We start from the raw sequence: 144,179 nt of genomic DNA on the forward strand, positions 1-144,179 counted from the left end.
GGTGTGTAACACGGCAGCACGTTTGTGCTCAGGAAGAGTATCAGATCAGGTCAGGCTGAACACAGATTGCTGAACATGGATGCTGATGCTGATCATGGCCACTGCCCTTTCTCTTCCTTCATGTGTGCTAGCTCCTGGGGCTCCTTCGGGAGTTGTCCTGCCTACAGTGTATCCTAGTGGAAATCATCTCAGTTCACCAAAGACCTCTTACCTCAACCCTAAAGTAAGTAAGTCAAGCTTCTCTTTTTGCTCACAGAAAAGATCATTGGTTTCAAAGTAACTTTCATGCATTTTTCTCCCCAATGTCTTTTTTTTTTACCCCTAGGGCTTTTGCGAGTTACAATCGTTTTTAAATCACAAAGAGTCTCGGAAATCTTTAATTCACACACACAAAAAAATTATCACTCCACTCTTTCCCTAGGGAATTGATTGAATCAGGAAACTACTCAAGCGATTCTTTTAAGATTCTTTTTACTATGCAAAGAAGATGCTGGAAGCTTGTAAAGGGTATCTTCCTTACCAGGAAATTAATTAACTGATCAACAGGAGATCTCATTTCCTTGTAGTTAAGTCTACTACATTTGTTACACAATCCCTTCTACCACTCCCTTGGAAGTGCTCTAATTAGCTGAAGAGCGTCAAGGGGGGCAGAGGGATGCTCAAAAGACTAGATTCAAACCGAAGCATCACCTATGGCTACGGGGCACTCTTGGGGGTGGCCCCCCCCCAACAAAAAGTGTCAATTGCACTTTACAAATATTTACAAAGGTTGAAACATTTTGGGTGACCAGGCAGCTGGCCCAGGTTCTGTCACAGCACCAGAGATGGTCCCCTGAGCGCTGCCAGGTGTGACCCAAAACTCAAAATGAGATAAATAAAGCATTTTGGGGAGCTAAAAACAATCCTTGAGAAATGAGCAATCTAGAATTTTAGTAGTCAGCAGGAAAATGACTCAACCATAGGGCAGAAGCAGAGAAAGTGGAGTTTAGACTCAAATCTCTCAGATTAGAATTTTAGTTTTACCACTTATTATCTACATGTATTTAAGAGATGATTTTATCGGGGCCCTATATTCTTCAACTGTAAAATAAAAGTAATCTCTCTTTGGAGATTAATATATGTAAATAGCATGATGTCTTGTAATAAATATAAAACGGCAGTGTCCCTCCAAAAAATCTTTATTAAAGTCCTAAAAAAGCTACAAAATACTCGATAGAAAATCAATATGCCATAGGGGCTGGAGCAATAGCACAGCGGGTAGGGTGTTTGCCTTGCACGCGGCCAACCCGGGTTCGATTCCCAGCATCCCATATGGTCCCCTGAGCACCGCCAGGGGTAATTCCTGGGCACAGAGCAAGGAGTAACCCCTGTGCATTGCCGGGTGTGACCCAAAAAGCAAAAAGCAAAAAAAAAAAAATCAATATGCCATAAAACAGGTTCTATTGTGAAGGTAAGGTGAGGGAGTAACAAGAGTGGCATACAGGAATTGTGTACCCCATGCTGCAATGCAAACAATTCCCAGAAATGGGGTACGCCTCTGAAGTTAGGGGGTGAAATTGCGCACCCAACGTAGGACGTATGGGTAACTCTCAGGTGAGGTGAAGTGCGTTGTGCTTCTTCAAAGCTAGTCTTAAAGTTTCTCCCCAGCAGCCCCACCTCTCAAGGAGGGACGATTCAATATCCCTTGTTTGGAGAAGGGGGGTTGAGGCACACCTGGAGTCAAGGGATGAGCCCAGGCCTCCCAGAAGCAAAGGACGGGCTTAGCCTGTTGAGTCCCGCCTGCAGCGCTAAATGTTCCTTGATGGGTTGGAGCTGGTGCTTGATGAATTTTACCTGAAATTCATTGCCACATCCACACCACCCACAGTAACATTAAATGTATTAGTGAATAATATGTCTCCATTTTTTTTTGTTGCAGTATATGTGTGTTCTTTCCAATATTGGGCTGTTGTGAATAGCCTTATTAGGAAATACTTAATGCATGCCCTTTGGATGTAAAGCACCCCAACACCTATACTGTTTGCTTTTTTGTGGTGACAGGTGAATATGAATGAAGCGCACAACGTAAAAATAACACAAAATCATTGTTTGCTGAATTAAGTTTTTGAATTTCCTTGAAACAGGTCAGAATAGGCTCTGTTATCAACTCGGATATGCTATGTAAGCAAGCTTTCTGAAACCTTGGTATTTTAGCTCTCCAAACATTCGTGATTGGGTTTCTCCCTTCAAACCCCAGTCTTAAATTAACAAAGGGAAGCTAATCAGTAGGTGAAGAAAAACAAACTTCCAAAACTTTCTTAATTACAAAGTGAAGGAACGGGTGTTGGAACATTCTATGGATGAAACCCAATCATGAACAACTTTGTAACTGTGTATTTCTGGGATTCAATTTTTTAAAAAGGTGTTTTTCAAAAAAAAAAAAAGTCTAGAGCACTAGTGAAAGGATTGGCGTTGAAACAGTGTATGCCTGAAACCCAATCATTACTAACTTCATCATCCATGTGATTAAACGAGATATCAAAAAATAAGAGAACCCTTCCACCCTTCTAGATGGAAGGCATGTCACTAGCCACGACGGTACGTTTCTGTCAGCGAAAGTTTGTTGAGGGCCTACTATGTGCACAGTCCTTGCACTTAATAAGGTTCACTCTGGAGCACGTGGGTGGGGAGTGAAGGGGGGCTCTGACGCCCATGCCCCGCCCTCCCCGCCCCTCCGGCTGCAGGACCCCGGCCCCACCCGGAGCAGGCGCAAAGGGGCCTGTCCTGTGCGCGGGGGCGGATGCTGCTGCTGCGTTCCCGAGGCTTCCCCGGGAGCGCCAACGCTTGTTCTGTTTAGCCGCGGGGATGCTCTGAATTCTGGGAAACCCACCGAAGGAAAAAGGCAAGTCGAGGTTTATGGGCACTACGACGGGTGCAGTCAAGAAGCTAGCAAAGCGCGCTTGCGGGTAAGTCGGACAGGGGCCGCCAGGGTTCGACTCCAGTCACCCCGGACGGCCCCCAGGGCTCTTCTGGGAGTGGTTCCTGAGCATCGGGCCGGGCGGACGCCCTGAGCACCACCGGGTGGGACCCACAAACCAGCACCAAAAAAGAAAACCACCACCACCACCACCGCCAGGTGAGCGGTACCACGGGCAGAGGCCTCCCGTGCCCGCGGCCGACCGGTCCGGTCTCCAGCATCCCACGGGGCTCCCTTAGCCCACGGGAGGGACCCCTGAGCGCAGAGCCAGAAAGGGCAGCAAGCCCTGGGCACCGCCGGGGCTCCAAGAAAACAACCCCCCAAGAAAACAACAACCCCCCCAAACCCAAGACCCAGTTCCTTAGTGCAAGGAGCCTCGTGCCCCGCCCCCACCCCAGTGCAAGGCGCGGCTGGGCCGCGGTCAGCAGTGCACGGGGGCGTGGGCCGCCCGCCCCCGCGGGGCCGCTGCAGGTTCCCAGGTGCTGGGTCTCGACGGCTGACCACGCCGCACCTGGGCTCTGAGGGCGGGTCCCGGGCTCCGGGGCGTGGCCTGGGCCCGGCGGGGCGGGGCTTTCCCGTGGCCACGCCCCGTGGGCGGGGCGCGAGCGCCGGCCGGCCGAGACCCCCCGCGCGCGGGCGCCGGGACGCCGGGGACGGGCACCGGGCGTGTGCGCGCCGCGCCCGACGATGCCCGCTGGCCGCCCGCTGCCTCGCTGCAGGGGCCGGTGGCCGTGGGGGCGCCCGCGTGTCCCGGCGCCGCGGCCGTTGCGGGGGCTGGCTGCAGGGTCTGCGCGACCGCGGCGCCTGGGTGAGTCCCGACCTCCGGGTCGCGGGGTGCGGAGAGGGGCGCTTCGGGGCCGCGCTGGGCGGCGCGGGGAAGACCCCCGCCCCACGGGGGCTGAGTTTATTCCATGAGTCTGGAATGCTCGGTTTGAGGGGCGCGGCGTGGAGGAAGACCCTTAGGAACGGAGTGAGAGGGGGAATCGGGGGCTGGGGGACAGCGCCCGGCAGGTGGTTCAGAACTTGCTAGAACCCCAGCGCTGGCACCCGGAGGTCTGGCCCCCCCAAACACAAGGACAGCGTTTGCATCTGACGGTGACGTGACTTGGACTGATTCAAGAGTAGACGTGAGACAAAACTAGAAATTGCTGGGTTCAGTTTTTCCATTTCCTTTGGGCAGGTTTTGTTTTGAGCTAGTCGTTGGGCGCGGGGAAGGGATACTTTGTATCGAGCTCCCAGGTGGGAAGGAAGTGTGCTTACCAGGTGAAAGGGTCCAGGCTACATTCCAAACACACCTTCGTGGCTTGGGGAGAAGGGGCAGCGGGGACTGGGGGTGTGGAGTCGGCACCAAATGTTTCCAACTCGCTCCAGAGTCTTCAAGAAACATATTGCCCAGTTAAAGTCTGAGCCTCATACTGACTCATAGATATTTCGGAAGTTTGGAAAAATGATTTTTTTTTAAGTTTGGAGAAAGTGATCATGCTTCATGAATATTCTTGCACGTTTTCTGCTTAAGAACTGAAGAACTGACTGGCAAAATCCAAAATCTTTGTAAAGGTTAGTTGTTGACCAGTAGGAAAAACAGCATGGTAATTATTTTTTTTCTAGTTTTTCGCTCCAGAACCTACTGTTGTTTTCTATCTTAGAAATATTATTGGGTCAAATAAGTTGTTATAGTTAAATAAGTTTAAATATCTTTATCGATTGCAGTATAAGCGTATGTTGTACGTCTGAGACTAGTGGTGTAATTCAGTTGACATAATTCGATCAATACAAAATATTATACAACCAGTAAGATGTAATTATGGTACTTTTATTAACAAAATAGCCTAAAGTTCTTTCATTTAATTCCAGTAACCCAAGGATTACTTGTTTATCCAGTCGCTCAAATAGTGTACATGGGTGCTTATAGATGATAAAGTTGTGGGCTTTTATTTTTTTTTACCAAAAATGACATTATTGTTATTGCAAAGTTTTAAAATTCATTGCAGGGACTCTTAGGGCCAAACTCTCCATGTTCAGGGACTTCCCATTGTGTCATTGGTGTGAAAGGTGAGTGGCCTCTCACCTGGGGCCAGACAAAAAAATTTAAATTAGGGGAATGATCATTTTCACAATACTTGAGGGTGAATTTCAGTAATTTTTCTATTCTGTCTTTTAGAAACTAGGTTATTTCTGTTTGCTCCTTCTGTGTTCCTATTTTCTCTCTTGTTTAAAGAAATATTTACTTCTTTAAAGATGATTTAAGAAATTTGTAGTTCATGCTATCTATCCTATAAGAACTGATGGAATTTTGTTAATTTTGGAAATCTGTATTGCACAGTTGAGATTAGTTTTCCAGTTAATCTTTTTAGAATTCATGTCTTGTTACTGTTTAATCAAAAACGAATTTTTTTCTTCAACAAATGTTCCCAGAATATGTGTTTCCATCATTGATTTTATGTATTTAAAGGGTGACTTGCTCTTATTTTGTAATAGTTTATATTTCCTAGTTATAACAGAGGATTAGATTGTTGGCAATTATCTTTTCAGGAATGGCTCTCTTTATAAAGTGAGATAAAAGGATGCACAGTAAACTGAGAAAAATTCAGTTTTGATGTTTAATGAGGAACTTTCCCATTAAAATTATCCCTGAAATCTGGTAGCAACTCTATATCCTTGAAACAAAAAATCCACATAATGCAAAGCCTTTGTAATTATTGCTCTTTGGAACTAATCATATCTGTTTCTGAGAGTCTGTTTTTAATTACAACAGCTGAGGCTTTGGCAAAGCTGCTGCCACCACTACTTCTGTTTGGCTTTGACAATATGGACAATTAAATTCTTATCAAAACCGTTTTGTTTTGGTAGTGGTTATTAGGTCCTAGTAGCAAAAAATATTTTGACTGCTTTCTGCAAAAGGTTTTACCCATACACTGAAGATTTTGAGGACAGTAGTTGTACAGAATAAAAAGAATAATAATAAAAAAAAACACTGAATTTCTGTCTTGAGAGGTGGCAAACTTAAAACGAGCTCACACACTTAAGTGGAGGAAGTAATTTCCTTTTGTGAAAGAAGATAAAACTTTTACACTTTCATAAACATAATCTTATTTACCCTAGTATGTCTACAAGGTGACTAGAAAAAAAGGATATGAGAGAGAGGAGAGAATGAGAAAGAGAGAGAGTGACATTTTATGTTAAAATCAGTAAGAACCAGGAACTGTTGTAATTCTCTGGCCAGAGGTTTTTAACCGAGAATTACTTGCTGGAAGGCTTTTTTTTAAAAATCAGATCAAATTTTAATTTTACAAACTGAAAAAGAGCTAAATAGTAGCAAAGTTCGGACTAAAACCTGCCACTAGGACTTGGTGCATTGTCACGTCTTTGCTCTGGGGTTTGCAAATGAAGTCGTTTAGAAAGTCACACTGAGTTCACCAAACATTTTAACATCTGTCTTAATAGGAAGTTTCTAATCCGTCAATAGCTGAGTTATCTGTAGAGAGATTAGAAAGTAAAGATTTCCTAAAAGATGAAAACATTACCACAAAATTTAGTATAACAAATAAGGAAAGGAACAAAGGTTTTTTAAAACCAACCAAGTCTTTGCCATCGAATTACGTCCTGTTATGGTCACAGGGCGTTGCACCCAGATGATACTCTTCACGTATCCTTTACATTCTATGCGGTGTGTTTTGTATGAAATCTTACTTAGCTAGGGCATAAAAGAACTTCAAGGAACAGCAGAACAAATCTATCTCCATTTTTCTCTACAAAAGCCTCTTTTCGGAGGGATTGAGTGGCGGGGCACACTCAGCGATGCTCAGGGTTAACTCTTGGCTTTGCACTTAGGAATTACTTCTGGCAATACTCGGGGGCATATATGGCCCTCACAGGTCAGTGACTGGTCATAAGTATCTGAAGGAAAGAATAGCACTGTCCTCCCGTTGTTCATTGATTTGCTCGAGCGGGCCCAGTAACGTCTCCATCGTGAGACTTGTTGTTACTGTGTTTGGCGTATCGAATACGTCACGGGTAGAGAAATGTTAAATGATTAATATTAATATGTAAGGATTTACAAAATTACACTTCTTTATATGATTAAACATGCACTAGTAACTTGTGAAAACTATAAATTCAGTTAATGAATGAAGCAGGAAAGGGTGTTGATTAACTGAATTATCTAATTAAATGAATATTTGTTCGTTTTTCTGATTTCATATAGTAAGAGAGATAACTGACTCAAAATTGTAGTCAGTACAGGCTTAAACAGGATTTAGAATCAAGTCATCTGACTTTACCAAACTGTCACTGAGAGATTGCTCAGGATAGAAGATGTGTGCTGAAAGTAGACAAAGGACCAAACGTGATATATGTGTATTGTAAACCGTATGCCCCAAAGTAGAGAGTAAGATGGAAGGTGCTTACCACAGATGCCTCATGTGCTGAGGGAGAAGGTAGTTGGGATAGAAAAAGGACAAAGAAGTCAGTGATGGTTGGAGGGATCATTTGGGATGGGAAGATGTGTGCTGAAATGTTTCAAACCATAATGCCCCAAAGTAGAGAGAGAGTGAAAAGGAAAGTGTCTGCCTTAAAGAAAGGTAGTGAATGGGGTGAGGTGGGAGTGGTGGGAGGGATACCGGGAACATTGGTGGTGGGAAAGATACACCGGTGGAGGGAGGGGTGTTCGATCATTGTATGACTGAAACTCAATCATGAAAGCTTTGTAACTATCTCACAGTGACTGGATTAAAAAAAATAATAGTCTGGGAAGTGGACGGTTTTAAAACAAAAAAGACCCCAAAATTATCTTTACTTATACTGATTTGTCGGGGGGGCAGACCTGGAAATTCTGGGGTCACTGCTAGCAATGCTGGGGGACCTTGTGCCAGGAATCTGACCAAGCACCTTAAGCCAAACCAGCATTAACTTATAACTTTTAAGGAAAACTCTTTGCTACCAGTTTGCTGAGTCTGAAAAACAGCTAATGGGAACTAGTTCTTTGCTTACCTTATATTTAACATGACTATCCAAAAGCTAGACTTAATTCTTGGAGTCCAAGAGAATAGCATTACAAAAGTCGAGGAAGTCGATTGTGAGGCTGGGAAGGCGAGGGCTTGGAGGACTGGCCTGTAGGCCGGGCACACATAAGGGCCTGGGTTCAGTCCCTGGTGATTCATGACCTTCCATGCACGGCTTGGTGTAGACCTCGTGGCCCCTGCCCTAGCTGGGGAGACCCAGAGCAGTCCAGCCAAAAAAGAAAAATGATCGAAGTTAATTTCTTTGTCTAGGGTATTATAACCAGGGTTCTAGTTAATTTTCTCCTGGTGACTTGCTAGTCAGTCTTGCTTCTTTGAAGTTTTTTGTTTAGGGGCCATATCTGGTGTGGGCAAGGTTACTCCTGGCGCAGTGCTTGGAAGATCATGTGGTGCCAGGGATCTAAAGGTACCTCATGCACTCCAGCACTTGGAGCCATCTCAAGGGCTTAAGTCCTTACGTCTTTTTTTTTTAAGTCCTTAAAGTTCCAGGTCTTTGTTGATGGAAACCTCCCCCCAGGCTTATTTCGTAATGATTAAACTACCTCAGAGGGATTTTTAAGAGCCCTAATGGTTATTAACAGCAGGTGGAATTTTACAGTGAAAGTGATGTTAGGAATATTAAAATATGTAAATATAGAAGTATACAAATATTTTGTCAAAGTCTTTTTTTTGTTTGTTTTTTGGGTCACACCCAGCACAGGGGTTACTCCTGGCTCTGCACTCAGGAACTACTCCTGGCGGTGCTCAGGGGACCATATGGGATGCTGGGAATCGAACCCGGGTCAGCCATGTGTAAAGAAAACGCCCTACCCGCTGTGCTATCACTCCAGCCCCCAAAGTCCATTCTTGATGGGAGAGCTGCAAGAATGTACATTACTTAGCTTGCTGATAGGAAAGATTGGATGATTCTCAGATTTAAGTTTAGGGCCAGGCCGTGGCTCAGCAATGAAACGTGTTAGGCCCTGCGCTCAATCCTGAATGTTAAAAAAAATATATAAAGAAAGAAGTAAATATGAAAAGAAACTGCCTATTCTGTGATTCAGTTGAATTTTAATGCAGAAAAATAGTGTTTAAGAGATTTTTTTTCCTGCCTTCATAAGAAGGGTGTTGATTTAAACTTTTTAGGAACTATAATCATGGGTTACTGTTTTGTGGGCCACTGCAAATATAGATAACCAATTATTAAATGGTTATCTCTAAAAAATATTTGTGTACCTTACCTGTCTGGGTAACTCATACGTCATTTTAGATTCAGCAGACCATAACAGTTGAATGATCAGTGACTATGTTTTCCACATTAAGATTTAGAGAAAATCAAATTTAATTTTTTAGGTCAAAACATAAAGATAATATTTTAAGTGAGAAGAAATCTTTAGTAGCATCAATTATTTAATGAATCATTCATACACATTGGAGACCAATCCAGGAATATTATTGAATTTCAACTAGAAGATAGTCTAATACAGCAAAAATAGGTTGATTCAGTACAGATTCAGTGCTAGTAAGAAATTTATCAAGCCATGCCTCGTTTTTTTACTTTGTATAATTAATTTTTCCTCTATTAATAAAAATTGTGTAGATTTTTAAAGATGATCAATTTTAGAGAACATTGTTGAGTAAAGGGGAAAATGTCCTACAGTGATTTAAATAGGGTGTTTTCATTATTCTTTCTCTTTCAGTAGTTTTACAATTTTCAATTCCCTTGGAAATTGTGTCATTGTCTTGAATCATCTGAGTATTCCTTTGTAGTTCCCTGAAGTCTTTTAAAAAGTCTCATAGCCATAATAGATTAGCTACTAATCTTATCCCTGTACCTTTCAGTAATTCCCTGACTACTTTTGCATCTTAATTTCCATCTGCTGAGTAAAGAATGCACTCAGTTTGGGGATATATTGATTGCTCTATTCCTCCTCTTTCAAAGACTGCTAGCATAATTAACCCCCATATTTTTCACACCCTTTTAGCAACACATCCAGTTCCCAGGAACTTGGGCCAGCATATCATTATTTAGGTCTGCCCAAGAAAGAATAAGAAGTGACTGTGAAGAGACACAATGGCTATAAACTGACTTTCTTGCTCTTTTAATTTGCTTTTCCCTGTTTTTTTTTTATTGTGTAACATAGGGATATGATGGTTGTGCTCACTAGAAGGAACCGTCACACTCCTGTGACCATCTCGTTTTGAAACAAGGTGGCTACGGGGCTGAAGGGTAGGCTGTGCTGGGGATCCTCCTTGTGGTGAAACAGTTAGCAGGTTCCCTTCACTAATTAACTTCGTGGTAGTGGCGTTCGGATTTGCTAAATCCAGTCAGAGTTGGGGCATTTAGGCAGAAATGCCTGATTCGTGAAGAGATGAGCTGTTTTCTCTCTAGTTTGTATGACCTTGGCCTCATTGTGGAACCTGATCTATTTTTGCCAAAGCCTCTAGACTCCAAAGGGGAGAAAAACTCAGGGGAGTTCTAACCCTTGGGAGCCCTTAACTTTAATTACTCACCCGGTGAAAAGCAGCTGGCCTGGAAGGAGTCTTTCCTGGTGCCTAAACTCCAGGGACCGTCTTTACGCAGTGTAAATTACTTTTAACTTTACTCTCATTTGACTGGGTGTAATTAGAAACAGGATCCTCCTTGGGCATAGATGGAGAGTCTGCCCCAAATTTCCAGAGAAAGCTGTGCATACAGTGCCAGAGATTTTAACAGAGTGAGGGCTTTAATCATCACAAAATCATGGAATCTTTTGACTGCTAACTTGCTTTTACTTCTAGCTTAGGAAATCCCTCATATTGGAGGATGGTTGGTCCAACATAGAAAACGGAGCATGGGTTATTGAGATAAAATATCATTAAACCACGTCATTTGAAATCTCTGATAGAGGCTATCGGGCTAGCACAGCAGGTAGTTTGCCTTGAAGCCCGAGTTCAACCCCATGTGGTCCTGGAGCCCACCAGAAGTGATTCCCTAGCACAGAGCCAGGAGTAAGCTCTGAGCACAGCTAGGTATGGCCCCTACCAAAAAAACATCTCTCCCCACTTTTTTGACTTATATAGATCAAATCTCTGCAGTAAATATAAGTGGATAAAACTTGATAATCCTTAGATTTTTTTTGAGTGTTCCCCAATATCTAGATAGGCAATTCGTAGGTTATGGGCCCTGGGCCATTAACACCACCTGGGGATTTATTAGAAATTAAAATTTGTGGTCTTTATCACTGACATACTGCATGGAAACTGGAGCTGGTACTCTGTTATCCTTTTTTAAAAGTCCTCTCAGTCTGAGACATGAAAATTTGAGAATTGCTAACACTAGGTCATCTGGGATGAATCATGTTTTGTTATTGTTTCTTCGTCCATTGCATCAGTATAGAATTCCTCCAGGTGTCACTGCCAGTGTGCATACTAAGAATATGCAATTTCATTATTAATATTTAAATTGAAAGATACCCAAGTAGAGTTGTTGGTTACCTTCACAATTCTATTTCCTGGTTTTTCCTTCTCACCGAATGACTTGGAACAAGTTGTTGGTTATTATTCTTTTTGAAATTGAGCAAAGAGTTGGGACTAGAGAGATAGCACAGCAGGTAAGGTGCTTGCCTGGTATGCTCCTGACATGGGTTTGATCCCCAGCATCCCATACGACCCCCTGAGCACTGCCAGGAGTAATTCCTTAGCGCAGAGCCCAGAGTATCCCCTGAGCATCACTAGGTGTTACCCAACAATAAAAATAAAACCAAAACAAATTGTTTTTAATTGATCAAAAAGTTTGTTTTGTAACAGTGTCACTTGTTAAATCTTTAAATCTTAAATCTTCAAATTAAAACATAAATTGTAGTTATAACTCAATGCAAATTCAACCATGGTATTTGGTACTAAATTACTTTAGTAGATAAATTTAATGAGAAAATATTTATTCAGTGAATATCTGTCTCATTTCCCTTCTCACCCAGGCAAAACTTTATTCTTGTACAATTCAAAGAGTTGGGGAGATTCTTATATCGCTCGTTGGATGCCTCCCTCTTAATTCTCTCGGAATCAGTATATCTCAAGCTTGCCTCAGGAACAGTAAGAGAACTAATTAGATCACAGATTGCTACCCTTTCTGGTTTAGTAGGTCTAGGATGGGACCGTAAGATTTGCATTGCCAACCAGAGAGAGCATATAAGGGTTAATGCAGTTTCCAGGCTTGTGGCCAGCCCAGGTTTAATCTCCACGCTGTATATGGTCCCCTGAGCCAAGATAATCTCTGAATTTAGAGCCAGAAGTAACACCCTGAATTCTACCACGTGCCACTGAATACCACTGAGTGTGGACCAAAAATTAAGGGAGTGGGATTGCATTGTTATATTTTCAGTTATTGGTGGTCTAAGCTGACAATTTGAGAACCACTACCCTTAGCTCACCAAGAGCAGGAATATAGGTGATTTCATGAATGAATTTTTGGTACTATTAGCCAATGGTCTATAATTGCAAAGTATAGTATATATCCTGCAGAAACTTAATAGCAGGTTTTTCCAGTGTTGTCTGGTAAGATCTCCTCTTTATAGTATGAGACTTCTGTTCTTTTTAAAGACTTCTTTAGAAACTGACACAAGGGGTCCAAAAAATAGTACAGCAGGTAGGGTACTTGGCCTTGCACACAGCCAACCCAGGTTCTATCCCTGGCACCTCAACACGGTCCCCAAGGACCACCAGGAGTCATTCCCAAGCTCAGAGCCAAGAATGAGACAGGAGCACCCCTGGGTGTGGTTCCCCCTGCAAAACAAGCAAATGAACAGCAACAGAAATGCCTCTAAGTAAAGTGGAACAGATTCTTGTCACACGGATCATTTCACTGTTCTCTGCTGGAGTGGTGATGACTGTTTAGCCTGACTGGTCTGTGCTGTTCTCCTTTGCGTTGGCTGTATGTGACTGTGCCGTAACGGTAGCTCTTGAGTCCCAGCACTGTAAGGCTCTGGTCAGACTCCCCCGGCCTCTCCCGTCTCCCCTATCTCCTGAGTCTGTGCTTCTTACTCAGATGCTCATGTGGCTTACCCAAACTCTGATACGAGGGATTGAATGGACTAGCCTGGCCTCAGGAATCCCAAGCACTCCGCAAACAAGATCCTACTGAAGGCCTGTGCACAGGTACTGCTTCTTACTGTCCTGTACCCCACCTTGACATCCTGTGACTTCTTGAGGTGTGGCCGATATTTCCTCCAGAGCCTTGGCCCCACAGCCCTTTTCTATTTTCGGGTCATCTCGTGGCCTGTAGTTGAACCTGGTTCCCCATTGAGCACCAAGAACCTCATTTAACAAATGGTAATTTGACTGATTTATAAGTTTTCTTTTTCAACATTTTAATTTATACCCTAAAATATTTTTCTATTTATCTTCTTAATTTTGCGGGCATAAGGGGGGTTGGGGGGGGCGAGAACACCATAACCATCAGTACTCAGGGGATACTCCAAGAATAGTGCTAGGGACCATGAGATGCTGGGGGTAGAACCTCGGGCTCCTGCCTTTGAGGTATCCCTCGGTCTTGATCTTAAAGTGATTTTTTAAAAACATGTTTTCTTGGGGCCAGAGAGATAGGACAATGGGTAGGGTGTTTGCCTTGCACACATCCGACCCGGTTTGATCCCTGGCATCCCATATTGTCCCCCTAAGCAATGCCTGGAGTAATTCCTCAGTGCAGAACCAGGAGCAACCCCTGAGCATTGATGGGTGTGGCCCAAAAAATATAGATGTATATTTTTTTCTCAAATATATCAACTTGTTAAAGAGTGGGAAAGGTAACACCACTTTTGGATTCCTTCTCAGGTTTTTTTGTTTTGGTTTGGTTTGGGGGGCAAACCCAGCAGTGCTCAGGACTTTCTCCTGGCTCTGCACTCAACGGTCACTCCTGCTGATGCTCGGGGAACCATATGTCGTAGTGGGGATCAAACCTGGATGAACCACAAGCAAGATAAGTGTCCTACCCTCATCCTGTCCCTACAGTCTGATTTTTTTGTATGGGTTTTTTGGGGTGTTTTGCTTTTTTTTGCAGTGCTACAGCTTGAACTCGGAGCCTCAGATACGTGAAATCCACGCATTACCTCTGAGCTATATTCTCAGCCCTGCATCTCATTTTTAATTCCAGTATTTTTCATTCTTTTGACTGATAGAGGGAAACTCTATTTTCTCACAATTATTTCTCTATATTCACAATGTTTACGTCTATCTCACTGGCAACGATGCTTCATTGAAGGATTGAGCACAGGCTTCCAACCGTAGCCTGATCCTCCTTGCCTTTGTTTCTGCTGTCCTTGGGTGTTAGTCTCATATGACCAAACCAGCTTCTTTTTTTTTTTGTGATGAGTCACAGGAATATAATTTTATTATTTTATTATGACTTTTGAAAGACACAAAAGTGTCAAGCATGTTGAAAATGCATAGTAAGCATAAGTAAAATTGCTCTATTGAATTTTAAAAGTAATTTAAGAATATACAAATTTTTAAAATATAATTACATACTAACCGTTAAAATTTTCTAGCGATATAGAATGATTTTTTCCATTTCACCTGCTTATGTATAAATGATTTTATAAATTCTTCATATTAAAAAATTCATATGAATAAAATTATGCATATATCATTGTCCCATCCAGGTGTTTCTTTAACATGAAAATCATTGAATAACTTTTTTCTTTTTTTGGCGTTTTGGGTCACACCCGGCGATGCTCAGGGGTTACTCCTGGCTCTGCACTCAGGAATCACTTCCGGTGGTGCTCGGGGGACCATATGGGATGCTGGGAATCGAACCCAGCTTGGCCGCGTGCAAGGCAAACACCTTACCCACTGTGCTATTGCTCCAGCCCCTTGAATAACTTTTAGAATAACTTTTAGAAGTTATTTTTAGAATAACTTTAACTTTCAATAAAGACCATTTTATTTCTTTAATTATTTTATAGTTCGTAATTATAGATATTATACTCATTGACGACTCAGGTTCGATTCCTCTGTCCGTCTTGGAGAGCCCGGCAAACTACCAAGAGTATCCCACCCGTATGTCAGAACCAGACAAGCTCCCTGTGGTGTATTTGATATAACAAGTCTCACAATGGAGACGTTACTGGTGCCCGCTTGAGGAAATTGATGAACAACGGGAGTTCTACAGTGCTACTCATTGACATTAATTTTTGAATCACCATGAGATAGTTACAAGCTTTCATGTTTGAGTTACAGTCACACAATGATCAAACACCTATCCCTCCACCAGTGCACATTCCCCACCACCAATATCCCTGGTATACCCCCTCCTTTCCCACCTTCCTACTGCCTCCATGGCAGACAATATTCCCCATACTCTCTCTCTCTCTCTCTCTTTTTGGCATTATGGTTTAAAGATACTGATAGGTTATCATGTTTTGTCCTTTATCTACTTTCTGCACACATCTCCCATCCCGACCAACTCCTCCAGCCATCATTTTCTTAGGGATCCCTTCTCTATTCCAGCTGCCTTCTCCCCGTTCCTCGTGATACAGGCTTCCAGCTACAGAGCAATCTTCCTGGCCCTTGTATCTACTGTCCTTGCGTGTCAGTCTCATGTTTTTTTATATGCGTGCAGTCCTTCTACATCTGTCCCTCTCTTTCTGACTCATTTCACTTAGTATGATACTCTCCATATCTATCCATTTATAAGCAAATTTCATGACTTCATCTCTCCTCTACCAGTTGCGTAGTATTCCATTGTGTACATGTACCAAAGTTTCTTGAACCAGTCGTGTGTTCTAGGGCACTTGGGTTGTTCGCAGATTTTGGCTTTTGTGAAAAGTGCCAAACCAACTTCTTCAAGGCACTTTGGAAGAAAAGTGAGAAATAGAGTCATTAAGTTAAAAGAGAGGAGCTCTTGGCCAGGTTGCTCACAGCTGTTTGTAACTGGGTCTGAGAATTTCAGTTTCTTTCCCCTTAGGTTTTTTTAATTCATTCATTTTGGTTTAGGGGCTACAGCCAGCTGTGCTCAGGGATCACTCCTGGTGGAGTTCAGGGGATTATACACCCTACCTGCTGTACTGTCCCTCTGACCTTTCTTGACCATTCCCCACTAGGTTTTTGTTTGTTTCTAATTGTTTGGGGGCCACACTCTGCTGTGTTCAGGACTTATCTTGACTCTAGGTCCAGGGATCGCTCCTATGACCAGTTCTAGACTCTTGTACATTTAGGAAAAAAATTTGCTTTTTCATCTTAGGAAAGTCTTCAGAAACACATCTGAGTTACTGAGATGTGACTTAGTAGCCCTCAGGGTTTTTTTTTAAATTTTTATTAGTGAGACACCATGAGGTACAGTTGCAGACTTACATATTTTGTGCTTGGGTTTCAATTATACAGTAATCAAATACCCATCCCTCCACCAGTGCCCATTTCCCACCACCACGGGTCCCAGTATCCCTCCCACCCCTCATCCCCCCCATCCCACCCTGCCTCTATGGCAGGGCATTCCCTTTTGTTCTCTCTCTCTTATTGGGTGTTGTGGTTTGCAAAAGAGGCAATGGGTGACAATCATGTTTGGTCTATAGTCTACTTTCAGCCTGCTTCTCCCATCCTGGGAGGATCCTCCCAACACCCTTCTTTATTTGGTGCTCCTTTCTCTATCTGAGCTCCCTTTTCCCCTAGCATGTGTGGCTGGCCTCCAAGCTTCTTGGTACTAATCTCGGCCATTCTTGGGTGTTAGTCTCCTATTTTGTTACTTTATGTTCCCCAGATGAATGCCATCTTTCTATGTCTGTCCCTCTCTTTCTGACTCATTTTGCTTAACATGATACTTTCCATGTAGTACCACTTGTTGTATGTAAATTTCATGACTTCATCTTTTCTAACTGGTAGCCCTCAGATTTTTATCTAAAAGTTGGTAACATTTCATAAATATATTATCACTTTCCCCTAAGGTTTTAAGATGTTCTTTTCCCCTAAATAGTTCAAGTTAGTACAGTCTTAATAAATTTCTAGGAGTTTAGAATTACAATACAGACTGATGTATGTTACTTTCTCCTGATAATTCTTTCTGGGAAAATAGTTAAAGGTACTGATTTTCAGAAGCAAATAGGATCTGCTTATCTGAATATTTTCAGTATGTGTTTTTAGGAAGTTTTGGATAAAGGAAAGTGTTCACTGTTCTTCAAAGGAGCTTCAGATTTCTTTCTTTATTTTACTTTCTGTTTGTTTGTTTAGGCACCCTGATTACATACTGTTACTGAGATCATTCCCTGCGAATAGTATTCCAACAACACCCCACCCCAGCATCAGCATCTCTGCCAGTGTCTCATGGATTCCCTCCCAACCTCCCCTCACGTCTCTTGAGCAAACTTTTTTTTTAACATTTAATTGTCTAACTCTTAAAGCTAACTGCAATATTGACGGAACAGAGCTGTTCACTTGGGTAGTATATTCGTTTTTCCCTCTCTTATTATTTTTTTGATAGTAGGTCCAGCTAGCTGCTGAAATTGCTGAATCATTGCCATAAACCTTTGACTCTGGCCCATGTAACTAACACCCTCCAGGGAAGTCGGGCTCAGCAAACGACTCTTCTCTCCCAAGGATTTGATCATCTCCACACGGTGCTCTAGCAGAAAGATTCTGAGATTTGGCAGTAAACAAGATGAGAGGAAAAGAAATTATAAGGGTATCCTGATAGTCCTGTAAATAAATTTAAGGCATAACAAAATTGCTCAAGAGCCTCCTTAGCTATTTTTTTTCATTTTTCTGTTAATTTTTTTAAGGAGTGTTGGGGGAGGATGGCAGAGCTATACCCAGCAGTGCTCAGAGGCTCAGCTGAATTCAATTTCGAGTTTTGCACATACTAAGCTTCTGCTCTGCCACTTGAGCTACCCCCTGACCCTTTTATGATCCTTTCATTTGAGGATGATGGAAATAACTTGGAAACTTGTGGGGCCACACCTGAGTGGTCAGGGGGACCATGCAATGCAAGGAATTGAAGCCCCAGTCTAAATGCAAGTGCTTGTTGGCCCGGATTCTTGACCCCTAGAAACATTTTTTATTTAGTAAGTTTTACTCTTCTTTATAGAAGAGGGGTGGGGACATTTTAAAAACATAGCTTTTTGATCACCCTTGTTCTGCACTTGGGCATTTCAGATACCTCTTTTTCCTCCCAAACTCCAAGTAACCTGTAGCCCAAACCGAAGTTCAAGAACATGAGAGAGAACTAAGGCTAGAACGCTGAGTCTTCAATCCTAATGAGTTTTCTTTAAATGTATGTGTTCATATGCGACCTAAACAATCCAAAGGTGTGTGAGAGAGAAGAGAGAGGTCAGGTGCCTGCCATAGAGGCAGACAGGTGCATGAGGGAAACTGGGGGCATTGGTGCTGGGAAGTGTACACTGGTGAAGGGAGGGTGTTGGAACACTGTATGACTGAAACCCAGTTGTAAACAACTTCGTAACTGTATGCCACTGTGATTCAAAAAAATTTTTTTAAACTGTCCAGAGGTTCTGAAACCCAAGCACAAAAATGTGTAAGTCTGCAACTGTACCTCATGATATCTCACTATTTAAAAAAATTTTTTAATAAAAAAAAAACTGTCCAGAGGTTAGCTGGTAAGCTTGCTGAAAGGGCTGGAGTGCATACTTTACAGAGACTGTGAGCTCAGCCCCCAGCACCACATGGTCTGCTGAACTGGGAGTATTCCTTGAGTACTGCCTGGTGTGGCCCAAACCCCCTTCCCCAGCCCAGCCCCCTCCCAAAAAATAGTAGTTCAAAGGTTGGTGTGTAAACTATAAATTTATTTCTTGGGAAATGTACCACACTATTAGGACTTTGTAGATGTTGAATCTGAAATCACTAAAAATAAAAGAAAATCCAGACGCTGCTGCCCAGGTTGATAAGCACGTAAAAGTCAACAACTTTCAAAATTAACAGAAGTTTTTACTGTTGGACTTACTAGTAACAGATCAGGTGGATTTTACTTATCCTGACTTAGGTGGATTTTCTGCCTTTTCAACAAAATTTGTTTTCGAGATTTCAGTTTGTGAGAAACAATACATTGTTTAACCCTACTGGTTCTATTTCTCAACCTAATCCAGCAGGTACCTCTTGGGGGAAAATTATGTAAAGTGTGAATATGGCTCGTTTTCATCTGAGCCATTTATCTTCTCGTCATACAGATCATAAACCTCTGGAGGGCTAGAGAGGGCGTGCCGGTGGTAGAGCACATACATGTGCAGATCCCTGAATTTTGTCCCTGGCATTTCATGCACACCAGCACAAACATCACACAGCTGGAACATCATTCATAGTACGTTCTCTGTTAAGGGTCTGTTTTTTTCCCTTCCAAATACATCACCATTTAAGTTGGTGCCGTTTAATGAATAAAATGTCTCTTTCCTAAGTAGTTGCAGAGAGACATCTTTTTAATATTTTTTAGATAGGATCTGAGAGATAGCACAGGGACTGAGGTGCTTATGCTTTTATGGTTTGTTTTGTTTTATTTTGTTTTTATCGAATCACCGTGAGATAGTTTCAAAGCTCTCATGTCTGAGTTTCAGTCATACAATGATCGAATACCCATCTCTCCACCAGTGCACATTTTCCACCACCAATGTCCCCAGTATCCCCCTCCCACATCACCCCTCCCCCTGCCTCTATGGCAGTCAGTTTCCCTCATACTCTCTATGTACTTTTGGGCATTATGGTTTGCAACACCGATACTGAGAGGCGATCAAGTTTGGTCCCTTATCTACTTTCAGCACACATCTACCATCCCGAATGATCCCTCCAACAATCACTGACTTAGTGATAATCTTCTCTATTCCAGCTGCCTTCTCCCCCTACTAATGAGGCAGCCTTCTGACTGTGGAGTATTATTTCTGGCCCTTATGTAGTGTCCTTGGGTGTCAGTCTCATATTATGATTTTTTATATTCCACAAATGAGTGCAGTCCTTCTATGTCAGTATCTCTTTCTCTGACTTATTTCACTTAGCATAATACTCTTCTGCTTATAAGCAAATTTTATGACTTCATCTTTCCTAACAGCTGCATAGTATTCCATTGTGTAGATATACCAAAGTTTCTTTAACCAGTCATCTGATCTCAGGCACTCGATTTGTTTCCAGATTCTGGCGACTGTGAATAGGACTTGCATATGGTTGAGCCGAGTTCTGTCCCCAGTGTGGCATGGTCACCTGGGATTGCCAGGAAAAAACCCTGAGCATGGAACTGAGAGTAGTCTCCAAGCAGTGCAAGTGTGGCACAGAACCCCACCCTGAAATGTGAGAGATGTATTTCTGGACTCTCTTCTAACTCTGCTATCATAATTTCCTGGGATAATGCATATTTTTAGTTATATCATTCTAACAACAGTGAAGAAGGTGATTATTAAACATTCATTCTTCCATATGAAAATTTTTTATTATTTTAACTAAAACTATTATGTGGATGGTTGTCTTAAATTTGTCTTTTTCCTCTTAATCTTAGTTATTTTTCTAAGGTTTTGGGGAGGTTCCTAGCCAGTTTTGGGGGGTGGAGAGAGAGAACAGAAGATAGGCACTGCAAGGAGTAATTCCTGAGCATCACTGGATGTGGCCCCAAACCGAAAAATTTTGTTACAATCTAAGTTTGTTTTCTTTTGTTGTTGTTGTTTGTTTTGTGCCTGTCAGTGCTCAGGAGTTTCTCCTGGCTCTGCACTCAGGAATTACTCCTAGAAGTGTTCGGGGACCATACAGGATGCTGAGGATTGAACCTGGGTCAGCAATATGCAAGTAGGCAAGCACCCTACCCAGTGTATTAGCTCTCTGGACCCCTTTTTATTTCTCTTATTTTAATTAAAAAACTTTTAAAAACTGAAAGTTATGAACTCTGCAAGAGCACCTGCGCCCCAGCAGGATTGGGGAGAAATGAATTAGCAGAGCACACTTGGTGTCAGTTCCTGGAAAACTAGATGTCTTGAGAAAAGTCAATGTGTTGAGACTTTGCACCAGACTCATTCATTGTCCTTAGTAGTCCATCCATCTTGCTAGTCTAGAAATGAAAGTGTAACGTGAGAGTCATAACTCACTTGCACATGCTGTTAACTGCAAAACCAGAAGACCCCCTCCACCACCCACCACTGTGCCTCCTGGTTTCAGGGAACTCCTTTTTTCTTGCTGTAAATGACCTTGCCCACCTTCCCTTGATTGTAACCCCTTATGTTCCTGCTGTCCTTGAACCCCAAATGCCATTGCTGAACTTGATGCCATAGTATAGCAGATGCTCTACAGAAATGCTCTCGGGCCATGGTGTAGTAACGCCAGTGGGGCCCTTGCCTTACCTGTGGCCAAACCAGGTTCGCTCCTTGGCATTCCGAGTGGTCGTCCAAGCCCCACTCAGGAGTGATCCCTGAGCACAGCCGGGTGTGAGCAAAATCTAGATCCCCTGATTCCTGGCCAACAGCTTCGGGTACCCCCAGTGTAAATGATTTCCTTGTCCCCTGGCACTGCTCTCAGTGTGCTTGGTTAAAAGAACTTCTCGCACAACAGAAATATATGTAACATCAGAAATCAGTGTGTTTACCCCCCCTTTAACTCCATCCCTCTGAACTTGCTAGAAACAAAGTAGAAAGGAAATCATCAATAATCCAACTTTAATTAGGGGTGAAATTTGGCTGTTTTCTGCTGGATTTTTGTGTGTGTCCTCGGATGAATTTATACTTATTTTTAAAAAATTATAGCACTATGATTGATCAAGTTCCTCATAAAATAGTTGTTTCAGGCATTAGATGTTCCAATCCCACCAGCATTGTCACCATTCCCCCAGCCACTTGCCCCCTCAGCAGTAAATGAATTTACTTAAGATTATTACAACATAAAGGGAAATGGAATTATCAAAACTTAGATCAGTCAACTTGTGGTCATTGTTGTATCTCACAGTGGTGGTACTGAAGTCACTGTCTGAGGATGTCCTGGGCTGGTTGGTGCCTGTTGAGCCTTTTGTGCTACTGTTTCCGCCCATCAAGCTTGGTGGTCTTCTAGGCAGGCACCTTTCCTATCAGATTTGCTGTGGTCCTACTGGGCTGACTGTACTGTGGACTTTGGAGATGTGTCCAGGAGCCATGGGACTGACTGGCCTGGTGGGTTGGCAGCTCTCTGAGATCAATGGTGCAGCTGGCTGTGCCCTCAGGCTGAGGGGGATCTTCCTGTCCCAGAGCATCGGCTGGCCGGAAGATTCGGCAGCATCATGTTTTCAAGATTCATTGGGGGATCTACTGAATTTATTTTGACCATTGGTAGTTCCTTCTTAAAAAAAATAGGCTTGCTTTTCTTCCATTTAAAAGCATCTCAGTCCATCTCTTCCAGATACTTCCAGCACAGTGTTCAAAGGTCACTGCCGGTGGTGCTGGCGGTCAGACCTGGGCTTCCTGCACGCAAAGCCTGTGTCCATCCAAGCCCTTTGAAGTAGCTTGGAGACCTCAGGCAGTCTTAGATTATTTTTGTTTTGTTTTGCCTTTTGGGTTATACCCAGCAGTGTTCAGGGGGGCTGTTCTGTCTCTTTGCCCAGGAGTGAGCTGGCGGGGGGCGGGGTGGGGGGCGCGCTTGTAGTGCTGGGGACTAGACTCACAGAGTTCGGGAAGCAGCCACATGCACGAGGAGTGCAGGGCCTGGCCAGGCCTCTCACTGAGTCACTGCTCACTGTGGAACACAGTCACACGCTGCTCATGGTCATGGTTGGGTTTCAGTCATAGTGTTCCAACACCCTCCCTTCAGTGTGCATGTCAGTTTCCCTCTCGCCACCAGCCCCCAGCCCTCTGGCAGCTGTGGGCTCTCTCTCTCTCTCTCTCTCTCCTCTCTCTTTCTCTCTCTCTCTCCTCTCTCTCCTCTCTCCTCTCTCTTCTCTCTCTCTCTCTGCTTTCTGCCTCCCACTCTCTTATCCCCTCTCCCTCCCTTCCTCCCTCCCTCTCCCTCTCCCTCTCCTTTCCCTCTCTCCCTCTCTCTTGTTCCCTCTCCTCCCCCTCCCTCCCTCCCTCCCTTCCTCCCTTCCCTCTCCCCCCTTTCCTCTCCCCCTCCCATTCTCACACTCTCATCTCCTCTCCCCCTCTCCCTCCCTCCCTCCCTCTTTCTCCCCCCCTTTCCCTCCCACCCCCTCTCTTTCCCTCTCCTTCCCCTCCCTCCCTCTCCTTCCCCTCCCTCCCTCTCTCCCTCCCTTTCTCTTTCCCTCCCTCCATCCCTCCCTCTCCCCCCCCTCCCCATTCCTACCCCCCTCTCCAGTCACCTCCTCCTCAGGGCATTCCTTTACCTGTTTTAGCTCACACATTATTATTATTATTATTAATTGAATCACCCTGGGATACAGATACAAAGATTTCATGATTGAGTTTCAGTCTTACAATGATCGAACACCCGTCCCTCCACCAGTGTACCCCAGTGTACCTTTCCCACCACCAGTGTCTCTAGTATACCGCCACCTCCACCCCACCCTCCCCCTGCCTCTATGGCAGACAATTTCCTTCTTACTCTCTCTCTACTTCTGGCATTATGGTTTCAGGACAGATACTGAGAGGCCGTCCTGTTTGGTCCTTGGTCGACTTTCGGCACACGTCTCCCATCAGCTCACAGTATCCAGAGCGATCATTTCCAACTATCTTTGTCCTGGAGGTCCCTTCTCTGTCCCAGCAGCCTTCTCCCCCAGTATTTGAGGTCAGCTTCCCATCCTCTTCCTCCTCCTCCTCCTCTTCCCCCCCTTTCTCCTCCCCCCTCCCCCCCCCCCCACTGGCACGCTTTTCAATGAATTCTGTGAGTTTAAAATGACATTACAGAAATAGGTGTTATTCTACAGAACTTTATAATGGACAAATAAGTATAGTCCAAAAACAGTACCTTTCCAGGTATGTTTTAAGAAACTTTGCTCATGTTTTCATAGGGTGGGGGAGGTCTGGCCGCTCAGGAGTCTGTCCCTGGCCCATGATGGGACAGACACAGGTGCTTGTTGGCCGCCTGTGGCCGTCTGTCTTTCTGTATTGTATGGCCCATGTGTGATGCTATGTAAATATTCAGATAGCAGTTGGCAGTAAAATGATTCCCACATCTGGGCAAATACCTTTTTCTTCAAAATTCTGCTTAAATTATGGAATTAGTGTGTGATCACTTCTTTTTCTTAAATTTTTAGAAGTTTGTTAAAGAACAGTGATTTACAAAGCTATTGATCATTATGTTTTAGACATGTAATGTCCTAGCACCCAATCCCACCACCAGGGTCAACTACCCTCCACTGGTGTTAATCTGAACACTTAATGTCTTTTACAAATTTATTCTTTTCACTTTTTCTTCACTGAACAATATCATGATTTTCTGCATAGCTATTTGATGAGCTAGCCAGTTACAAATCAAAGTATAAACATTGCTTATTTAAAAAAAAAGTCATCTTTACAAAAACTGACTGATCCAGCAGTCAGGATGTGACTTGGGAGAGCATGGCCTGGAGTGTGGGAGTCAGCACCACCCACACCCCCACCCCAGGGCCTGTTCCCTACCCCCATACCTCTGACTATGCTGGGTGTGGCTGTGGAGGACATGATTAAAAATGGGGGGTGGGGAATGAATGATACAGATAACAAAGTAGCATAAAGAATCGAAGAGGACATTCATTGGACTATACAGCCACCACAGTGACAAGCAAGCTCTCCCCCACATTCGTCAGAATGTTTGTGGGCCTGTGAGAACTCAGAGATGTGATGTCATAATTCCTGGTGACTTCATATTTTTTCCATCAAAGTGAATCTTCCTTCTCCGGAAGAATTGATTCTGTTCTCTGTCGGTATTCTGTTTCCTGTCCGAGTTGTTTTCGTATAACCAAATTTTTTAATACAAGTACAGATATAAATTAAGTCTTTTATAAAAGTGAACTTCCTTTTTAATTAGATAGACGGTCATAGGACTAAAGCTGTATGGTGAAGAACAGTTGACTGTTGTCCTGCCCTCCCTCTCTCCTGAGTTTCGTTTCCTAGCACAGCCTCAGTGCCCGCAGAATCCTTGGGATTCGCCTCCACCCTGAGTTAATTTGCTTTTACTGTGTTCCTTGCTGCGTCAGTGGTAGTCGTAGAAGTCCCAGTTCTTACCATCTTACCATAGTAGACAGGAACATCACTTTTCCATTCAGCTCTTGTCTACTTACTTTCCCCATTCTCCCAACTATTTAGAAGGGTTTTTTTTTTTTTTTTTTTTGTGGAGGGAAGTACAGGAGGCAGTGCCTGTGGGCCCAGACCCGTTCTCTGGAGAAGCTCAGGCTTTAAGGTGTTACGTCAGGGAAAGTAGTGACCAGGTCACCCCAGGCGTGCGTGGGGGTACTCATGGCTTTCTCTCCTAAGGCAGTGCTCACATTTTGATCTGTTGTTATGTGAGCTTACAATTTGTACCGGAGGATTTTTTTCCAGCCTGCTTTTTGATAGTAATCTTTCCCTACAGTTGTGCTAGTGCTTCTCAAAAGTTTATTTCATGTACTAAGTCATAGAAGTTCCATTTTCTTTTCACCCTTTTTAGAGCCTTCCATTTTTCAGTTCCTGCACACTGGAGGCTTCCTGAAACATTCAGCCACCGTCCTCTCATCCTCGCTTATAATGCTTTGAGTTACTGTGTGTTTTTTAATCCCCTGTTGTTTCAATTTTGAATGCTTCTCTTTTTTCCGAAAGCACATCCTCCAGTACCTTTCCAAAAAGTGTTCATATTAAATACAGATCTATGTTATCTCTCAAAATGCTTCTCTTCCAGAAAAAAATAACCTCTCTGACCAGTCAGGCAAGATGAAAGGAAAAGTTTCCTACGCTGTGGTATTGAAGTCTAATTCCTTTTCATCTCTCCTGTGTTAACAGAGTTACGGAACTTTGGTCTGAACAATAAGAACAGTTGAATTCGGGATGCACGAAATGTCTTAATTTTCAGTGCTGATTACAGTAAAGCCATCAAAAATGATAATATTTGATCAGAGTCTCCTCTGTTTTCTGATAAAGTTGTATAATCTAGTACCAGTGGTCAGATTGGCCAACTGTGTGCATGTGACCAGGTCAGTGAATTTGATGACTGAGACCAGTCTGATTATAACTAAGCTTTGTAGGGGGGCCACACAGGCCAGTGCTGGTACAAGGAGGGCATGCTCCACTGGAGAACGAACGCCACACCTTCTCTTGGGCCCTTGATTACTCTTTAGGTGTATAATAAGTTAAGGACGAGTGGACTGGAAATAGTATCAGGACATTGGTGAAGGAGGTCTATCGCACTTTGGTGATGGTGCACTAACTATATGCATCAGTACCATAAACAGTAATGCTCTGGTAACCACCTTACCTAAATGATAATAGTAATGATAGAAACATAGGGGGAAATTTTCTGATTAAGTGGCAAGGGAGTTAGCTCAGGGACGGAGCACATACTTTGTGCACACAAGATCCCCCAGTTTGATCTGCAGCATAAGTCTGGTGTGGCCAACCTCTCCCAAAACAAACAAACAAAAATTCCATTTGATACAAATTCAAAACTCATGTAAAATGAATTTCAACTACCAAGCTCTTTATTACAGTATAATTCTGATTGTACCCACTTCCTCCTGAAACAATTTTTTTAAATTATAGCATAATTCTGATTATGTCCCGTTCCTCCTGAAACAGGCAGGCCTATGTTTTAGAGCCACATCAGGCAGTGTTTGGGGGCAACTCCTGGCCCTGTGCATGGGAATATCACTCAAAAGTGCTCTGGGGACTATGGCATGTAGGGATCAAACCTGGGTTGGCTGCATGCAAGATAAGCACCTGAATCCTTACTACCTCTCCAGCCCTGTGACTTTTGTTTTCTGTTATTAATGGTCTGTGTATGAAATCAGAGTACAGAAAATCTGTGAGAGGAAAAAAAAAGTATAGTTATGCCATTCTATGGTGTAAAATAGCAGAGGAAATTCATTGGGTTATAAAAATACTAAATTTCTACCCTCAGATTTTGAGGGGGACGCTTTCATATGCCACTCAGTTGTGTAGTGTGTCACTTGTGTTTATTCTGTCTAAATATTGCTATTTGATATAAGATCTGTCAATATAATAGTAATTTCTTGCTGTAGGAAGTAAAAATTACAATATTAAAGTTCATAATTATCTTAGTAAATGTCCTGATTCAGGAACATTAACATTGAAAAAATGTGTTTCTGGAATTGTTAGAATAGTCTTATGAATCATGTTCACATAATGAAATTTCAAGGGCGAGTGGTGAGCTCAAGAGATAATACAGGCATTCTCTTTTGCAGACCACAACACCCAAAAGGAGAGAGAGAACACAGGGGATTGCCCTGCCACAGAGATGGGGGGATGGGGGGATGGGGGTGGGAGGGATATTATCCATGGTGGTGGAAAATGGGCACTGGTGGAGGGATGGGTATCTGATCATTGTATAATTGAAACCAAAGCACAAAAAATTGTAAATCTACAACTTTAAAAAAAATAAAATAAAATAAAGGGAAAAAAAAAAAAAAAAAAAGAGATAATACAGGCATTAAAGGACTACCAGGCAGCTTGTCCTAGTTCAGTCCCCAGCACTGCCAGGAGTTGACCCTTAGTGCAGGGCCAGGAGTAAGCCCTGCTGGGTGCGATAGCACAGCGGGTAGGGCATTTGCTCTGCACGTGGCCAACCCAGGTTCGATCCCCAGCATCCCATATGGTCCCCTGATCACCGCCAGGAGTAATTCCTGAGTGCAGAGTAACCCCCGTGCAAGTAAGCCGGCTGTGACCCAAAAGAAAAAAAAAGGAAACCACCCCTCCACTGCCAGAAGTGAGTGCTAAGGAGTACTAGAGAGGTGGTAGGCATAAACTTGTCTTACCCCTTCTTAACTTTCAGGCCTTATCTGGTGTAGGATTGAAAAATTCTTACTGAGATCCTTCAGTGTTATAATGGAGTTGACTGCTCCATTATAGTTATAGATAAAAGTTATACATGGAGCTGATAACTTGGCTGCTATACTTCTCTTTCTCTAAATTGTTCTTTTGCATTACATAATCTTTTATATACATGGCACCATACCGTAAGTAACCTTTGCAACTTGATTTGACCATTGCATTGCATGTGACTACATTCCTTTTAACTTGTGTTATATTTTCTTGTGTATATGATTTACCCTGATGGTCAGTGGTGGTTGTTTCGAATTTGTAGTAATAGTGCTGTTTTCAACATTTCCTCCACATGCCTTTTGGTCTGCGTGTACGAGAGCTGCTCTGGGGCAGTGATTCTGGGTATTGTTGGCTTTAGAATCTTCCTGTTTTCACTCAGACTGAGGCGTGACACAGTGCCATACGTACACTAATCACCTGGACCCCAGACTTCTTGAGAGCTAAGTCCCCATAAAACTGCTCAGATACAGATTAGGTCCCACACTATTCATGTATTTGACCAACTAGCTACAACTTCAAGGATTCAAATGCACCCCACCCACATTTTCAGTTACTTGCTAGAATAGCTCATAGAACTCAGGAAAGAATTTAAGAGCTTGGAATTATAGTCTTTTTTGTAAAGGACATACATAGTGTGAGCTGTGGGAGGGCCCTGTCTCCTTGGAGTCAGAAGAGTGACCTCGTGCCATCTATGTGGTCAGTAGATAGGCATCCCCAGAGTGTCCATTGTGGTTTCGTTAAGGAGACCCAGTTGATTGCGTCCTTGGATATGCAGTTGAACTCAGTCTTCACCCCTTCTCTCATCCCATATTGTCCCCCCAAGCACTGCCAGGGGTGATTTCTGAGTGCAGAGCCAGGAGTGCCCCCGTGCATCGCCGAGTGTGACCCAAAAAGCATAAGCACACAAGGCTCAACCTGAAATAACATGTTAGTAATCTCTTATACAAGAGTTTAATACTCCAGGGTGAGATAAAACAATTTTCACATACTTTCTTCCAAGGAAACCTTTTGGATTATTTTTAGTGGATACTCATAAGCAATACAAATTATTTAGAATCTGCCTCTGAGGCAGGCTTGGTGGTAGTGGGAAAATTAAAAATAATGATGGTGAGAAGGTGTAATGGTGGTGGGATTGGTGTTGGAATAGTCAATAATAAATTATAGTGAACAGCTTTATAAAAATAAAATTATAAAAATTAAATTTGGAAAAATTCACATCTGTAGTCATTATTCTCTAAAGTGATTCCTGTTTTACACAATCACTTGAAGTGTATGAAGAGGAGCTGGAGAGATGGAACAGCAGGTAGGGCACTTGTCTTGCACACGCCTGACCTGAATTTGATCCCCAGCATCCCATATGGTCCCTGAGCAACACCAGGCGTAATTCCTTGGTGCAGGCCCAGGAGTAACCTCTGAGCATTTCCAGACATGACTCAAAAACTATTATGTATAGGTAGGGTTTTGGTGCTTTTTCACTTTTTCCGGCATTTGATACTGACTTTGTATCTTTGTTTTAAACTTTGTTTCCTTATTAATTTAAGACAGTTTTTAAAAAATACCCTCATCATAGTTTTGTTCTCAAAATGAAATCTTTTATATATAATTATTGTCCTCTTCAGTATCTTTTCAGGTGTTTTGTCCAACGTTCATATCCAGATGTTTGGTCCATGGTTTCATTTTTAAATGAATAATTTCATTTTGAATTAATTTAGGTATAAAGAGTAAAGTTACAACTTTGTGTTTTTCCACATGGCTAGGTACTTTTTTCACTGGCTTGAAATACCAGTATTATCATCTTTGAAATTCTGGGTATTGGGTCCAGATTGTACAGCGGGTAGGGTGTTTGCCTCGCACACGTTCAACCCAGATTTGATCACCGGCATCTCATATGGTCCTCTCTTTACCAGGAGTAATCTCTGATTGCAGAGTCAGGAGTAATCCTGAACACCACCAGGTGTGGCCCAAAATACAAACAGAAATTCTTTAAGATCATCAGCTAAAAATTCCTCTCTTACCTTTTTAAAACGGTGGAGGAAAAAGCCGGAGCGATAGTACGGTGAGTAGGGTGCTTGCCTTGCACGTGGCAGACCCAGATTCAAGCCCTGGCAGCCTGTGTATTTCCCTAAGCTGCACCAGAAGTGATGCTTGAGAACAGAGCCAGGAGTGAGCTCTGAGCACAGCTGGATGTGGCCCAAAACAGAAATAAGCAAACAAGAAAATAGTGGAGAAAGAGATTAATAAATTAATGATGCACAGGAAAAAACAAAGAAGATGACTCCATCAATAATGAAAATGATGCGGGTGAAACATTGAGTTTCTTGTCTTCATTTACACAGGTTAATTTGATAAAATATTAATCATTTTCTTAGACTTTCATTTTTTGGGTACATAAGTAAAAATGAGCTAAAAGAGTTATAAAGGCCAGGTGGAGAATGATGAGTTAAGAGATTAGCAAGTACCACCTGTGAAATAGCTGTAAACTCAGCATTGTGACGTCATAAGTCAGAAAATTGTTACTTAATGAACATATTGGTCAAAGGCATCATAGTAGGCCAAGTTAGTTATAACCCATAAAAGTTCTTGTGTGCGAGAGAGGTAGGTGTGGAAACTCCTGGCTAAAGTTCGCTTTTTAGGTAGAGTAATGAAATCAGAGTAGAGTGTGGAGGGCCTGGGAGGTGATCTAAATAAGAGTAAGCATAACCCTGACACATTATGATTTTGTCTTTCAGAGATGAGGTTTTAGCCTGTTTAAACACCCTTGGGCAGAATACAGAGAAGCAAAGTGGGCAGGAATGAATCTTAGAATATTGTGTAGAGGTATTTGAGAAAAGGCGGGTGGGAACAAGAACCCTGAAATGTGAATCAGGAGACATTATTTTATTACCCCAACTATTTTATGCATATTTCTTTTATCAGTAACAGATTAGCAGGCTTTTTCCTGTATGGAGCCAAGAGGGTAAAAGTATTTTTATGGGCAGGCCCTGAGTCCTTTATTGAGTCTCTTAAATTGAGATTTTCTAATAGGAGCTCAGCATAGACTATGGATAAATGTATGTAGTTATAGTTGAATAAAACTGACAGTGAACCATTAAATCTGAAGTGTGTGTTGTGGGGGGGTGAGGGGTTGGGGCTACACCCAGCTATGCTCAGAGGCTACTACTAGCATTTTGCTCGTCTTCCATCCTGGACATGCTCAAGGGACCCTATGGTGCTGGGGGTTGAACCCTCACCTCCTGCATGCTAAGCCTGGGCACTGGTCCAAGGAGGTGCCAGTCAACAGGTGTAGAAGGTCAGAATCCCCTGAACCTACCACTGAGGTTAGAATGGTTGGTCCAAGCACTGGTTTAATGGACAGGTGACGGTCTGCAGGTGTCAAAAGGTTGAAACCGCACTTGCTCTCGGTGCTCTTTCCCTGATACCTGTGTTGTTGCTGTTGTTTTTAATGACATGAAGTAATACTTGGATTTTCCCCTGTCATTTTGTAGTGAATCCTACAAAAACAAGTGAGGGAGCTAGAGTTGCCCAACAGGCAACTTAACCTAGAAAATAAAGGGAGAATGTACAGAAATGTCTGTACATTTCTACATTGTACAGACATAACTGGAGGACTTTTCTCTTAATCTAAATATAAATAAAGTTTGTCATATTTACCTGGTTTAATATTATGCAAAGTAATTCCTGGTGTCCTCCATTAAGAACTCAATTCATATGTTTATTAAAACTCTAAAGATATATATATTTTTTTTTTGCTTTTTGGGTCACACCCATGTTGCACAGAGGTTACTCTTGGCTCTGCACTCAGAAATTACTCCTGCAGGTACTCAAGGGACCATATGGGATGCTGGGAATCGAACCCGGGTCAACCCCATGCAAGGCGAATGCCCTACCCACTGTGCTATTGCTCCAGCCCCTAAGGATATATCTTAAATGCCATTTATTCCTCAGGAAATATGAAATTCCTAGAAGGATGATCGTTGCTTTACCTGAATACCATTATTAGAGTGATTTATTTACTATCTTAAAATAGATGTTTTTAGTTTAGTTATCATTTGGGATTAAGATGAACCATCAGTATTGTTTGGTACAATTAAAATTTTAATTGTAAAAATCCGTTAACAGTGTTATTTGCTATGAAGTTCTGGAACTAAGGCATTGTTTCTCTTTAAGAGGCTAAAGGGGGCCAGAGCAGTAGTACGGCTGGTAAGATGCTTGCACATGGCCAACCCAGCTTCAATCTCTGGCATCTCGTGGTCCTGCAGAGCCCAGCCAGGAGTGATCCCTGAACATAGAGACAGGAGTACCTGAGCACCACCTGGTAGCACTCACCACCAAAAAAAAGAAAGGGCCAGAAAGATAGTACAGTGGGTTCAACACTTGCCTTGCACAGAGCTAACACTTCAATCTTTGGCATCCCAATCCTACCAGGAGTGGTCACTGAGCTCAGAGCCAGGGTTAAGCCCTGAGCACACTGAGTGTGGCCCAAAAAAACAAAAAGTAAAAGGTAAATTAGCAAGATTATTAATGTAAAATTTTGGCAGAGCATTGAAAAAAATTCCTTGGTGATATTTGCATGCTGATATACATTGATATATTTCAGGTTTGGGTCAAAACTACCACAGTGCAGAAAGACATTAATATTTTATTTCCTGTTGTATGAAAGAGTTATACTACACTCTATTAAGTCTGTCATAGCATTATGTCTTCAATAAAATGTACCAGTGATTAAGACCCTGCCTTGTGTGCAGTTGATCTTGTTCAATCTCTGTCTCATTGAAATCTTACACAACTTTCCTGAAAATGTAACAGAAGTTGCAGGCTATCAAGGTTAACACTTGGTTCTTGAAACAAAGCATATTCATTATATTGTAAGATGATTGTGTGCGGTAGGAATGCATGATGATTGATGAGATTTTTGGAATTTGTTATGGTAAATTCATCTCCCTTTCCTCCTTGCTGAACTTCTAGATGAGCTTGGCAGTCCTGACGGCTATTGTGGAGCTGCTAAATCTTAAGAGTTCTCTTGCTGGAAGCGGTACCACTACTGTGTACGGGTGTAGCTAGGTGAAAAGACTGTTCGCTTCTTTCTTAGGGTCTCTGTGCATTCCCTGTTTAACAGGAAAATTGTACGACCATATTTCACTGGAGTGCAGTGTGCTGGGGGAAGTCATTGATGGAACTTCTGTAGAATCTTACCCTCTGTGACCCATCCGTGGAATGTCGACAGCTCAGTGGATTGTGATCTAATATTTGGGCTGAGCAGTTGATAAACCATACTATGAAATTAAAAAAAAAATTTTTTTGTTGGCTCTATATCTAACTTTTGGTGTCCTGTTTGAATTCAACTTAAAGGTTAAGAATTTGTGTATGTGTGTAAAGGGTGGAGGTAGGAGGCAGGAGAAAGACTCTGTTCGTTACTTTTTATCTGTAGAGTGATACTATAGAATAATAATCATTGAGCAATTGACTGCTTTTGGCCTTCATAATTTCTCCCAAAGCTTAAAAGTGCTTTTAGATGATCAGGAATATGGCTTAAGTATAAAGCACTTGTCTTGCATGCATGAAGCCCTGGACTTCATAGCTGTCTATAATTTGATTTTAAAAGATATTTGAAATATTGTCATTCGAGCTGTAGGCGTATATGGGGTAGAAAAGTTTTTTGTTTTGGGGCCACTTCTGGCACTGCTTAATGCTTACTCCTGGTTCTGCGTTCAGGGATCACTCCTGGTGGTGCTTAGGGGACTACACGGGGTACCAGAGACCAAACCCAGGTTGCCCACATGCAAGGCAAGCACTATACCTGCTATTCTATCACTCTGGTCCCAAACATATTTTTAAAGAGTCTGGCAAGAATTATACCAAATACTAAAAATTGGAAGCTACTCAGTTTTTTTTTTAAATTTTTATTAGTGAAACACCATGAGGTACAATTGTAGACTTACAATTTTTTATGCTTAGGTTTTAGTTATACAGTGATTGAGTATTCATCCCTCCACTAGTGTCCATTCCCCTCCTCCCAATGCTCCCAGCATCCCTCCCATCCCCCCACTCCCCCTCATCCTACCCCACCCCTTGTGGCAGGACATTCCCTTTTGTGCTCTCTCTCCTTTTGGGTGCTGTGGTTTGCAAAAGAGGCATTGAGTGGCAGTCATGTTCACTCTATAGTCAACTTTCAGCATGCTTCTCCCATCCTGGGATAATCCTCCCAACACCCTTTCCTTGGTGCTCCCCCTCTCTATCTGAGCTGCCTTCTCCCCCAGCATGTGCGGCTCGCCTCCAAGCCATGGAGTAAACCTCCAGCTACTCAGTTTTTCAAACACAAAAACTTTGGGCTGATGTATACAATGACATGAATTATAAGGAAAGGTCTATTAGAAACTACAAAATAATTACTTTTAATATTATATAAAAGCCAAAGTGTTCATTTACTTTCTCTTTTGGGTAACCTGATGGAGATTGAAACCTATTCTGAGTGTGACCAAAATTATGTGTTTAATATAAGAATGTTTAACTGATTTTACTTTCATTGACTTGTGTTTATTGACTTCTTGTGCTTAATATCTTTGGGTTGATTTTAGACCACCAACAAAATGGAAATGAAAGATATTTCTCGACATAAGACACTATGGAAAATGAACCCAACCAGTGAACCTCTGTTTGTTACTGGTGCAGAAGTCAATTCTCTGAAGAAATTCACTATCCCTAAGATTAAACGGACAACTGAGAAAGGTAATGTATCTTTGAAAGATGGAGCTAATTTGTAACTGTTCCTGCTTTCCTCTAATTCTCAGTTTATATTCACTTTCATTTTGATTCCATATAAAATTAAATGTAATCCAGCCATTAGTTCTTTAAACCCCCATGTATTTGTGGTTCGGTAGCACAGCGGGTAGGGCGATCGCCTTACAAGCGGCCAACATGGCAGACCCGAGTTCGATTCCTCCGCCCCTCTCGGAGAGCCCGGCAAGCTACCGAGAGTATTCGATATGCCAGACACAGTAACAACAAAGTCTCCAATGGAGACGTTACTGGGCCCGCTCGAGCAAATCGACGATCAACGGGAGGGCCTTTACCTTTTACCTTTACACAAAATAGAATAATAGTGTGCTTCTTTTCCCTTTTACTGAATGTACCTAAAAATGCTGAATGTCACACATAACATTAGACTTCGAAAGGTGGAGAAATGATGAACAACTTGAGTCCCTGGAATGCAAGGAATGACATAATAATGAGTTCTCCGGGCTTTCTTTCTGTTTCATCACTGTGTCAGATTGAACGTACTTACCACATCCTAAATGACACAGACACAAAAAGATCCATAAGAAAAACCTCTAGGTTGGAGCCTGTGGGATAGTTAGAAGAGTTGGGGCACACCCAGTCCAGTTCCCGCAGCATGTATCCCATTCAGGCATCACGGGGCGTAGTTCTGGAGGTCCTCAAGGTTATCCTTGGCACCCTTGCCCCATCATTCAGCTGTCCTTCCTGGTGAACCAGGAATCCTGGGACTGGCTCCTGGACTTAGGACTGGGCAAAGGTCTTTCTAAAAAGACAGGAATCTGATGGATAGTAGACACTGATGGGTGGCAAGGGGATGAGGGTGTAATATAAACTACACCTTCAGGGGGCTGAATTTTCTTATGGGGAAGGTTCATACCCAGTAGTGCTTTTTCACTGCATGGTGCTCATGGTTGGAAAAATCACTCCTGGCAGTATTCAGTGGAACCATATAGTGTCAGGAACACTGGGATTCCCAGATTCTAGTTTTAGCCCCTTGAACCCTCTCCAGTCCTCAGTGATTCCTTTGTCAACAGAGGTGAAATGGCCTCTCCCCTTCATGCCATCACATCCCTGGAGCCTCTCAGTTTCCCTGTGACGGTGATTCATCCCTTCTCACTAGTAGGAAAATCATTCCTTTTCCCAGCCAGGATCAGTCTCTTTTCCTCCCATAGCTCAGATCACCGAATACTTAAATATAAGTATTTAAAAACACACGCACATTCAAATCATGTTTAAAGTTACACAATGCTGAAGAATCAAATATAATGGAGAAGTGTTCTATGCTCCTGGATTAGAGAACTCAATGAAGATGCTATTTCTCCATAAATCTTTCTGTAAATTTATCATAAGCCCTTTTAAAATCCAGCAGGGTTTTCTCTAAGTCAACTTAATCTCAAATTTACATGAGAAGGCAACAAACTAGAAAATCTAGAACATTTTTGAAGTAGAGGAAAGTGTTTGAAATTACTCGACCCAGTGGTAAGATTCTCTCCAGTGACCACAGCAATGTGGCATTAGCAGGAGTGGTAGAATGTTAGATAGGTGGAACAGATTTCAGAAATAGACCCACGTATGTATGTTCCATTGATTTCTTTCTAATTCATTTTCAACAAGCAAAAGAATTCAGTAGATAAAATGTTGATATTTTCATCAGATGTTGCTAGAACAGTTGGACAACATCCATAAGCAAAAAAAATACTTCAGAATTTTACAAAAATAAATTTAAAATGTGCCAGAGAGTACTGAGGATAAGGCTTTTGCCTTAGATGAAGCCAACCCAAGATTGATCCCCAGCACCATATATGGTTCCCTGAGCCCCACCAGGTCTAAATCCTAAGCACAGAGCCAAGGGTAAGCCCTGAGCATTGCTAATTGCGGCTTTGGAAGAATCCATAGGATAACATTTTCAAGACTTCAAGAGTTCTTAGATGTGATGCCAAAAGCACGGTCAAAATTAGATAAATTGGACTTCATCAAAAAATCTTAGTCTTTGAAATATTGATAGTGAAAAACAAGCTAAGAATGGAAGAAAGCATTTAGAAATGAAGTATTTGACAACACCCTGCTAAAATATAAAAGCAGTTTCCAAACTCACGTAAGAAAAGAGGGCAGTCCAACTAGAAAATAGGAAATAAAACTTGAACATACATTTCACTAGTGACGATGTGCAAAGACATAAAAAGACAGCATAACTAGTAGGAAATATTAACAAAAACACAGTGAGATATGACAGCACACTTATTCCAAACAACTAATTGAAAAACAGTTTGGTAATGACTTTGAAAACTAAAGTGTGCACGTGCCGTGTGACATAGTACTTGCACTTGGGGCATTTCTTCTGCCAGATGCTAACTTAAGCTTGCATAAGCATGGAAGATATCCATTGCAACTTCATTTGCAATACCCAAGAATTGCCAACCATTCAGAATTCCGTTGTGTGAATGATTAAACTTGGGTGGACCCATACATAGCAACAGAAAGATTGCATACACTGGTTTTAAAAAGTGTGGTTTGATCTCAGAAGGAATATGCTGAATAAACACAGCCCTTCTCCACAGGTAGAGTACAAAATTTCATGTCGAAAGCATTTTTGAAATCCTAACTAGAGAGATGAATCCTAACTAGAAAGAAGTTTAGTTGTTTCCAGGAGGGAGAGGCAGAGAGGGGGAATGGGGTCATCCAGTATGACTGTGTATAAAAGAACTAACACAGAGAGGTCTTCCTGGTTCTGGCACTGTCCTGGGTTCGCAATTATAGTGATGGTTCAGTGAACACATGATAAAATCGCATTAAGTTATGTAGGCTTTCACAAGAGTACATAAAATGACAAGATCTTAATAAGGTCTATGGGTTTTTCTGATTTTGATACTCTATTATAATTGAGGAAAATGTTTCCACTCAGAAAATTGAGTCAAGGATATATAGGACTTCTCTGTATATCTCTACAAATTCTTACTAGTCCTTACTCATTTCGAACTAAGCTCTCAAATAAAGGCCACAGACCCAAATTGTTTGTCTTATGAAAGGGTTAAGTTTTGGGGTATATGAGGTAGGATGCAGCCAAACCTGAGTTCAATACCTGGCATCCCATATGGTGCCCCAAGCGCTCCCAGGAGTAATTCCTGAGGGCAGAAGCAGGTGTAACTACTGTGCATCGCTGGTGTGGACCCCACATGCAAGAAAAAAGGGGAAAGTTTTATAATAATTAGAAGTTCTAATGTTAAAGCAAAAATTGTATTTAGAACAAAAAAGTTTTAAATGGAAAGGGACAAAGACAAGAGTTATTTTTGAAAATCAGCTGGTAATATTTTATATCAGGTTTGCTGTTATTAATGCACCCTATTGATAAATATGAAGAACTATCATTCAAGTAGAGGACAGACAAAACCAAACCAAAACCAGCCTTGATTTCTGAATGTAGAACTGAGTTTGCCAGAGTCGGGTGCGGAGGTCTAACAGACTCTGGCGGAGGGTATTGATATGTCATTGGTAAGCATATTGTGACAACATGCAATCAAAGAAGTATGAGCTTCTTTGAATATGTATGAACATTCTTCAAAATTGCATGCAATAAACCAGCATTACTTTAATTTAAAAAATTTAAATACTGGGGCTATGGTCCTGCCAGCAGGTCAATCTGTACTTGTGAGGCAAGTGCATCAGCAGCCTGATGGCGCTGTCAGACTTCCAGATACCCCAAAATTGCTGCTGTGCCTTTGGCTAGACCTCAAAAATGTGGGGTAAAGTTTACCAAGAAAATAAACGGCCAAAAGTTAGGTATGTGGGAAACACACCCACAAACCACCTCCGGCTCAGCTATATAATTGGAGGCATGGCCTCTCTGGTTTCTGATTGAACCGCTTAATGGCCATGATCCCAGAGACTCAGAAACAAATCTTGAAACCCAGTGGCTGTTGGCAGAAATGCGTCCGGACCCCGCAGTAGGTTACTGTCACCGGGCCACTGCAGGGGGGAAAGGGTATTGTCCCTCCGCCTGCTCCCCCTTGACGGCTCGGTGGCCGTCATCCTCCAGACGCCATTGGACAGTCAGATCTGGGCCCGCAGTGACAAAATTTGTTGTGCCTCACAGGATGGGGGTGGGCAGGTCCTGGTCTCCTCGTCCCAACGAGACTCCAAGTCATCACCCACGAACAGTCTCTCTGGCTCCTGATCAAGCTGCTCAATGGCCATGATCCAGAGACTCAGGAGCAAATCTCGAAACCCAGTGGCTTTTGGCAGAAATCCCTCCAGATTTAAGTGGTAAAATTCTGGAATTTCAAAATCACATGGCCCTATTGCAGCCAGCAACATACGTTATTCATAACCAGCAATAGAACACAAATTGTCTACTGTTGCCTTTACAGCAGATCTGAGTGTTGGGGTAAAATCTCAAATAATAATGGTGGGTCTGGTGTCGAAATATTGAATTTGATCAAAGTAGAGAGAGAGTAATGTGGAAATCATCTGCCCCATAGGTAGGGGGAGGGTGTGGGATGGGGGTATACTGGGGATTTTGGTGGTGGAGAATGGGCACTGGTGAAGGTACAGGTGTTTCATTGCATGACCGAGACTTAGACCCGAAAGCTTTATAACTGCTCTCACGGTGATTCAATAAATTATAAAAAATGAAAAAAAAAGGTAAGGTGGAGTTCATGCACAATTCAATCAGCTAATCCGTGGCTGAATAAATAGTAGTACTCCTACATAAAAAAAAATTTTAAATAGTTTCTAAAATAATAGAATTACTGTTTTTGTTGGCTCCATGTGTCTGGAGGTTGCCTTCAAGCGTGTATTATATATAGTTGATCTTCATCACTCCTGAGTTCCACATCGGCGATCTCTCTCGTTTGCTGACCTTTGTTCATGACCCACAAACCACTTCAGTATTTTCATAGCCACCGACGGGCATTGCAGAATGGTGTGAAATGTGAGTCACTCCACACTCAGCTTCCCCGCTGAGGGGAGATACACACTCCTCCTTCTGGTGCTCCTGTTGTTAAAGATGTGTCCGTTTCCTCATCTAGACCTGTGCTTCTTGCATTGTTGCTGCTGGTTGTCCTGTTTAGAGGGCCCCCACCGTGTAATGCTCAGATGTGCTCTAGTGCTTCTAAGCTGACACCGCATCTGCGGTGGGCCCTGGGAGCTCCCTCAGTGACTTCACCTATCTTGCAAGCCAAGACTGCTAGCTCAGTCCCTTGTGCTGGCGACTGTGCCAGGGCAGCCCCAGGTTTACAACAATGTCATTTGTAAACATAAACTGCTTTTTATTCTTTTCTTCAGTTTACTTGTCACCGTGTTACACCAATACTAGAGAGTACAGTTTCATCCGTGATACCCTGAACCAGAGCCGACTTGATATAAGCTGTGACCTGCAGCTCTCATGGCAGTTTGGAGACACAAAACTCGTTCACAATAAGGATCTAGAAAAAAAATTTACTTCTAAGAGGTGAGTTACCATGACCTATGGGAAACTTGAAATTTTTGTTTTTTTCACTTCTCCTTTGGGGTGGAGCAATAGCACAGAGGTAGGGCATTTGCCTTGCATTCAGCTGGCCCGGCAGAGCCAGGTTCGATTCCTTCGCCCCTCTCGGAGAGCCCGGCAAGGTACCAAGAGTATCCCGCCCGCACGGCAGAGCCTGGCAAGCTACCCTTGACGTATTCGATATGCCAAACACAGTAACAACAAGTCTCATGATGGAGACGTTACTGGGCCCACTTGAGCAAATCGATGAACAACGGGAGGACTGTGCTACCATGCTACCGTGCACTTCTCCTTTGGAGCCTTCTGTATCACTATCACTTTCGTCCCTTTGTTCATCGATTTACTCAAGCAGGTGCCAGTAGCGTCTCCATTCGTCCCAGCCCTGAGATTTTAGCAGCCTCTCCTTACTCGTCTTTTCCAACGCTGCCTTATTGGAGGCTCTCTCAGGGTACGGAGAATGAGACCTGTTCTTGTTAACTGTTTTTGGCATATTGAATATGCCATGGGTAGCTTGCCAGGCTCTGGCATGTGGGCGGGATGCTCTCGGAAGCTTGCCAGGCTCTTTGAGAGGCATATATTTTATATATATGTATATATATATATAAAGTAATAGATATTATATATTTTCACTCTATGATTTGTTGCCTAATGTCTGAACCCCATCAAATATGGTGTGGTAATTATGGATGCCTTACAGGAATTTATTTCTACCATTTGCACTTTGGTATTAACAAGAAAATAAATGTCATTGGTTTATTCCAATTTTTTCACCTTTCTATTTTTGTTTTGGTTTTTTTTTGGGGGGGGGATCCACGCCCAATGAAGCTCAGGAGTTGCTCCTAGCTCTACACTCCTGGCAAGCTTGGGGGACCATATGGGACGCAAGGGATCAAACCCAGGTCAGCCACGTGTAAGGCAAGCGCCTTACCCATTGTACTATCTCTGACCTTTATAACTTTCTTAACCATGTGTAATAGAGAATAAGTAATGTTTAATGTTAATTTTTCACATTAATGTAGTCATTATTTCAGATACTCCCTTCCAGTTTTGGGGTGGGGGAGGCACAACCAGGGGTTCTTGGGGCTTACTCTTGTTGGCACTCTTAATTCACACACTGTTCTGCTTTAGGTCCGAGATGCGTGAGAATGGAAGGCATGCAAGAGAACTTGAAGAACATTTCTGCTTTTTAGCTCTTTCTCAGAGTAATGTGGCTGAGATATATAAGAATGGATTAAGCACCAAAGCATCTCATTTGAAAATGTTAGGAAATCCTCTTCTTGGAGTTTATGTGTTTAGACACGTTGATGTTGCCTTAAACTATGCTCACAGTAGAAGCTTTACTGTAGAAAACATCATAATTTTTAAGGTAGGTGGTGGTCTAAACATGTTAAGTATATTTTATTCTCTTTAAATTGACCTAAACAGATTTTATTTATAATATGGAGAATTAGTATTTATATGATAAATAGTAACTTATTGCTCTTATCATCATTCAGACTTTCCATCTACTTCTGACTGTTTGGGTGTGCGTAGCTCTCAGAAAGCCATGCCAGGGGTCAGGCTGCTGGGCCAGGTGTTTCAGGGAGTTGCCTCTGGGTTCCCAGCACTGCTGGGGAGGCCATATCCCCAGTGCCCCCCCCAAAAAGAAGCAAAAGCAGTTTATGTTGTATTTACCTTTGTAATATATATATATATTTTCCTTAGAATTGATGTTCTCTCTTTTTTGTCCAAATCATGTGTCTGTTGTTTAAATGTCCTTCAGACCATTGGTTATCATAATTCTGACTTAAAATTCAGTTCCTGAACTCCTCATGTGAACTGAGTAGTTTTACAATGTTAATGTCTTAGTATTGATGATTTCCCCCATGATTATGTAAGATGCTACCATTGGGGAAAACTGGATATAAGCATACAGGACCTCAGAACTAATTTCACAGCTTTCCTGAAGACCTGAAAATTATCCAGAAGTAAAAATACAACTTCAGTATAATTGAAGCGTAAACATTAACAAATTGATTAATATCATGAAGTTCATCATATTCATTTTTGTTAGTTTTTGTCAGTTTGGGAGCCGTGCACCCAGGGGTGCTCAGGGACTGTCTGTGACTCACTGCTTGGTGTCCCTCCTGGAAGTGCTCGGGACCAGGGGGTGCCAGGGATGGAACCCGGGCTTCCTGCATGCAAAGCGTCCACCGCAACCTTTTGGGTCATCTCTCTGGTCCCGGTATAATTTACTTGAAAAAATAATAAAACTATTTTATAAAGTTCAGAATGCATCAAAAATTTTTCCCAACCAAGTAACGATCCGTAATTCTATTTTTTGTATAGGTCTTCATCTGTAATTATGATTAAAATAAGTTCTTTATGTGTCATATAACTTCTTTTCATTTATTTTAAAGCATTTTATACCATAAATATTGACATATTAAGATACTGTGTATTATTACATTGAATGACTGCATAGTAGTATTCCATTCTTCAGCTAGCAGTATACACTTCTTTTAAGTACTTTTTTTTTAATTAGTGAAACACCCTGAGGTACAGTTTGTAGACTTAAAAACTTTCGTGCTTGGGTTTCAGCCGTACAGTGATCAAGTACCCATCCCTCCACCAGTGCCCATTCTCCACCACCAATGATCCCAGTAGCCCTCTCACCCCCACACCCCATCCCCTCACCCCTTTTAAATACTTTAATGAACCAAATGTTTTGTTTTGGGACCACACCTGACAGTCCTCAAGGACCATATGATGTTGGGGATCTAATCCAGCACTTCCTCATGCAAAGCACGCGCCCTTTGAGCCATCTCCCCAGTCACATAACATGTTTTCACGCATGGTAGTTTTCATTGAATGAAGTTTGCTTAGAAAGATCCAGGGGCAAGGGGAGGGGGGAGTATGTCTTCAGGATCGTGGAAAAGTCAAGCATAGTTTTATAGAGACAAGCAAGTGAAATGTGAGATACGTGTTTAAGGGAGCTAGGTGGGTGGAGAATATCATGCTAAGTGAAATGAGTCAAAAGGAAAAGGACATAGAAAACAGGCGTATAATGACATAATACTCATTTGCAGGATATATAAAAAAAAAGTAGTATGGGGTTAGAGTGATAGTACAGCAGGGAGGGTGTTTTCCTTGCACTCGTGGCCAACCTGGGTTCGATCCCTGTGGCATCCCATACAGTCCCCCAGGCACCACCAGGAGTAACCCCTCTGAGCATTGCCAAGTGTGGCGCAAAAAGCCAACAATAAATAAATAAAAATTTTAAAAACATGAGATGAGGGGCAGGAGAGATAGCACAGCAGGTAGGGCGTTTGCCTTGCACGCAGCCAACCCGGGTTCAATTCCCAGCATCCCATATGGTCCCTTGAGCACCGCCAGGAGTAACTCCTGAGTGCAGAACCAGGAGTAACCCCTGTGCCTTGCTGGGTGTGACCCAAAAAGCAAAAAAAACCATGAGATGAGTCTTTAAAAAAAAAGAACATAGTGTGAGACTAATATTCAAGGACAGAAAAAATGGGCCAGGAGGACTGTCCCACAGTTGGAAGCTTGCCACAAGTATGGGGGATACGGGGAACATTGGTGATGGGAAATGCACACTGGTGAAGGGATGACTGTTGGAACATTGACTGAAACCCAATTATGAACAACTTTATAAGTATCTCACGGTGATTCAATTTAAAAATAAAAAAGGAAGAAAAGCAAGTAACAGTTTTTAGTGTTGCAGTACCAGTTGTTTGGGGATTTGTTCTTGATCATATTGTAAGTATATATTTATCTGCACAGTGATTATTAGCTAAGAATTAATTGGTTAATTCCTACTTGTCCAGTTGGGAATCAACAGTCTGTTTCATGGCTTCGATGCTTAATGCCAAGTTGGCCAGAGGAAGGTTGTGCAATTGGTATTTCTGTGCACGGTGCCTGGGGATATCTGTTACTTCGCACCCCAATTATGTGTAACCTTTTTAAAAAATCATTCTCAGTCCAATATAATAGTTTTTCATTGTGGTTCAGTTTTTACACTTTTAATTGCTGAGATTTAAATGCTGAGTTATTGCTGACTTTTAAGTGTTCTACATAGGCAATTCAAGAAATTGTATCAGTGAATTTATGCAGTGTATTTCAATTTATAATTTTGAATAATTTTTAAAAAATTTTTTATTAGTGAAACACCACAAGGTACATTTATAAACTTACAAATTTTTGTGCTTGGGTTTCAGTTATACAATGATCAAGTACCCATCCCTTCACCAGCGCCCATCCTCCACCACGGGTCCCAGCATCCCTCCCACCTCCCATTTCCCCCATCCCACCCTGCCTCTCCCTTTTGCTCTCTCTCCCCTTTTGGGTCCTGTGATTTGCAAAAGAGGCATTGAGTGTCAATCATGTTCGGTCTATAGTCTACTTTCAGCATGCTTCTCCCATCCTGGGAGGATCCTCCCAACACCCTTTATTTGGTGCTCCCTTCTCTATCTGAGCTTCCTTTTCCCCTAGCACATGTGGCTGGCCTCCAAGTCATGGAGCAAAATTCCTGGTGCTAATCTCGGTCACTCCTGGGTGTTATTCTCCCATTATGTTATTTTATGTTCCCCAGATGAATATAATCTTAATTTTGAATAATTTTTAACATCATAAATGTTACAAAGATAGTAGAGAATATTTCTATATACAACTTACCTAATGTCCCCTAATGCTAACAGTTAAACATAACTGTTGCAAAATTGTCAGAACTAAGAAACTAACATTATACTTGTCAATTATAGCTTGGTCAATAAAATAACAAAGCATTAGTTAACAGCACTATTAAGCAAACTATAAACTTGATTTGACTTCTGCTAGTTTTTCAGTGTTTATTCTGTCCAATCACAGATGATACCATGTTACATTTTCTATTATTTTTAATTTCTCCTGTATTTTTTGGCACCCAGGACCCCATACACGGATCTAATATTATACTGCTAAGATGTATCCCCAATATCTGTTTTTAATTTTTAGTGAATATATTAACATTTTTAAAAGCATAATAGAATTGCTGACTTTAAAATTATGCTTCTTCATGCTAAAAGTAGTCTATAGACCAAACATGATTGCCACTCAATGCCTCTCTTGCAAAACACAGTACCCAAAAGAAGAGAGAGAGAACAACAGAGGCAGGGTGGGACGGGGGGGGGCGGATGCTGGGACCCATGGTGGTGGAGGATGGGCACTGGTGGAGGGATGGATACTTGATCATTGTATAACTGAAACCCAAGCACAAAAATTTATAAGTCTATAACTGTACCTCATGGTGTTTCACTAATAAAAAAATTTTAAAAAAATAAAATAAATAAAATAAAATTATGCTTCTTTTTATATTCCATATCTTTCATCATTGTGTTTGTGGTTTTTATTTATTTATTTTTGCTTGTTTTTGGGCCGAAGTGATAGCACAGTGGTAGGGCGTTTGCCTTGCATGCGGCTGGCCCAGCTGAGCCGGGTTCGATTCCTCCGCCCCTCTCGGAGAGCCTGGCAAGCTACAGAGAGTACCTCACCCGCACGGCAAAGCCTGGCAAGCTACCTGTGACGTATTCGATATGCCAAACACAGTAAGAACAGGTGTCACAATGGAGATGTTACTGGACCCGCTCGAGCAAATGGATGAACAATGGGAGGACATTGACAGTAATAGTTCTTGGGCCAAACCTGGCGCTATACAGGGGCTACTCCTGGTGCTGCATGAAGGAATTACTCCTGGCAGTGCTCTGGACCATATGTGGTGCGGGGGATTGAACCCGGCTTGGCCACATCCAAGGCAAGCAACCTGCCAGCTGTACTATCTCTCCAGCCCCATGTGTTCATGGTTTTTTTCAAATGAATATGTAAGCAGTTGTTCTGTTGTGCAGAAGTTTTGGAATATTTGCAGTGAACTATGTTTTGTATTTATGGTATCTTGGCATATATGCTTAAAAAGAATCCACTGAGTATATATTTTCGTATGTTTGTATAATATTAGCATTACTACGGTCACAGTCCTCCCTTTGTTCATCGATTTGCTCGAATGGGCCCAGTAAAGTCTCCATCGTGAGACTTGTTGTTACTGTGCTTGGCATATTGAATACGTCTGAATACGTCACGGGTAGCTTGCCAGGCTTTGCCGTGTGGGCGAGATACTCTCAGTAGCTTGCCGGGCTCTCCAAGAGGGGTGGAGGAATCGAACTCAGCTCGGCTGGGCTGGCTGCGTGCAAGGCAAACGCCCTACCCGCTATGCTATTGCTCCAGCCCTGTTAGCATTACTAAAAATAACTATTTCTTTTGATTCTTTTTATTTAGAAGGTAATTTCCTTCTTTCATTTCCACAGTGACTGAATATTTTGGTTTTGCTTTAGTTACTTCAATGGTATTTGTAATGTCTGTAGTATTATACTATATTTATAGCTTTTTTGAATTGGGCTACAGCTGGCAGTTCAGGGCCTGCTCCCAGTTCCATACTCAGGAGTCACTTCTGCTGGTGCTCGGGGAAACGTGATCATACACTAGTGATCATCCGCAGCCTCCTGTCTCAAGACAAGCATATGCTGTGGCTACCTCCCTGGGCCCTACGCTCTATTTTTGTGTCTGCTTGGGTTTATTTCTGGGCTTTTTCTTTTGCTCAGTGATTTTTTTTTTCCACGGCGCTTTTTCAGTGGTAATTCCATCCTTCTAAAATGTAGCACAGCAGATAGAACAGAGGGTGAGGTCCGCACCCAACATGCAGTCAAACAGGGTTTGATCCCTGGTACTGCATATGGACCCCTGAGTACCACCAGGAGTGAGCCCTGAGCACAGAACCGAGCCCTGAGCATAGTTGGTATGACCCAGAAACAAGCCAACAAAAATTAATAAAACTCTAAGTATGGGACTAGATGGCGAATGCGGCAAGTAGGGCATGTGCCTTGCAGACCCAGGTTTGACCCCCACACCCCACAGAGTGCCCTGAGCCCCACCAGGAGTGACCCCAAAGTGCAGAGTCAGGAGCAAGACTGGATCGCTGCCAAGTGTGCCCAAAGAGCAAAACCTTCTACTTTTTTTGAAAAGCAAAGTATTTAATTATACAATGATCGAGTACCCATCCCTCCACCAGTGCCCATTCTCCACCCCCACCAATCCCAGTATCCCTCCCACCCCCCATCCCCCCATCCCACCCTGACTCTGTGGCAGGGCACTCCCTATTGTTCTCTCTCTCCTTTTGGGTGTTGTGGTCTGCAGAAGAGACATTGGGTGGCAATCATGTTCCGTCTGTAGTCTACTTTCAGCATGCATCTCCCATCCTGGGCGGACCTTCTCAACACCCTTTATTTGGTGCTCCCTTCTCTATCTGAGCTGCCTTTACCCCTAGCACAAAAATTTGTAAGTCTACAACTGTACCTCATGGTGTTTCACTAATAAAAAATAAAAAATAAAATAAAGGGGCTGGAGAGATAGCACAGCAGGTAGGGCGTTTGCCTTGCATGCAGCCGACCCGGGTTCGATTCTCAGCATCCCATATGGTCCCCTGAGCACCGCCAGGAGTAACTCCTGAGTGTAGAGCCAGGAGTAACCCCTGTGCATCGCCAGGTGTGACCCAAAAAGCAAAAGAATAAATATAAAAATAAAAAGCAAAGTATTTAATATCTGAAGGTTTGGGATATTTGAGAGAAAAGGATTTTTCTCCCCAAGATTTTACAGACTGTGGGCCTCTGAGAGAGCCAGAGGGGGAGACAGGCACTTGCCTTCATGCACCTTTGACAGTCACGACCCTGATGTGAGCCCTGAGTATCTCACACCGTCTCCTGAGCACTACTAAGGGTCACTTCTGAACACACAGCCATGAATAGCCCTAACCACGGTTAGATATGGTCCACCACCCAAATTCCAGAATTTTATAAACTATTCATGTCCTGTCTTTTATGTATGTTTTTAAGGCTACAAATAGATTTTCTGAAGATTATGTGGGTGTAAACTGGACAAAATTACAACCTTAGGCTACCCTATTCATCTAGGACAGGGATATTGTCTTTTTTCTTTCATTTCGTCTAAAAAAGTTAGGGGGAAGGAAGATAGCTCAAAGGGCCGGAGCACATGCTGTGCATGTAGGAAGCTCAGGTTTGAACCCGGGACTCCATGGTTCCAGAACCACAAGAGTGGTCCCCAGCTGGTGAGCCTGAGCACTGCTGGGTGTGCCCCCAAAACATAAAAATACATAATGATGGAAGTATTTAAATAAGTCAGTTTTTAGGGCCGAAGCAATAGTGCAGCAGTCCGTAGTCCATGGCCAACCCAAGTTTGATCCTGGCAGGCCATTTGGTTTCCCTGAGCACTGCCAGGGGTTATCCCTGAGCCCAGAGCCAGGAGTAAGCCGTGAGCATCACCAGGTATGGATGGGAACCCTCGCCCCAAAAGAAAGTAGTACAGAACATTTTCTGTGAAAAATACGAGAGTTTCGAAGTGTTATGAATTTTGGAACTTTGCATTGCTTTTCGTTTTTAGGTTCTCTTTGGAAAAGTGAAGAAAATTCAGCCATCACTGGATAAAAACAAAATCTCTCTGGATCCTTCTCCTAACTTTGATTGCCATATGTCAAGAAATACACCTTCTCTGAGAGATACCATTGAACTGCAAGCCCACGGTTCAGCAGTATGTAAACTTCTTAATTCATTTGGTTACTCAGAAGTTACGTACTTCACATACAAGATCGACGATCAACGGGAGGGCCTTTACCTTTACAAGATTTTTAAAAGAATTAGAATATAAAATATTGAATGAAAGTTTATAATTCATTCAATTAAATATAACATTAAATAATGATAGCTGTTTTAATATTTTTCTATGGAAATGTTGCAAAGAAGTTTCCAAATTTACATTTAACTTGGTTCAAAGTACCACTGTTGCTTTTAATTAGATTTTTCACAGATTAATTCCTAACTTATAAAACATACCAGCTTCTTTTTTGAACAGAACTCTGTAATGAATGAAACAATGTTACCTATCTGTTGTTTTTGCAGAAAGAAAAAAAGCTTATTTTTTAGTCACTAGGTGGTAGGGTAATTTTCTATTGCATGTCATTCAGACATTTAGTAGTTCGCTCCAAAAGATTAGATTTTATATATATAGCACAGTTATCTTCATGTGATTCTTCTCTAATATGTAATTTTCCATATGTAGATACGTTAAACTATTATCTTATAATGAACTTCTACGAAATAAAATAGTTTAGTATTTTGCATTTATTAATTGAGCTTCTAATGAAAAAATAGTTTTAATCTAAAAATAGAGGAGTCTGCTTCTGTTGATTGATATTGATTGCCTATCAGGGAAAAAAAATCTGGTGGAAAAAAAGTCTATTTTGGTTGGTGATGTAATTCAATCACCATCAATACAGATGCACACTCACACACAGATATCTTCAAAAATACTAGGATTGTGGTGGGATGTATAGTTCAGTGATAGAGTGCGTAAAAGATGGTGGAAGATCTGGGCTCAATTTTTAAACCGCCAAATAAACACATAAATATAATGCACATAAATACATGTAAATAAAATACATTAAAAACAGAAATACTAAGGTATTGAGGCTAAAGTAGGCAGGTAGGTAAGAGTGTTTGGAAGCAGATATTATCACGGTCGCGGTCCTCCTGTTGTTCATCGATTTGCTCGAGCGGGCCCAGTAACGTCTCCATTGGAGACTTTGTTGTTACTGTGTTTGGCATATCGAATATGTCACGGGGAGCTTGCCAGGCTCTGCCGGGTGGGCGAGACACTCTCGGTAGCTTGCCGGGCTCTCCGAGAGGGGCGGAGGAATTGAACTCGGGTCGGCCATGTTGGCTGCGTGCAAGGCAAACGCCCTACCGCTGTGCTGTCGTGCTGTCGCTCCAGCCCGGAAGCAGATATATTGCATGTAAATCATGAAGCTCTATGCTTCTCCCTCTTGTTGTTCAGGGGCCACTCCCAGTGGTGCTCAGGCTTAATCTTGGCTCTGCACTCAGGGATCACTTCTGGCAGTGCTAAGGGGACTGTAGGTGGTGCCAAGGATCAAATCTCGGTCGGCGGCATGCAAGGCCAGTGCCCTGCCTGCTGTACTATGCTGCTTTTTCAATGAAAACTTAAACTCTAGCCTGCTCATATTAATCAGTATTTTTTTTTTTTGCTTTTTGGGTCACACCCAGCAATGCACAGGGGCCACTCCTGATTCATGCACTCAGGAATAACTCCTGGCGGTGCTCAGGGGACCATTTGGGATGCTAGGAATCGAACCCGGGTCAGGCCGCGTGCAAGACAAACACCCTACCCACCCTACCCACTGTGCTATCACTACAGCCCCTTAATCAGTATGTTTTTTCTTTACCCTCCAGGTGTATGTCTATGAATACAGCATTCTTTCAAGGCCAGTCGATAAACCTAGACAGTGTCTTCCTTATGCAGTAGTAACAGTAAAATTTATTGGTCACAAAGATAATGGACACCTCATGACATCTTTGAGATTCCTCTCAACCGGATTTCCTAAGAGGGCAGGTAAAATACATTTGTTCTTCTACCTCAGTAGCATTTTTACTCATAGCGCAACTTACGGGTATTTTTTAAATATTAGAAGTCTGTGGCCCTAGGGAATAGTTCCAAATGTGTGTTCAACAATGCCGGAAGCCTGTGTTTAAGCCCAGCACCGCATGGTCCCCTCTGAGCACCACCAGGTGTGGTCCGAAAACTAAAATATTAAAAAAAAATTCCTATGGAAAATAATTATTTGCCTATTTGGGGTTTCATACATCTAGAATTGTGTATTTTTCTCATTTTGATATGTAACCATAGCTTCATTTTCATTCTTATATATGTAGACATAATATTCCTTTTTCAGCTATGCAATTACATCAGTTTACATAATTGCATCCTTCCCAACATAGTACTTTTTTCAAGTTTATGGACTAGAGATAGTTTAAAACAGATAATGAACCCACTTGTACTTCAACTTGTCCATAGTCTTTTTGTTTGGTTGGTTTTGGTTTGAGGAGTCACACCCGGCAGTGCTCAGGGATTACTCCTGGCTCTGCACTCAGGGATTGCTCAAATGTGGGATGCCGGGGATTGAACTTCAGTCTGCCATATGCAAGGCAAACACCTTACCCACATTCTGGTCCATAGTCTTACAGCTTATTTCTGTAGGTAAAGGGGGATAGACTTTGGAGAATACCTATATTGTGTTCGAAACCAAAGCCATGTGTGTTACTAGCATGTTCATCTCCCTGTACAGTTACCCGGAGCTGTTCAGACTTCTTCCACAGGTGACCCCTTTTTTGCCCAAGAAATTTTTAAATGAGCCCAGATAGATCTGTATATAAAAGAGGTATATAAATCAAACATTTACTGATAACATCACTGTCACTGTCCTCCCATTGTTCGTCGATTTGATCGAGCGGGCCCAGTAACGTCTCCATCGTGACAATTGTTACTGTGTTTGACATATCGAATATGTCATGGGAAGCTTGCCAGGCTTTGCCCGTAGCTTGACAGGCTCTCCAAGAGGGGCGGAGGAACCGAACTCAGGTCAGCCATGTTGGACGCTTGCAAGGCAAACGCCCTACCCACTGTGCTGTCGCTCCAGCCCTCTGATAACATATTAGAAATTTATTCTAAAAAAATTTACAGTTACACAACATCAGCTAAACTCTCATATCCTATACAATAGCTGTTACTATTAGGTGACTATTTAAATAAAAATTAATTGATAAAGAGAGCTACCCCCCTCATTTTGTTATATGCAGTATTAATATGTACTTATCAGTTTACAAAAGTTAAGTGATCAAATTTATTTTCGCATGTTGGTTTGTGAAAATTTGTGTTTTTTGGAGAGTAGAGGGGGTGCACACCAGAATTCAAGCTCACTGTGTCAGAAAGTGAGCCTGGGACCCTGTTCATGCTCAACATATACTCCAGTCTTTTGAGCCCCGACCCTGCCCCTGTATAATCTATCTTGGTCTTTCTGGTATCTGCAAAATATCCTGTCTCTGTAGTATTTGTTTTAACACATGCATAGCACTTTTACTGTTGTTGTTATTATTGGTATTTCATATTTATTTTCCAATGCTGAATTTATAGGAAGTTAGGATTTTAGCTTTTTGCTTTCTTGAATTATTTAATGTACTAAAAATTCTTACACAGATGACTTTGGTGCTTGTATCGGTATAACTGAATAATGTGTATAAAGGACTATTGCATGCAGATGATTATATATTACATTTTGATAATAGTTCTCATGGACATTTGAAAAAAAATGATTACATTTGCAAAATACTATGTATGCTTCAAATTCTTGGCAAATCTAAAAATAATTTTAAATATATGAATCTTACTGTAAATAGGAATCTTAACATTGAACATCTTTGTGTTTGTTGACTTTTTATTTAATCTATGATTTTATTCATTTACTTTGCCCACTTTCATGTTGATTTTGATTAGTCTTAAGTATGTGTGTACGCTCCTCCAGTATTCAAAAATAGATACAGTTATGTTCTGCCTCAGTTACAGTCTTCTCAGTTATAATATGCTTTTCACCATTTTATCCATCCAGTTTGTTTACTGTCTAATTTGAACTCTCAAAGTAATTAAAATAATCTGGAATGAAGAGAAAGTACAGAAGCTAGGGCACTTGCCTTGCCTGCAGCCAACCCAGGTTCAATCCTCAGCATCCCATATTGTCCCCCAAACACCACCAGAAGTGATCCCTAAGTGCCGAGCCAGGAGTCGTGCTTGGAACATTGCCAGGTGTGGCCCAAGATCAATCAAACAAAAAATTAATCTTCTATTTTCTGTCACGCCTAAAAAAAATACATTTTTACCCAAGATCACAAAGCTCTCTCTCCATTTTTTTCCCTATTATCTTTCTGTTTTGTTTCTGGGCCCCACCCGACGATGTTCAGTACATACTCCTGGCTCTATGTCCAGGGATCATTACCAGTGGTCCCCAGAGGGCCATATGGAGTGCTAGGATCGAACAGTGCCCTGCCCCTCTGTACTACCTCAGTAACCCCTCTTACAGTATTTTTACAGTTTTCTTTTATTGCAGTAACTTTCATTTTATTTTGGTATAAAGAGTGTATGCATATCCACCTTTCCTTTCCTTTGGTCAGCACTAGTTCCTCTCTTAAGAATCACATCCTAGGCTCACAGGTGTGCCTCAGCACCGCACTGGCCTGTATGTGAGGCCTCAGTTCTATGCCTGGCGTTTTTATTTGCATAAATCTTTACTTGCTTTCATATGTCCACTGTTGCATATAATAAGTACTTTGAGTGCTGCTTACAGTTTAGAAATATTTCATTGTAGCCATCTTTTCATAGCACTGCAGCACTGTCGTCCCGTTGTTCATTGATTTCCTCGAGTGGGCACCAGTAACGCCTCCATTGTGAGACTTGTTACTGTTTTTGGCATATCGAATATGCAATAGGGAGCTTGCCAGGCTCTGCCGTGAGGGTGGGATACTGTCGGTAGCTTGCCGGGCTCTCTGAGAGGGACGAAGAAATCAAACCCAGGTTGGCCGCGTGCTGACTTGGATTTTGATCCCCAGTATTCCATATGTTCCCCCGAGCACTGGCAGGAATAGTTCATAATTGCAGAGCCAGAAGCAAGCCCTGGGCACCACTGGGTGTGCCCCCCCCAAAATACTATATAAATTTACTGTCACTGTCACTGTCCTCCCATTGTTCATCAATTTGCTCGAGCAGGCCCAGTAACATCTCCATTTTGAGACTTGTTGTTACTGTGTTTGGCATATCAAATACGTCACGGGGAGCTTGCCAGTCTTTGCCATGCAGTTGAGATACTCTCGGTAGCTTGCCGGGCTCTCCGAGAGGGGCGGAGGAATCAAACCCGGCTTGGCTGGGCTGGCTGCATGCAAGGCAAATGCCCTACCGCTGTGCTATCGCTCCAGCCCATATAAATTTACATAGATCATATATAAATTTCATATATGATATATGAATTTTATACAAACACAAACTTATATAAATTATTTTTATTTTCCATGTTTTTATTTGCAGTATTCTTTGTAGGAGGAGCTGCAGTGGTTTTCGCCATCTCTTGGGATGGGGCTGGTGGGCCCTCAGGAGAGGGCAGGCACACTCAGGCTGTCCCTGGCTCGGTGCCCAGCGGTCATTCCTGGTGCTGCTTGGGGGCTTCGTGCAACTTCAGGGACTGAGTCAGGGTGTGCACATACAGAGAGTTGCACACTATGTTTATTTTTGTTTTTTTCTCTCCCAATCCTCAACCTTATTACTTTTGCCTTTGCGTTTTTGTTCTCCATGGAGGAAGGTAAGGAAGGAAGGAAGGGGAACAAGTAACAATAAGAGAGACACGATTTTACCTATCAACATATAAATTGTTAGTAAATATCGGAATGCAGCAACTTATTTTAATTGATTCCTGATCTATGAACAGCATAGTTATCCCTCATTTTTTAATTTCTTAGGGCTTATCAAAATTCCAAAAATAAGGTTTTATTGATACTTAACTTCTTATTATGGATTTGGGAGAGTTGAGCCATACCCAGTGCTCAAGACTTACTCCTTCCTTAGAAATCAACCCTAGCAATACCCATGAGCAGTGCCAGGAGTCAAGCTAGGATCGGCTGCATTAAAGACAGGTGCCTTACCCACTGTGTACCTTCTCTCCAGCTCTGAGATAGAATTTATATACCATACAATTCACAGAATTCAAAACTTTTATTAGGATTTTCTATAAGGTTCCTGTACTAGAACTAGTTTCATATTATTTATACTGGTTTACAATTCCTTTTCTTCTCTTTGCTTTTTCTAAGAAGATGGGTTTGGTTTTGGATTTTTTTTTTTGCGGGGGGTGGGCTTTTCTGTTTCATTTTTGTCTTTTATGGGGCCGTATCTGGCAATGCTCAGGGGTTGTTCCTGGCTCTGCACTCAGGAATCACTCCTGGTGGTGCTCAGGGGACCATATGGGATGCGGGGGATCAGACCCAGGTTAGCCTCATGCAAGGAAAATGCTCTAACCGTTTAAGAAGATTTTTTTGATCACCATTAAATTATTGGACTTTTCAGTTTGAATCAACGCTGGCAGTTTATTTGTATTAATAAAATTGTAGAGGAACAGAGTGATAATATAGTGGGTAAAGTGCTTGCCTTGCATGTGGCCAACACAGCATCCCATTGGGTCCCTCAAGCCCACTGGGAGTGATCCCCGAACATAACGCCAGGAATCAGCCCTTGAGCACCGCCAGGTATGGCCCCCAACCCAAACAAACCAAAAAAAAAACATAGAAACTTCTTCCCTTTTTCCTTATTTTCATTTTGTTTTTGCAGAAAGAACGTCTTCTTTGAATAACTGTACAGTGGCCAAAAGAATTGGAAAAGGAAAAGATGCTACTGTCATCTTCGAGCATTTCCGGAAGCCTGTACATGCATTTGCTCAGGAAAACTGTTCCTGCAGTACACCCAACTCTGAAATAAAACCTTCCAACTCCAATATTCCTAATTCCTTTGGAAATATCCAAAATAGAAACAATTCTGTACTTGACACACATAATGGATGGATGGAATACAGATTAACAGACTGTAAAGACTCTTCTCAAGTATATGCATGTGATTCAGGAATATCAGTTATTCCCAGTGATAACAAAGAAAGTGTTAATGGTGGCCTCTTAAGTTTGACACAACTTAAAAATATTTTAAGGGGTCTTTCTACTGCCATACCTCTTCAGAGCAATGTTAATTCAAGTACAGTAACTACTTCAAAACTCATCAAAGACCCCAGGCTCACCAGGAGAGAGGAAAACCTGGTGAAACATAATGTTACAAGTGAAACATTCCCATTTGAGAAGAGTTCCAATCTTGATAATTCGAAAATAAGTCTAGCATCTGTACCATCTGATTCTGCCTCCTCATCTGAAGCCATGCCTAGTGATCATGATGTTTTTACTAATTGTTTGGATACCCCTTGCTTCAAATTTTCTTTTGACACTTCTCAATCGCAGGCTCAGGACATGTACTCTAAGAACCATGACTCCACAACTTACAGTAAAATTACCATGACCTGTCAAGACAAAAACTCCTTTCCAATATACTCATCAAACATGTCTTTAGAAGTTGAAGACCAGAACCACCAGGAAAAAGCCCAGCGATCCCAGCAGAGAAGTAGCATTCCATTTTTAAATGACCAAGACAGTGACCCATGTAACGAATCAGTGAATACTTTTACACAAGGGAACGAAGATCCCATCCCTCAGGGATCGCAGTTTTCTCATTTACAGACTGATAAGCAAGCATCTACAGTTTTTCCACTCCAAATGAAAAAAAGCGTATGTGAGTACCTTCAGAATAGTGGAGAGACGAAGAACTTCACTAGCCCAGAAGATAACTTCAACCATGGAGAAAAACATAATTTATGGAAAACAAAAATCAGTCCAGCGGATAATTATATTTTATTGCACCAAGAATGTAAAGAAAATATGAGTCTTGATTCTTTGGGGGAAATTTGTGATCATGTATTAATTACTCAAAACTTGGAAATACCGAAATCATCTATATCTACTACAATGAATAATTATGAGGTAAATCACCTAGCATTGGAATTTCAAAATAATCTTTCTCCTGGAGTGGAGAGCATTTCACAAAAGCACCTTCATCACCCTTCATTATGTGAAGATGGCTTTCATACAAGTTCTGCCGTTTCTCAAAAACGAATGGAACTGAAATTGGAAAAGCCAAATCAAAACTGTGTTAGTGTTATGAGTGATGCTCTTCAGGAAGCAAAAGACATTTACCAGGCCAACAAATTACCATTTGATCAATTTATTTCACTTCATGATGTTAAGAGAGCTCATGACAATTTGGATTATAACATAGCTCAAGAACATCCATGGATCCATAGGAAAAATGAAAACAACCCAGCCTCACTGGAGAATATCCAGAGAGCCTGCCAAGAGATTCCTCAACTGGACAGTAGAGATCACGATCAGACTCTCTTCTGTCATGCACAGTTGAACAACAAGGTACACATGAATATTGATTTCAAAGAGCAGAGAGATCAAGAAAAACAACATGAGGCTAAAGAAGAGTCAGCTTTGCCTCCAGAGGACAACATAAAGTGTGTGTATGAAGCTGAGAAGCAGGGTCTTCATACCAATAATAATTCCATCAACAGCAAAGACAAAAAGAGGGAGAACAAGAATTATAGCCATGTAGAAACTCTGAATTCTGAAGAATCTTCTGCCACATTTAATTTGACATGGAAAACAAAGGTATCAACAGAAACGACAGTTTCAGGGAGTGAATTTACCACATCTGCCATAAAGCAAAAAGATATTCAGAATGCTGAAAGGAATGCAGGACTTTTGTCTTCCATGTTGCCCAAAATTGCTGGTTCTTTAGGACATGTGGCTTCCAGTGCAGCAGTACTGTTCACTGACACTACACTGCCAGCATTATGCACAAATCCTGAAGATCACCAAGGACACAAATTAAAAGAAGCTTCTAGGAGTCCTGATTTGGATTTGTTCATAAAACATAAGGCTTCTGATTATAAACTACATGTAGATAAAAATAAATTACAGAATGCATTTTGTCAGTCCATAAGTGACAACGACCTAGTTTTTGACAACTTTGAAGTGGAGAACGAGATTGAACTGGGATTAGAACAGTGTGACGATGAATTTCTATTTCAACAAGATATTCCTAGCCATGGAAGTGTACCATATGAAGACTTCGGGGACTCATATGAGATTCTAAAGTCTCGTATTGATTGGAAAGGCCTATTCGGAAGCAAAACTGAAGAAAGAGAGGTTTTAGAAAACCTCCCAAGAGACGAGAACAGTGATCATTTTTACCATGAGCAAAGTGATTGCTTTGATTCTTCTCCGCAAAAAAATCAAGAAGAGACCGGCGACCCAATTTTACTTCCAGATCTACACGTTAAAATTGCTAATGTACTTATGCCAGGATTCAGCCCTACTTTCAAACCCCTTACTTTGAACAATAATTTTTGCAGATACGTAACGGGAACCACAAAAACAAAAATAAATGAGGAGCACAGAAAAGGTTCAGGACTTGACATTTATTCACCACGTTCTGGAGGAAATTCAGGTAATGCGTGTGAACAGGAATATGGTAACATAAGATATGCATCTGAGCTAGTGAGTAAATCTGAAATCTCACATTCTTTTGACTTGAATCATAAAAGACATATGAATCACATGTCTGAACACCAAAATAGTGTGCCTTGGGTCACTGAAGCTTCTTCTGTCACAGCAATAAATAACAAAGGCACGTGTTCCTCTACAAAGCCAAAAACTGACAATACTAGAAATAAAAAGGACACAGATTCAAGGCTTAGCAAAAGAAAGCTACGTGTATCTTCAGAGGACCAAAACATAATAGAAAAAGATCTGAGACATGAAATTTGTAGGAAGAAGAGGAAGTTTAATAGTCACGATTCATCTGAATGTTTTTCGTCATTATCCCAAGGGCGAATTAAAACCTTTTCACAGTCTGAAAAGCATATTAGGAGTGTCTTAGATATTCTAAATAGTGAAGTATCTTTATGCAAAAGTAAACGTCTTTCCAGAAAACTTGACAGGGCAGTTGTTCATCTCAAAAAAGCTCATAGAAGAGTTCATACATCTTTGCAGCTTATAGCTAAAGTGGGAGAAGCAAGAAAGAGCCCGTTACCCAAATCATATGCAATAATATGCAATAACTTCTGGGAAAGCTGTGATCTTCTAGGTTATAATCCTATGCCTGAAAGACGATATTATTCCACTAAGCATTTTTTGTCCAAAAGAAAATATGACAAACCAGGAGAGAGAAAAGCTTTAGGATTTGAAAATTACAAGTCATTAACTCATGTTTCAAAGAGCAAGTCTTCCCAAAGAAGGGAAGAGAGAGTTAGAAAGTGCCTTTCTGGGAACACTGTGACCAGCAGCATCTCCAGAAATCATACCACTATTCATGTGAGAGGGTTTTGTGATCAAGAGTATCCCGAATCACAGTTAACTCTATGTTCCACATCCCAGACTACAGCTCAGTCAGCTTATAACTGTCGCAATCTGAGAACTTTAAGATCATCAGCATTTCAGTCCATTCCTGAAAAAACTGAGTCTCTGTTTTCTTCAGTCTGCCCAGATGAGAACCTAACTGAAAAAGGAAATCCACCTAATATTAAGTTCCTATCTAACTTTAGTAAAAATGAACACCTTGAGGACAATCTCACACATGATCCTAAGGATGTAACCAAAGAAAACAGTTCTAAGGCGAGTGAAGGAATAAATGACTCAGAATCTTCAAGTTGCTTGAAGGTAAGACCCATGTGTTTGAGCACAGACAAAGATTTTGATGCAATTTGTATAGCTCACACAAAGCTGAAAACTGATGTGTTTATTTCAGTCTTCAAATCAAACATGGAGCACTTTTTAAATATGTGCGAAGCAGATAACCTTATTTTGACTGATTTTCAAAGAAATCTGAAAGTAAATTTTCCTGTCAAAAAATGGTCACATCCTGTTGAGAGCTTGGAGCCAAGCATCACTACAGGAAATTTTCTTATGGACCCACTGAGTCTGACCCTGAAGACAAGCAAAAAGCATAACAATATTCCTCAGTCAGTAAATACAGCAGTGACAGATAGTGATAGGAAATCTTTACAAACTTATTTGGATAAACAAGGGAATTTTTCAGTAGATTCTTTTGCACCATCCACCATTGTACCATCCTGTCATCGAGGAGATAGTAAAAAGGAGCTTCTGAAAACAAAAGTGCCCTCCTTAAGTAATTGCATCTGTTTAAATTACAACAAAACAAATGTTACTGAGAATTGCAAGTTGGAGTGCACCTTAGTAACTAAAGAAAGTAAAAGTTGTGGGGGAAATATAATTTCCAATGGTAGATCCCTGCTCTTAAAAAATAATATAAAGGATTGTGTTTCTAAAAACTGTATTGCAAAGAAAGACATTCAGGACATAAAAATGTGCAAATTTAAGCAAACAGAAGAAGCAAAAGATTCGGTTCACAGAAAAAGCATGATGGGTCTATCACCTGCTCAAACTGGGAACAAAGATCAAAAGAGAAACATCTTAGAAGAATTTTCCTCCACAGGAGAAAAAATAACTAAAAATAACTTGATGGATTTTTCTCTGAGCACTGAAAAAATTTCCGATGCAGTCTCTTTGAATAGCACAGTTTCTAATCAGCTTAACCAAAGAGACAAAGTTGAGGAAATCAGAGTTAGCAATAACTCTAAGTCTGGGTCTTCATTGCATTCAGAAACCGCCTCCAGTTCCAAACCAGATATTAGGAGGATGAATCACATGGCTGATTCCCATGCCACCTCTGAAACCTCCAAAGTCACTATTCTTCAGAAGAAGAATAAATCACACGTGAATGAATTAAAAGAAAAGCAGTCCTCAGCTGATTGCTCAACTCTTATAAGTAGTCTAACTCAGATTTTAAGGAGGGCAGATGAAGCATCATCTTTACAGATTCTACAGGAACAAACCAAGATTTGTCAAAACATTCTCCCGCCCTTTGTTGAAGCTTTTGAACGAGTGCAGGAATGTTCACTTGAACAAGTACTGATTTCCAGAGAACTATTAGAACAGAAGCAGTGGAATAATTGCAAGCACAAATTGAAACCATGTGCTGTTGACTCCTTGACAGAACTCCAAATGATGATGGAAACTATTCAATTCATTGAAAACAAAAAAAGGCTCTTACAAGGTGAACCAACATTCCGAAGCTTGCTTTGGTATGATGAGACATTGTACAGTGAGCTCCTTGGCAGGCCACGTGGATTTCAACAACAATCCAGTTTCTATCCAGCTTTTCAAGGGAGGTTAAAATACAATGCATTCTGTGAGCTGCAACGCTACCATAACCAATTACTTGATTTGTTTGAAGAAACCAAAAGGGAAAACAAATCGTACTACACACTGTTAAAATACAAACGGCAGATTGATGAGTGTGAAGCAATAATGAAACATTGCTCGGATTGCTTTGACTTTTGTCTTTCTGTGCCATTTACCTGTGGAGTTAACTTTGGAGATGATTTGGGAGACTTGGAAACCTTACGAAAGAGTACCTTAAAGGTGATCAGTAGTTACAGAGAAGAGACTCCTAAAAATGATGCCTATCCAGAAAAACAAGACCATCTGTGGATTATCATAGAAATGGTCTCCTCAAAAATAAATTTTATCAAGAGCAATGAGGCAGAAGGCATTAAAGTATCTCTTTATGGTCTGGAACATATCTTCTTTGATGCTGCAAAAAGTCTTGTTTGGAAGGAGAAGAAGAAAATTTTTAGCAAAATATATTCGGGAAAGAAAAAAAGAGAAATGCTACTTGAAATGAATCAGAATTCTTTTTCTAAATTGCAGAAGCTATATGATACATTGTCGAAAGACTTAAAGAGTGAGCAAATTTCCAATAATGACTTTGAGGAGAGTACTATGATTACTTCCAGAAAGCCAGATAATCTAATAAATAAAGCAACAATTAGTGCAGGAAATTATGCACTTAACAGTACTGTGCTTCCACACCTGGATATCTGTCATATTAGTGAAATAATTGACCAGGCTGAATTTGCAGACTTGAAAAAATTACAGGAACTTATTTTGAGATGTACTGAACACTTAGACATTTTAAAGAAATACTTTCAGATGCAGCAAGAAGACAGCATAGATGATGTTTTTATCACCGAAGAAAATGTCCTAGATATGCTGAAAAATCAGAAACATGGGGCTGTCATTTTAAAACCTGAAGCTATTGAAACTTACATTGAAATTGTTATGCTCTCAGAAACCGTTCACTTCCTTAAGAACTCAGTGGCAAAGAAACAAGACAAACAGAGGTTTCGCAGTATGCTTTGGTTTGATTTGTCACTTGTTCCAGAGCTGATTGTCTGCCAAGAAAAAATGACAGCTTTTTCGTTTCTTAGAGAAAATGCAACAGAGTGTCTTGAGAAAGTGATAGAGACAACTACTTCTGCACTTAATAAAGAACTGGATATTATTCTCAACTATAACAATGCTGTTAATTCCTCGTATGCTCTTCGGTTGTACTCAAGAGAACTTGAAGAGCTTGAAGAAATAAAAAAACTTCTAAAGAAGTCTCTGTATTCCGTTCCCACTTACATTAACTTTGTGCCGTATATTGCATCCATAAATTATGGAAACACAATGACCGAGTTAGAATATAACTACAATCAGTTTTCTACACTGCTTAAAAATATAATGACTGCCCATAGGAAAGACTTGGGTAAAATGGCCCATATAACAAAGGTTATGAAAACCATTGAACATATGAAAATCATATGTGCTAAAAAGGATACACTAACCATTTCTTTTATCTTATGCCAAATGATTCGTAACAGAAGGAAAACATTACAGCATACGAAAAAAGAAAAACCATACATTCCTATAAAACTTGATAAGAGTATTGATAAACCTAGCACTTGTATGATGGTCCCCTCTATTTCAGAATGCATTGTAAAAAACATTCCAAATTCTTCTAAAAAACGACCTCTCCCTGCCGACAAATGTGAAGACTCTCGGGAACAAGAGAGAAATGCTGCTGTTTCCAGTTGCAAAAAACAAAAGGTAACAAATGTTTTTTTAAAAAAAACTTCTCTTTCTGAATACAAACCTTTTTAAGTAAACGTGTAATTTGCAGACTTAGGAAAATTGAGTAAGTCATACTCACAGTATAACTGTGAGTCCAAGGAGATAAACCCAAAGACTAGAGTGTGTGCATGAGGAGGCCTAGTTTCAGCCCAGCACCACATGGTTCTCTGAGCACCACCAGGGGTGACCCTACCTAGGTGTGACTCCAAAACTAAAAGAAATAAGTGTATACTTAACCTTAGAAGTGTACTTAATGGGCTGGAGTGATAGCACGGCACACGGCTGACCCAGGTTTGATTCCCAGCATCCCATATGGTCCCTTGAGCACCTCCAGGAGTCATTCCTGAGTACAGAGCCAGGAGTAACCCCTGTGCATCGCCGGGTGTGACCCAAAAAGAAAGAAGTGTATTTAGTAGCACATTTTGGAATTTACAGTTAATATCAAATTCCGTAAATGCTTCTAAATATGTGATGCCTTGCAGATACTTGTTTTTAGAGTTTATATTCTATAACTTCGAATCTTACGTGTCACCACATTTTACAAGAAAATCCAGTGGAATGAATATGAATAAGGGAGTATTGTACTGAGTAGCTTCTGTGTAACAGCTCTGTCCAATCTAGTGAATATTAAAAGGTGGTTAGTGGAGTGTCTCTTCCATAAGGAAATAAGACAGGTACTTTCAGTTTTGCGGTGTAATGAATGGAACCCAAGAGAAGTCGGCACTCTACCACTCAGTGCATCCCTAACCCAGGCAGGCATTTGTAAAGAGATGATGCTGAGCCAGTAAAAACAGACTCAGGGTCATTCTTCAAACCAGGTGATGAGAGGGTGGGGTGTGAGGTATGGCATGGCTTGGTGCGGTGACGGGACCCCAACACTAATACCAGGCACTGTTGCCTTGGTGCCTCCATTAAAAAAAAAAAAGATGAAAATGGAGGAGTTAAAAGTAGTCCTACAGAAACACGTCTTATTTAACAGTTTTTATATAGCAGTTGTGTAGTGTAAATGTTAACCTTTCGTTCGTCTTGAAATCCTTATCATGTATGTTTGTTCTGTATTTGAACTATGGAAACAAGTGAGGGAAGGTTAAATACCGTTTCTTAAGGCCACAGGACCTGTTTAGCAATCACCTCCACTCTTGTCTCAGGGACTGTGCTTAAAACTGGGAGGGGTTTTTAGTGAGGGTGTGGAAAAACCCCTCACACTCGGGCTGTGGAAACCCCACTCGCACGGGGATTATATGTTAACTGATGTTCTCGGGCTCTCTGGGAGGCTCTCTCTTGCCACCCATGTCCTGTGCTCTCGAGCCGCTTCTCCACCCGGGGCAGCTGTTGTCTTGGAGGGATGAAGGAAGAACGAGGGCCAAGCTGGTTGGTGATTAGTTGCCATTTATTCAGTCTCGCCTCTCCCAGCACTCTCCAATTCTCTCTCTTGCTCTACAGTGCTCTCCGGGCTGGAGCGATAGCACAATGGGTAGGGCGTTTGCCTTGCACGCAGCCAACAAGGCTGGCCCGAGTTTGATTTGTCCGCCCCTCTCGGAGAGCCCGGCAAGCTACTGAGAGTATTTTACCCATACAGCAAAGCCAGGCAAGCCACCTGTGATGTATTCTATATGCCAAACACAGTAACAAGTCTCACAGTGTTACTGAGCCCGCTCGCACAAATTGATGAACAACGGGAGGACCGTGATCTTGACTCCTCTCCAACCTCCCCAGCCATTCTTACTCTCCTCTCAGCCTTCTCCAACTCTTTCTCCTCTTCTCTCTTTCTGTCTCTGTGTCTTCCTTGAACTGTCTCAATCTACTCCTCTTTCTGTCTCTCTCTGTGTCTCTGTAACCATCTCTCCTCCCTGTAACCATCTGTCTCCCTGTAAATCCTTTCTGTGTGCTGTATCTGTCTCCTCTATCTCTGTCTCCACTATCCCTCCTTCACCTTCAATCCCCCCTTCCTCCCCGCAGCTGCTCTTTTTCATCCTCCCCCCACACCTCCCCAACCACGCCTCCCCACGGGAAGCATGATCAAAAATGTTTTCCCAGTCTCCCCGACCACCTGCAGCCCACAAGAGCAAAACAGCCCTTAAGGTGTGTTTCTCCTCTCTTTAGACCTGCAACTTAACATCTTTAATTCTCCTTTCTAATATTTGCCATTCTGTATGGACACAGTAATAGACACTTTTAGGCTTGTAGGGTGACTCTCCTGGGGACATCTCCCCACTGACTCACTCTGACTATAGTGCTCAGGTCAGATTAATCATTCCTAACCCCAGCAGGGTCCGAATCTCAATATTACTTTTGGATCATGACAGAATTTTTCCATGACCAAGCTCTTAGCTTACAGTCCAGCATTAGGGCACTTTGGTCAGGCCCATTTTGATGTCAGGGTAGCTCATAGCTCACCGCTTGCCCTGGGTCCATCCAGTCCCTCGTCGGGACCCTGCTTTTGGGGATCTAGGAATTAAGGGCAACTGAGGCTTAAGTTGAGAGAACAGATGTCCAGGAGGTCTATTATCTGGAGTCAATTACCAAGCCACAGGCTTGTCTTTTTAACTGTTCTTGTGTCCATACAAAAAGCAACTGCTCTGAAATAGCTCACCATGCAAAGGACAGTAAGCAGAAGAGAAACAATATTTACAAGTCAGGGTCTGATCAGGGACAAAGGTAATTGGCAGGTGAGGGGCAATCAGACATAATCCCAGCAGCCAATGAGGAAGGGAAAACCAATGTCATCCTACAGTTATCCTACAGGGGAGTAATAGAAATTTGTGTACACAATGAGAATGAATCTTTCTCAGCTCATTTGAATTGTATTTCATAGTTACCTTAGTTCTAGAGATGAGGAGTCTAAGCAAGCAATCTATAAGCATATTTCAGAATACAACAAATTACAAGTCACGGACATCCATCAAAAGTAAAGTGGGGAGATTGCACACCAGGGAAGGCACTTGCTTTGCACATGGCCGTCCTGGGTTTAATCCCCGGTATCCCACACAGTTCCCTGAGCACTGCTAGGAGTGACTCCTGCGTGCAGAGCTAGGAGTAAGCCCTGAGCACCATTGGGTGTGGCCCAAAAACACAAGTATAAGCAGAGTAAAATGATGTGATGCTTCAGTAGTGCTGTTTGTATACAGAAGAGAAAAAAAAGAAAGGTTGTTGTTAAAGACTTATGTATTGATTTCATAGCACCAGACTGAAGGGAAAACTGGAAAGAGTACAGTCAGCAAAATACTCTGCGTGAAACTATAGTGCCCACGTACTTCTCAAACACTATTTGAAAAATGAGTTTAAAGTTAAGCCAGGAACAGAAATTTTAACTTAGTGCAGTAAGTTCAGGTACAGAAGGACATTGTGCTCAGTTAAAGCATGTCCTTCCACCTGGGGAGAATCATGCTGAGTGAAATAACTCAGAAGGAGAACAGACATAGAATGACTGCACTCATTTGTAGGATATAAAATAACACAGTATGAGACCAACACCCAAAGACAGTAGAAACAATGGTCCACAGTTGGAAGCCTGGGGGAGAGGGCAGTTGGGATAGAGAAGGGACCATGATGACAATGAGACAGTGATGGTTGGTTGGAAGGGATGGTTGTGGGTGGGAGATGTGTGCTGCAAATGGGTGAAGATGATGGCCTCTCAGTGTATGTACTTCAGACCGTAATGGGAGTGGGCGCAGTGGCAGGGGGAGAGGGGACATTGGTGGGAAATGTACACTGATGGGGGGTTGGGTGTTGGAACATTGTATGACTGAAACCCAACCATGAAACCTTTGTAACTCTACCTCACAGTGATTCAATAAAAATAAAGTATGTCCTGCCAGGGGTATGACTCAGAAGAACACATGCTTGTATGTGTGCAAGAACCAGTTTCAGTCCCGGGCACCACCAAAAAAATGGGGGGAAATTACAGAATGTCTTAAATATTAGCCCAACAAGTTGGAATTTTGTATAGTGCTTATTGAAAGGGTAGTGTCCTATGGAAAAAAAATTTTCCCAGTTACTGGAAGCATGGAGATTATATGTATAGTTAGATGTAGTCATTCACAGTGTAGAAAAAAAGGAGGTGGAAATTCCACGTTTGATGATCACTAAATATACTGGTGCTTAGTTACTGGATTACTGTAAAGGGTACAAAAATTGTAACCATCTAAATGTACTCCAAGATTAGTTATAAAATATCAGGATACAATGTTAATTTTGTATGAGTTTATTTCATTAATATGGAAAGTTTGATATTTATTGGATTTTCCATAAATTGGTTTTTTTTTTTGCTTTTTGGGTCACACCCGGCAATGCTCAGGGGTTACTCCTGGTTCTGCACTAAGGAATGACTCCTGGCGGTGCTCAGGGGACCATATAGGATGCTGGGAATTGAACCCGGGTTGACTGCGTGCAAGGCAAACGCCCTACCCGGTGTGCTATCACTCCAGCCCCCATAAATTGTTTTTTAAGGCAACCATTAATGAATATATGTATATCTTATTTTTCTTTTTGGGTCACACCTGGCAATGCACAGGGGTTACTCCTGGCGGTGCTTAGGGGACCATATCAGATGCTGGGAATTGAACCTCAGTTGGCCGTGTGCAAGGCGAACGCCCTACCCTCTGTGCTATCACTCCAGCCCCAAATATATTTTTAAACAGTACACATTAGATAATTCTGGAACAAAAATGCAAATATCTAATATTAAAATAAAAATTATTTCCATCATTGTTTAAACCACAGTTCTGTTTTCTTTTATCTTGCAAACAGATTGGCATGGAAGACGTTCCAAAAATCAGCAAAGAAAAGACAATACTCGAACTTCCAAGGTAGGAGTTCAAACCAGTGCACTCTCAAGAAAACTAAACAAAAATGAACACATATTAAGAAGCAAGAGTATTTTTTATATTTTTAATTGTTGAATTGTGCATGAAACTTAAAAATAAGAGTGAGCTAAGAAAGAAGAAAAGAAAGTTGTTTATACAGTTTATTATGTGAGGCTTAAGGAATTTGAACTTCATTCCCTAAAGTATTCAAGATTTATGTCCCGTGAAGTGTAGTTTTTCAGTGAATTTGAGTATACTCATAGTTGCAGATCAGCCGCAGGCACTTAGAAGAGTGTTTACAGAAAAAGTAAAATTCCTATTTGACTAGCATTTTTTTATGAATTGATGGAATTCCTTGACACGTTTGCTTGAAGGATGTACAAGAGGGGTCAGAAAGATCTGTACGGAAGTTAATTGGTCTTGCACACACCATTCCTGCTTTGAATTCCACATATGGCCTCTCAAGCATGGCCAGAGGTCACTCCTGAGCACAGAACCAGGAGTGGCCCTTGGGCGCTGCAGGCTATGCCCCCCCCCCAAGCAACCCCCCCCCCCCTACAAGGACATAAAAGAATAAGCCAAGTGATTAGATTGGCACTTTTTCATTTGTGAACTTCACAAACCAGCCGTATTTCAAAATTGGTTTAAGATCTATAAATTTCCACCAGTTACTACTGATTGGGAACTTTGTCACAGGCACATATACACGTGCATATCAGTGTCTCACAAAAAACCAGAACCACAAAACAGCAAAATGATCTCAAAAAAGACATCCTCTCAGCCAAATTACTTGTGTGGAAAAACTCACAAAATTATATATAATTTTTTGCTGACACAAAGTGGCATTACTAGATTTGTTGACCATCTTGTTTCATTCAAGTCAGTAAGATTTTGCAGATCACTAGTTCATCTCTTTTTCTTTCTGTGAAGTAGAATACAACGATAAACATTCCGCCAGGGGGGCCAGAGCAGTGGTACAGGGGATAGGGCACTTGTCAACCTGAGTTCCATCCCAGCATCCCAGGTGGTCCCCCCACTCACCGCCAGGAGTGATCTCTGAGTGCAAAGCCAGGAGTAACCCTTGAGCATTGCTAAGTGTGGTCCAAAAACAAAACGAAAGAAGAAGATAAACATTCCCATTCCTTTCTTTTTTGGGTTTGATCTTTTAATAAAATTTTTTTTTCCTTTTTGCATGAAACTAGAGATTGAACTCAGGGCTTTGTGCCTTTGAGCTGGACCACATCCTTAGCATCCCTCGTCTCTAGGGGGCATGTTTGGAGGGGAACCCGCCAGACCAAGCCTGAACACTGGGCCTACACGCAATGAATGTGCTCAGCACGCCAGTCCATTTCTCTGGCTCCAGATGCGTTTGTGAGGAGGGGCTTGCACACCCAGCTGTTCTCAAGACATCTGGCTCTGTGCTCGAGTCACTTCTAGCAGTGTGCAGGAGACCATGTGGGGTTCCAGGGATCGAACTCAGGTCAGCCACATTCAAGGCAGGCGCCCTATCCTGTACTCTCTCTCTCTAGTCGTCAAATGCAGTGTCTTATTTACCAAATTTGTAGAATACTTTTTTTCTGGAATATGTGTCTTGAAAAGGTATATAGTGGCATAAAAATGAACCGTTTTTTGTATAACATGAGCCAGGGAACCAGGAACCAGGGAGATAATTCAGAGGCCTCATACACATTCTTTGTATGCCGAATTCCCACGTTCAATCCAAAATCCTGTTAGGAGCGACTCCTGAACATAGTGCCAGGAAATAGCCCAGATCACCACCAGTGTGGCTCAAAAAACAAGTTCTGTAATTACCTTAGTTTTGGGCAATTATAGCTGGTATTTGCTACTTAAAGAACTAAACTGTTCCTTACAGGTGAAACCAAAAAATAAATGATCCTTAGCAAAAAAATTAATATAATTTGTAGTGTGCCATCTTCATGGAATGATGTCCTCAAGGAGTGCATAATAGCCTGTACAGACGCTGTCAGGTGTTAAGGCCAAACCATTACTGAAACAGAGAAAACGTGATAGTCAAGATTGTACTTTCTAGATACTATCCAAGTATTATCTGAGTTTGAATTACGATGTAGGTTGCCTTTTAAGTGCTTGAGATGGAAGTTGGATCCAGTAAAATATCAAACTTTTGGAGGTCTGATTCTCCCCCTTTTTTTAAAAATTTGAGTATTTTTTATTTGGAGCAACCCCCAGTGTTTCTCAGGGGCCATTCACACTTCAGAGTTCAGGGTTGTTCCTCTGGTGCCCGGGGAACCATGCGCTTGAGAAGCATGACGTTCTCCAGCCACTGAGCACTCTCTCCACCCAGTTTTGAGGTTAGGCAGAAAAAATATTTTATCGTTTTTTGATAACAGAAGATTGCTTGAGAAAAATGGAAATGCGACACAGATTTCTAGGTAAAAAAAAAAGTGTCGATGGGTTAGAGGTAAATGATACTAAAAGAATTGGATCCTGTTCGTTTCCTGCATCAAGAAATGTCCATAGTCTAATATTAAGACATCAGAAACATTTTTGAAATATGTATATATTTTCCTTCATCAGGAAAAGGGACTAAATTCAAACCAAGGGAGTGAAATGAGGAAAATGTGTCTTTTGTTCATATATTTTCAATAGAAAAGAATTTATATCCATTTTAAGAACTCTGTCCTGGGGCCAGCAAGGTCAAGTGCTTTCCCTGCCCACTACTAACCCAGGTTTGATTCCCAAAATCCCATGTGGTTTCCAGAGCCCCACTAGGAGCAGTCCCTGAGCACAGAGCGAAGACTAAGCTCTGAGCCAGGCTGGATGTAGCTCAAACCCTTCCCAACCGCCTGCCCAAAAAGACTCTCTTCCATATACAAATTTCAGAGTTGATATTAACATTTCATGACTGTATATGTGTGTTATGCTTAGTAGGGCTGTAAGATCTCACCCCAGAGACGAGAATGAAGCAGGACCAAGCTCATCTGACGATCTGAGAAGAGATCTCATGTCTCCCAAAAAGGCTGAGACACAGAGATCCCTGCCTGACTCGCATTCACAGTTAGAACGTGTAAAAGGCAGTTGCCCACCAAAGTCAGAGGTCAACGCTGACGCTGCAGTTGGTGCTTCAGAAACTTTGACTGGACAAGAGGGAGATCACCGGAAGGAAACAGATGTGAATCTCGGGGCTGCTGGAATAAAAAATGCTAAGAGAGATCATTCCGCTTTCACAATTCGTGACCAAAAATGTGTAGATGGCACCTTTTCTATAGATCACAAGACAACTTCACGGAAAATTTCAAAGAATTCTCCGGGTTCTGCAGAGCAGCCCTCTCCCTCCGACACACGGTCAGGAGCTGGCCCTCCACGTGTGCCCGCCACCTCAGTTCTCTCGAAGCCTGTCTTCCGTTTTGTGAGGGATATCCATGCCAATTTTGAAATAGATGAAGCTGTCTGTGAACTTCCAGATAGTGAACTAATGGATTCATCTGTTAAAAACTCATCGTGCAGCCCTTCTCCAGAGACTGTATTTATCCAGAGCACAAATCCTGTTCTGCAAATAAATGAGACACAACAGAGAGAAACTGAACCGAAGGCTAAATTCCCGGCGGATATGTCGAATCCTAGTGCTCGACCTCTCCGAGCATCTGGGAGTGGGATGCTGAATGGGAATCGCAATTCAGAATGTTCTCTTTCCAGGCCAGGGGCTGATGACAATCCGAAAGTCCCGACTCGGGACGCGACCCCATCCTGGAGTGACCCCCCGCCGTCCTCCCGACCCCTAGCATATCATTCTTCTGAAAGTTCATTGGCGGTTTCCTACCCTTACTACACGTGGTGTGTTTATCATTACAGCAGCGTCAGTGGCCATTCCATTACCCACACATACCAGGGAGTCACAGCCTATGACGTCCAGCCGTCTCCGGTGGTGCTGGACACTGTCGTGGGCATCCAGAGCACGCGTGCTGATCTTTCGTATTCTCAGTACTTCAGTTACGTTCCCGGCGAGCCGCACGCAAATGACTTTGTGCCAGTGACTGGATATTTTCGATCACAGATGCCTGTTTACCACTTCCAGCAGCCGGCTTTCACACAGTATCAGTTCCATCAGCCATTACCACAAGCTTCCTATTCCTACCTTCCTAATTCAGGTGTGCTTCCGGAAGTTCCTAGGGCTTACGGTGAGTGCCACAAGCTTTCATGCTCCCTTCGTTGAGAGTTTTCTTTGTACATTTAGGAAAGTAGATTTGTAAGTGATGCTCTGTGTAGGTCATTTTTGTTTACAGATATGTATAATTGTTTAAGTATTAGGCAGAATTGAAGCATGTCAGGTAAACCTCTAGTTATCAAAAAAAAATTTCATGGTAATGTTAAATCATAATGTCTTTGAGTAAAACACAACCTGAGGAATGATTGACTAAAATTTTAAACTATAATGAAGCCATTCCTTATGATACAGCCGTTTTAAAGCTGTATCATTTTATAAGAGTTCTTAATAATAGTTTCTAAAACTGCCTGCAGTTTTAGTACAGCAGGTAGGGCACTTGCATTGCATATGGCCAACCCAGGTCCAATCTTTTTTTTTATTTTATTGATTCACTGTGAGATGTAGTTACAAGCTTTCATGTTTGGGTTACAATCACACAGTGATCAAACCCCCATTCCTCCACCAGTGCACATTCCCCACCACCAATCTCCCCGGTATGCCCCCCCCTTTTCCACCCTCCCTCTGCCTCCGTCTCAGACAATATTCCCCATACTCTCTCTACTTTTAGGCATTATGGTTTACAATGCAGATACTGAGAGGTCTTCATGTTTGGTCCTCTATCTACTTTCTGCACACCTCTCCCATCCTGACCGATTCCTCCAGCCATCTTTTTCTTAGCGATCCCTTCTCTATTCCAGCTGCCTTCTCCCCTTTGCTCATGAGGCAGGCTTCCAGCTATGGAGCAATCTATCTGCCCCATGTATCTACTATCCTTAGGTGTCAGCCTCATGTTATGTTGTTTTATACTCCACAAATGAGTGCAGTCCTTCTATGTCTGTCCCTCTCTTTCTGACTCATTTACTTAGCATGATACTCTTCATGTCTATCCATTTATAAGCAAAGTTCATGACTTCATCTCTCTTGAAAGCTGCATAGTATTTCATTGTGTAGATGTACCAAAGTTTCTTTAACAAGTCATCTGTTCTAGGGCACTTGAGTTGTTTCCAGATTTTGGCTATTGTGAGCAGTGTTTCAATAGACATATAGGTGCAGATGTCATTTCTACTGTGTTTTTTTGCATCCTCGGGATATATTCCCAGAAGTGGTATTGTGGGGTCATACGGAAGCTCAATTTCTAGTTTTTGAAGGACTGTCTATATTGTTTTCCAGAAAGGGTGAACTAAGTGGGCATTCCCACCAACAGTAAAAGAGTGTCCGTTTTTCCCCACATCCATGCCAGCACTGGTTGCTTTTGTTCTTTTGAATGTGTGCCAGTCTCTGTGATGTGAGATGATATCTCGTTGTTTTGATTTGCATCTCCCTAATGGCTAGCTGGGGCTGGAGCAATAGCACAGTGGTAGGGCGTTTGCCTTACAAGCGGCCAACATGGCCGACCCGAGTTCGATTCCTCCGCCCCTCTCGGAGAGCCCGGCAAGCTACCGAGAGTATCTCGCCCGCACGGCAGAGCCTGGCAAGCTCCCCGTGACGTATTCGATATGCCAAACACAGTAACAACAAGTCTCATGATGGAGACATTACCGGGCCCGCTCGAGCAAATCGTTGAACAACAAGAGGACCGTGACCATGATGGCTAGCTACGTGGAGCATTTTTTTGTGTGCCTCTTGTCCATTTGTATGTCTTTTTTAAGGAAACTTCTGTCATTTCTTCTCCCCATTTTTTGATGGGTTGGAGGTGTTTTCTTGTGCAGTTCTACTAGTGTCTTGTATATCCCGGATATTAATCCCTTATCAGACAGCCATCATTTTCTTAGTGATCCCTTCTCTATTCCAGTTCTCTTCTCCCCACCCACTCATGAGACAGGCTTCCAACTATGGAGCAATCTTCCTGACCCTTATAGCTACTACCCTTGCGTGTTGGTCTCGTGTTATGTTATTTTATACTCCACAAATGAGGGCAGTCCTCCTATGTCTGTCTGTCTCTGACTCATTTCACTTAGCATGATACTCTCCATGTCTGTCGTCTGTCCACTTATAAGCAAATTTCATGACTTCATCTCTCCTAACAGCTGCATAGTATGCATTGTGTAGATGTCCAGGCTCAATCTTAGGCACCCCAGATGATCAGTACAGCTATGAGTAAGCTGAGCACTGCTGTGTGTGTGACCCCCCCACAAAAAAACAACTGTCATAAATTTACCTACGTAAAAATTTAAAAAGCATACAAATACTGAAATGAAATTCTTTGGAGAAAGAGTAGGGCTGGTAAGGCCACCTTGCATGTGGCCAACCTGGGTTCTATTCCCAGCATCATACATGGTCCCCCTGGAGTGATTCCTGAGCATAGAGCCAGGAGTAAGCCCTGAACACTGCCTGGTGTGGCCCTGGGTGGTGGTGGGGGGGGGGGGGGGGGGTGGTGGTGGTGAAGGAAATGCAAAACATTTTAAATGATGCCCTTGAGCGAAAACTATTTAGGATTCTGGAGTTTTCCTGATAATTTCTACATTTCTTGCTAAATGGAGAGGGGGAAAAAGTTAAACCGTAGATGGACAAAGTAACTTCAGTTAGTAACAGTCTTTTTCTTGGGATGGGGCCTCCCAGCGGTGCTCAGAGGCTTGGGGACCACGCCCAGCATTACTTGGACTGCACGGATGGGCCATGGCCTACGGGTGTGACCCAAACCCATTCCCCTTCTCCCGGCCCTCAGAGAGAGTGCAGGGGTTAGGACTCATCTGAAAACAGAATTTGAAGAAAAACTTTGAAGGTGGGATAAGAGAAGAGTAAGGGCGGGTGGGAGCGAATGACTCTACTCCGTTTTGATTCATCTGATACACTGCTGTTTGTTTCGTAAAGCTCCAGTAATAAAAGCACACCAAGCAGAGTAAGTGCGTCACAGCCATGAATTTAAGAAGATATTTTAGCCAGGAGTGATAACCTGAGCATAGATTGAGGAGTAAGCCCTGAGCATCACTGGTATTTTCCAAACCATCCCCCTAAAAAAAAATTTTTCCCCTCAATAAAAAATAATTTTTTTTGCATAGGGAATACTGCTTAGAAAACCACCTGTCTTTTGTTTTGTTTTGTTTTTTTGTTTTGTTTGGGGATTGTCCTGTTCAGTGGTGCTTAGCGCTTACTCCTGGCTCAGCACTCAGGGATCACACCTGGTGGAGCCCAGAGGACCCTGTGGGATGCTGGGGATTGAAACCTGGTCAGCTGCTTGCAAGGCAAAGCACCCTACTCACTCCCCGATGTATGATTGCTCAGCAGTACTAAGGCTGTTGTTTATCCAGGGGGGCTTGCTGCACTCTCCCCTTCTTTCTTCTCAAAATCTTTTCTGACTTTGGTCACATACAGATGCACACACTCTTACCATGTGAACTTGCCTGTGTTGTATAGAATAATTGAGTTTATGATGCTTAAAAAGGATAGCTCTGGGTCACAACTTTTTATTTTTACTTCCTTGGTTATGTTAAGCAGAAAAAAAGAAGCAATTGTCTTGTTTTTATAGTACGCAGAAGGAACTCGAAATTGCTGTGTTCATAAATACAGCAAAACGGGGAACTCTGGGGTCACAAAGGAGACTCCTAAAGATGTTAACATCCTTAAAGAGGGAAAATTCACTTGGCTCAGGATGCTTGTATTCAGTTATCCCACAAGTGGGACTAAGGGTTGAGTGAGCCCTGGTGCCAGGCACATTGCATCTTTCATTCTATTTACTTTTCACAAGATGCCCGGGAGAGGTAAGACTGTTCTTTACAGATTAGGGAGAAAAAAAAACACATTTGAGAGCTTAAAATAACTTTTGTAGGCCCCATACTTAGTAAAATGCAGCTATGCAATTCAAACTGCCCTCCTAGGATCCAACACAGTTCAGGTCTTTATTGTAGATCATGAGCCTGCATCATTAACTTATTTCACATATTTATTAATTTTTTTTTGCTTTCAGCTTCGTGGCAACAAGAATCCTTTCAGCCAGGACATTGAAAATGGTCTCCTATCTACTGAATAAAAAAAAAATTAAACAAATTTTTCCTAGTGTTTTTTACTTCACTTTAAATTTTAAGATCATGTAAATGTAGGAAATACAAACATACACCCCTTTAGAGAGTGTTTAAATGCAGCAGTGTATCATCTGATGCAATAAAAATAGGACATCAGTTTTGACATCAAAATACCATAATTACATCATGGAGTTGCTTCAGTAACGAGAACTATTAAACTATTTTTACTACTCATCTAACCACCAGAAACATTTACAATAGTTAGAAATTTAAATACTGCTGTCACAGTCATACATTACATATTTTCTATTATTTTAACAGAATTAAAGTAGATGTAGCGTTTAATAAGGTTAAAGAGTAGTATTATTTAAAACAATATTTTTTTGGTATTTTTAGTACATTGTTTATAGTAGTGTGCCATTTTGTTGAAATAGGTTTTTTCTTCATTATTTGATACTTTTATTCACCCAATATAATTTTGTGTCTAACATGACAAATTTTTATAATTTCTCATTTTTCCTTGTAAGTCATACTTAGAGAATTTGGTTTGCATGTTTGCAGCACTTTTTAAGGAGTTTTTTAGTTATTATTGTTGAAGCAGTTTAGTTTATTATATGGAAATCAAAATACATTTAACTAGTTTTCCTCTATGCACCTTTTTGATAACATTTTTTCTGAATTTGTATTTCACAATTTTGATCATTTTCTTAAGAATATCTTCAGCTTGTGCATTTGTATAGTACTTCAGTAGTTTTTATAATGGGCTGCAAGTACAAGTTGGTTTGATTCTTTTCTGTTTGTTTTTAGTCTTTTGAGTTTATTCACTTTTTAAGGGTAGCAGAAATTTGCTAACTGCCCCAAATACAGAATTTTAATCCTATAAATATAGATTGTGTTTTCCTTTTTAACACTCTACAAAAATGACAGTCACTGTAATAATCTCTGTGGAGTACCGAATGTACGTTTAGGCAGTGTTGTGCAGCCTCTCTGCCAGTCTCTCCCGTTCTCCTGAAGATCTAGTCAGAAGGTGCCTCCTGGCTGGCTGGCTGGCACTACTGAGTCCAAGAGGTGACAAGATTTGCTTTGGTTAAGTCTTGAAAAGTAGCAAAGCTTTTAGTATTTTTGCAAAACTTATGTCAGCAAACTTTTTATGCTATCTCGCATAGACCATCAAAGAGTCAAATTTATTGTGATTTTCCCATTTAGAAAGCCCACAAAACTCCTGGAGTAACCCTCAGTAGTCACGAATAGGATGGAATTCAGGATACTTAGAGTTCTTCTCTGATAATAGCCCAGATCTTCATATAAGTCTTCAAAAAGAGAACATCTGTAAAAGAACTGCAACTGGAAGAAATGAGGAATTTGAAGATTTTAGAACCAAAAGCAACATCCAAATAGATAACATTTTTTGTCCTAGGAGTTGTCTTGGGCTGGAGCTATAGCACAGCGGGTAGGGCGTTTGCCTTGTATGCAGCCAACCCGGGTTCAATTCCTCTGCCCCTTTCAGAGAGCCAGCAAGCTACTGAGAGTATCTCACCCGCATGGTAAAGCCTGGCAAGCTCCCCATGACGTATTCAATATGCCAAAACCAGTAACAACAAGTCTCACAATTTGTTGTGAGACATTTCTAATGCCTGCTGGAGCACATTGATGAACAACGGGGAGGACAGACAGGAGTTGTCTTATTTGCAAGTAGTTGACAAAGATCAGAATTGCTGGGCCAGAGTTAGAGTTGGGCTGTAGGGTACTTAGCTGACCCAGCACCACATATGGCCGGCTAAGCACAGAGCTAGGAGTAAGCGCTGAGCTTTAAACAGCACTGAGTGTGGCCCAAAATTTAAAAAAAAAACTAAAAGGAAAGCAGTAATACTATTTAAAAAATGACTTTTCCCATGACATTTAATGCACATTTGGTTATGAAAAGATGTAACAGGTTTGTCCTTTAAAATGTTTTATACGAAACTAGTTATATTAGCTATAGTTATAAAAATTATATAAAGAATAGTTTTCTAATATGTAACTTTAAGCAGCTTTCAGATTCTGTGAATATTGTCTAGATAGTATTGTCTCAAGAGTTAATTTTTTTTAAGTGAAGCTTTGAGTGGGAGAGAGAGAGTACCACAAGTAAGAAGCTCGCCTTGCTTATAATCAACCTGAGTTCAGTTCCTGGTATCACCAGGAAGTGGTCCCTGAGTGCAAGAAAACAAAGTGAAGCTTTGAATATTTAGATATTCTGTTACTTTTTTCCTTTCACTGCAAGGGTTGGGGAAGTACCTAGCCAGCAATGCTCAGGGGTTACTCCTGGCTTTGCAGTTGCAAATTACTCCTGTCAATACTCTGGGACCGTAAGGGATGCTGAGGGTGGAAAACTGGTCAGGGGTGCTAGGGCAAATGCCCCACCTCTGACTCAGGCCCCTCAGTTACATTTTAAAACCTACATTTTGAAACAAAATATGGGGAGGGGGAGAGTTTTTTCCTTCCTCTCTTCTGGCAAGAAGTTTATGTTTTGGTTCTAAGATAAAAAGGTCTTACAAAAGTACCTAACATCATAAACCAAAGAATTTAATATGTAAGTAGTATTCTTTTGGAACTTGAACTGTCTGAATAAACTGAATTCCTTCCAGTTTCAGGGTTTTTTTTTTACTTTTTTTTTCTTTCTGGGTTTCTTCACTTACGAGCTTATATTTAGGCTTGGTTTACATGTTTTCACTACATGAAGAACAACAACAAAGTACTGACTTCATTAGATGACTAAAATTCGCAGCTCTTCCCATCACAATTGCCTTTGACTTCCTTCTCCTCTCCTCTCCTCTCCCTCTCCTCTCCTCTCCTCTCCTCTCCTCTCCTCTCCTCTCCTCTCCTCTCCCTCTCCCCTCCCCCTCCCCTCCCCCCTCCCCCTCTCCCCTCCCCTCCCCCCCTCCCCCCTCACCCTCCCCTCCCCTCCCCTCCCCTCCCCTCCCCTCCCCCCCCTCCTCTCCTAAATCTAGTCCCACCTGGAATTTCAGAGAATGAGATCATTCAAGAGAGACCATGAATAAAAACGGAGTAATCGCACAACACAAAGAAGGGTCCGGAGAGCTGCAAAGAAGGCATAGGGGTTTGAGGTACTTATGAGTGCGGCCCATCCTTATTCCATCCCCAGCACCACATAGGGTTCCCCTGAGCACCACCAGGTGTCGCCAAAAGCAAACAAAAGTGACATGAGGGGCCAGGAATTGGACCGGCAGTACGCAACCAACCCACGTTCCCCTGCCAGCACCGCGAAGTCAGGAGTCCTGCCTCGAGCTCCTCCTGCACGCTGCAGGGTGCTTTACAGACACCCCCCCGCCCCCTCCCCCCCCCCCACACACCATGGTGGCACCTGAGCAGCTGCATGCCCTTATCCTTGGCACAGAATCTCCAATCTCAAGCTCTGCTTGAGAAGCCTCCACCTAAAAACTTTTATTGAATCACCGTGAGATAGTTAAAAGCTTTCATGTTTGAGTTACAATCATACAATGATCATACAATGATCAAGCACCCATCCCTCCACCAGTGCACATTCCCCACCACCAATCTCCTCAGTATCCCCCGTTTCCCACCCTCCCCCTGCCTCCATGGCAGACAATTTTCCTCATACTCTCTCTTTTGGGCACTATGGTTTGCAATACAGATACTGAGAGGCTGTCGCATTTGGTCCTTCATCTACTTTCAGCACACATCTCCCATCCCGGACGATTCCTCCAACCATCATTGGCTTAGTGATCCCTTCTCTATCCCAGCTGCCCTTCTCCCCCCAGCTCATGAGACAGGCTTCCAACTGTGGGACAATATTCCTGGCCATGTGTCTACTGTCCTTGGATGTCAGTCTCATGCTAAGTGAAATGAGTCAAAAAAAAAAAAACTGTGGGGCTGGACCAATAACACAGCAGGTAGGGCGTTTGCTTTGCACGCGCCGACCTGGGTTCGATTTCCAGCATCCCATATGGTCCCCCGAGCACCACCAGAAGTAATTCCTGAGTGCAGAGCCAGGATAACCCCTGAGCATCGCAGGGTGTGACCCCAAAAGCAAAAAAAAAGCGTACAAGGCAAAGGCCCTACCTGCTGTGCTATCGCTCCAGCCCCCCACCCCCACCCAAAAAACCTTTTAAAGTAATAGAGAATGACTAGAAGGCATTTCTGCCTGGAATGACTTTTAAGGAAGTAATTCTGCTAGCTTTCATTCCGATTCTTTTTCCCTCGTTTTTTAAGCCATTTCCAGCAGTGCTCAGAGATTGTTCCTGACGTGGCTTCGGGGACCGTATGGAGTACTGGTTGTGGAACCCAGGTTGGCTGAGTGCAGGCTAGTGCCCTGCCCACCGTGACTACGGCACCGGCCCATCACATTGTTGTATTCCAGTCTTCCACGGTCTTCCGTTAGCGTACATAATGGAACAGAACCACCCACGGTTGCCTGTGAGGCCCTGGGTTCAATAGCCTGCATCTCCCCCTAGAACTATTCTGCATTTCCAGGCATCTTCGGGAACATCACTTAATAGTTTCCAGTATTGTTGATTTGTAAAGAACATAAGCTCTGTACTCAATTTTGAGTTCTTCCTTTATAAATTCTAGATGTCACCTTAAGTCCGTGATACACAATCCTTTGTGTTCAAATTTTAGAATAGAATGTGCAAAGGACACAAACTATAAATACGCCGTAGTTAGCTGTTTTCTCATGCTTGGCCAAGAAACAACGACTGTGCACAAATAATTCTCGCCTTCAGCTAGGATTATTTTGTTTTTGCCTTTATTGCATTTATGACTGAGCTATTCATTAAGAAGTGAGTGTATTTTGCATACTGGGAGTTATGCTAAATCATGGAACTAATGACTCCTAGTCTGCTGATTCCAAGCCAGGGAATTTTAAAGCTATGCTGAACATTAATGAAAACACCCCTTTACTCAAAACTGACGCACTGTCCCACTACAGATGCTTATTCTGAAGCTTACTCTGTTCTGCTCCGTACCCCGTGAGAGGCAGCTGTCTACCTGTCTTTGCTTCCTTACTTTCTAAACTATTCCAGGCTCTTTATTTCTGTCACAGTTTCCTAAAGCTATGCTTATCTGTTTCCTTCCATTCACCTGTACAAAGTCAAGTTTCATATATGCCACCTATAAAAAGCAGACACGTTGGACTGGAAAGATAGTGGAGGGGTAAGATACTTGTCTCGCACGTGACCACACCTGGTTTGATCCCAGCACTGAGTATGGTTCCTGCAGTACTGAACCAGGAAGAAGCCTCAGTACTGCAGGGTGTGACCCCAAATGAAATGACACAGGACAAGAAAAAATGTCCTTTCTGTTTTCTGGTTCTTTTTATTGGCAGGGATGGAGAATGGCACTTTCCAGCAGGATCCTGGTGCTATTCCCATTAGCCGCTGATGGTTTAAACCTAGGAGAGCTGGAGAGGGAGCCACACCTGACTGTGGCCAGGAGACTCGGACACTAGGTAGCAAGTCCTACCCTGGCTCACAGGAGACACGTGCTCCCGCCCTGAGAGCAGTCCCAAGCCCCATTCTCTGGATTCTTCATCCCGAAACTTAGAGTGCTGAAAATGTTTCCCCAAGGGTGTTGCACTAGCAAACTAGAGAAAACCAGAACCCAGGTGTTCTCAGAAATGGGACCTAAAGAAACAGAGGAGGCACATAGCTCATGCAAACCCGACCTTGGCATCCAGACGTAGAACTGAGGTGGGACATGGGGGTAGGGGGCCCCCGGCAGGGAGGGCTGGGTCCAGTAGACAGGTGAGGAAGAATGTTTGCACTTCGGTGGTGTGTATGGTATAACTGATTTTTTGAAGAGGTGAGAAAGCTCTTCCAACACATACAGGTATGTAAATCAATGTATCTCAATTTTTAATGTATTCACAATCACAAAAAAATCACAAATCATCCTGTTAATCGCCGATTGCCTCGAGCAGGCCCCAGGAACGTCTCCTTCATCCTAGCCCTGAGATTATATTCAAGGCTCTTTAGGAGAATGAGACCCATCATTGTTACTGGTATTTGGCATATTGGGTACGCCACGGGGAGTTTGCCAGACTCTGCCGTGTATTAAATTTAATGTATTAAAAGTATTTAAATTTCTTCTATAGCCTACTGGTATCCATTGGGTGACAAAAATCTTTATGAATCATATTTTATCATGAGTGTCTCTTTTGGCTAGAGTGAAAAAGAAAATCTCAAAAATATTTGAGGGTGGTGTCGACATGAGTTGCTCTCAACAAAATAAAACTGCCCCCTTCCATGTAAAGACACACCCAAGATGAGAACAGTGAGTGTGGAGGTGAGAGACTGCGTTGTGCTGGAGCGTGTGCTTGGCATGTGGAAGAACCGGGTTTGACTCCTGGCACACGTGGTCGTCCCTGAACCTCTAGAAGAAACTCCCAAGCACCACCGGGTGTGGCCCCCACCTGCTGGAGAGACTTAGCACTCAGGTGTGAGCTTAAAGCGCTTGCTTCTCATGCAGGAGGCCCAGGTTGGACCCTGGCACCGTGTGGTACACCAGACACATTCAGGAGTGACCTCAGCCATCGAGCCAGGAATAGCCCTGAGCACTGCCAGGAGTGACCTCCCCAAAATAACAAAGGGGCATTGCAGTAGTATGGTGGGTAGGGAGTTTACCTTGCAAGCAGCCAGCCCGGGTTTCCTGGGAACTCCACGTGGTCCTTCAGACATGGCTAGCAGTGATCCCTGTGTGCAGAACCAGGGGTAAGACCCAAGCAGAGCCCGGTGTGGCCCCAAAACTGAAAAAGCAAAAACGGGGAAAAAAGCTTATTGTGCACTTTGTATTACTAAGCTTAGCTCTACAGATAGGCAACTAAGATGAGATGTTCCTGATAGTTGGAGAGCATGCATAGAACCAAGTGATGTGTGGTTGATGCTTTTCCTTGGTTACAAGGAAAGGAAAAGCCACATATAATTGCATATACACACACACACACACACACACACACACACACACACACATATATATATATATCTCCTCACCAGCATTTTTATTTCTGTGATTTTTTTATTTTTATTCACGACCACGAATCACGACCATCCTGTTATTCGTCGATTGCCTCGAGCAGGCCCCAGTAACGTCTCCTTCGTCCTAGCCCTGAGGTTATATTCAAGGCTCTTTAGGAGAATGAGACCCATCATTGTTACTGGTATTTGGCATATTGGCTATGCCACGGGGAGTTTGCCAGACTCTGCCGTGTGGGCAGGCTACATTCGGTAGCCTGCCAGTTTGTCCAAAGTAGGAATGAGATAATAAGATGTCATAATTGATTTTTATTAACCATCCTAGTGTGAGATGTGTCATTGTGGTTTCTATTTTCATTTCTTTTCTTTTTGCATGTGGTAGATTGATCCCAAGACCTGCCACATGTACAGTACACACTCCCCCTGAACCACATCCTAGGTTCTCTTTTCTTAAAACTGAAAGTTCATTTAAAGTATTTCCTTTCCATCACACTGGCTTGATATGAAATGCTTCAAACAACTGTATAATGAACAACTTTGTAAATCATGGTGTTTTTAATAAAAATCAAGTGTGTAAATGTGTGTGTGTCCTTCCAGGGGGCTGGAAAGAAAGCACAGCAAGTGAACATTTGCCTTCATATGGCCAACCAGGGTTCTATCCCCGGCACATGGTCCATTGACTCCCTCCAGGAGGGATTATTGAACTCAGAGCAGGAGTTAAGCCCTGAGCACTGCTGGGTTTGAACAAAAAAAAAAATAGAAAAAAAATCCCTTCTCTTGGAATATTTTTCAGCCAGTTGAATTTTGTTAATTCAACATTTAATTTAAGTATTATGAAAAATACTTAAATATTTTTTAACAACATGATGTATAGAAAAGGTCAGTATTTTTAAATACTAACGATAGTATTTGATAAAAAACCCAGAAGAAAAACAGACTGTGATAGAATTATAGGTACTTTTTAAAGCTCCCGGGATTATAGATGTTTTGGCGTCATGACTAGTATTCAATGTGAACCTTTCTCAACTTGTTTTGCCTTGTTATATGGCTCGTAGCAGAGGAGAACGATGCAGTAAAGGAAACTGGAGAAGGGCCTGGGAGAGTCCAATGGCTGAGTGCATGCTTAGGGTAGAGGAACCCCAAGTTTGGCCCTAGCACTGCATGGTTCCCCAAGCACCATGGAAAAGAACGCACAGAGCCTGGAGTAGATCCCAGTGCCACCATGTGTGGATGATTATGACTGTTCTAAGCAATGTTCACTCAAATGTACTAGTGTGTTATTTGTACATTTCTCCAATAAATGTTTGATTTAATGTTTTTGTTACATTTTCAGAAATTGGTTAGAAATTTGGGGGTTCTGTGCATTATTTTTCCTATTATTAATTGGAAAGTAGGACAGGGCTTTAGATGCCTAACATGTGACCAACCCTGGGGCTTAAACGATGGTACAGCAGGGAGAGTGCTTTGCATGCTGCCAAACCAGGTTCAATCCCCAGCATCCCATCTGGTCCCCCAGGTATCGCCAGAAGTAATTCCTAAGTAGAGAGCCAGGAGTTACTCCTGAACATCGCCAGGTGTACCCTTTTAAAATAAGTGTTCAACCCTGGTTTAATTCCCAACACCCTATGGTCCCCCAAACATCAGGAGTGATCCCCAAGCACAGAGCCCCTTAGCATCACCAAGAAAAACAAAAAAAGGAGATAAAAATTGAAACTGGACTGTTCTACAGTGTTACTAGTTTTCAGGAAAACTCCAATAATGTTACTACCATCTGTAGCTAAAGAACTAAAAGAATGTATTTTTGAAACAATCACAAACCATTGCTGACTTGGAGCCCCTCCAGTCCAGAATACTTCAGCCCATTTCCTACAACAAAGGAAATTCTACAGGGCAATGCAATCATTTAAAATGAGAACTTGAAATACCACTCCCATCTAATCCTACTCAATTCTAGTCTTCACTATTTGTCTCTTTAAGGAGCCTTACGCTTACGTAGCAGAATTCAGGACAGACTCACCTGTAGAATGATATTGTCAAGTCTCTGGTTTGGGATATTTTCGTTGTTGAGCTTCATATCTGACACTGAAATAAATATTTAAGCATGTCCCTCAGCATATGATATTTTGCCATGATTATATCTTGGGCTGGATCCCTGTCCTGTTTTTCACAGTGAAACAATACTAAGAGCTAATAGATATAAATACAACACGCACAAGAAGGAAAATAAAAATCATAAGAAAAGTTTATATTTAAAAATTTCACAAAACTATAGCAGACTAAAAAATGTATGCCAAACAAAAACAACTTATAAATTAGCACTAGAATAAACACTTGGTAATCAACAAATAAAGCAAGAGTCTTGAGCATTTTGTAATTTGAATAGAAAAATCACAGAAGAGGAAGGCTCAAATAGCCAACAAACTTTTCATAAAATGTTCAGACTACTGAAAGAAAATGCAAATTATATGAGATCACTTTACACTCATCAGTACATGAAAATAATATTAGTAGGTATATGGTAATATATAAATAATAAAATATGGTAGATTCATACAGAAACTAAATACTTCAAAAGTTGGAACCACTATTTAATGGAAAATTAGAAATAATACAATCTATAGCACTATACCATTATGTGCATGTGTGTGTGAAATAATACTACAAAGCTTACATGGATAGTTAAAGGAGATATGCCAAACATATTAATATATTAGAGGATGTATTGAAGGAAGAGGAAAAAGATTGTCAAGAATAAAGGGGGAAAGCAAAGATCTGGACACAGTGTTGACAGTGTGCCATGAGTAGGGGGATTAATTATATCTGTGGGAGAGATCCAAGAGAAAGTGGCGTTCACTTCCACAGATTATGAGCCCTGCGCTCTTCCTAGCACCACATGTGGTCCCTGAGCACTACCAGAAGTGATCCCTGAGGACAGAGCCAGTAGTAATCCCTCAAAACACACACACACACACACACACACACACACACACACACACACACACACACCTCTGCCCATCCTCCAGCTTAACTTGAAACCCATTGAAAAGTGCTCACCCATCGCATTAGTTAAGGAGTTCTAGAAAGAAGGTGTAATCCTGCTTCAGAGATGCTCTCCTACTGTGGGAGGTTTTCCTGCCCTCTTTTCATTTCATTTTCATTCTCTCAAGATCTTTCCTGGATCACACTCCTGACTCTGATGACTTGCTTCCCATTTAGGATGCTCGAGGTCAGGAACCTGAAGGGACTTGCGACAGAAGCAAGCCCTGGGTCTTCAACTCTCGGGCTGAAGCATGGTCATGCTCATCACGGGAAATGGAGAGGCTGGTCTCAACCCCCACTGGAGAGTAGGTTCTGAGTTTCTGTCGCTGAAAGGAATTCCAGAAGTCAGGGAAACGAGAGTTTTAGTTAGGAAAATGAGACAAGTCCGAAAAAGACCGAGTGATCCTTCTGAGAGGACCAGCCCATCGTTGAGGGTGAGGTGGATACATGCTGAGGATACACACTGAGGAGACACGTGTCATCCCTGAGTTGCTCAGAGCCAGTTGCTAGGAGATGACCAAGAAACAGGCCTCTGGGTTCTAGTGGTCTCTTTATTCTGCTTCTGACCTGGGCCTTGGTTCCTGCCATGAGCTGATTCCAGAGCAGGTCTAGCCTTCAGGTACTGAGCTGCTATGAGTTGAGGTGGGGGTAAAATGAACCTCTTATTTTTTTGCTCTTGTGCATACCAGGCGTGCTCAGGAGCGACCCCTGGAGGTGTTCAGGGACGCTTCATGGTTCTGTGCTCAGGGGACCATATGTGGTGCTGGAGATTCACACCAAGGTTGTGGCCATCACAGCCCATGCTAAGGCAAATGTCTTATCTCCTGTGCGATCACTCCTGTGTTCCCAAAAATAACTTTTTCAATTGTTTTTGGGCTACATCTGGCTCCAGCCCTAAAATAACTTAAAAAAAATTTTTTTTTGGATACACCCAGCAGTGTTCAGGGCTTACCATGACTCTGCACTCAGGGATCACTCCTGGCAGTGCTCAGGGGACCCTATGGGATGCTAGGTGGAAGGCATGCATGCGTGCAAGGCAGATGCCCTGAGCGCTGTACTGTTGCTGCAATCCCCCTAGGCCCCCCCACAAATGGGGGGGCATCTTTTAAAGATCATTTCTTGTCTCTGTAAACATTTCTTGGTTTTATGGATTCCTGAAATTATTTGCCAACAGCCCTCTCTACCTGAATACCTACTCCATAATCAAACAGATGAACTGTGATACAAATATCAAAAAAATGATAAAGGGGAAGAGACTAGCAAAGGGATTAGTTCTGAGTCTTACAGCTGAGCATGGTAAAGCAAGATATTGTATGCACACAATGAGTATCACTTGATCACTTCATCATTTGACATCCCGTTACTCATAGATTTACTCGAGGGAGCACCAGTAATGTCTCCATTCATCCCTGTCGCGTGCCAGTGTAGCTTAATGACATATGCTCATTCTAGGAACACGAAGAGCCTCAAATTGATCGTTCAGGGTCTTGATGAAGAAGTCTGACCATCTCGTAGGTGGGCGGCCACACGATCTTTTGACATCCCATGGAATCCAGTCAGTAATGGCTCTAGTCCAGCGGTCGTCTTTAAATCTCATTACGTGACCAGCCCATCTGATTTTTGACACCTTGGCAAATGAGACAGCGTCCCTGATTCTTGATTATTGACGGAAGTCAGAACTCCGAATTCTTTCTCTCACTCGAGTGAAGCGTGATATTCCAAGCATAGCTCTTTCCATTCCTCTTTGGGAGACCCAAATAGCGTTCTCATCCTGTTTACGTAGGGCCCAGGTCTCTGAGGCATATGTTAATGCAGGAAGAACAGTGGAATCGAAGATATGTGCCCGGAGCCGGAGGTTTTTCGTCCTCTTAGCTATTTCCTCCACACTCTTGAAGGTGTTCCAAGCCGCTCTCTTCCTCCTGTGCAACTCAGGTGCCAGGTCATTCGTCATGTTGACTTCTCAACCTACATACACATAACTGTTGTATTCAGAGCTGTTCGTTCTGTTGAGAGCCAATGGAATGTCAGGAAGGAGACCGTTTCTCATAAACATTATCTTCATGAGATTCAGCTGTAGTCCAACCTTTCCACACTCACGGTTGAAGTCGGCCAGCATTTGTGCCGCTTTGCTAATGTTTGGTGTTATTAGAATGATGTCATCAGTGAAGTGGAGGTGATGTAGTTGCCGACCATCGATCTCCACTCCCATTCCTTCCTATTCCAGTCATCACATGATGTTCTCGAGGGTGGCACTGAAGAGTATTGGTGAAATGGTATCACCCTGCTGAATCCCTCTTGAAATCAATGATCACCTCCCTATAGAATGGTGAGATCCTGGTGGTGAATCCGCAATACAGCTCACAGAGGATCCTGACGTACTGAGTTTGAACGCCCTGTTTGGCTAGGGTTTCAATGACCGCTTCAGTCTTAACAGAATCAGAGGTCTTCTTTAAATCAATGAATGTTAGACAGAGCCGCATCTTGAACTCCAGAGAAACCTCAATGAGCTTGGTTATCGTGTGGATATGGTCGATCGTGCTGAATCCTTTTAGGAACCCGGCTTGCTCACATGGTTGTTCGTCATCTAGTGTTCTGCCAATCCTATTCAGGATTACTCAAGTGAACAGCTTGTAGACGACAGACAATGGGCAGATCGGGTGATAGTTACCAATGTCGTGGATGTCTCCCTTCTTGTACAGTAGTACAGTCCTGCTGGTTTTCCATTGGGACGAAATCTTCCATTCAGACAGATAGTGTGTGAAGAGCCGAGCGTATTGATGAGTACTGACGGCAGGTTCTTCAGGTGTTCGGGTCTGATCCTTTCTGGGTCAGGTGCTATTCGCTTCTTTACCAATGAAATGGCATGTCAGATTTCGGAAGGGAGAACATTGGGAACAATATATCCATCCTGTGGAATTTGGTATGTGGGCAGGTGGATGTGGCTATCGAAGAGATCCGAGTTGAAGTTGTGGATAATCTTCTCCATTGCCCTTCTGGAAGATGTGATAGATCCATCAGGACGTTGGAGGGCAGACATCTTGGTCTTATAGTTGGCAAAGGACAGGCAGGCGTTACGAATACACACAATGAGTATAGTAAATAAATAAGTGTTGAGAGGAACAAAATATTTTACTTGACACATTGCCTGAGACAGACTGACAGCAGCTTTTGGGGAAATAGTCAACAATTGAGAACATTTAAGAGGATTTTCAGCAATTATGTAGGAGTTTAGGGGACACAGAGATCATACCACCTAAAATGTTTCATGTTTCACACAGAAATATGCTGATAACAACACTGAAATGCCAGAAAGTTTTTCTAGTTTTATCTATGTATGTATTCTTCAATGACCTTACTTAAACCTATTAAATTTGCCATAGGGCAATAAAATTTTTTTTAAATTCCTCTTTGTAATCCATTGTCTATTTCTGAATTTCAAAGGGTTTTGTTGTTGTTGTTGTTAAAACACTTTTTCTGATTTTAAAATGACAATTATTATGAATAATATATTGAAACATCATATTCATAATTTTCCTTTATTCTCAAAATTTACCTATACATACACACACATATATACGTAATTTTGCTTATCAAGTGGACCATGACAGTGTGGTAAATATACACAATACTAGGGAATAATACTATGTGGCTATATGGAAAATAACGAAATCATGAAATTCCCTGCAAAGGGATGGAACTGGAAGATCTGTTAAATTCAGTAAAAAGAAGAAGAAATACAAACACAGGATGATCTCACTTATGTGTGGTATATAGAATAACTGGATAATGGAATGCAGTGTTTGGAAGGGGGATGCCTAGATCACTCTTGGTCCCAGAGTGGAGGGAGGAGGAGGGCAGAGAAGGAAAGAAATAGAGGGGGTGGAGACGGACAAGAAGCAAAGGAGAGCAGGTGTTGAGGGGATCCTAGGCCATCAGTGGTGTAAAGTGATAGAACTAAATATCCAAACCACAGAGTCAACACCACTGAGAACAAGAGATCCAAACTAGAACAACCAAACTTAAAATTGTGCCTGTCGGTGTTGGGAGGATCTTCCCAGGATGGGAGAAGCATGCTGAAAGTAGACTATACACTAAACATGATTGTCACCCATTGCCTCTTTTGCAAACCACAACACCCATTAAGAGAGAGAGAGAACAAAAGGGAATACCCTGCCACAGAGGCAGGGTGGGATGGGGGGATGGGGAGGTGGGAGGGATACTGGGATCCGTGGTGGTGGTGGGAAATGGGCACCGGTGGAGGGATGGGTATTTGATCATTGTATAATCGAAACCCAAGCACAAAAATGTGTAAGTCTGCAACTGCACCTCATGATGTCTCACTATTAAAAAAATTTTTAATAAAAAATAAAGTAAAAAAAAATTGTGCCTGTCAAGGTGGCAGGCCAGGGATGGGGTAGGGGAGGAACCTGGGGACCCTGGGAAGGAGTGTCTGTGGGTGCTGAACAGGGTATGTCTAAACCCCAACCATGAATAACTTTGTAAATCATGGTGTCTCTCATAAGTTTTTTTTAAATTTGCTTATCCATCATATTTAATTTTCTACAGGAATTGATAAATCTTTGTCCAGTGTTAGACTCTAAAGTTTATCTTTGCTTTTTTTATCTTTCATAAGCAAAAGTGACATAATAATGTATCTGGTCTTTGTCCCTGGTTCCTGGCACAGACTTTCCCAAACCGATGGAATTTCCTGAGTGCTGGAATGTCTTTGTTACATTAAGAGGTGACTCATGGTGTGTCCCCAGATAGCTTCAACCGTGTGCTAAATTACCCAACTTTGAGGCAGCTGACCTTAGAGGAGGAGACAGGGCTGGAGGTTGAGGGCAACTGACCACATGCTGAAGGAATAAAGCAATAATAAAAAATGTGGACGCTGGCTCTCTGTGGAGCTTCCAAACTGGTGAACTCAGTGACATGCTGGTGGGTGAGGTGTCTTCAGAGCAGACAGAGAAGACATGCATGCCCTCCAAAGATGCGTTGTATGCATTTCTGAGTTTGACAGTTCTTGGCTTTTATCTTTAACAGAAGTCTTAATTTTGAGTATGATGCTTCAGGGAGATGCATATGTTATTCTAGCAAATCACTGACCCTGCGAGTGTTAAGGAAAGTCCTCAGCATGCCAAAGCTTATGGTTGTGGTATGAAGTGGGATCAGGTTTGTGAAGGGCTGCACCTTGTCTGTGAAATTTGGGCTCATTTCATGAACTGTTAGAATTGAGACGAATTGGGGCTGGAGCAATAGCACAGCAGGTAGGGCATTTGCCTTGCATGTAGCTGACCCGGGTTTGATTCCCAGCATCCCACATGGTCCCCTGAGCACGGCCAGGAGTAATTCCTGAGTCCATGAACCAGGAGTAACCCCAGAGCATCACCGGGTGTGGCCCAAAAAGAAAAAGAAAATTGAGACGAATCACAGGATAATCACAGTTAGGGACATGAATTAGTGAATGAACAGAGCAACACATTAAGCTTTATCTTAAGACTTCTTTAACAGTTAAACTTAGGATATTTTCATCTTTGTCAGCACTAAATTTGGCAATTTAGTTCACTGTCATCTAAAATAATGCCATAGGAACCAGAGTGATAGCACAGCGGGTAGGACACTTGCCTTGCAGGCGGTCAACCAGGGTTCAATCCCCAGCATTCCATATTCCATAATTCCTGAGTGCAGAGCCAGGAGTAACCCCTGAGCATCACCGGATGTAAACCATTCTGCCAAAAAAAATAAGTGAGAGAAAAGCAGGAAGATGTGGGTGCAGGAGCAGAATGGAAGAGTCTGTTGCCAGGGCACAGTAGACATTTGGAAGGGCCTTGAATCCTTGATCGTCTTTCAAATTCTTCTCATGTCCTTTAACTTTGAAACTTCCAGCAGGTGGGGGCGGGGGCAGTATAGTAGGGAGCTGGCAATGAGTTCTCTGGATATTATAAAACTAAGATGGGGCTTGAAGAAGTGACTCTGTCACTAGCTGAGCTGCCTTCCAGACTTACTTGATGGACGCAGGAACTGAGGCCTGATAAAACTCTTGAGAAGCCCCTGCAGGAACAGAACGCACAGGAAGGAGCGTTTGGTTTGAAACCACCAAACGTTTCAAACTCCTCATCTTGACAAGGTCATAGCAACAGACTCTGAGCTGGGTAGAAAGTCTCCTGGTGTGGGGCAGAGCTTGGAAGAAACCCCAGGGAACCAACTTCCAAGGGTGAGCACGTGCTGCCCGGCTTTGGCCGCCCATTCTGGGAGAGCGCCCTACTCCTGAAATGTGTGTTTTTTCAGCTTTCGGCCTCTAGAGAAACCCATGGGTTTTTTTGTTAATTTTTTTCAGGGAATCTGATTTTATTTATTTATTTATTTAGCTTTTGGGTCACACCTAGATATACTCAGAGGTTACTCTTGGCTCTGCACTCAGGAATCAGGAATCACTCCTGGTGGTGCTCGGGGGGGACCATATGGGATGCCAGGGATTGAACCCAGGACGACTTCATGCAAGGCAAATGCCGTCCCCACTGTACTATCGCTCCAGCCCCAAAAGAGCCCACGTTTGTGTTCTCTCTCTCTTTCTCTCTCTCTCTTTCTCTCTCTCTCTCTCTCTCTCTCTTTCCCTCCTTCCCTCCCTCCCTCTCCCACCCTTTCCATTCCTTTTCATTCTTCATAACCCCTAAATAAAAGTTGTTTTATTTTACTATCTCTCCTCCCCAAATTCTTTTCTGTGAGGGCAAGGCAACATATCCCCCAAGCCTGGAGGAGGTCAGTCAGGTCTGGCTTCCCTTCCCTGCAGAGAGCAATTCCTCACTCCAGCCTGAGCCCATGGCTCCCTGAGACATGGGGAGCAGGGCAGGGGTCTGGGGGCAGGGATCATCCCCCCATGCCTCACAGAACAAGTGGGCATCGGGACGTGGACACCTTGCTACACAGAGGCTCAGAGCTGACTTCCGCAAGTACCAGATAGCCCAGGGGTGGACTTGCCTCTGAGACAGGATCCTCTCTCCTCCCCACCCCACATAGGCCACCCAGGGAACATCCACTGACAAGTTTCTCTGGAAAATTCTTTGCTTTTACCTTTTTCCTTTTTTCCTTGGGGATTCCGGTGGGGCAGGGGCAGGGGGTTGGCACTCAGCAGTGCTCAGGGATTATTCTTGGCTCTGTGCTCAGAGCTCACTCCCGGCAGTGCTCAGGGGACCACACGAGGAGCTGAGGATCAAACCAGGGTCAGCCATGTGCAAGGCATGTGCCTTGGCCCCAGTACTCTCTCTCCAACCCAAATCCTCTTTCTGGTCATAGCCTTTTCCTCCAGCTGCTGAGAGTTCAGTATTTGCATCTCAAAGACCTCTGAGGTCTTCTGTGTCTTTGGGTTATCTCAGGAATAGCGAGTAGACAACTTCTTTCATGGCTTTCTTGTAGAGGAAATCTCATGGGCAGGGAAGTCCCCTGCATAGCTGCCCACCACACTCCCACACCATATTGGTGCCTTGGCGCTGTTGGCAGGACTCCGCGTCCACAGTTCATGGGAGCTGGCACAGGCTCTGCCAGTCCCGAGCCTCACCTCAACTATAAGCCGCGAGTCAGGCAGCAGCTGAAAACACTCGGCACCGCCTTCCCACCTTTCACTAGTCACTCCATCTTCCCTGTTTGCTCTGGGGCTACACCCAGCGGCAGGGCTCACTTTTGGCTCTGTGCCCAGAGATCTCTGCTGGATGGACCGGCTAGGGTGCCAGGAGTTGAACCCAGATCAGCGGCATACAAGGCCAGCGCCATAACCGCCCCCGCTCTCTTTACACATGCTCACGTCCACAGCCACTAACACTGTCTTTTGTGTTGTTGCCTGACAGCTACAAGGCGTGGTGACAGGACGTTCACGTGTGCTTGTCAGGGTGCAGACGCTTCAGCTGTTCTCGTGCTCAAAATCACACGCATTTATTCTGGTGCCCGAGGGTGATTCCAAATGGCAGTGCCATAGGGTGATGCTGTGTGTTGGCTGAATAAACTATTTCCATGTTTGGATTTTAAAAGCACTTTAATTTTCCTGAGATTCAGGAAGAAGTGAAGACAGGATAGTAGCAGCTTCCTCCTTTCTTCAATCAAGACTTTAGCCTTTCTACCATTTCTGGCAAGTGAAAGAGAATAGCAATTTACATTTGAAAAGATTTAGGAAGAGGCTGAGCTTCTTGGCAGGCACCAGGCTGTGCCTTCCTAGCTGAACCTGAAGCCGCCTTTATACTGCGGAGGTCGAAGTAGGTAATATTCTTGGGGAGAGGAAATGCGATTTTTGAGATAAAGATTTAACATTCATAAAATATGTTCGAAGGGCACCCCGCCCAGGTGCTGACGGTCTGCCTGCTTACCGTCGTGACTTGAAGAGGAGGCTGAAATGTGGATTTTGGTGCAGATCATCACCTCTGATACTTTTCTGAGTCAGAGGAAGGGTTTTTCCTGAAGGGGCCCTTGCGGAAGCCTCTGCCAGTCTCTTGTTCTGCCTGCGGATGTCTCTCTTAGCTCAACCTTACAAGTTAGGCTACCTGGGCTCCTGGTTATTCTTGAAGAATATTTCATTTCCAGCTTCCAGTCTTCTTTTTGTTTTCTTTTTGGGTCACACCCGGCAATGCACAGGGGTTACTCCTGGCTCTGTACTCAGGAATTATTCCTGGCAGTGCTTGGGGGACCATAGGGATGCCGCATTGAACTCAGGTTGGCCACATGCAAGGCAAGCACGCCCCATCTGCTGTACTATCACTTTGCCCATTACACACACACACACACACACACACACACACACACACACACCTCCCGCTTCCAGTCTTGGGGCTCAGATTCCTTCATTTTGATACAGCAGGAGCAGCTAGGTGGATGTCCAGGTGAGTTTAGTTGGTCTCTGAATCTCCCGCATGAACAGGAGCCAATCAGGTAGATAATGAGAAGGCAAGTTAGAGGAACCCTTCCCCGGTCCCATCTCTCTCTTCACTCTCACCCTGCTCTTTCTTCTCTCCCAGCTACCTGCAGGATCAGATTGGGCCAGTACCGGCACAGACGACAGGCAGGTAGGGTGCTCAGGTAGCTGTGAGGTTTGATCGGACAAAGCAATGACCAGGACCAAATGGTGACTGGCTGCCAAGACAGCAACATTCCCAGACTCAGAGCTCACCCTGTGTCCAGCGCAAAAGACAGGACTTAGGGCCCATCTGGTGAGAGGAAGCCACCAGGCTGCATCCGTGCTTCCTCACATCCACCCCCTAGAGATAACAGGCAGACCAGACACACAGGTTCCACTGGTGTTGGGTCCCTTCTCCCCTCCCCCGACAGACAACTGAAAAGACCCTTAGTCTCGCCCAGGGCGCTGAGGTTCCTGGAGTTCCACCCAGGAGAGCACCCCAATAAACTTGTCCTGTTTCCTTCATTTTGTTCATCTCTGTCCCTCTGTTCCAGCAGGGTCCCCAAACCTATCAGTAGTGATAAGGTGCTGAGCACAGGACGGTGGCATGACCTGAGGTGAGGAAAGCTGGGGCGGGATGACAGGAACTGCTGGGGCACAGCTGGGAGGCCTGGCGACGGGTACAGAGCACAAGAATCGCCCTCACATGCACGTGGCCAATTGATTGATTGAGGAAAGTATGCACGAGACAGAGAGTGCAGCACAAGGGCAGGCCTGGCCATCGAGCATGCTGGTGTAGGTAGGCAGGCAGGCAGATAGGGAAGCCCCCCCCACCCTCAGGCCATAGCAGTACATTTTTTTTAGGAAGTAATAGCTCTGAGTGTAAAACCCAACTTTACAGAAAACTGAAACTAAGGCCCGAATAGACCCTCACCTGGCACCAGCAACAGACCCAGAAAAGCTCTTGCAGAAACAAAACGCGGGTGTGGCGGGGGGGGGGGGGGGGGGGCGCCAAGGGATAGCAGAGCGGGCAGGACGTTTGCCTTCCATGAGGCTGACCTGGATTCAATCTCCAGCATCCCATATGGTCCCCTAAGCATTGCCAGCAATAATTCCTGAGCCTGAGCACAGAGCCAGGAGTCACACTTGAGCATCATTGCTGGGAAATAATGGAAAAGAAAAGAAAGGAAACAAAAGGCCAGGGAAGGAATTTCAAAGAAGACCAACCCCACTCCCAATCCCAATCGCTTTAGCAAGGGACCTTGACCTAGGTAGAAGCCCTGTGTGGGGGCAGGTTGGAGAAACCCTAGAAAGGCCACCTTGGACAAAGGGAGGGCACAGATGCTGCCTGAGCCCATGTGATGTTTGGGCCCACATGCCTGAGCATAAGTGTTGCCCAAGCACGTGTCACCTGAGCACATGTGTTGCCCACATCTCCCCTCCTGAGATGTGTACTTTCATGTTTTCTTATCTAATGCTGGGATGTGTGTAGGGGATCTCTCCACTCTTGGAGAAGCCCAGCTCTCTCTTGAGCACGTTACTCTCCATTCTCTCCCACTTTCTCTGCCTCCTTCCCTTCAAAACCTCCAATAGTAACTGTAATTCCACTGATCATCTACACCTGATATTCCTTTCTGCAAAGCGAGACAAGAACCCAATAACCTGGGTCCTGGATGGCAGAAACGGATGAGGAGAAAGTGACTGTCTTTCTCCTCCCTGCTTCACATAAATCACCCGTGGGGCCCCAGTGATGCACAGGTATTGCTCCTGGCTCATGCACTCAGGAATTACTCCAGGCAGTGGTTGGGGACCATATGGGATGCTGGGGATCGAACCCAGTAGACTCAAACTTTGAATCTTCTAAGTTTTGTGTGCACAGTCTTTCATGACAACTCAAGAACTCACCAGTCCAAGAAAATCTACTTTCATGCTAACAGTTTCTCTCAATGAAACATTTTTTTTTTAATTATGCTGGGCGGGAGAAGTGACTCCCAATAAAACATGGGGCCTCTTTGTGGATCTCGGTCCTGATACAGGTCACCTGACTCCGGCTTCTCTTACCAAGTGGGGTAGGTGACTTGGGAAAGTGGGAAGCAAGGGAAGGGCCCTGTGAGAAGACAAAGCTTTCACACCGCTGCACCCACTCGCCCACTAAGGCACGGGGTAGGACTGGTGAGGGACTGGTGAAGTGACGCTGGTGTCCCACCAGCACCAGCAGAGAGCTGCCAGGCTGTGCCTGAAACACTTCTTCCCCATTGCATTGGGAGGGTTTGGAGGTAGGAGGAGATGTGGGCTCTCCAACTGGAGCAAGGAATTACTCTCTTTTTTTCTTTTTCGCTATTTGGGTCACATCAGCGATGCACAGGGGTTACTCCTGGCTTTGCACTCAGGAATTACTCCTGGCAGTGCTCAGGGGACCATATGGGATGCTGGGAATCGAACCTGGGTCAGCCGCGTGCAAGGCAAACGTCTACCCACTGTACTATTGCTCCAGCACCAAGGAATTACTCTTTGCAGGAAAAAAGGAAAATTAGCTCTAACTCTTGCCCAGGTTTTCCAGGATCTTCACTGTCCTCAGAGAGAAGAATTTCAGGAGGGGCTCTGAGAAATGAAGGGGCTTTATTTACAATAGGCTAAGGAGATGGAGAGGCAGGCAGAGGGAGATGGCAGACACCAGTGGTCCCATAACCTATTTTGACTGGGAAGGCACTTTTTTTTGGGGGGGTGTTTGTTTGTTTGGGGAGCCACACCCGGTGATGCTCAGGAGTTACTCCTGGCTCTGCACACAGGAAGGACCTACTGTTGACGGTGTTTCGGAATCATGCAGGATGCTGGGGATCGAACCTAGGTCAGCACCAGCCAAGCAACAGTGGCCATGGGAGGCAGCATCTTGTCTCACTGATGAGGCTGTCAGAGGCAAGGATGGGAGTTGGTGCAGGGAGAAGTCAAGCAGAGAAGCCTCTTCTCCATCTCCCTGTTTCCTTTGTTTTATTCTCAGGAGCACGTTGACCTGACTAACTTGGGTCTCCCAGTATGGTGACAGAACTGATTTGGTATTCTGATATTCTACCCATGAGGTCTCTCAGGTTTACTACTGCTAAGTCTGACAGTGCTTGTGTATTGATGAGTACTGACAGCAGATTCTTCAGGTGTTCGGGTCTGCCCTTGTCTGGGCCGGGTTCTGTTCACTTCTTTACTGAGGAAATGGCGTGTCGGATTTCGGAAGGGAGAATGTTGGGAAGGACATATCCATTCTGTGTGGTATGTTGGCATGTTGACCTGGCTATTGAAGAGATTCAAGTAGAAATCATGGATAATCTTCTCTATTGCCTTTTTGGAAGATTTGATATGTCCATCAGGGTGTTGGAATGGCAGCCATCTTGGTCTTGTAGTTGGCCAAGGACAGGTGGGCGTTGCAAATGATTTCCCAAGTTTCTGTCACATCAGCCAGCACTGCTGCTCTAATCTCTTTGAGGTCTTCCTTTATCACTTCTCTGCCTTCTGGACAAAGAGGTTCTGGCCTGTAGTGACAAGGCATGTGGGGCCTCATTGAATGGGGGGCAGAACCTGCTCAATTCCTTGTCCTGATGAGGTCCCAAGTTGACGTCCATGAATAGCTCCTCTGGCTCCTGAATGAACATGATCCCAGAGGCACACAAGCCAATCTCAGAACCCAGCGACTTATAGCAGAAATCCTTCCAGGCTTATAGCTAAAATTTCAGAAATCCAAAATTGCACAATGCGTCCGCGTGACATCGTATACTCTTCATAATCAGTAATAGAAAACAAATTATCTAAAGATGTCTTGTTGGCAGGTTTTAGTGTTGGAGAAAAGTACAAATAATAATTGTGGGTCTTTTGTCAAAATATTAAATGTGATCAGAGTACAGAGAGTATAAAGTGGAAATCATCTGCCACAGAGGGAGGGGTGGGATGGGGGGCATATTGGGTTTTTGGTGGTGGAAAATGTGCACAGGTGAAGGACTGTGTGTTTGGTCATTGTATGACCAAGACTTAAACTGGAAAGCTTTGTAACTCTTCTCACGGTGATTCAATAAAATAAATAAGTGAATGAATGAATAAATAAATAAATAAATATTTAAATAAATAAACTCTCCGTAATTGAACTTGGCCTGATGAACTCAAAATTAAGTACGTATATTAGATTTTGTTTTCTTCTTGCTGGAGAGATATTGAAAAAGAGGTAGATAAGTAAAAAGTTTCTAATAGTGGTTAGACTGTTATCCTTTATAGATTTCCTTATTTTCAAAATTATAATTTCCCAACCAGTTCGAAGGCATGGAGTCTACAATTATTCAGAGCTGAGATGTCTTGCCCTGGGGAAGTGAAAACACAGTTAAAAGTTACTGGGCCCGCTCGAGCAAATCGATGAACAACGAGAGGACAGTAAGTATCTCATCAAGGGATAGGCTCAGGTTGATGTCTAGGTGGCTATAAAAGCAGATTATTTAATTTTTAAAAAATTTTTATTTATTGAATTACCATGAGAACAGTCACAAAGCCTTTCAGTTTGAGTGTCGATCGGTCACACAATGACCAAACACCCATCCCTTCACCAGTGCACGTCTTCTACCACCAAGAACCCCAGTATATCCCCCTCCTAACCCTGCCCCGGCTTGTGTGGCAGATTTCCACTTTAATCTCTCTCTACGTTGATCACATTCAATATTATGACCAAAAACCCACCATTATAATTTGGAATTTTCCCCAACATTCAGACCTGCCAAAAAGACATTAGATAATTTGTTTTCTATTGCTGATTATGAAGAGCATATGATGTCGTATGGCCGCTATTGTGGCCATGTAGCCTTGGATTTCTGATAGTAAAGTAAAGTAAAGTAAAGTAAAGGCCCTCCCGTTGATCATCGATTTGCTCGAGTGGGCCCAGTAACGTCTCGATTGGAGACTTTGTTGTTACTGTGTCTGGCATATCGAATAAGTCACAGGGAGCTTGCCAGGCTCTGCCGTGGGGGTGAGATACTCTCGGTAGCTTGCCGGGCTCTCTGAGAGGGGCAGATTTCTGATATTTTAGAAATAAATCTAGAGGGATTACTGCCAAAAGACACTGGGTTCTGAGATTGGCCTGTGTGTCTCTAGGATCTTGTGTCCTCTCAGGAGTGGGAATCTTTCCCACCCTTCCCCTGGAATCTGAGAATAAGCCCTGACTTGGAGAGCATCTTGTATCAACTCCCACTCACCTTAATTGCCGGAGAGGTTAATGTTTGGCAAATCAAGAATGACCAGACTTTTAAAAGATGTTCTGAGGGAGGGGCACTGCAAGGAATGACACCAAGTTCTGACCTTGCGAGGGCTGCTGGGAAAGGCAAGTCAGGGGTTTTAGGAAATTTCTGAAATGGGGAGGAGTCTTCCTCTAAGTGGCTGGGAATTGCCACAGGTGTAGCCTCTTTCACGTACCAGATTAACACCTCCTCTGGACTACTGCCATCTGTAATGTTCCCCATATCAATTTTTTTCTTATAGCCTACAAGATCTGAAATCAAATTTCATCACTTTTTTTCCTTGACACCATGTAGAAGACGAAGAATTTTAGAAGTCAAGACAAGGAGAGTAAACTTAAGAGAAGACCAATGTTACGGTTTCATCGGCAAATTGTTCATGTTGTCGGTGCTCTAAATTTGTCATGTTTTTAATAAATAATTTTATAGTTAGATTACACAACCATATGAATTAAAAAATAAAATGGTATTTGATAAGTCAATACCGGCACAAATTAATACCATATAAGTTACATATCTACTGGTATTTCCCTCAAATCAACACACTCACACATGCACACATATACACACACACACGCACACATGTGCTCGTTCAATCTGAAAGGCAGAATGGATGTATGTTGACAAAAGGCAGCACATTTCATGCAACAACCCCTGTTAAAACACTGTTCCTGAAAGGCCATTGTGTGTTACTTTGAATATCTTCGACTCTGTAAGATAGTTCCAGTAACCCCTAGAACTGACGGGTCAGGGTGACGCCTCATTCTTGGAGGCTGTCCTTGATGAAGTGCTATCCTGTTGTCATGTTTCACCATATTGTCCCTGGAACCCTATTGCATCACTTGGAATATCGCAGTTCTTAAAGCCCAATGCTCTGGGGCAGACACATTTTGAAGACAAAATAGTGACATGAATAATCACCAGGAGATGCAGCCTTAGAGAAAAGAAAATTAAAAACAAATGGTTCAAGAAGCGACATGACAATTTATTAAAGAGGCTTTCCCTGCTCCATTTCACTTTTCTTGCCCCTTATGGAAGATTAGATGATTATATGTTTGAGAGGGGATGTCAGTATATTCAACTCTATTCCATTGGTCTGCAGCTCTGCCTTTGTTCCAGTACCATGCTGTTTTAATTATTACTGCTTTGTAGTAGAATTTGAAGTTAGGGAGGTTGATTCCTCCCATTTTCTTTTTCCCAAGAATTGCTTTATCTATTCGTGGGGGCTTATTGTTCCATATAAATTTCAGGAGTGTTTTCTCCATTTCTTTGAAGAATGTCATGGGTATCCTAATAGGGGTTGCATTGAATGTGTACAGTGCTTTGGGAACTATTGCTATTTTGACAATGTTGATTCTCCCCATCCATGAACAGGGGATATTTTTCCATTTCCTCGCGTCCTCTTTTATTTCCTGAAGTAGCGTTTTGTAGTTTTCTTAGTACAGGTCCTTTACTTCCTTAGTTAAGCTGATTCCCAGGTACTTGATATTCTGGGGCACAATTGTGAGTGGGATCGTTTTCTTCATGTCACTTTCTTCTCTTTCACTATTTGCGTATAGGAAAGCCATGAATTTTTGGGTATTGCTTTTATGGCCTGCCACTTTACTATACCAGCCTATTGTTTCTAGGAGTTTCTTGGTAGAGGTTTTAGGTTCTCTATGTATAGTATCATATCATCTGCGAATATCAGAGCTTAATTTCTTCTTTCCCTATCTTGATGCCCTTAATATCTTTTTCTTGTCTAATCGCTCTTGCAAGTACGTCCTGTACGATATTGAACAGTAGTGGAGAGAGTGGGCATCCTTGTCTCTTCCCTTACCTTAGGGGGAAGGGTCTCAGTTTTTCTCCATTGAGAATGAAGTTTGCTGTAAGTTTGTGGTAGATGGCTTTAACTATATTGAGGAAAGTCCCCTCTGGATGGCTACATGCAAAAAAGTGCGCTCAGATTTCTGCCTAACGCTGTGCACAAAAGTAAGATCGAAATGGCTTTATGACCTCAACATCAGACCAGAATCCATAATGTTTATTGAAGACAAAGTTGGCAAAACTCTCCATGATATTGAAGCTAGTGGTATCTTCAAAGATGTCACGCCACTGGCCGAGTAAGTGAAAACAGAGATAGACAAATGGGACTATCATAAACTAAGAAGCTTCTGCACCTCAAAAGAAACAGTGACCAAAATACAAAGACAGGCTACAGAATGGGAAAGGATATTCACCAAATAGACATCGGACAAGGGGTTGCTATCAAGGATATACAAGGTACGGGTTGAAATCCACAAGAAGAAATCACCCAACTGCATCAAAAAATGGGGCGAGGAAATGAACAGAAATTTTCGCTAGGAAGAAATCCGAATGGCAAAAAGGCACATGAGAAAATGCTCTACATCACTAATCATCAGAGAGATGCAGATGAAAACAACAATGAGATAGCATTTCACACCACAGGGACTGGCCCACAACCACAAGAAAAAAAGCAACCGCTGCTGGCTCGGATATGGCGAGAAAGGGACCCTCCTTCACTGCTGGTAGGAATGCCGGCTGGTCCAACTCTTTTGAAAAACAGTATGGACGATTCTCAAAAAATTAGAATTAGATCTCCCATTTGACCCAGCTATAGCACTCCTGGGAATATATCCCAGAGAGGCAAAAAGGTATAGTCGAAGTGACATCTGCAATTGTTTGTTCATTGCAGCACTCTTTACAATAGCCAGAATCTGGAAAAAACCAGAGTGCCCGAGAACAGATGACTGGTTAAAGAAACTTTGGTACATTTACACAATGGAGTACTATGTAGCTGTTAGAAAAGATGAAGTTATGAAATTTACATACAAGTGGTACTACATGGAAAGTATCATGTTAAGCGAAATGAGTCAGAAAGAGCGGGATAGATACAGAAAGACTGCATTCATCTGGGGAATATAAAGCAACAAAACGGAGAGTAACACCCAGGGATGGCTGAGATTAGTAACAGGAATTTTGCTCCATGACTTGAAGGCCAGCCACACGTGCTAGGTGAAAAGGAATCTCAGATAGAGAAGAGAGCACCAAATATAGGGTGTTGTGAGACCCTCCCAAGGTGGGAGAAGCATGCTAAAAGTAGTCTATAGACCAAACATGATTGCCACTCAAGGCCTCTCTTGGGTGGGACGGGGGATATGGGTGGTGGGAGGGATGCTGGGACCCGTGGTGGTGGGGGATTGGCACTGGTGGAGTGATGCGTACTTGAAACCCAAACACAAAAGTTTATAAGTCTTTAAGTGTATGTCATGGGGTATCACTAATAAAAATAAATAAATTTAAAAAATAAAGAAGCGACATGAAGGTGGTTTGGAGGAAAGTGAACTGTATCCTTAAAATCTGGCTTTGCTGGTGTTGATATATTCTTCCATATATCAATCTCCTTAATATTACACGTAATATTAGAGCAACATATCTTCACATTATCACTTCCTTTCTTTTTCAAATTTTATTACTTCACTATAATTTAACTTAAAAACACCTATCAAATAATAGACTCATGTTTTTTTGAAATCATTTCATTGAAATATTGTCTCTAAGGTCATATGGAGAGATTCAAAGGTATTACTAATTAAACCTGTGTTTGACTTGAGAAATGTATCATCATTTTTCTTCACTTTTTCATTTTACATTAAATTATAAATATACTTGGAAATGAAAAGTATAACTGTATATATTTGTTATAGCGATAAATTCCTGGTAGATTGCTTATGAATAAAGTGAATTTTTCTGTGATTCCCATGAATGTTTCTGAATGAAATTTTTCTATAAACAAAATTTTCTATGTATATATAACATGGCATTGTGAAAATTTTATACAAAAAAGAGAGAAGACCAAAAGAAACCACAAGGATATTAGTCCTAAAACTTTATTCCATTTTAGTCATAGTGAAAAGATTAATATAGTTATAGGTGTCTGTAGTCCTGAAAAGACATTTCTCTGGTACCTGGAAGAGGCACAGCTGTGGCAATTCCCAGCCTCTGCTGGTCAGACCCCTCCATATCTCAAGAACCTCCAGGAATCCCTGCCTACTCTTTCCCAGCAGGCCCTCAAGGCTGCAACTCTGCGTTCTTCATTGTACTGTTCCGCCCCCAGAACCTCTTTTAAAAGGCTGGTGCCTCCTGACCTACAGACAATCAAAGATTCCTGCAAGAAAGGTAAGTGGGAAATGATGCAAGACACTCGGGGAGGAGGGAAAAGATTCCCACTCCCAAGAGGACACAAGCGCTGTCAGACTCAGCAGTGATAACTCTGTGAGGCATCCTGGGAAGAATATTCAGAATATCAAATCTGCTCGGTCCCCATAATGGGAGATATCAATCATCTGGGAATTAAACAAATACAACAGGGAGATGGAGCAGTGGCTTCTCTGCTTGCCTCCTGCCTAACCCAAATTCCATGCCTGCTTCTGACAGCCTTCTCCCGTGAGACAAGATGCTGCCTCCCATGGCCACTGTTGCTTGGATGGTGCTCGCCTGCCTGGTGCTCCAAGCCCAGGTGAAAGGTAAGCGTTTCCACATCCAGCCCCTGTGTTGTGGGAAACTAAAGTACGAGAGCACAGTTTGGGCATTTTAAAAACTCCAAGGGATAGAGTGGAATAGACGATTCCTCGTCGAATGTTTCTGGTGAGACTTGAAAGCATTCTGAATGTGTTGGAAAGGCTGAGGGATGGTCATGCTCCATTATTCCAAGTACTGCCCTCATGCATATCCCCATGATGCTTTTTCCAACAAAATACCCATTCTTCTTTTTCACTCCGTCACTCCCTTACATTTTGCTATGTCAGGGGAAGACCTGCAGAATGAAGAGCTGTCTCCAAAAGTCAGGTGCCCCAAAGGCTCCACGGCCTATGGCCACCACTGTTACGCCTTTTTCAAGACAGAAAAATCCTGGATGGATGCGCATGTGAGTAACTGTACTTGAAACTGGAATGTTTATTCCTGTGAGCAGGGGAGGGAGGGGCTTAGACGGCGGAGTTCACGGGAGCTTCCATTTTATTGACGCATACTAGGGAGAATGACACGCACAATTCACAGTACACCTGCTGTTGCTTATCTTCTCCGCTTCTTAAGTCCTAGTGTAATGCATGCTTCTCCCAATCTCTTTCTTCCTCTCCTAGACGGAATGCCAGAAACGTCGCAATGGACACCTCGTGTCTGTGCTCACTCAGTCTGAGGGCTACTTCGTGAGCTCCCTCATCAAGAACAGTGGGACAGCACCCCCTCTTGTCTGGATTGGACTCCATGACAACACAGACGTGAGATTACGTCTTCTGTTTTCGGGTAACTGTACAACTCCATTTGCTATCATGAGTCATCCGATTCCCTTAGTCTGCCCAATCATTAGACCAGGCCACCCTGAAATCCAGAGTATTCAGATGCTCTTCTGGAGAACGAAGCCCTGAGCCCATCTGACGTTGTGCGTTGTATGACATGGCCTCATCTCTAGCTAATATCAATCCCCCTTTTCAAACAATGTGTACTGAAGACTTCCTAAATCAATTTTCTTGTTGCGCCCAGTGATGGTGCCTTAGATGTGCTGAGTTGTTGATCAATGAAGGGTGTGTACACTGTCCACTACAGAATCTACATGACCTTTGAGGCCCAGGGGTGCATAGCCTGGATTGCACCACATGTTGTGCTAAACAATCCTTGCTACTTTCAGTGGTATTGGTGACTTTGATTCTTACACACTAGATCAAGGCTTTAGACAGAATTTTCAGATCTCCTTTACAAATCTCCTCCATAAAGACACAAGCAGATTATCTGGTGCCGGGTGTCACTCAGGTATTACAGTGAAGATGCTGTCAGAGCATCTCAGGAGCAACTGAGACTCGGGTGTCCATCTGTCCTGTCGTCACAGAATCAACCCAATGCAGGTGGATGGGAGTGGAGTAATGGCGATGTGTTGAACTATCAGGCCTGGGAGAAAGGAGGCCCTTCCAATACCGGGTTCTGTGGGGCCATTCTTAGCCGCACAGGTAAGAACAAACAAGTTTCTATGTTTATATTTGTTCCACTTCTGACATATCCCCAAAACCAGTTTCTAAGCCTGACCTTTTGGAAGGGGGGACATTTCCTGAATTCAAACTCACTTGCACTTTCCAGTCTCTCTCTGCTCTCTTTTCTCTGAGCCTCTTCTCCTTGGAGCAGGAGTATGACACACAAAAAAGAGGGAGGAACTTTGGCCCTGTCTGTGATGCGTCTCTCTCATGTTTCCAGCTTTAAGCATTCCACTAATCTCTCCATTTCTTGTCTCTTTAGGCTATGAAAAATGGCAAAATTATGACTGTTGGATTGTAATGCCGTACGTCTGCAAGTTTGAGAGCTAAATCCGGTTAGAAATGTACAGGCTGAATCCACATGCAGCCTCTCGAGGATATTCTTCCGGTCTTAAAAGGCATTCTAGAAGGAAATCTCCACCGAATTTCAAGCCTGTATACCACGTCCCTTATACCTCCTCCCCAGTCTCACTGAATGTCTTTCTTTTATGTTTAAAGCCTGGTTTGTCAAATAATTACAATAAACACTTCTATCCACTTCTATCTCTTGAGTTCTATTCTCAGACTATCACTAAATAATAACTGTACCTGAGAGAAATCTCGTTCTTCCTTTATCCACCTTCATCCTGATCCCTAGGATCCCGACTTCATCCAGATCCCTAGGAAAATTCCAGTTGTAAATCCCAACTGATTGTCCAGAGCATACCACTGCAAAGATGCTTGGCTTAAGTCTTGGTTTCTGAAGTCTGAGAGGCTAAGTCTCACCCTGGAAACCCACTCATCTGTGCTGTCTCGGCTCACACTGTGAGCTCTACTGGGACATTCTAGACCAACCCCCATCTTCCCCACCCCCCCCACCGCCACCTTTACTCGTAGCTCCATTCTTTTGCTCATCTAGATTTGCTTCAAATTTCCCAGAAAGAACCAAACTATAAGACGCAGAACCTTCTGCCTAAACAGCCAAGAGACACACACAATTTATGAATCCCAAGGCTGTGCTATCCGTGACTCTCACTGGAGGCTTCAGCTGTGTCCATCTGATGACTGAACCTGCATTCAGTTCATGACTTGCCTACATAGTTCAGCTCCCTTTTAATTTTTTTCACCATCCATGAAGTAGACCTGGGTTGGCCTTGGGTCCAATACCTGTGTCACTGCCTTTTCCCACTCATAAGTTTCTACAATCTTTAGGTCCTTTTTATGTAAGCATGATGTGCTGATGTTGTTCACACTGCCCTGCCATCTTCTGTGCCAGTGTTGGTAACTCATGCATGTTCCAGTCTTACTGTAGCGTGATATTTACAGGACAACACCTTTGAGCTCATTCATTCAGTAGTAATCCATGTTTTTTTGATCCACGGCAACAGCAGAGTTGCTCATTGTACCTGAGATCGATCATACGTAGTTTGAAAAACAATTGGCACAGGCTGCTGTGTGATGTGAACACAGTGCCACAGTGCTGCTGTGCTTGTAGGTGCAGTGGACATCATGTAAATCCAGGTGTGTTATGGGAACCATCAGGCATCAAGTCAATATCAGGACATGATACACATCTGTCTCCTATTTGTAGCATATGACTGGTCCAAAATTAACGCATTTATCCTCAATTATCTATGTGCCCTGAATTATAATTTTATCCAAACCAGTAAAACTTGTATCTTGGAATTTTGCTTCCCAGGCAGAGTAGTACAAATTCTTGTATTTTTTGTACTGGCGATACATGTAAATGAACAAATTTTTATTTGCTTTTCACCCTGATAGCTGCAATCACCAGATTCTAGAGGGTCCTTCCATTTATCGGTACCTAGAGAGAGAGAAAGCTACTTGAGTCTCAAACTGTTGGAAATTGTGGTTAGTGTTTTTGTTACTTGCTTTGGATAACCTCACAAAAGAAATCTCTTTGGTAGTGATCTCAGTAATATTCGGCACTTTTAATGTGTTTCTATTTTGTATTCTGTCCAATTCCATTGATGACAAACTAAATCATCAGTTTGAAAAGCATCCTAACAAAATCTCACATGCCAACAAATCTCAACAAAATCCCATCCTAAAATCTCCTCTTAGAAAAGCATCAATGGTTATTAACAGTTGAAATTCTTTTGAACTTAAGAATATGCTGCTATGGGGCTGGAGCAATAGTACAGTGGGTAGAGCATTTGCCATGCACACGGCCAATCCACGTTCGATTCCCACCAACCCGTATGGTCCCCCAAGCACCACCAAGAGTGATTACTGAGTGTATGAACCAGGATAACACCTGTGCATTGCTGGGTGTGACCCAAAAAAGCCAAAAAATATATGCTGCTATGTAGGAAGAACTGTAGAATTAGAGCTTGAAACTAAAGTAAAACTTGCTAAAGTATTTGGTGTAGAAAGCTCATGATTTGAAAGAACTAAGGTATAAAAACTATTTAAACTAAGTCAAAAACTGTTTTCCTCATGTTTCATAAAAATTGGTTCCAAGTTTTTAATGCTATATGTGTGTGTATACATATATATACATATATATATATATATATATATATATATATATATATATCACTGTCACTGACCTCACAGATGTGAGGGCGATCTGGCTGCAACATCTGTCGCCCCATTGATCACCCGCGTTGTTTTGGCTGATCTCGCTGGCTAGGCGGATGTTCCCTTCCTCCCTCACCGCTCCATGTGCATCCCTTCCGAAGCTGCGTGCTCTTTCGAAGAGGACGTACTTCCCCGAATAGAGATATAGAGATAGACTGGTCTTCAGTGGAGGGTATACAAGTAGCTGCGCTTGCGTTTCCCTGCTAGAACCTCCAAACAAGCATATCAGTGTATATGTGTGTGTATACAACTATACACACACACACATATATATATATGTGTGTGTGTGTGTTTGTGTGTATCGTTGTTCATCTTGATTGCTTGCTTGCATCTGCATTGCATTAGATTGTTAAAATGAGAGTTGAATAATTGTGGTATCTAAAAACAGGTTCAAGGGGCTGGAGCAATAGCACAGCGGGGAGGGCGTTTGCCTTGCACGCGTCCGACACGGGTTCGATTCCCAGCATCCCATATGGTCCCCCAAGCACAGCTAGGAGTAATTCCTGAGTGCAGAGACAGGAGTAACCCCTGAGCGTTGCGGGGTGTGATCCAAAAAGCAAAGCAAAATAAAATAAAATAAAAACCTGTTCAAAAGGTACTGGTATTGTTCAAAACATGAGTTTCTAGATTTCTAAAATTAGTTGCAAAAGTTATCCTACCAGGGGCTGGAGCAATAGGACAGTGGGTAGGGTGTTTGCCTTCCACACAGCCAACCTGGGTTCAATCCCCAGCATCCCATATGGTCCCCTGAACACCGCCAGGAGTGATTCCTGAGTGCATCAGGCAGGAGTAACCCCAGTGCATTGCCGGGTGTGACCCAAAAAAAGCAAAAAAAAAAATTTATCCTACCAGTGTTTTAGTTGCTCTGAGACTTTTGTTAGGTAAAATTTCTAGAGCTAATTAGCAATCTTATGATGGGTTGTTCATAAACCGTCATAAGATTTTCAGAGCCTGGGAAGCTACCCAGCAGAGCCTGGCAATCTACCTGTGACTTATTTGATATGCCAAAAACAGTAACAATGATCCTCATTTCTCTGACCCTGAAAGAGCCACCAATATGCCATTGGATAGCACAGCGGGTAGGGCATTTGCCTTGCACACAGCCAACCTGGGTTCGATTCCCAGCATCCCATATGGTCCCGTGAGTACCGCTAGGAGTAATTCCTGAGTGCAGAGCCAGGAGTAACCCCTGTGCATTGCCAGGTGTTACCCAAAAAAAAAAAAAGCAAACAAGAAAACAACACAGTATGACATTGGACTACAGTGGCGCACGACAGGGTCAAATGTAGACATTACTGGTGTCTGCTCAAAAAAATGAATGAACAATGGGAGGACAGTGGCACCGTGCCAAGAATTTGGATTCAGGCATGTTTTCAATGATTAAATTGCATTAGAAACCATCACAAAAATAAAAAATAGCCTGTGGAAATTTCACTGTCACGGTATCACTCTCATCCCGTTGCTCATTGATTTCCTCGACCAGGCACCAGAAACACCTCCATTCGTCCCAGTCCTGAGATTTTAGGAAGTACCACACTGAAGTCTCTTTCAGGATCAGGGGGAAGAGACCCATCGTTGTTACTGGGTTTTCACACATCGAATTCGCCTTGGGGAGCTCGCCAGACTCTGCCATGTGGACAGGATACTCTCAGAAGCTGGCCAGCTTCTCCGAGAGCGAGAACTAGACAAGCGGCCCCACTTCCGGGAGCTTGGTTTTATAGTCTCTGAGTCTTGGCCATTGATGAGATTACACGGCACTAGGGGTGGTTGGTGGGTGTAACTGCCTAGCTACTGGAAGATGGGGTATCTGGGTGGAGGATGCCCAGTCCGGATCTGAGCAGGCCTTGAGATATTGGTCCCGGATCCTGCATACATGGGTTCCTCTGGCAGTTTCTTCATGTGTGAGGCTCGTCCAAGCATATGGAGAGTGGTCTTAAGCATGACTGTGTCTGAGTTTCAGAGGTCTTCAGCTGCCAGTACTCTGCTCGGGATGGGGAGGGAACCTCAACCCTCACCTTCCAAGGGGCCCCAGAGAGGACATGCAAGACTATGTAAATTTTAAAAGTTATTACATGGCAATAACTCGGAAAGACTGGCACGCTACCAAGAGTATTCTGCCCGCACAGAAGAGCCTGGCAAGCTATCCGTTGTGTACTCGATATGCCAAAACCGGTAACTACAACTGGTCTCATTCACCTGACCCTGAAGGCTTCACCGACATGGCAGCACTGAGGAGGATGAGAAAGGAGAGGCCGATAAAATCTCAAGGCCGAACTAGGCTGCCACAACGAAAGAAGACAAAACTGTTCATCTGTACTTTCAATGAACGTACGCTAGCATCAGATGCATCCATCGAGGACCTGATGGTACAAGCGCAAATGATCAAGTACGACATCATTGGTCTGACCGAGACAAGAAAGCACGAATCTCACCATGCCGTTTTCGCCACTGGAGAAGAATTGTTCCTTGGAACATGCAATAAAAGAGGTGTCGGAGGCGTCGGTGTCCTTGTCAACACAAACTTGACCATGAGCATTGATTCATTCGAGTGCCTAACAACCTGAATCGGACGTTTACATTTGAATAGATGTGGCTCACTGCCAGCAGTTTCTATCTTCGTTGTCTACACACCAACATCTCGTTATGATGAAAGAGAAATCGAGAAGTTCTACATGGAGCTGGAGAAGTTCTATAAAGAAGACCACACCTTCTACAAGATCATTGTGGGTGATTTTAATGCCAAGATAGGACCGAGAAGATCAGCTGAAGAACTTCACATCGGGACCCATGGCCTAGAATGGAACGAACAGGGTGAGAGACTGTATGAGTTTATCATGTCAACCAAGACCATCTGTGGTAACTCACAGTTCCAGAAGGCCGAATCTAAACGTTGGACATGGGAGTCTCCCGGTGGACGATTCCACAACGAAATAGACCACATCATATTCAATTGACGGTTTTGCCTGACCAATGTCGCTTTTGTCCCAAAATTCCGAATGGGATCGGACCACTGTCTTCTTCATGCAAAAGTCTACTTCACAGAGCGGGGAGAAAGGGCTGCAAAGTTCAAAAAGAGAACTCCCAGAATGACCACCAACTGGGAGCTCTTTGGCACTATTGCGGCAACATGGAAAGATGCCATTGTTGACAACATTGACGAAGAATACGATCAACTGATTCAGCACCTCCATGATTGTGCGAGGAACGCCAAGACAGAGATAGCCACAAAAAAATGCCTGTCTTCGAAAACTCTTGAGCTTATTCGTCAATGTGGTTTGGCGCATGCCTCAGGCAATCGCAAGCTAACGTCCGAGCTCGCATAGCAGTGCAGAGATGCGATCAAGGAAGACGTCAAAGAGAGAAGAGCAGAAGTGTTGGTAGATGCGGCAGAAGCCAGGAAAAGTATTCATAACGCTCGCCTGTCCTTCGCCAACTACAAGACCAAGATGACTGCCCTCTGACGTCCTGATGGATCCATCACATCCTCCAGAACGGCAATGAAGATTATCCATGACTTCTACTCAAAACTCTTCGATAGCCATGCCAGTCAGGTCGACTTATTACGGGAATTAGACCAAGGAAAGAGGAGATTGGACCCTGTGCTTGCCGACTACATTAGCACACTTGCATCCCTGCCCGTGCCAACCTCCTCCAGTCAGGCAAGATGCAGCTTCCCTTGGCTGTTCCCACTGTTGCTTGGGTGCTGCTTTCCTGCCTAGTGCTCCAATCGCAAATGAAAAGTATGTGTTCCCACATCCAGTTCCCTGTCATGCAATACTCAGATCCAGGAGAGCAGTTTGATATTTTATGACAGAAACAAGCTTACATCGTATAATTGGTGGTCGCTCATTAGCGATGCTAGCTCATGTTGAAAGCATTCTGAATGTACTAGTAACTGGGAAGGGCTATCACAGCTCAATCTTCCGAGTACTAGCTTCATGGATATCCCCTGGGTATCTTTTCCATGCCAACTCCCATTATTCTTTTCACTCTATCACTCCTTTAAACTGTTCTATGCTTGGTCAAGATTTGCAGAAGGAACAGCTCTCTCCATGAATCAGAATACCCCAGTGGCAAGTGAACTTCTTTGCCACAATTTCATATCTTTTTTAAAAATTTTTATTAGTGAAACACCATGAGGTACAGTCGTAGACTTACAAATTTTTGTGCTTGGGCTTCAGTTATACAATGATCGAGTACCCATCCCTCCAGCAGTGCCCATTTCCACCACCACGGGTCCCAGTATGCCTCCCACCCCACCATCTCCCCCATTCCACCCCGCCTCTGTGGGCATTTGCCTTGCATGAGGCTGACCTGGGTTCAATCCCCAGCATCCCATATGGTCCCCTAAGCACTGCCAGGAGTAATTCTTGAGCCTGAGCACAGAGCCAGGAGTCACACTTGAGCATCATTGCTGGGAAAATTGCAAAAGAAAGAAAACAAAAGGCCAGGGAAGGAATTTCAATGAAGACCATCCCCACTCCCAATCCCAATCGCTTTAGCAAGGGACTTTGACCTAGGTAGAAGCCCTGTGTGGGGGCAGGTTGGAGAAACCCTAGAAAGGCCACCTTGGACAAAGGGAGGGCGCAGATACTGCCTGAGCTCAGGTGCTATTTGGGCCCACGGGGCTGAGCACAAGTGTTGCCCGAGCAAGTGTCACCTGAGCACATGTGTCACCGGCATCTCCCCTCTTGAGATGTGTACTTTCATGTTTTCATGTCTGATGCTGGGATGTGTGTAGGGGATCTCTCCACTCTTGGAGAAGCCCAGCTCTCTCTTGAGCACGTTACTCTCCATTCTCTCCCAATTTCTCTCCCTCCTTCCCTTCAAAAACTCCAATAAAAACTGTAATTCCACTGCTCATCTATGCCTGATATTCCTTTCTGCAAAGCGAGACAAGAACCCAGTAACTCTGGGTCCTGGATGCCGGAAGCGAATGAGGAGAAAGTGACTGTCTTTCTCCTCCCCGCTTGATATAAATCACCCGTGGGGCCCCAGTGATGCAAAGGTATTACTCCTGGCTCATACACTCAGGAGTGACTCCAGGCAGTGGTTGGGGACCATATGGGATGCTGGGGATCGAACCCAGTAGACTCAAACTTTGGATCTTCTAAGTTTTGTGTGCATAGTGTTCCATGACAACTCTCAAGAACTCGCCAGTCCAAGAAAATCTACTTTCATGCTAACAGTTTCTCTCAATGAAACAATATTTTTTAATTCGGCTGGGCGGGGAAAGTGACTCCAACCAAAACATGGGGCCTCTCTGTGGATCTGGGTCCTGATACAGGTCACCTGACTCCTGCTTCTCTTACCAAGTGGAGTAGGTGACTTGGGAAAGTGGGAAGAAGGAAAGGGCCCTGTGAGAAGACAAAGCTTTCACACCGCTGAACCCACTCATCCACTAAGGCACAGGGAAGGACTGGTGAGGGACTGGTGCAGTGACGCTGGTGTCCCACCAGCACCAGCAGGCAGCTGCCAGGCTGTGCCTGAAACTCACTACTTCCCCATTGCATTGCGAGGGTTTGGGGTGGGAGGAGATGTTGGCTCCCTGGCTGGAGCAAGGAATTACTCTCTTTTTTTTCTTTTTTGCTTTATGGGTCACACCGAGCGATGCACAGGGGTTATTCCTGGCTTTGCACTCAGGAATTACTCGTGGCAGTGCTCAGGGGACCACATGGGATCCTGGGGATTGATCCCGGGTCAGCCGCGAGCAAGCCAAATGCCTACCCACTGTACTATTGCTCCAGCCCAAGGAATTACTCTTTGGAAGAAAAAAAGGAAAATTAGCTCTAATTCCTGCCCAAGTTTTCCAGGATCTTCATTGTCCTAAGAGAGAAGAATTTCAGGAGGGGCTCTGAGAAATGAAGGGGCTTTATTTACAATAGTCTCAGGAGATGGAGGGGCAGGCAGAGGGAGATGGCAGACACCAACGGTCCCATTACCTATTTTGACTGGGAAGGCACTTTTTTTTGGGGGGAGTGTGTGTTTGTTTGGGGAACCACACACAGTGATGCTCAGGAGTTATTCCTGGCTCTGCACACAGGAAGGACCTACTGTTGACGGTGTTTGGAGATCATGCAGGATGCTGGGGTTCAAACCTAGGTCAGCACCAGCCAAGCAACAGTGGCCATAGGAGGCAGCACCATGTCTCACTGGTGAGACTGTTAGAGGCAAGGATGAGCGTTGGTGCAGGGAGAAGTCAAGCAGTGAAGCCTCTTCTCCATCACCCTGTCTCCTTTGTTTTATTCTCAGGAGCACGTTGACCTGACTAACTTGGGTCTCCCAGTATGGTGACAGAACTGATTTGGTATTCTGATATTCTACCCATGAGATCTCTCAGGTTTACTACTGCTAAGTCTGACAGTGCTTGTTTATTGATGAGTAGTGATGGCAGATTCTTCAGGTGTTCGGGTCTGACCTTGTCTGGGCCCGGTGCTGTACACTTCTTTACTGAGGAAATGGCGTGTCAGATTTCGGAATGGAGAATGTTTGGAACGACATATCCATTCTGCGTGGTATGTTGGAATGTGGACATGGCTATTGAAGAGATTCAAGTAGAAGTCATGGATATTCTTCTCCATTGCCCTTTTGGAAGATTTGATATGTCCATCAGGGTGTTGGAGGGCAGTCATCTTGGTCTTGTTGTTGGCCAAGACACGTGGGTGTTGCAAATGCTTTCTCCGGTTTCTGCCACATCGGTCAGCACTGCTGCTCTACTCTCTTTGAGGTCTTCCTTTATCACTTCTCTCCCTTCTGGATGGAGAGGTTCGAGCCTGCAGTGACAAGGCATGCTTGGCCTCATTGGATGTGGGGCGGAGCCTGATCATTTCCTTGTCCTGAGGAGGTCGCAAGTTGATGGCCATGAATGACTCCTCCTGCTCCTGAATGAACATGATCCCAGAGGCACACAAGCCAATCTCAGTACCCAGCGACTTATAGCGGAAATCCCTCCAGGCTTATTGCTAAAATATCAGAACTCCAAAATTGCACAAAGAGGCTGCGTGACATCGTATACTCTTCATAATCAGTAATAGAAAACAAATTATCTAGTGATGCCTCCTTGGCAGGTCTCAGTGTTGGGGAAAGTCCAAATAATAATGGTGGGTCTTTTGTCAAAATATTAAATGTGATCAGAATGCAGAGAGTATAAAGTGGAAATCATCTACCACAGGGGGAGGGGCAGGATGGGGGGTATATTGGGGTTTTTGGTGGTGGAAAATGTGCACAGGTGAAAGAATGGGTGTTTGATTATTGTATGACCAAGACTTAAACTGGAAAGCTTTGTAACTCTTCTCACGGTGATTCAATAAAATAAATAAATAAGTGAATGAATAAATGAATAAATAAATATTTAAATCACTTAATCACTTAATCACTTAACTTCCCGTTAGTCGTCGATTTGCTCGAGCGGGCGCCAGTAACGTCTCCATTTGTCCCTGTCGCGTGCTAGTGTAGCCCAATGGCATCTGTTCGCTCCGGGAACATGAAGGGCCTCAAACCGATCGTTCATGATCTTGACGAAGAAGTCTGACCATCTGGTAGGTGGGCGGCCACGCGGTCTCTTGACATCCCGTGGAATAGTCAGACCAGTGATGTCATACTTGATCATTCACGCTTGTACCATCAGGTCCTCGATGGATGCATCTGATGTTAGTGTACGTGCATTGAAAGTACAGATGATCATTTTTGTCTTCCTTCATTGTGGCAGCCTAGGTCGGCCTTGAGATTTTGTCGGCCTCTCCTTTCTCATCCTTCTCAGTGCTGCCATGTCGGTGAAGCCTTCAGGGTCAGGTGAATGAGACCAGTTGTAGTTACCGGTTTTGGCATATCGAATACACAACGGATAGCTTGCCAGCCTCTTCCGTGCGGGCGGAATACACTCGGTAGCTTGCCAGTCTTTCCGAGAGGGATAGAGGCTTTTGGGGCGACCTCTAATCACCCTTGTAGGTGTTACCATATTTGAACCCTATCAAATACGGTACGACAATTCCGGAAGATGGGTATTTAGTGTCTTATGATGTGTTAATATTTATTTATAAATAAATAAATATAACTAAAAAAGAGAACACTTTACTCAGTAGTGTATTATTCACACCAGTTGAGATAAGATTTAACTGCAAAAATAGAACGACAACACAATAAAGTTATTTATAATCTTACAATTATTACTCTCAAGAACTCATGTTTTTCCCATTATTGTCTGTTATATTCCTCAAATATGATGACTATACCCATACTTGGCGTCTATTTATGATGAATATTATATAGATCTTCATGAGATCTAGATCTTAAGTGATTAAGAGAATATCTTTTCTAATTTTGTAGGCACAGAAAACTAGGGATAACTACCAATTTAGATATAAGGAGGACAAATCATGTAAAACTGAGAGAATAGTGAAAGTAACAAAAAAAGGAAAAGAATTAAACGTTTCACAGAAAAGCTTGCTAGTTTCCTCATGGGCCCTGACCCTTCCTATAGTTCTCACTACAAATAAAGAAGAAACAGACAGTCCATAAAAATAAATGCCAAGTTGTATGAATGAACCCACCATAATTGAACTTGGTCTAAGGAACTCAAAATTGAATAAGTATATTAGATTTACTTTTCGTCTTCTGGAGAGATATTGAAAAAGGGATAGATAAGTAAAAAGTTTCTTATAGTGGTTAGAACGTTATCCTTTATAGATTTCCTTATTTTCAAAATTATAATTTTCCACCCACTTCGAGGGCATGGAGTCTGCAATTATTCAGAGCTGAGATGTCTTGCCCTGGGGAAGTGAAAACACAGTTAAAAGTTACTGGGCCCGCTCGAGCAAATCGATGAACAACGAGAGGACAGTAAGTATCTCATTAAGGGATAGGCTCAGGTTGATGTCTAGATGGCTATAAAAGCAGATTATTTAATTTTTAAAAAATTTTTATTTATTGAATTACCATGAGAACAGTCACAAAGCCTTTCAGTTTGAGTGTCGATCGGGCACACAATGACCAAACACCCATCCCTTCACCAGTGCACGTCTTCCACCACCAAGAACCCCAGTATATCCCCCTTCCAACCCTGCCCCTGCTTGTGTGGCCGATTTCCACTTTAATCTCTCTCTACGTTGATCACATTCAATATTATGACCAAAAACCCACCATTATAATTTGGAATTTTCCCCAACATTCAGACCTGCCAAAAAGACATTAGATAATTTGCTTTCTATTGCTGATTAAGAAGAGCATATGATGTCGTATGGCCGCAATTGTGGCCACGTGGCATTGGATTTCTGAGAGTAAAGTAAAGTAAAGTAAAGTAAAGTAAAGTAAAGTAAAGTAAAGTAAAGTAAAGGCCCTCCCGTTCATCATCGATTTGCTTGAGCGGGCCCAGTAACGTCTCGATTGGAGACTTTGTTGTTACTGTGTCTGGCATATCGAAAAAGTCACGAGAGCTTGCCAGGCTCTGCCGTGGGGGCGAGATACTCTGGGTAGCTTGCCGGGCTCTCCGAGAGGGGTGAATTTCTGGTCCACCCTTCCCCTGGAATCTGAGAATAAGCCCTGACTTGGAGAGCATCTTGTATCAACTCCCACTCACCTTTATTGCCGGGGAGGTTAATGTTTGGCAAATCAAGAATGACCAGACTTTTAAAAGATGTTCTGAGGGAGGGGAACTGCAACGAATGACACCAAGTTCTGACCTTGCGAGGGCTGCTGGGAAAGGCAAGTCAGGGGTTTTAGGAAATTTCTGAAATGGGGAGGAGTCTTCCTCTAAGTGGCTGGGAATTGCCACAGGTGTAGCCTCTTTCACGTACCAGATTAACACCTCCTCTGGACTACTGCCATCTGTAATGTTCCCCATATCAATTTTTTCTTATAGCCTACAAGATCTGAAATAAAATTTCATCACTATTTTTCCTTGGCACCATGTAGAAGAGGAAGAATTTTAGAAGTCAAGACAAGGAGAGTAAACTTGAGAGAAGACTAATGTTACGGTTTCATCGGCAAATTGTTCATGTTGTAGGTGCTCTAACTTTGTCATGTTTTTAATAAATAATTTTATAGTTATATTACACAACCATATGAATTATAAAATAAAATGGTATTTGATAAGTCAATACCTGCACAAATTAATACCATATAAGTTACATATCTACTGGTATTTCCCTCAAATCAACACACTCACACATGCACACATATACACGCACACACGCACACATGTGCACGCTCAATCTGAAAGGCAGAATGACTGTATGTTGACAAAAGGCAGCACATTTCATGCAACAACCGCTGTTAAAACACTGTTCCTGAAAGGCCATTGTGTGTTACTTTGAATATCTTCGGCTCTGTAGGATAGTTCCAGTAACCCGTAGAACTGACAGGTCAGGGTGGCGCCTCATTCTTGGACGCTGTCCTTGATGAAGTGCTGTCCTGTTGTCATGTTTCAACATATTGTCCCTGGAACCCCATTGTATAACTTGGAATTTCGCAGTTCTTAAAGCCCAATGCTCTGGGGCAGACACATTTTGAAGACAAAATAGTGACATGAATAATCACCAGGAGACACAGCCTCAGAGAAAAGAAAATTAAAAACAAATGGTTCAAGAAGCAACATGACAATTTATTAAAGAGGCTTTCCCTGCTCCATTTCACTTTTCTTGCCCCCTTACGGAAGATTAGATGATCATATGTTTGGGAGGAGATGTCAGTATATTCAACTCTGTTCCATTGGTCTGCAGTTCTGCCTTTGTTCCAGTACCATGCTGTTTTAATTAATACTGCTTTGTAATAGAGTTTGAAGTTAGGGAGGTTGATTCCTCCCATTTTCTTTTTCCCAAGAATTGCTTTATCTATTCGTGGGGGCTTATTGTTCCATATAAATTTCAGGAATGTTTGCTCCATTTCTTTGAAGAATGTCATGGGTATACTAATAGGAATTGCATTGAATGTGTACAGTGCTTTGGGAACCATTGACATTTTGACAACGTTGATTCTCGCATCCATGAACAGGGGATATTTTTCCATTTCCTCATGTCCTCTTTTGTTTCCTGAAGTTGCGTTTTGTAGTTTTCTTAGTACAGGTCCTTTACTTCCTTAGTTAAGCTGATTTCCAGGTACTTGATTTTCTGGGGCACAACTGTGAATGGGATTGTTTTTTCATGTCACTTTCTTCTCCTTCACTATTTGCGTATAGGAAAGCCATGGACTTTTGGGTATTGATTTTATAGCCTGCCACTTTACTATATCAGCCTATTGTTTCTAGGAGTTTCTTGGTAGAGGTTTTAGGGTTCTCTAAGTATAGTATCATATCATCTGCGAATATCAGAGCTTAATTTGTTCTTTCCCTATCTTGATGCCCTTAATATCTTTTTCTTGTCTAATCGCTCTTGCAAGTACGTCCAGTACGATATTGAAGAGTAGAGGAGAGAGTGGGCATCCTTGTCTCGTCCCTGACATTAGGGGGAAGGGTCTCAGTTTTTCCCCATTGAGAATGATGTTTGCTGTAGGCTTGTGGTAGATGGCTTTAACTATGTTGAGGAAAGTCCCCTCTGGACGGCTACATGCAAAAAAGTGCGCTCAGATTTCTGCCTAACGCCGTGCACAAAAGTAAGATCGAAATGGATTTATGACCACAACATTAGACCGGAATACATAATGTTTATTGAAGACAAAGTTAGCAAAACTCTCCATGATATTGAAGCTAGTGGTATCTTCAAAGATGTCAGGCCCCTGGCCGAGCAAGTGAAAACAGAGATAGACAAATGGGACTATCTTAAACTAAGAAGCTTCAGCTCCTCAAAAGAAACAGTGACCAAAATACAAAGACAGGCTACAGAATGGGAAAGGATATTCACCAAATACACATCTGACAAGGGGTTGCTATCAAGGATATACAAGGTACGGGTTGAACTCCACAAGAAGAAATCACCCAACACCATCAATAAACGGGGTGAGGAAATGAACAGAAATTTTCGCTAGGAAGAAATCCGAATGGCAAAAAGGCACATGAGAAAATGCTCTACATCACTAATCATCAGAGAGATGCAGAACAAAACAACAATGAGATAGCATTTCACACCACAGGGACTGGCCCACAACCACAAGGAAAAAAGCAACCGGTGCTGGCACGGATGTGGCAAGAAAGGGACCCGCCTTCACTGCTGGTGGGAATATCGGCTTGTCCAACCCTTTTGGAAAACAGTATGGGCGATTCTCAAAAAATTAGAATTAGATCTCCCATTTGACCCAGCTATAGCACTCCTGGGAATATATCCCAGAGAGGCAAAAAGGTATAGTCGAAGTGACATCTGCAAATGTTTGTTCATTGCAGCACTCTTTACAATAGCCAGAATCTGGAAAAAACCTGAGTGCCCGAGAACAGATGACTGGTTAAAGAAACTCTGGTACATTTGCACAATGGAGTACTATGTAGCTGTTAGAAAAGATGAGGTTATGAAATTTACATACAAGTGGTACTACATGAAAGTATCATGTTAAGCGAAATGAGTCAGAAAGAGAGGGATAGATACAGAAACACTGCATTCATCTGGGGAATATAAAGCAACAAAACGGAGACTAACACCCAGTGATGGGTGAGATTAGTACCCAAAATTTTGCTCCATGACTTGAAGGCCAGCCACACGTGCTAGGTGAAAAGGAATCTCAGACAGAGACGAGAGCACCAAATAAAGGGTGTTGTGAGACCCTCCCAAGGTGGGAGAAGCATGCTAAAGGTAGTCTATAGACCAAACATGATTGCCACTCAAGGCCTCCATACAAAACACAGTACCCAAAAAGAAGAGAGAGAGAACAAAGGGGAATGCCCTGCCACTGAAGCAGGGTGGGACAGGGGTATGGGGGGTGGGAGGGATGGTGGGACCCGTGGTGGTGGAGGATGGGCATTGGTGGAGTGATGGTTACTTGAAACCCAAACACAAAAGTTTATAACTCTATAAGTGTGCGTCATGTGGTTTCACTAATAAAAATAAATAAATTAAAAAAATAAAGAAGCGACATGAAAGTGGCTTGGAGGAAAGTGAACTGTAGTTCCTTAAAATCTGGCTTTGCTGGTGTTGATATATTCTGCCATATATCAATCTCCTTAATATTACATGTAATATTAGAGCAACATATCTACACATTATTACTTCCTTTCTTTTTCAAATTTTATTACTTCACTATAATTTAACTTAAAAACACCTATCAAATAATAGACTCATGTTTCTTTGAAATCATTTCAATGAAAAATTGTCTCTAAGGTTATATGGAGAGATTCAAAGGTATTACTATTTAAACCGGTGTTTGACTTGAGAAATGTATCATCATTTTTGTTCCCTTTTACATTTTACATTCAATTATAAATATACTTGGAAATGAAAAGTATATCTGTATATATTTGTTATAGCGATAAATTCCTGGTAGATTGCTTATGAATAAAGTGAATTTTTCTGTGATTCCCATAAATGTTTCTGAATGAAATTTTTCTGAAAACAAAATTTTCTATGTATATATAACATGGCATTGTGAAAATTTTATACAAAAAAGAGAGAAGACCAAAAGAAACCACAAGGATATTAGTCCTAAAACTTTATTCCATTTTAGTCATAGTGAAAAGATTGATATAGTTACAGGTGTCTGTAGTCCTGAAAAGACATTTCTCTGGTATCTGGAAGAGGCACAGCTGTGGCAATTCCCAGCCTCTGCTGGTAAGACCCCTCCATATCTCAAGAACCTCCAGGAATCCCTGCCTACTCTTTCCCAGCAGGCCCTCAAGGCTGCAACTCTGCGTTCTTCATTGTACTGTTCCACCCCCAGAACCTCTTTTAAAAGGCTGGTCCCTCCCCTCCTGACCTACAGACTATCAAAGATCCCTGCAAGAAAGGTAAGTGGGAAAAGATGCAAGACTCTCGGGGAGGAGGGAAAAGATTCCCACTCCCAAGAGGACACAAGCGCTGTCAGACTCAGCAGTGATAACTCTGTGAGGCATCCTGGGAAGAATATTCAGAATATCAAATCTGCTCGGTCCCCATACTGGGAGATATCAATCATCTGGGAATTAAACAAATACAACAGAGAGATGGAGCAGTGGCTTCTCTGCTTGCCTCCTGCCTAACCCAAATTCCATGCGTTCTTCTGACAGCCTTTTCCCGTGAGACAAGATGCTGCCTCCCATGACCACTGTTGCTTGGATGGTGCTCGCCTGCCTGGTGCTCCAAGCCCAGGTGAAAGGTAAGCGTTCCCACATCCAGCCCCTGTGTTGTGGGAAACTCAGGTACAAGAGCACAGTTTGGGCATTTTATAAAATCCAAGTGATATAGTGGAATAGATGATTCCTCGTCGAATGTTTCTGGTGACACTTGAAAGCATAATGAATGTGTTGGAAAGGCTGAGGATGGCCATGGTCCATTACTCCAAGTACTGCCCTCATGCATATCCCCATGATGCTTTTTCCAACAAAAATACCCATTCTTCTTTTTCACTCCATCACTCCTTTACATTTTCCTTTGTCAGGGGAAGACCTGCAGAATGAAGAGCTGTCTCCAAAAGTCAGGTGCCCCAAAGGCTCCACAGCCTATGGTCACCACTGTTACGCCTTTTTCAAGACAGAAAAATCCTGGATGGATGCGCATGTGAGTAACTGTACTTGAAACTGGAATGTTTATTCCTGTGTGCAGGGACGAGAGGGGCTTGGACAGTGGGAGTTCACGGGAGCTTCCATTTTATTGACACATACTAGGGAGAATGACACGCACAATTCACAGTACACCTGCTGTTGCTTATCTTCTCCGCTTCTTAAGTCCTAGTGTAATGCATGCTTCTCCCAATCTCTTTCTTCCTCTCCTAGACGGAATGCCAGAAACGTCGCAATGGACACCTCGTGTCTGTGCTCACTCAGTCTGAGGGCTACTTCGTGAGCTCCCTCATCAAGAACAGTGGGACAGCACCCCCTCTTGTCTGGATTGGTCTCCATGACAGCACAGAGGTGAGATTACATCTTCTGTTCACGGGTAACTGTACAACTCCATTTGCCATCATGAGTCATCTGATTCCCTTAATCTGCCCAATCATTAGACCAGGCCACCCTGAAATCCAGAGTATTCAGATGCTCTTCTGGAGAACGAAGCCCTGAGCCCATCTGAAGTTGTGCGTTGTATGACATGGCCTCATCTCTAGTTATATCAATCCCCCTTTTCAAACAATGTGTACTGAAGACTTCCTAAATCAAGATTCTTGTTGCGCCCAGTGATGGTGCCTAAGATGTGCTGAGTTGTTGATCAATGAAGGGTGTGTACACTGTCCACTACAGAATCTACATGACCTTTGAGGCCAGCGGTGCATAGCCTGGATTGCACCACATGTTGTGCTAAACAATCCTTGCTCCTTTCAGTGGTATTGGTGACTTTGATTCTTACACACTAGATCAAGGCTTTAGAGAGAATTTTCAGATCTCCTCTCCAAATCTCCTCCATAAAGACACAAGCAGATTATCTGGTGCCGGGTGTCACTCTGGGATTCCAGTGAAGATGCTGCCAGAGCATCTCAGGAGCAACTGAGACTCGGGTGTCCATCTGTCCTATCTTCACAGACTCAACCCAATGCAGGTGGATGGGAGTGGAGTAATGGCGATGTGTTGAACTATCAGGCCTGGGAGAAAGGAGGCCCTACCAATACCGGGTTCTGTGGGGCCCTTCTTAGCCGCACAGGTAAGAACAAACAAGTTTTTATGTTTATATCTGTTCCACTTCTGACATATCCCCAAAACCAGTTTCTAAGCCTGACCTTTTGGAAGGGGGTACATTTCCTGAATTCAAACTCACTTGCCCTTTTCAGTCTCTCTCTGCTCTCTTTTCTCTGAGCCCCTTCTCCTTGGAGCAGGATTATGACACACAAAAAAGAGGGAGGGACTTTGGCCCTGTCTGTGTTGCCTCTCTCTCATGTTTCCAGCTTTAAGCATTCCACTCATCTCTCCATTTCTTGTCTCTTTAGGCTATGAAAAATGGCAAAATTATGACTGTTGGATTGTAATGCCGTACGTCTGCAAGTTTGAGAGCTAAATCCGGTTAGAAATGTACAGGCTGAATCCACATGCAGCCTCTCGAGGATATTCTTCCGGTCTTAAAAGGCATTCGAGAAGGAAATATCCACCGAATTTCAAGCCTGTACACCACGTCCCTTATACCTCCTCCCCAGTCTCACTGAATGCCTTTCTTTTATGTTTAAAGCCTGGTTTGTCAAATAATTACAATAAACACTTCTATCCACTTCTATCTCTTGAGTTCTGTTCTCAGACCATCACTAAATATTAACTGTACCTGAGAGAAATTTCGTTCTTCCTTTATCCACCTACATCCTGATCCCTAGGATCCAAACTTCATCCAGATCCCTCGGAAAATTCCAGTTGTAAATCCCAACTGATTGTCCAGAGCATACCACTGCAAAGATGCTTGGCTTAAGTCTTGGTTTCTGAAGTCTGAGAGGCTAAGTCTCACCCTGGAAACCCACTCAGCTGTGCTGTCTCAACTCACACTGTGAGCTATACTGGGACACTCTAGACCAACCCCCATCTCCCCCCCCCCCCCTCCACCGCCACCTTGACTCGTTTGACTCATAGTTCAGCTCCCTTTTAATTTTTTTTAACCATCCGTGAAGCAGACCTGGGTTGGCCTTGGGTCCAATACCTGTGTCACTGCCTTTTCCCACCCATAAGTTTCTGCAATCTTTAGGTCCTTTTTATGTAAGCATGATGTGCTGATGTTGTTCACACTGCCCTGCCATATCCTGGGCCGGTGTTAGTAACTCATGCATGTTCTGTACTTCCTGTAGCGTGATATTTACAGGACAACACCTCTGAGCTCATTCGTTCAGTAATAATCCATGTTTTTTTGATCCACGGCAACAGCAGAGTTGCTCATTGTACGTGAGATCGGTCATACGTAGTTTGCTCAATAATTGGCACAGGCTGCTGTGTGATGTGAACACAGTGCCACAGTGCTGCTGTGCTTGTAGGTGCAGTGGACATCATGAGAATCCAGGTGTGTTATGGGAATCATTGGGCATCAAGTCGAAATCAGGACATGATACACATCTGTCTCCTATTTGTAGCATCTGACTGGTCCAAAATTAATGCATTTATCCTCAATTCTCTGTGTGCCCTGGATTATAATTTTACCCAAACCAGTAAAAGTTGTATCTTGGAATTTTGCTTCCCAGACAGTATAGTACAAATTCTAGTATTTTTTTGTAATGGAGATACACGTAAATGAACAAGTTTTTATTTGCTTTTCACCTGATAGCTGCAATACCAGAAGATGGCGGGTCCTTCCATCTATGGGTACCTAGAGAAAGCTACTTGAGTCTCAAACTGTTGGAAATAATGGATAGTGTTTATGTTACTTGCTTTGGATAACCTCACATAGGAAATCTCTTTGGTAGTGACCTCAGTAATATTCAGCCCCTTTAATGTGTTTCTATTTTGTATTCTGTCCAATTCCATTGATGACAAACTAAATCAGCAGTTTGAAAAACATCCTAACAAAATCACACATGTCAACAAATCTCAACAAAATCCCACCCTAAAATCTCCTCTTAGAAAAGCATCAATGGTTATTAACAGTTGAAGTTCTTTTGAACTTAAGAATATGCTGCTATGGGGTTGGAGCAATAGCATAGCAAGTAGGGCGTTTGCCATGTACACGGCCGACCCAGGTTCAATTCCCAACATCCCATATGGTCCCCCAAGGACCGCCAGGAGTGATTACTGAGTGTGTGAACCAGGAGTAACTCCTATGCATTGCTGGGTGTAACCCAAAAATCCCAAAAAAAAATATGCTGCTATTTAGGAAAAACTGTAGAATTAGAGCTTGAACCTAAAGTAAAACTTGCTAAAGTGTTTGGTGTAGAAAGCTCATGATTTGAAAGAACTAAGGTATAAAAACTATTGAAATTAAGTCAAAAAAAGTTTTCCTCATGTTTCGTAAAAATTGATTCCAAGTTTTTAATGCTATATATATATATATTATATATATATATCAGTCACTGACCTCCCAGATGTGAGGGCTATCTGGCTGCAACATCTGTCGCCCCATTGACCACCAGGGTTGTTTCGGCTGATCACGCTGCCTAGGCTGATGTCCCCTTCCTCCCTTACCACTCCATGTGCATCCCTTCCAAAGCTGCGTGCTCTTTCGAAGAGGACGTACTTCCCCGAATAGAGATATAGAGATGGACTGGTCTTCAGTGGAGGGTATACGAGTAGCTGCGCTTGCCTGCTAGAACCTCCAAACAAGCATATGAGTATATATATATATATATATATATATACCTTACAAGCGGCCAACATGGCCGACCCGAGTTCGATTCCTCCGCCCCTCTCGGAGAGCCCGGCAAGCTACCGAGAGTATTCGATATGCCAGACACAGTAACAACAAAGTCTCCAATGGAGACGTTACTGGGCCCGCTCGAGCATATATATATATATATATATATATATATATATATATATATATATATATTTGTGTGTGTGTGTGTGTAGTTGTTGTTCTTGATTGTTTGCTTGCATCTGCATTGCATTAGATTGTTAAAATGAGAGTTGAATAATTGTGGTATCTAAACCAGGTTCAAGGGGCTGGAGCAATAGCACAGTGGGTAGGGCATTTGTCTTCCACGCGTCCGACCCGGGTTCAATTCCAGCATCCCATATGGTCCCCCAAGTACCGCCAGGAGAAATTCCTGAGTGCAGTCAGGAGTAACCCCTGAGCATTGCTGGGTGTTATCCAAAAAGCAAAATAAAATAAAATAAAAATAAATAAAATAAAATCTGGTTCAAACGGTACTGGTATTGTTCAAAACATGAGTTTCTAGATTTATAAAATTGGTTGCAAAAGTTATGCTACCAGGGGCTGGAGCAATAGCACAGTGGGTAGGGCGTTTGCCTTCCACACAGCCAACCTGGGTTCGATTCCCAGCATCCCATATGGTCCCCTGAGAACCGCCAGGAGTGATTCCTGAGTGCATCAGCCAGGAGTAACCCCAGTGCATTGCCGGGTGTGACCCAAAAAAAGGAAAAAAAAAAGTTATCCTACCAGTGTTTTAGTTGATCTGAGACTTTTGTTAGCTATAATTTCTAGAGCTAATTAGCAATCTTATGATGGGTTGTTTATAAACCGTCATAAGATTTTCAGAGCCTGGGAAGCTACCCAGCAGAGCCTGGCAATCTACCTGTGACTTATTCGATATGCCAAAAACAGTAACAATGATTCTCATTTCTCTGACCCTGAAAGAGCCACCAATATGCCATTGGATAGCACAGCGGGTAGGGCATTTGCCTTGCACACAGCCAACCTGGGTTCGATTCCCAGCATCCCATATGGTCCCGTGAGTACTGCTAGGAGTAATTCCTGAGTGCAGAGCCAGGAGTAACCCCTGTGCATTGCCAGGTGTTACGCAAAACCAAAAAGCAAAAAACAAAACAACACAATATGACATTGGACTACAGTGGCGCACGACAAGGTCAAATGTAGACATTACTGGTGTCCGCTCAAAAAAATGAATGAACAATGGGAGGACAGTGGCACCGTGCCAAGGATTTGGATTCAGGCATGTTTTCAATGACTAAATTGCACTAGAAACCATAACAAAAACAAAAAATAGCCTGTGGAAATGTCACTGTCACAGTATCACTCTCATCCCGTTGCTCATTGATTTCCTCGACCAGGCACCAGAAACGTCTCCATTTGTCAGTCCTGAGATTTTAGGAAGTACCACACTGAAGTCTCTTTCAGGATCAGGGGAAGAGACCCATCGTTGTTACTGGGTTTTCGCACATCGAATTTGCCTCGGGGAGCTCGCCAGACTCTGCCATGTGGACAGGATACTCTCAGAAGCTTGCCAGCTTCTCCGAGAGCGAGAATAAGACAAGCGGCCCCACTTCCGGGAGCTTGGTTTTATAGTCTCTGAGTCTTGGCCATTGATGAGATTACACGGCACTGGGGGCAGTTGGTGGGTGTAACTGCCTAGCTACTGGAAGATGGGGTATCTGGGTGGAGGATGCCCAGTCCGGATCTGAGCAGGCCTTGAGATATTGGTCCCGGATCCTGCATACATGGGTTCCTCTGGCAGTTTCTTCATGTGTGAGGCTTGTCCAAGCATATGGAGAGTGGTCTTACGCATGACTGTGTCTGAGTTTCAGAGGTCTTCAGCTGCCAGTACTCTGCTCGGGATGGGGAGGGAACCTCAACCCTCACCCTCCAAGGGGCCCCAGAGAGGACATGATGGAATATGTGAATTTTAAAAGTCATTGCATGGCAATAACTCGGAAAGACTGGCAAGCTACCGAGAGTATTCCGCCCGCACGGCAGAGCCTGGCAAGCTACCCGTTGTGTACTCGATATGCCAAAACCAGTAACTACAACTGGTCTCTTTCACCTCACCCTGAAGGCTTCACCGACATGGCAGCAATGAGAAGGATGAGAAAGGAGAGGCCGATAAAATCTCAAGGCCGAACTAGGCTGCCACAACGAAAGAAGACAAAACTGTTCATCTGTACTTTCAATGAACGTACGCTAGCATCAGATGCATCCATCGAGGACCTGATGGTACAAGCGCAAATGATCAAATATGACATCATTGGTCTGACCGAGACAAGAAAGCACGAATCTCACCATGCCGTTTTCGACACTGGAGAAGAATTTTTCCTTGGAACATGCGATAAAAGAGGTGTCGGAGGCTTCGGTGTCCTTGTCAACACAAACTTGGCCATGAGCATTGATTCATTCGAATGCCTAACAACCTGATCGGACGTTTACATTTGAATAGATGTGGCTCACTTCCGGCAGTTTCTATCTTCGTTGTCTACACACCAACATCTCATTATGATGAAAGAGAAATCGAGAAGTTCTACATGGAGCTGGAGAAGTTCTATAAAGAAGACCACACCTTCTACAAGATCATTGTGGGTGATTTTAATGCCAAGATAGGACCGAGAAGATCAGCTGAAGAACTTCACATCGGGACCCATGGCCTAGAATGGAACGAACAGGGTGAGAGACTGTCTGAGTTTATCATGTCAACCAAGATCATCCATGGTAACACACAGTTCCAGAAGGCCGAATCTAAACGTTGGACATGGGAGTCTCCCGGTGGATGATTTCACAACGGAATAGACCACATCACATTCAATTGATGCTTTTGCCTGACCGATGTCACTTTTGTCGCAAAATTCCGAACGGGATCGGACCACCGTCTCCTTCGTGCAAAAGTCTACTTCACAGAGCAGGGAGAAAGGGCTGCAAAGTTCAAAAAGAGAACTCCCAGAATGACCACCAACTGGGAGCTCTTTGGCACTATTGCAGCAACATGGAAAGATGCCATTGTTGACAACATTGACGAGGAATACGATCGACTGGTTCAGCACCTCCATGATTGTGCGAGGAACGCCAAGACAGAGATAGCCACAAAAAAAAAGCCTGTCTTCGAAAACTCTTGAGCTTATATGCCAATGTGGTTTGGCACATGCCTCAGGCAACCGCAAGCTAACGTCCGAGCTCGCAAAGCAGTGCAGAGATGCGATCAAGGAAGACGTCAAAGAGAGAAGAGCAGAAGTGCTGGTAGATGCGGCAGAAGCTGGGAAAAGTATTCATAACGCCTGCCTGTCCTTCGCCAACTACAAGATCAAGATGACTGCGCTCTGACGTCCTGAAGGATCCATCACATCCTCCAGAATGGCAATGAAGATTATCCATGACTTCTACTCAAATCTCTTCGATAGCCATGCCAGTCAGGTCGACTTATTCCTGGGAATTAGACCAAGGAAAGAGGGGACTGGACCCTGTACTTGCCGACTACCTTAGTACACTTGCATCCCTGCCCCTGCCAACCTGCTCCAGTCAGGCAAGATGCAGCATCCCTTGGCTGATCCCACTGTTGCTTGGGTGCTGCTCTCCTGCCTAGTGCTCCAATCCCAAAAGAAAAGTAAGTGTTCCCACATCCAGTCCCCTGTCGTGCATTACTCAGATACAGGAGAGCAGTTCCATATTTTATGACAGAAACAAGGTTATATCGTATAATTGATGGTCCCTCATTAGTGATGCTAGGTCATGTTGAAAGCATTCTGAATGTACCAGTAACTGGGAAGGGCTATCATGGCTCACTCTTCCGAGTACTAGCTTCATGCATATCCCCTGGATATCTTTTCCATGCCAACTCCCATTATTCTTTTCACTCTATCACTCCTTTAAACTGTTCTATGCTTGGTCAAGATTTGCAGAAGGAACAGCTCTCTCCATGAATCAGAATACCCCAGTGGGAACTGAACTTCTTTGCAACCATTTCATATCTTTTTCAAAATTTTTATTAGTGAAACACCATGAGGGACAGTTGTAGACTTACAAATTTTTGTGCTTGGGCTTCAGTTATACAATGATCGAGTACCCATCCCTCCAGCAGTGCCCATTTTCCACCACCACGGGTCCCAGTATGCCTCCCACCCCACCATCTCCCCCATTCCACCCCGCCTCTGTGGAAAGGCATTCCCTTTTGTTCTCTCTCTCCTTTTGGGTGTTGTGGTTTGCAAAAGAGGCATTGAGTGGCAATTGTGTTCGGTCTATAGTCTACTTTCAGCATGCATCTCCATCCTGGGACGATCCTCTTAACACCCTTCTGCCTGACCCAAATTCCATGCCTGCTTCTGACAGCCTTCTCCCGTGAGACAAGATGCTGCCTCCCATGGCCACTGTTGCTTGGATGGTGCTCTCCTGCCTGGTGCTCTGAGCCCAGGTGAAAGGTAAGCGTTCACACACTCAGCCCCTGTGTCGTGGAATACTCAGATACGAGAGCACAGTTTGGGCATTTTATATAATCCAAGGGATAGAGTGGAATAGACGATTCCTCGTCGAAAGTTTCTGGTGACACTTGAAAGCATTCTGAATGTGTTGGAAAGGCTGAGGGATGGTCATGGTCCACTATTCCAAGTACTGTCCTTATCCATATCTCCGTGGTGCTTTTTCCAACAAAATACCATTCTTCTTTTTCACTCCGTCCATCCTTTACATTTTCCTATGTCAGGGGAAGACCTCCAGAATGAAAAGCTGTCTCCAAACGTCAGGTGCCCCAAAGGCTCCAAGGCCTATGGCAACGATTGTTATGCCTTTTTTAAGACAACAAAATCCTGAATGGAATCAGATGTGAGTAACTGTACTTGAAACTGGAATGTGTATTTCTGCGTGTGAAGGGAGGGGACTTAGACAGTGGAGTTTAGGGGAGCTTCCGTTTCATTGGGACATTCAGGTTTACGGTTCACAGTCCTCCCATTGTTCATCAATTTGCTCGAGCGGGCCCAGTAACGTCTCCATCGTGAGACTTGTTGTTACTGTGTTTGGCATAGAGAATATGTCACGGGTAGCTTGCCAGGCTCTGCTGTGCAGGCGAGATACTTCGTTAGCTTGCCGGGCTCTCCGAGCGGGGCGGAGGAAACGAACCTGAGCCGACCAGGTTGGATGCGTGCAAGGAAAACGCCCTACCCCTGTGCTATCACTCCATCCCTCATTGGGACATACTAGGTGGAATGATAAGCACAATTTACAGTAACCTGAGGTTCCTTACCTTCCTCCACTTCTTAAGTCCCAGTGTAATGCAAGCTTCTCCCAATCTCTTTCTTCCTCTCATAGACGGAATGCCAGAAATGTCCCAATGAACACCTCATGTCTGTGTCCACTCAGTCTGAGGGCTTCTGGATTTGGAGAGATGGAGCGAAAGCATGCTTATATGCTGAGGGTTTGGTTCCTGGCACACCGTGCTTCCCCAAGCACTGAGCAGCAGTTACTGTTAGTTGGGCTCACTGGGTTCATCATTCTCATGTGCCCTGCAGAAGGAGTGTCAGGCCTAGGTTCTGGGCTTTTGGGAGACCCCCGGCCTATGTCTGTGACCCAGACTTTCCCAGGACTGACCCAGTATTCTTGGAACTGCATCGTGGTCAAAATTGACAATCTTGCTGCCTAGCCATGGAAAACCATCTCAAAGACACCTGGAGAATTCCTCATTGAAAGTTCCCGGAGCTGGGCAGAGGAGAAGAGTGTGGTGAGTCTCTCTCCAGATGCCAGATAGGACCATGGCACGACCATCTTTGTCTTAGAGTGACTGGCCCGAACCCACCCTTCTTCTCTGTTCTTTTGTTATGGAAACCCCTTCCTGTGAGCATGCAGATGAAATGATTGTTTTGAGGACATGAATCCATCAGGAGTAATGAGCACCATCAGGTGTGATCCTGATGTCGGTGGGCCCCACAGATGAATTATGGGAAGCGGGGAGGAGAACGACGGTCACTTTCTCCCCACCCGCCTCTGCCACCCGGGATCCAGGGTTCCTGGGTTCTTGTCTCGCCTCGCAGAAAGGAATTTCAGGAGTAGACAAGCAGTGAAGTAAATAGATTTTATTTGGAGGATTTTTAGGTGCGGAGGGGGAGAGAGAGAGAGAGAGAGAGAGAGAGAGAGAGAGAGAGAGAGAGAGAGAGAAGTTAGACATGAAAGCATGAAAGTGCACATCTCAAGAGGGGAGATCCGGGCGACACATGTGCTCGGGCACTACATGTGCTCTGCCACATGAACATAAGCAGCACATGGGCTCGGGCAGCATATTCGCGCCCTTTCGTTGTTCAAGGTGGTCTTTATAGGGTTTCTGACACTGTCCCCACGTGGGACTTCTTCCCAGGTAAAAGTCCGTTGCAAAGGAGGTTACCAGGGAGGTCCAAAAAGAGGAATTTCATGGGGAGGCCTATATCCTGAGGGTCTGCAGATGGTCTTATCAGGCCTTTGTTTTCTGTATCCACAAGGTGGGTCATTCCTAGAATTCTTCTTCCATGAAACTTTGTTTCATTGCAAAGGGCCTTTCCCTATCTAACTGCCTACATCAGATTGATTGAGGAAAAGTATACACGGGACAGAGAGTGCAGCACAGGGTCAGGCCTGGCCGTCGAGCATGCTGAAGTTGGCAGGCAGGCAGGCAGATAGGGAAAGCCCCTCCCCAGGACAAAGCAGTAAATTTTTTTAGGAAGTAATAGGTCTGAGTGTAAAACCCACCTTTACAGAAAACTGAAACTAAGGCCTGAATAGACCCTCACCTGGCACCAGTAACAGACCCAGAGAAGCTCCCGCAGAAACAAAACACAGGTGCGGGGAGAGCCGAGCCTTAGCACAGCGGGTAGGACGTTTGCCTTGCATGAGGCTGACCTGGGTTCAATCCCCAGCATCCCATATGGTCCCCTAAGCACTGCCAGGAGTAATTCCTGAGCTCAGAGCCAGGAGTCACACTTGAGCATCACTGCTGGGAAAAAATGCAAAAGAAAAGAAAAGAAACAAAAGGCCAGGGAAGGAATTTCAAAGACCATCCCCACTCCCAATCCCAATCTCTTTAGCAAGGGACCTTGACCTAGGTAGAAGCCCTGTGTGGGGACAGGTTGGAGAAACCCTAGAAAGCCAACCTTGGACAAAGGGAGGGCACAGATGCTGCCTGAGCTAATGTGCTGTTTGGGCCCACGTGGCTGAGCACAAGTGTTGCCCGAGCATGTGTCACCTGACCACATGTGTCGCCCGCATATCCCCTCTTGAGATGTGCATTTTCATGTTTTCATGTCTAGTGCTGGGATGTGTGTAAGGGATCCCTTCACTCTTGGAGAAGCCCGAGCTCTCTCTTGAGCTCTGCGTTCTCTCCCACTTTCTCTCCCTCCTTCCCTTCAAAACCTCCAATTAAAACTGTAATTCCACTGCTCATCTACGCCTGATATTCCTTTCTGCAAAGCGAGACAAGAACCCAGTAACTCTGGGTCCTGGATGCCGGAAGCGAATGAGGAGAAAGTGACTGTCTTTTCAGTCTACAGAATGGGAAAGGATATTCACCGAATACACATCTGACAAGGGGTTGATATCCAGGATATACAAAATACTGGTTAAACTCCACAAGAAGAAAACATCCAACCCCATCCAAAAATGGGGCAATGAAATGAACAGAAACTTTCTCAAAGAAGAAATCCGAATGGCAAAAAAGCACATGAGAAAATGCTCTACATCATTAATCATCAGGGAGATGCAGATCAAAACCACAATGAGATACCATCTCACACCTCAGAGACTGGCCCACATTCAAAAGAACAAAAACAACCGATGCTATAGTGGATGTGGCGAGAAAGGGACACTCCTTCACTGTTGGTGGGAATGTCCACTGGTTCAGCCCTTCTGGAAAACAGTATGGACGATTCTCAAAAAATTAGAAATTGAGCCCCCATTTGACCCAGCAATACCACTCCTGGGAATATATCCCAGAGAGGCAAAAATGTATAGTCGAAGTGACATCTGCACTTGTTTGTTCATTGCAGCCCTCTTTACAATAGCCAGAAACTGGAAGAAACCTGAATGCCCAAGAACAGATGACTGGTTAAAGAAACTTTGGTACATCTACACAATGGAGTACTATGTAGCTGTTAGAAAAGATGAAGTCATGAAATTTACATACAAGTGGTACAATATGGAAAGTATCATGCTAAGCGAAATGAGTCAGAAAGAGAGGGATAGACATAGAAAGATTGCATTCATCTGGGGGATATAAAGTAACAAAGTATGAGATTAATACCCAAGAATAGCTGAGATCAGCACCAGGAGGATTACTCCATAACTTAGAGGCCAGCCGGGTATCCTAGAGGAAAGGGCAGTTCAGATAGAGAAAGGAGCACCAAATAAAGGATGTTTGGAGGATCCTCCCAGGAGGGGAGATGCATGTCGAAAGTAGACTATGGACTGAACATGTTTGCCACTCAATGCCTCTTTTGGAGACCACAACACCCAAAAGGAGAGAGAGAACACAGGGGATTGCCCTGCCACAGAGACAGGGGGGATGGGGGGATGGGGGTGGGAGGGATATTATCCATGGTGGTAGAAAATGGGCACTGGTGGAGGGATGGGTATCTGATCATTGTATAATTGAAACCAAAGCACAAAAAATTGTAAATCTACAACCTTAAAAAAAATAAAATAAAATAAAGGGGGAAAAAAGTGACTGTCTTTTTCCTCCCCGCTTGATATAAATCACCCGTGGGGCCCCAGTGATGCACAGGTATTACTCCTGGCTCACGCACTCAGGAATTACTCCAGGCAGTGGTTGGGGACCATCTGGGATGCTGGGGATTGAACTCAGTAGACTCAAACTTTGAATCTTCTAAGTTTTGTGTGCACAGTCTTTCATGACAACTCTCAAGAACTCGCCAGTCCAAAAAAATCTACTTTCATGCTAACAGTTTCTCTAATTGAAAAAGTATTTTTTTAATTCGGCTGGGCGGGGAAAATGACTCCCACCAAACCATGAGCCCTGGGTCCTGATACTGGTCACCTGACTCCGGCTTCTCTTACCAAGTGTGGTAGGTGACTTGGGAAAGTGGGAAGCAAGGGAAGGGCCCTGTGAGAAGACAAAGCTTTCACACCGCTGCACCCACTCGCCCACTAAGGCACGGGGTAGGACTGGTGAGGACTGGTGAAGTGACGCTGGTGTCTCACCAGCACCAGCAGAGAGCTGTCAGGCTGTGCCTGAAACTCACTTCTTCCCCATTGCATTGGGAGGGCTTGGAGGTAGGAGGAGATGTGGGCTCTCTGGCTGGAGCAAGGAATTACTCTCTTTTTTTTCTTTTTAGATTTTTGGGTCACACCCAGCAATGCTCAGGGGTTACTCCTGGCTTTCCACTCTGGAATTACTCCTTGCAGTGGTCAGGGGACCATATGGGATGCTGGGAATCGAACCTGGGTCAGCCGCGTGCAAGGTAAACGCGTACCCACTGTAATATTGCTCTAGCCCCAGGAATTATTCTTTGCAGGAAAAAAAGGAAAATTAGCTCTAACTCCTGCCCAGGTTTTCCAGGATCTTCATTGTCCTCAGAGAGAAGAATTTCAGGAGGGGCTCTGAGAAATGAAGGGGCTTTATTTACAATAGTCTCAGGAGATGGAGGGGCAGGCAGAGGGAGATGGCAGACACCAACGGTCCCATTACCTATTTTGACTGGGAAGGCACTTTTGGGGGGGGGGTTTGTTTGTTTGGGGAGCCACACCCGGTGATGCTCAGGAGTTACTCCTGGCTCCGCACACAGGAAGGACCTACTGTTGACGGTGTTTCGGGATCGTGCAGGTTGCTGGGGATCGAACCTAGGTCAGCACCAGCCAAGCAACAGTGGCCATGGGAGGCAGCATCTTGTCTCACTGATGAGGCTGTCAGAGGCAAGGATTAAAGTGGGCTCAGGGAGAAGTCAAGCAGAGAAGCCTCTTCTCCATCTCCCTGTTTCCTTTGTTTTATTCTCAGGAGCACGTTGACCTGACTAACTTGGGTCTCCCAGTATGGTGACAGAACTGATTTGGTATTCTGATATTCTACCCATGAGATCTCTCAGGTTTACTACTGCTAAGTCTGACAGTGCTTGTGTATTGATTAGTACTGATGGCAAATTCTTCAGGTATTCGGGTCTGACCTTGTCTGGGCCGAGTGCTATTCACTTCTTTACTGAGGAAATGGTGTGTCGGAGTTCGGAAGGGAGAATGTTGGGAACGACATATCCATTCTGTGCGGTATGTTGGCATGTGGACATGGCTATTGAAGAGATTCAAGTAGAAATCATGGATAATCTTCTCCATTGCCTTTTTGGAAGATTTGATATGTCCATCAGGGTGTTGGAGGGCAGTCACCTTGGTCTTGTTGTTGGCCAAGGGCACGTGGGTGTTGCAAATGCTTTCCCCGGTTTCTGCCACATCGGTCAACACTGCTGCTCTACTCTCTTTGAGGTCTTCCTTTATCACTTCTCTCCCTTCTGGACGGAGAGGTTCGAGCCTGCAGTGACAAGGCATGCTTGGCCTCATTGGATGTGGGGCGGAACCTGTTCATCTCCTTGTACTGATGAGGTCCCAAGTTGACGGCCATGAATGGCTCCTCCTGCTCCTGAATGAACATGATCCCAGAGGCACACAAGCCAATCTCAGAATCCAGTGACTTATAGCAGAAATCCCTCCAGGCTTATTGCTAAAATATCAGAAATTCAAAATTGCACAAAGCGGCTGCATGACATCGTGTACTCTTCATAATCAGTAATAGAAAACAAATTATCTAGTGATGCCTCGTTGGCAGGTCTCAGTGTTGGGGAAAAGTCCAAATAATAATGGTGGGTCTTTTGTCAAAATACTAAATGTGATCAGAGTGCAGAGTGTATAAAGTGGAAATCATCTGCCACAGGGGGAGGGGTGGGATGGGGGGTATATTGGGGTTTTTGGTTGTGGAAAATGTGCACAGGTGAAGGACTGGGTGTTTGATCATTGTATGACCAAGACGTAAACTGGAACGCTTTTTAACTCTTCTCACGGTGATTCAATAAAATCAATAAGTGAATGAATGAATAAATAAATAAATATTTAAATAAATAAAAATAAAAAAGAGAACACTTTACTCAATAGTGTATTATTCACACCAGTTGAGATAAGATTTAACTGCAAAAATAGAACGACAAAACAATAAAGTTATTTATAATCTTAAAATTATTACTCTCAAGAACTCATGTTTTTCCCATTATTGTCTGTCATTTTCCTCAGATATCATGACTATGGCATACTTGGTGTCTACTTATGATAACCATTTTATAGATCTAACTATATCTTTTCGAATTTTTATATGCACAGAAAACTAGGGATAACTACCAATCTAGATATAAGCAGGACAAATCATGTAAAACTGAGAGAATAGTGAAAGTAACAAAAAAAGGAAAAGAAGTAAATGTTTCATAGAAAAGCTTGCTAGTTTCCTCATGGGCCCTGATCCTTCCTATAATTCTCACTACAAAGAAAGAAGAATCAGACAGTCCATAAAAATAAATGCCAAGTTGTATGAATGAACCCACCATAATTGAACTTGCTCTAATGAACTCAAAATTAAATAAGTATATTAGATTTTCTTTTCTTCTTGCTGGAGAGTTATTGAAAAAGGGATGGATAAGTAAAAAGTTTCTTATAGTGGTTAGACTGTTATCCTTTATAGATTTTCTTATTTCCAAAATTATAATTTCCCAACCAGTTCGAAGGCATGGAGTCTACAATTATTCAGAGCTGAGATGTCTTGCCCTGGGGAAGTGAAAACACAGTTAAAAGTTACTGGGCCCGCTCGAGCAAATCGATGAACAACGAGAGGACAGTAAGTATCTCATTAAGGGATAGGCTCAGGTTGATGTCTAGGTGGCTATAAAAGCAGATTATTTAATTTTTTAAAAAATTTTATTTACTGAATTACCATGAGAACAGTCACAAAGCCTTTCAGTTTGAGTGTCGATCGGTCACACAATGACCAAACACCCATCCCTTCACCAGTGCACATCTTCCACCACCAAGAACCCCAGTATATCCCCCTCCCAACCCTGCCCCTGCTTGTGTGGCAGATTAACACTTTAATCTCTCTCTAGGTTGATCACATTTAATATTATGACCAAAAACCCACCATTAAAATTTGGAATTTTCCCCAACATTCAGACCTGCCAAAAAGACATTAGATAATTTGCTTTCTATTGCTGATTATGAAGAGCATATGATGTCGTATGGCCGCTATTGTGGCCACGTGGCCTTGGATTTCTGATAGTAAAGTAAAATAAAGGCCCTCCCGTTGATCATCGATTTGCTCGAGCAGGCCCAGTAACGTCTCGATTGGAGTCTTTGTTGTTACTGTGTCTGACATATCGAATAAGTCACAGGGAGCTTGCCAGGCTCTGCCGTGGGGGCGAGATACGCTCGGTAGCTTGCCGGGCTCTCCGAGAGGGGCAGATTTCTGATATTTTAGAAATAAATCTAGAGGGATTACTGCCAAAAGACACTGGGTTCTGAGATTGGCCTGTGTGTCTCTAGGATCTTGTGTCCTCTCAGGAGTGGGAATCTTTCCCACCCTTCCCCTGGAATCTGAAAATAAGCCCTGACTTGGAGAGCATCTTGTATCAACTCCCACTCACCTTAATTGCCGGGGAGGCTAATGTTTGGCAGATAAAGAATGACCAGACTTTTAAAAGATGTTCTGAGGGAGGGGCACTGCAACGAATGGCACCAAGTTCTGACCTTGCGAGGGCTGCTGGGAAAGGCAAGTCAGGGGTTTTAGGAAATTTCTGAAATGGGGAGGAGTCTTCCTCTAAGTGGCTGGGAATTGCCACAGGTGTAGCCTCTTTCACGTACCAGATTACCACCTCCTCTGGACTACTGCCATCTGTAATGTTCCCCACATCAATTTTTTCTTATAGCCTACAAGATCTGAAATCAAATTTCATCACTTTTTTTCCTTGGTACCATGTAGAAGACGAAGAATTTTAGAAGTCAAGACAAGGAGAGTAAACTTGAGAGAAAACCAATGTTACGGTTTCATCGGCAAATTGTTCATGTTGTAGGTGCTCTAAATTTGTCATGTTTTTAATAAATAAATTTATAGTTATATTACATAACCATATGAATTAAAAAATAAAATGGTATTTGATAAGTCAATACCTGCACAAATTAATACCATTTAAGTTACATATCAACTGGTATTTCCCTCAAATCAACACACTCACACATGCACACATATACACACACACACGCACACATGTGCTCGTTCAATCTGAAAGGCAGAATGACTGTATGTTGACAAAAGGCAGCACATTTCATGCAACAACCGCTGTTAAAACACTGTTCCTGAAAGGCCATTGTGTGTTACTTTGAATATCTTCGGCTCTGTACGATAGTTCCAGTAACCCCTAGAACTGACAGGTCAGGGTGGCGCCTCATTGTTGGACGCTGTCCTTGATGAAGTGCTGTCCTGTTGTCATGTTTCACCATATTGTCCCTGGAACACCATTGTATAACTTGGAATTTCGCAGTTCTTAAAGCCCAATGCTCTGGGGCAGACACATTTTGAAGACAAAATAGTGACATGAATAATCACCAGGAGACACAGCCTCAGAGAAAAGAAAATTAAAAACAAATGGTTCAAGAAGCAACATGACAATTTATTAAAGAGGCTTTCCCTGCTCCATTTCACTTTTCTTGCCCCCTTACGGAAGATTAGATGATCATATGTTTGGGAGGAGATGTCAGTATATTCAACTCTGTTCCATTGGTCTGCAGTTCTGCCTTTGTTCCAGTACCATGCTGTTTTAATTAATACTGCTTTGTAATAGAGTTTTAAGTTAGGGAGGTTGATTCCTCCCATTTTCTTTTTCCCAAGAATTGCTTTATCTATTCGTGGGGGCTTATTGTTCCATATAAATTTCAAGAGTGTTTGCTCCATTTCTTTGAAGAATGTCATGGGTATCGTAATAGGAATTGCATTGAATTTTTACAGTGCTTTGGGAACTATTGACATTTTGACTATGCTGATTCTCCCATCCATGAACAGGGGATATTTTTCCATTTCCTCCTGTCCTCTTTTGTTTCCTGAAGCAGCGTTTTGTAGTTTTCTTAGTACAGGTTCTTTACTTCCTTAGTTAAGCTGAATCCCAGGTACTTGATTTTCTGGGGCACAACTGTGAATGGAATTGTTTTCTTCATGTTACTTTCTTCTCTTTCACTATTTGCGTATAGGAAAGCCATGGACTTTTGGGTATTGATTTTATAGCCTGCCACTTTACTATACCAGCCTATTGTTTCTAGGAGTTTCTTGGTAGAGGTTTTAGGGTTCTCTAAGTATAGTATCATATCATCTGCGAATATCAGAGCTTAATTTCTTCTTTCCCTATCTTGACGCCCTTAATAACTTTTTCTTGTCTAATCGCTCTTGCAAGTACGTCCAGTACGATATTGAACAGTAGAGGAGAGAGTGGGCATCCTTGTCTCTTCCCTTACCTTAGGGGGAAGGGTCTCAGTTTTTCCCCATTGAGAATGATGTTTCCTGTAGGCTTGTGGTAGAAGGCTTTAACTATATGGAGGAAAGTCCCCTCTGGATGGCTACATGCAAAAAAGTGCGCTCAGATTTCTGCCTAACGCCGTGCACAAAAGTAAGATCGAAATGGCTTTATGACCTCAACATCAGACCGGAATCCATAATGTTTATTGAAGACAAATTTGGCAAAACTCTCCATGATATTGAAGCTAGTGTTATTTTCAAAGATGTAACGCCACTGGCCGAGCAAGTGAAAACAGAGATAGACAAATGGGACTATCTTAAACTAAGAAGCTTCTGCACCTCAAAAGAAACAGTGACCAAAATACAAAGACAGGCTACAGAATGGGAAAGGATATTCACGAAATAGACATCCGACAACGGGTTGATATCAAGGATATAAAAGGTACTGGTTCAAATCCACAAGAAGAAATCACCGAATTGCATCAAAAAATGGGGCGAGGAAATGAACAGAAATTTTCGCTAGGAAAAAATCCGAATGGCAAAAAGGCACATGAGAAAATTCTCTACATCACTAATCATCAGAGAGATGCAGAACAAAACAACAATGAGATAGCTTTTCACACCACAGGGACTGGCCCACAACCACAAGGAAAAAAGCAACCGGTGCTGGCGCGGATGTGGCGAGAAAGGGACCCTCCTTCATTGCTGGTGGGAATGCCGGCTGGTCCAACCCTTTTGAAAAACAGTATGGACGATTCTCAAAAAATTAGAATTAGATCTCCCATTTGACCCAGCTATAGCACTCCTGGGAATATATCCCAGAGAGGCAAAAAGGTATAGTCGAAGTGACGTCTGCAATTGTTTGGTCATTGCAGCACTGTTTACAATAGCCAGAATCTGGAAAAAACCTGAGTGCCCGAGAACAGATGCCTGGTTAAAGAAACTTTGGTACATTTACACAATGGAGTACTATGTAGCTGTTAGAAAAGATGAAGTTATGAAATTTACATACAAGTGGTACTACATGAAAGTATTATGTTAAGCGAAATGAGTCAGAGAGAGCGGGATAGATACAGAAAGACTGCATTCATCTGGGGAATATAAAGCAACAAAACGGAGACTAACACCCAGGGATGGCTGAGATTAGCACCAGGAATTTTGCTCCATGACTTGAAGGCCAGCCACACGTGCTAGGTGAAAAGGAATCTCAGATAGAGACGAGAGCACCAAATAAAGAGTGTTGTGAGACCCTCCCAAGGTGGGAGAAGCATGCTAAAAGTAGTCTATAGACCAAACATGATTGCTACTCAAGGCCTCTCTTGGGTGGGACACGGGGTATAGGGAGTGGCAGGAATGCTGGGACCTGTGATGGTGGAGGATCAGCACTGGTGGAGTGATGGGTACTTGAAACCCAAACACAAAAGTTTATAAGTCTTTAAGTGTACGTCATGGGGTATCACTAATAAAAATAAATAAATTAAAAAAATAAAGAAGCGACATGAAGGTGGCTTAGAGGAAAGTGAACTCTAGTTCCTTAAAATCTGGCTTTGCTGGTGTTGATATATTCTTCCATATATCAATCTCCTTAATATTACATGTAATATTAGAGCAACAGATCTTCACATTATTATTTCCTTTCTTTTTCAAATTTTAATACTTCACTATAATTTAACTTAAAAACACCTATCAAATAATAGACTCATGTTTCTTTGAAATCATTTCATTGAAAAATTGTCTCTAAGGTTATATGGAGAGATTCAAAGGTATTACTAATTAAACCTGTGTTTGACTTGAGAAATGTATCATCATTTTTGTTCACTTTTTCATTTTACATTAAATTATAAATATACTTGGAAATGAAAAGTATATCTGTATATATTTGTTATAGCGATAAATTCCTGGTAGATTGCTTATGAATAAAGTGAAATTTTCTGTGATTCCCATGAATGTTTTTGAATGACATATTTTGAAAACAAAATTTTCTATGTATATATAACATGGTATTGTGAAAATTTTATACAAAAAGGAGAGAAGACCAAAAGAAACCACAAGGACATTAGTGCTAAAACTTTATTCCATTTTAGTCATAGTGAAAAGATTAATATAGTTATAGGTGTCTGTAGTCCTGAGAAGACCTTTCCTGGTATCTGGAAGAGGCACAGCTGTGGCAATTCCCAGCCTCTGCTGGTAAGACCCCTCCATATCTCAAGAACCTCCAGGAATCCCTGACTACTCTTTCCCAGCAGGCCCTCAAGGCTGCAACTCTGCGTTCTTCATTGTACTGTTCCGCCCCCAGAACCTCTTTTAAAAGGCTGGTCCCTCCTGACCTACAGACAATCAAAGATTCCTGCAAGAAAGGTAAGTGGGAAAAGATGCAAGACACTCGGGGAGGAGGGAAAAGATTCCCACTCCCAAGAGGACACAAGCGCTGTCAGACTCAGCAGTGATAACTCTGTGAGGCATCCTGGGAAGAATATTCAGAATATCAAATCTGCTCGGTCCCCATAATGGGAGATATCAATCATCTGGGAATTAAACAAATACAACAGGGAGATGGAGCAGTGGCTTCTGCCTAACCCAAATTCCATGCCTGCTTCTGACAGCCTTCTCCCGTGAGACAAGATGCTGCCTCCCATGGCCACTGTTGCTTGGATGGTGCTCGCCTGCCTGGTGCTCCAAGCCCAGGTGAAAGGTAAGCGTTCCCAAATCCAGCCCCTGTGTTGTGGGAAACTCAGGTACGAGAACACAGTTTGGGCATTTTAAAAAATCCAAGTGATATAGTGGAATAGATGATTCCTCGTCGAATGTTTCTGGTGACACTTGAAAGCATTCTGAATGTGTTGGAAAGGCTGAGGGATGGCCATGGTCCACTATTCCAAGTACTGCCCTCATGCATATCCCCATGATGCTTTTTCCAACAAAATACCCATTCTT

At 43.0% G+C, this 144,179-nt stretch overlaps 4 protein-coding genes across 4 annotated transcripts in view; all 4 read left to right on the forward strand.

The window, feature by feature from the left end:
• The first annotated feature begins 34,411 nt into the window (after window positions 1-34,411).
• On the forward strand, window positions 34,412-75,626 carry TEX15 (testis expressed 15, meiosis and synapsis associated). Its single transcript, XM_056116902.1, has 9 exons — window positions 34,412-34,553; window positions 39,882-40,047; window positions 41,212-41,449; window positions 48,562-48,708; window positions 50,424-50,583; window positions 55,390-62,672; window positions 67,446-67,504; window positions 70,412-71,658; window positions 75,589-75,626. Exons 1-9 carry the CDS (start codon window positions 34,415-34,417, stop codon window positions 75,624-75,626), a joined length of 9,477 nt encoding a protein of 3,158 aa, XP_055972877.1. The 5' UTR covers window positions 34,412-34,414.
• Window positions 75,627-104,263: 28,637 nt separating this feature from the next.
• LOC130026014 (lithostathine-like) lies at window positions 104,264-106,160 on the forward strand. Its single transcript, XM_056116670.1, has 4 exons — window positions 104,264-104,333; window positions 104,616-104,734; window positions 104,949-105,111; window positions 106,093-106,160. Exons 1-4 carry the CDS (start codon window positions 104,264-104,266, stop codon window positions 106,158-106,160), a joined length of 420 nt encoding a protein of 139 aa, XP_055972645.1.
• Window positions 106,161-122,548: 16,388 nt separating this feature from the next.
• LOC130026015 (lithostathine-like) lies at window positions 122,549-124,444 on the forward strand. Its single transcript, XM_056116671.1, has 5 exons — window positions 122,549-122,618; window positions 122,901-123,019; window positions 123,235-123,372; window positions 123,976-124,093; window positions 124,377-124,444. The coding sequence occupies exons 1-5, from the start codon at window positions 122,549-122,551 to the stop codon at window positions 124,442-124,444; spliced, it is 513 nt and encodes a 170-aa protein (XP_055972646.1).
• A 19,423-nt stretch (window positions 124,445-143,867) lies between these two features.
• LOC130026016 (lithostathine-like) overlaps window positions 143,868-144,179 on the forward strand; it is a 1,896-nt gene continuing 1,584 nt past the window's right edge. Inside the window, exon 1 of the mRNA XM_056116672.1 lies at window positions 143,868-143,937. Coding sequence (XP_055972647.1) covers window positions 143,868-143,937 — 70 coding nt within the window. The remainder of the gene's footprint in view (window positions 143,938-144,179) is intronic.

This window comes from Sorex fumeus, unplaced genomic scaffold, assembly GCF_029834395.1.
Source record: "Sorex fumeus unplaced genomic scaffold, SorFum_2.1 ptg000033l, whole genome shotgun sequence".
NCBI lineage: Eukaryota > Metazoa > Chordata > Mammalia > Eulipotyphla > Soricidae > Sorex > Sorex fumeus.

Excerpts from the sequence above, each read along its gene's own strand:
- TEX15 (XM_056116902.1), top strand. The coding sequence starts at position 34,415 with ATGGAAATGAAAGATATTTCTCGACATAAGACACTATGGAAAATGAAC. Across the intron at positions 34,554-39,881 it reads TAAACGGACAACTGAGAAAG|TTTACTTGTCACCGTGTTAC; the intron begins GTAATGTATCTT and ends TCTTTTCTTCAG. Across the intron at positions 67,505-70,411 it reads ACAATACTCGAACTTCCAAG|GGCTGTAAGATCTCACCCCA; the intron begins GTAGGAGTTCAA and ends TATGCTTAGTAG.
- LOC130026014 (XM_056116670.1), top strand. The coding sequence starts at position 104,264 with ATGCTGCCTCCCATGGCCACTGTTGCTTGGATGGTGCTCGCCTGCCTG. Across the intron at positions 104,735-104,948 it reads AATCCTGGATGGATGCGCAT|ACGGAATGCCAGAAACGTCG; the intron begins GTGAGTAACTGT and ends TTCCTCTCCTAG. Across the intron at positions 105,112-106,092 it reads ATTACGTCTTCTGTTTTCGG|GCTATGAAAAATGGCAAAAT; the intron begins GTAACTGTACAA and ends TTGTCTCTTTAG.
- LOC130026015 (XM_056116671.1), top strand. The coding sequence starts at position 122,549 with ATGCTGCCTCCCATGACCACTGTTGCTTGGATGGTGCTCGCCTGCCTG. Across the intron at positions 122,619-122,900 it reads GCTCCAAGCCCAGGTGAAAG|GGGAAGACCTGCAGAATGAA; the intron begins GTAAGCGTTCCC and ends TTCCTTTGTCAG. Across the intron at positions 123,020-123,234 it reads AATCCTGGATGGATGCGCAT|ACGGAATGCCAGAAACGTCG; the intron begins GTGAGTAACTGT and ends TTCCTCTCCTAG.